Source organism: Castanea sativa, chromosome 2, assembly GCF_040712315.1.
Source record: "Castanea sativa cultivar Marrone di Chiusa Pesio chromosome 2, ASM4071231v1".
In the NCBI taxonomy this organism is placed as follows: Eukaryota; Viridiplantae; Streptophyta; class Magnoliopsida; order Fagales; family Fagaceae; genus Castanea; species Castanea sativa.
This window is the reverse complement of record NC_134014.1, coordinates 9,858,458-10,002,636: the sequence shown is the minus strand read 5'-3', so window position 1 is coordinate 10,002,636 and position 144,179 is coordinate 9,858,458. Positions and strand designations below refer to the sequence as shown.

The window sequence follows — 144,179 nt, the reverse complement described above, 5'->3', positions numbered from 1 at the left end:
CTCTAACTCATTGTAGGATATATCAATGGATGTCAAGCTGGCACTATCATCGAACGAGGATGGGATAGAACCAGAGAGGTTATTGTGAGAGAGATTCAATGTTTCCAACATTTTCATGCCTCCAAGCTGTTGTGGTATCCCTCCTACCAGCAAATTCTGACTAACATCAAGACTATGAAGAGACTGCATGCTTCCTATAGTAGAAGGAATACTTCCATTGAGTATATTTCTACTCAAATTTATGAACAATAATCTTGAGCACTCTCCAAGTTCTTTTGGGATTGAGCCACTGAGATTATTTACTGCCAAGCTAAAATGTGTTAGATAAAATAGCCTTCCTATTTCTGAAGGAATGGTACCTGAAAGTTGGTTATCATTCAAAAGAATTTTGAGCAATGACTTCAAGCGCCCCAATTCCTTTGGAATCTTCCCAATTAGACGATTTGAAGAGAGGTCAAGGACACCTAGCATGGTTGCCTCGCCAAGTTCAAGTGGTATCTTGCCAGAAATCTTGTTGTTGGAGATTTTTAGGCTTGTCAACTTGTGACACTGCCCCCACTTTGATGAAAGTTCACCATATAGATTATTACCACTCAAATCGATATAATTCAAGTTTGGATAGATGTTGAAATCTTCAGCTATATCTCCTGTCAATTGGTTTTCTTCAAGCCTAACCCGTTTGAGTCTAGTGCAATTTTTCAAGCTTTTGGGGATTGGACCTCTAAAGTGGTTATTGAAGGCAACAAAGGTAACAAGTGTTCCAGTTTGGCATATCCGTGGAGGCAAATGGCCTGTAAAATTGTTTTCAGCTAGTTGCAACATTATCAAACTAGTAAGATTATTCATTTCGAGTGGAACAGAACCACTTAGTTTGTTCAGGGACAAAGATAAAGTGGTAAGCTTGGTCAATTTTCCAATTGTGGTCGGAATTGAACCACTTAGTTTGTTCAGGGACAAAGATAAAGCGGTAAGCTTGGTCAAATTTCCAATTGTGGTTGGAATTGATCCAGAAAGTTTGTTTAGAGAAAGTGTAAGATCAGACAATTCAGCCAAATTTCCTATGGAAGCAGGGATTGGACCAATGAGTCTATTACTTTGTAATTGAACTACCCACAGATGTTTAAGCAATCCTAATTCCTCAGGTATGGAACCAGAAAGACTGTTGGAATAAAGGTAAAGTTGTTGTAACTCGCTCAAGTTTCCAATTGAAGAGGGAATTGGACCAATGAGAAAATTATTTGACAAATCAAGTTGATTGAGAGATCTCATCATTCCAACTTCTTGAGGTATAGAACCAGAAAAGTTGTTATTTAAAAGGAGTAGCATGATTAATTTGCCCATCATTCCAATTTCCCGAGGAATAGATCCCGAAAGTTCATTGTTTTGAAGGTTCATAGTGGATAAATTGCCCATCTTTCCTATTTCGGGGGGAATAGATCCCGAAAGTTTATTGTATTTAAGGTCCATATAGGATAAATTGCTCAAGTTTCCCATAGAAGCTGGGATGGGGCCTTTGAGATTATGTTCATCTAAAGCAAGCTGAATTAGATCTTTCAATAATCCTATTTCTTTAGGGATGGAACCATTGAGCATATTAGTGGAAAACAAAAAAATTTGAAGACTTGTTATTTGGAGTATCTCGGGTGGAATTCTTCCCGAGATATTATTGCGAGTCAGATGAAGAAACAAGAGTTTGGAGAGGTTAGCAATGCTGGGAGTAATGGTGCCAGAAAGATTATTGTGAGACAAGTCAAGATGGGTCAGATTGGAAAGGTTGAAAATACTGTCCGGAATGGTTCCATAAAACGAGTTTTTTGATAGATCAATAGTAAGGAGGTTGGGTAAGGATGAGAAATTAAGGTTGTAAAGCGTACCTTTCAAACCAAAACTGGAAAGGTTTAGGCGAGTGACACCCAATTCCAAGTCATCGCAAGTAATTCCAACCCAATTAATGCATGGGCGGTCTCCAACCCACGAAGACAGGAGAGATTTGTTTTGGTTGTCAAGACTGGCTTTCCAGTTTAGAAGAGCTTCTGCTTCCTTATAAAATGCTGTACCTACTTCAGCTGTAGCATCCACAGAAGAAGTTGTGGAGGAAGCAAAAGTAGCAAAATGGAGAAAGGAAACCAACAAAACTACAAGGCTACAGAACAAGACTCTGAATGCCATGACTTTGGTGGTAGCTGTTTGTGTTTGGGAATGTTGCTTACCGCTTCTTAATCGGTCCAGAAAGCTTGTTTATATGCGGGAATATTGCATGAATTGGTTTATGAAGAATATGACTACGGTAGTGAGCAATTTATAGATAGAATTAATTCAGAAAACCAAACCTTACGCCAAGTTGTGCTATGTAGCATTTTCTTTTCGTTTCTTTTCTTTTTTCTAAAAAAGAAAAGCATTTTCCTTTTTTTTAATAAAAAAATAAAAAGAAAAAGAAAAAGAAGAGGACTTGCTGCCGTTCTTCGCAGGTTGATGTAACTCAAATTGTCCCTATCATTCTTTAAACTCCTTTGTGGATTCTTCAAATCTAGATGTTAACCGTTTCTATCATTTTATTTAAATTTTTTATTTTTTTTGTTAATTTAAATTTACAACTAAGTTGTTGGAAATTAAAAATTATTTTTATAATTTCATTTATTTTTCATCTAAAAAGTACATATTTCTTGTTAATCTAGTAATTATGAAAACAACATCCTTGTAAACATGCATTGTGTTTGACTGGTTAATCCAATTGAATCAAATTATTTGAGAAAATCTAGAGTTTTATCAAAATCTCAACCTTTATTTTGAGTTGTGGTGAGTCCCAATATAATTTTACTACTAATGCCCATGTACGTATGAGACACAGCTTATTTAAAAATTATAAGTAAAAAATTGAAACTTTTTTAATCATTAGTGAAACACATGACAAAAAAAACATTAATTTGATCAAATATAACACATACATATATATATTAAGCCACTCAGTGTAAACTCGATGTATAGTGTGTAAATTTTATTATATTAAAACATTAAATTATGGTATATAATCAAAATAATTAAAATAAATATTAAATTTGTTTCGAGTTAATGAAACTTTTGTTAATAATATTTTAATTGAAATTGAATTTTAAATTTTTTGGAATTTAGTAATAACATTTATTTATAGTAACATTTTGGTAATAAAATTTAACCAATCGTAAACCATATTAATAATTAACTAGATTGTAACATTTGCTAATGTGCTTAAACATTCAATAATAATGATAATGATATGCTCTTACCTGGTAAGTGAAGTGGTCACCTAAATTTTTGTGCTAAGTATTATAGGGTCGCTTGATACCAAAATTATAAAATTAAAATTGGTACTTGGCATAATATTTTTTATTTTTTGAGAATCTGGTACTTGGCATAATATTAGACTACAATTTTAAGCTAATCTGAATTCTAATTATGTTTCAACTTTATTATATTACACTCGCGTGTAACTCCATGCATATGTATGTCATACATTTATAAATAAGCATAACTAAATATGTACTAAAATTTTACCAAATTTAAATTTATATATTTGAAAATATAAAATACCTATTAATAATATAAATATAAGGTTATTATTTGAAACATATGAAGAAAAAAATTCATTTCAATTGTTATCCATGAAATTCTCAATTTTAATTTTTCCAACCATTAATAATAATAATATAAGAAATATGAATCAGTGGTAATTTGTTTTAAGGTTTATTATTGAATGGGACATATGACATAAAATTAAACTCCAATGTGAGATCTAAATGGATTTTATTTTAGTTTTGGCATTATATACTGCCTAGAGAATTAGACACACGCAATGGTGTTTGTTGAGCTTTTGAGAAAGATAGCACCAACCATATCTTACCTATGGTATTTTTTTCTCTTCGTTTAATTTGTTGTTTTAGATGCTTCACGGTATTGAATAACTGCTTTGGTTTGGTTTGTAACGTAGACTTATTGTAAATTTTTATTTAGATCCAAATATGAAGTAGCAAATATATATGGTTTATGATCTGTGGGGAGTAAGGATACCTTGATGAGAGTATGGGCCGATGGGTCATGCTAAGGAAGGCCGACCTGTTCTTGGGTTCAGGGCCTGTTAGTATTACGGGTCGGCCCATAAGCCGAGGATCCGAAGATCCAGCCGAGGATGCTTTTCCCCTCGTACTGACACTAGAGAACCCGGGACTTCATGGTAAAGGTTAGGGAATGACACGGTCAAGACCAATGGTTAAAGGAGGTGAACCCTTGAATGTCCTAGAAGCACTGATGTGGGAAAAATGTCAAAGGTAAAGGCTGCTACCTCCACATTAAAGACCCTGCACCTACCATCCTGGCCGCATTAATGGGGAAGTGACACTTGAACAGTGGAAGGGAAACTTCTAGTTACTGTTCAAAGGCACTAAGAAAAGAAATATCTAGGCTAAGGGAGGAGTTGGGGCAACACGTGTATAAAGTATTAAAAAGAGGAGTATTTAAGGAAAAACGGAGAACAGAAAGGGGACGGAACTTTTTGTAACCTAAAAAGAAAAAAGACAAAGAGAGAGATATAATATAAGAACAGCTCTCGGCTTACATCCGAGGAGGCCTACTTACATTATTCCTTGTTGTTTCCAGGTACTGGCAATCTTTAGTTTGTCATTTAATCCCCACACACTTTTAACCTAGGTTTAAAGCCCACACTCTACAAATTCGTATTGTTTAAGCCTCATTGGGCCTGAGCCCATAACTGTTATTGGGTCCAGGTGCAATTGTGCACTTACATGATCTATTGAGGTTAGGGGTTATGATTTCAGGTGGGACCAATAATTCGCAGGTAGAGGTAATAGATGTCACCAAAATATGTTGATATTTTTTTTGAGACAAAAGTATCTTGATATTTTTATTCTTATTGTTTGGCCTTTTTTAATATTTTACTACATTACTTTCAAGATCTCACAAATTTCCACATCACCAATCCTTTTTATTTTTTAATTATAAAAAGATTAAGTCTTATTAGGATCAAAGATCTTTGGCATGCTTGGACGAATTTCAAATAGAAGAGTTTTGCATTTTTAGGATTTCCTCTGTCGGTCACATTATTAATTATTGTGTTAACATTTTATTGTTAGGCCTATTTGAAATTAATTAGAACTTCTGTTTCCATAAAAAAAAATTAAATAAATAAATAGTATCACGCCTGTAAGTCTCTTTTTTTATTTCAAAAAAATAAGTCCTATTAGGACTAAAGATTCTTGGAATTCCAAATAGAAGAGTTTTGTATTTTTATATTTTCCTCTATGATCAAATTATTATTGTATTAACATTTAATTGTCAAGTTATCCCACATCGGTAAGATGTGATATTGAGAAGGGGTTTATCTCTTCCCCTATATATGTGTGTGTTTCTCAAATAAATAAAAAAATTAGAACTGTTCTTACCATATATAAAATAAAATAAAACCTCACCTACACCTATTATTTGGTTTTTTTTTAATAGGTTCAACGTAAGAGATCTTTTTTTCTAATCTTTTACTTAAAACAAAAACAAAAATGTAGGAGTTCTTCTTTGTTCAACTTGGAGACCTTTTTTAATTTGGTTTATTATTTGGTTTTATTTAATAGGTTTAACGTAGGAGTTCTTTTTTCTAATCTTTTGCTAACAAAAAAACGTAGGAGTTCTTTTGGTGGACTATTTGAACCAATAGGATTATTGTGCTTCGATGATAAAGAATAGAGAAAGAGGTAGAGGATTGAGAATACTTCATACTATTTTAAAACTTATTGGAATACTTCGTACTATTTTAAACTTTTATTAACTATCAAGTGCATCGCACTGGTTAGCGACTTTCACGTCTACTTCATGTAAGATTGTAGGTATAGATTAATATTAGATTAATCAAAAAAATATCATATAGTAATCGTAAAATAAAAACTACTTCATGTAAGATTGTAGGTAAATTAATATTAGATTAATCAGGACTCTAATTCATTCTTATTTCTAATTCATTGTTATCATAAAGTAAGTGTATCTCTAAAAAAAACATACTGCTTCCCGTAAGTTTTTTTTTTTTTTTTGGTATTAACTTGAATGTAAACAAAAGTTTTTTTTTTTTTTAAATCTAATAACAATTTAGCTAATAACGTTAACTATTTTTTTGGGCTAAAGTATTTTTTTTTAAAAAAAACTAATATGTAATTAACCTAAACTTCTTGATTAGTTAACTTCAAGGAGTTTAGAGTATTTGATTTTTACTTGGACTCCTTTTCTAGGTGGAGTATATATATATATGTATATATATACACACACACACACAAGTGAAGTTAATTCCGTACCCTACTGGCAGTACGGCCGGAATATTTTGTGCTCGTGCTTGGACCGGTACATAAACTAGGTTGATTCGTAACGTCCTAAATACCGGTGTGTTTCGGCTTGTTTCAGCCATTCCGACGGATTCCGGTGCTTTTCAGCAGTAAATTCATTCCGGACCAGTACAAACTGAAATGGGTTTTCATAAAAAAAAAAAAAAATTCTACTTATAGTGCCTTTTCACCATTGTTGAACATTCATCCACCAATGAGATATTGTCAGATCTTGAGGCTTAAGCTCACTGCCATCCCATAGTAGCTTCTTTAGTTTTTTTCTCTTCCTCGTTGTCACTCTCTCTTTAGGCATTTTTGGTCTGGGTTTCTTTTTGGTCTAGGTTTCTAAACATAATGTTGCAGAGAAACCACTTTCTGCTAAGAGGTGGACAAACCTTCATCAAGATGACTTTCACTTTTTTACACCTACCCACTTTCTTATTCTTATTAAAAGTTTTTTTAAAATTATTATTTAATAAAAGTTACTAAGGGGCAGACAAACCAACGTGGTTTATCTGCCACTCTTTGACTTTTTTTATTTTTTGATTTTTTTTTAATTTTTTAGAAAATCATTTACAATTTACTATTCTTTTCTTTTTTACCACTTCCACGTAGAAGGCTTATTATGCTTTTTAAGTTTGTTTTTTTTAATTGAGTAGTGAAATGGGCTAGGCATTAGCTTAAAATAATTTGAACAAAAGAGATAAAAATTTGAAATGTAATTAGATATATTAATATATATATATATATAATTTTTTTTATGTGTTGCGGTAAACCCGAAACAGTACACCGGTATTGACCGGTATCCGAAATATATCGTACCGGTGGCCAAACCTATACAGTCTTCGATACGATATTAACTTCCTTGATATACACCGTTAGTTGGTGTAATTTTTCATTCTCCAACTTATTGTACAATTTTTTTATTTAGGCTTCCATTTTTTTACCTACAACATGTAGGTATGTATTTTTTACTCTAATTTTTTATTATAATAAATTAAATACGTTTTATGTATTTGTTGCCTTTTGTTTAAGTTAATTTCCTTATGTTTTTCTGTTTTTGAGGGGGTAATTTCCTTATGTTTGATCTAATTCATATGTTAATGGTTTGATCCAATTTAATTATTTTGTTGTCCAATATATATGTAAGTAATCGTAGCAAATTCCAATCATAGACTATTAAATTTACATATAATTTTGCAATCTATATGGTACTTTGTTTAATTTTCTTCTTGATTTTTTTTTCAAGTTTGTCAAAAAAGATTTCAAGCATCCTAAGAAAGGTTTGTAATCTAGATGTAGGATTTTGCAAGTTTTTTTAATTAGAACAAAGGTTTTATTCCTCAAATAGTTCTATCTTTAAAAAGTGGCTAATTTTATGTTACTTTGTCTAAAGATTTTAATCATTAATATTATTGTTAACAATACTGCAAATCACTTATATTGTAGATTCATTAGATATAAAATTCATATGCCAATAGTTTGACACATGTAACTACAAATGATATTATAGCACAATTGGTATGTTAGAAGATAATTGTTATACCAATGCAATTTATTCCTTTCATTATAAAAATTACTTATTTGGTTATAATAATTATATATATTCTACAAGTTTTAACATAAAACCGTGCAACGCAGGGGCCTTCAACTAGTATGACATAAAATTAAACTCCAATGTGAGATCTAAATATATATATATATATATATATATATATATATATATATATATATATATACATAATTTGATTAGACTTGAAACTTTTGGTAATAGAGTTTATCTATGGTAGAGTTTTAGGTTTCTTGGAATTTAGGTGATATTTTTTTTTTTTTTTTTTTTTTTTTTTTTTAGAGAGAGTTTCAACCTATGACGTCCGTTTCTGATAATTGCTCTTTGTTATCAGACCAAGACGCAAATCAGTTTTTGGTGTAAGCGGGGATTGAACCCCAGATCTCTTATACAACCATCCAAGACTTTACTAGCTAAGCTAACTAGAACCCACAGATAATAGATTTTAATGTAGAGTAAACTATTGAAAGTAGAGTTTAATTTACCATAAACTATCTTAATAATTAATTAGTGTAGACACTTGTTGCAAAATGAAGATAGCATTAATAAGCCAAAGGCTTTATAGTTGAATTGACACCTCTTCATGCACAAAGTGCTTGGTGGTCTAGGGGGGAAAAGGTTCGAACTGCGAGGTTAGCAGCATGTTGTAATTATCTCTTAAAAAAAAAAGATAGCATTAATAAAAAAAAATTATATGTAAATTAAATAAAAAAATTCAATAATATAATTAAATTGAAGTTTTAAACTTGTAAAGGAGGTTTTAACTCTTTGGTTGTAATGCTGCATAAAATTAAATGCAAATTTAGTACATTAATATGGATATTATATGAGAATAAGAATTAGAATTTTAAGAAGTATCTGCCATTATAAATTAAACTCGAGATGGAGAGGAATATTGCGTGCGTATATGCTGCATGCATCATGCATGGGTTGATGAAGAAAATTTGGGTATAGGTGTGAGGAATTTAGATAGAATTAAGCCAAGTCGTGCGATGTAGCATTTTTCATTTTTAGAACTTTTCATTTTTTTGATAGAATTAAGAAAATTGAAATGTTAATATTCCTCAATAAATTCCCTTGTTGATTCTTCATTAATCTAGATGCTTGTGTTCAAAGTTCCCGTAAACTAGACTTAACTGTTGAATACCTGTATACATGGCTTAAACTTCTCGTAGTCACTTTGATTCTCTAATATGAACGTGTACGTCCGTCGGAGGAGAGTTATTCAAGATTTATATGTTGACTACAAAGCAAATCTTAGCTGATTTTTTTTTTTTTTAAATACAATCCTCATACTAATATGGACCAAGTTTTCTTGGATTCTAGAACATATAGAAATTGATCAGACAAGTTCCTTGAAACATCTTCGGAAATAAGATCGTCAAAAATCAAGACGACTGGCTATGGACCTTAATCCTTCAGTCCATCGACCTTTTTTCTAAAGCGTATACTTGACCACATAATTTGGCTTTTGTTATGGATTTAATTTTTCAACAAGATTGTTGGAGATTTTAAATTATTTTTAAAATTTTCATTTCCTTTTTCTTCAAATAAGTAGAAATTTCTTGTTAATCTAGCAATTTAACTATTATGAAATCAACATCCTTGAAAAAATTCATGACAAATTTTACCTATATTGTAGATCATATTTTGATGTGACGGTTGTGCGTGTTAGGTTCAGTTTAACCTCTTTCAGACCTGATAGAAACATAAACTTTGTTTAGTGGGTTTTAATTAAGGATATAGAAGTGTGTTCATCCATCATGAAAAAACAATATCTAGGATTTGTACACACATTCTCACATGTTCACGGCTTCATGCATTTCAATATGATTTTGTGGATATCCACACATCTTAGAATAGATGGCATTGCATAGTTTTATTTCTTGCATTATATGTTATCAACTTATTTGGTTCATGACTAACCTTTTTGTGTCTTAGCTTTGATATTTTCAATTATGCGACCATTATCTGCTTGGAGCTTTTTCTTTTCTGAAAAGAAAAATATATATATATATGTTCATGTCCTTATTTGAGAATTTATGATAAGATAAGTGAGCTTGGTTATATTGGCCATTTGTCACTAATGGCCTATTTGGATGTTTAAAAAAGGAGGGGGAGTAGAGTAGAGGGAAGGGGAGTAATTCAATTACCTTGTTTGTGAGTTTTTTAAGGAAGGAGGGGGAGGGGTTTGAAGGGGTTTCAACTACTTCCAACCCCCTCATTTTTAATTCTCCCAAATTGAAGAGATTTGGAGGGAGAGTAGAGCACATAAAATTATTGATAAAGTAAATTACCTAATTTACCCTTATTATATTTATAAAATTACAATGTTAAAAATAAGGAAAAGGGCTAATTACTCCCTTCCCCCTTACTAATTATAAAAACATCCAAACAAGGTGGAGGGTAATCATTCTCCTCTACTCTCCTCCCCACTACTCCCCTCTCCTCTACTCCCCTCTACTCCCCTCTACTCTCCTCCTTCTCTAAACTCCCAAACAGGCCATAAGGGTCTATTTGGATGGAGGGAAGAAGGAGGGGGAGTAGAGTAGAGTAGAGTTGGCTAAAAGCATGCTAATTTTGGGCTAAATCTACTCTACTCTACTCTACTCCTCTTTTCTCCCTTTCAATTCAAATGGACCATAAAAGACAGATTTCAGTTTGGGCAAAATGAGTGCCTACCACATTATTAACTTAACCCCAGCCCTTAACTTAATTTATATAATCTAGAGTAAGTTTGTAATATTTCTTTTTAGGATGGAAATGAAACCATGTAATTCTTTTCTTCAATTGTGTTTAGAGACAAAGTGTTGTAATTTGTTTTCCTTTGACAAGTTACGTAATTTTCTTTATTTGATTAATAAAATTTATAAATTTTTCTGTAAATTAATTAATTAATTAATCAAATCACGACTATATTGTAAATCTATTAAATTAGGGTAATCATTATCAATAATAGAGTATTCTCCTTGAGCTCAATGGCACGCAACAACAAAAATGAGCTATACCAGCGTTTCGAAACCACAACTGTAGGTCTTTGAAACGCTGGGAAAATCCATGTTTTTCGTAGTAGCATTTTGCACCCTCGGACACAAATTAATTTACTTCCCATAAAGCAACCACATATTTCATCTTTTCCTACACAAAAGATGGTGATTAGTGGGTCTTATAAAATGGAGTATTTATTTTAAAAAATTTTGTTATATTTGTATACTAGAAATGGATATGTTTCTCAAACAAAATAAATAAATGCTATGGATATAACTTATTTCCAACAACAAATTTCACAATTATTGAAGTAGTTGACTGTATAATGTGAACACAATTAATACTCACAAACCCACTACTCACAATCGACCACATCAGTTGTCTATAACATTATTGTGCAAAAAAGTCTAAAAACTCGTCTCTCCACTAACATTTTTCTTTTCCATTTCTTGACTTTTTTACAATTTCAAACTTTTGATTCAATTGTCTATAACATTATTGTGCAAAAAAGTCTAAAAACTCTAGTCTCTACTAACATTTTTCTCTTCCATCTCTTGACTTTTTTACAATTTCAAACTTTTGATATTTTTTCTATAAACCCACATTTCTACTGCTTGGAATAATAGACAAAGAAATGATGAATTCTACATTATTTTTTAAAAGCATTCAAGGCAATGATGCACATATACAACTTTGCAAGTATATTACTATATTCTTTAACATTTTTATATTGATTAATTTTCTCATTTTATCTTAAGGAATCAAATTACATGTTTAAATTTTATGTCTTTAAACTATAATGAATTTTATTGTAATTAACTACATATCAATTATTTTGGAGTAAACTACGTATTTAGTCTATATCATTTACATCATATTTCAATTTGATCCCTAACCTTTCAATTGTATTAATTTAGTCCCAAATTTTTCAATGTCGTATCAATTTAGTCTCTGACGTTATCTTTTTAATGGAAATTAATGACATGAATAACAGCAAAAAAATAAAATTAGTTTCTATTGATGTGGCAATAAGCTAAATTTTTATTTTGGCTATTTGCCACATCAACAATTTACATCTAAAAGATAATGACAAAGACTAAATTGACACGGTATTAAAAGATTAAGAACTAAATTGACACAATTAAAAGAGAAAATGAATCAAATTGAAATATGGTATAAATGGTAGGACTAAGTAACGTTTTTTTTTTTTTTCTTTTTTGAGATCCAAACGATAGAATTTCATTAAATATGGCAATCAACACGTACAAAAATGGCCCCGGGGGGTGCCCAAGTATGGGTTGGCTACAGTATATTATAGGAAATAACACATGCAAGCACAATGAAACAACGTAGAAGACTAGTTTTGTCCCTGTGTGTCCATGAGCCGCTGGTATTCTTCAAGCAGTCCGCACGCCATGTCTGCAATCACCTTTGGGTGAGTTTGGTAGTGTTGGAAGTAAAATTTGTTCCTCGCCGTCCATATCGCCCATGCTGTGACAGCCCATTTCTCCAACTCCTGTTGACTGAGCTTTCTCTGCATTTGCCGAAATAAAATGAAGAAATCGCTGGCCACGTTGCTGCACTTTTGGTTCGGCCACTGAACAGAGCCCACACATTTTGAGCAAATGGGCATTTCCAAAGGATATGGTGCACAGTCTCAGTTTGTTGAAGGCAGAATTCGCACAGTGTATCCACATTCACTCGGCGTTGATGCAGCTTATCCCTGGTTGGAAGGCAGTTCGAACAAGCTCTCCAGAGGAACATCCTGACCTTCGGCGGCACTTTCAAATCCCAGTCTCAGTTTTTTTTTTTTTTTTTTTTTTTTTTTAAAGAGTTTCAACCTATAGCGTTTCTCTTAATAATACGTTTTTATCATGAGACTAAGACACCAATCAGTTTTTGGTGTAGGCAAGGATTGAACATATATCTTTTATCCAACTATTAGAGGCTTCTCTACTTGCAAAGTTAAATTGGAGAATGCTCCAAGAGAAGGAAGCCTTATGGGCCAAAGTGATTCTGAATAAATATTGTTCAGCTTCAAGAAGAAGATCTCATTATCCAGACAGTTTGCCTTCCTCCCCAAATTGGCAAGCAATTAAACTTGGATTCTCTATTTTTGAAAAAGGCATTGGGATGAAAATAGGCAATGGTGAAAAAACCAGTGTCTGGCATGACACTTGGGTGAATGGAAAAACCTTAAGGGAACTTATTGAAGGACCTTTGCCACTCAATGAAAGCAGGTTAATGGTGGCTGACTTGATTCAAAACCAAACTTGGGAATGGAATTTACTTTCTTTTGATCTCCCACAAGCCATCAAGGATAGCATTAGAGCAATTCCCATTCAGATTTTCAACCCGGGGGAAGATGCAATCATGGGCTGAATCTAAGGATGGTGAGTTTTCTACAAGTTCTGCTTGTCGATTAGCCATTCCAAACCAAAATACAGGAAATACTTTTCAAGGTGTTTGGATCTGGAAAATTGATATGCTTCCAAAAATTGTGCACTTCATGTGGCTTTGCCACCACAATAGTGTTCTGGTGAGAGGAATCCTGGCTGCGAGGGGTCTTAATTGCTGCACTAAATGTCCCGTGTGCAATGACCAGGAGGAGACAACAATACACATCCTAAGGGCCTGCAATTTTGCTCTTTTGTTCTGGGACAAGATCTGTATACCCCCAATACTAAGGTGCACCTTCAATGAATGTATGGCGGATTGGCTCAAAGCAAACTGCCTGAGCAGTGTTATCCATCATACAGCCATACCGTGGAGTATTCTATTTCCTTTTGCAATATGGTTCCTTTGGAAGCATAGGAACAAGGTGTGCTTTGGTAATACTCCTCTCAACCTTCTCCTACATAAACAATGTCTCAATCAAGCCTTGGAATTTCAATACAGCGTGGCAAAAATTAAAAGCAAAAATCCAAAGGTAAAAATTCCATAAGATGGCTGAAACCTCCCTTACATTGGTTGAAGCTTAATACGGATGGGGCTTCGATTGGTAATCCAGGAAAGGTTGGTGGGGGTGGCGTTATTAGAGACAGTACAGGCAGATGGGTGAAGGGATTCTCACGGTCTATTGGCTGTGCAACAAGTGTAATGGCCGAATGCTGGGCGTTGAGAGACGGGCTGAACCTAGCAACCCAGCTGGGTGTACAAAATATTGTAGTGGAACTAGATGCAAAAACTATTGTTGATATATTACAATCTAACCAAGAAACTAATAATTCTTTCTCACCTCTACTTGCTGATTGCAGATTGCTTTTAAGGAGTTTTCCTCAAAGCAGGGTGAGACATGCTTTTAGAGAAGCAAACTTTTGTGCTGATGCTTTGGCCAGAAGGGGTGTATCACAACTAGAGGATTTGGCTATTTTTGATTACCCTCCGTCGGAGGATGTTAGCACTTTTGTAAATTCAGATATGTATGGACTATGCTATATCAGACTTACTGCTGCAAACTCTGCTACTTTGGCCATTTTGGCTGGTTAATGTTAATGATAATTCCGTTGTTCACCAAAAAAAAAAAAAACTATCAAAGACTTTATCAATTAAGTTAACTAGAACCCATTTATATTATTTATTTTGATGACATGATATATGTATATATATATATACACACACACTAGTTAAAGGCCCCTGCGTTGCACTGTTTTATAATAAAATTTATAGAATATATGTAAAAGTAATTATTATATTTTAATAATTATTATAACAAAATAAATAATTCTTATTAGTTGTGTTATAATATTATTTTTAATTACATGTATCAAACTATTTGCATATGAATTTTGCATTTAATGAATCGACATATGATCAAGGTTGTCAAAATCGGGATCCTACGTAGGATCGTAGGAGGTAGGTGAGATCGTGGATCGTAGGATCGGATCGGATCGTAAATCGTAAGATCCTATATTATTTGAGAAAAAAACAAAAAAAATAAACATTTGTATGTTAAATAATCACATAAATTATACATTCATTAATATAATTACCATACATCACTATATTCATTTATAAGCATCATTTAAAGAGGTCAAAAATCTCAAAACATGACACTCTATTGGAATATTTTTTATTCGGATCCAACTGGCACACTCTCTACATTAGAGTTGAAAAATTTGATCTATTGGGATTTTATTTTTCATTTAAGTCCAACTGAGCAATCTATTAAGTTTAAAAACATTACAAGAAATAAAGGTGGTTTGGGATCGTCAAAATCGTGTGATCCTATCGATCCTGAATGATCGCAAAGATCCTTAAAAGATCCGAATCGTTTTGAGCAGGTAAGATCGTAAAATCGTAGGATCGTAGGATCCAGATCGGGATTTTGACAACCATGCATATGATTACATATAAAGTAACAATAAGGTGTCATCTGTATCAATTAACGTAGGTCTGTGCCTCATGCGTATCAATTTGTTAGAACTTTACATTAACGTTAATCATAATTCTATATAAAATTTTAGTGTTTATCCAAAGAATAAAAAAGTGAAGGAAGGGATTGGATGAAGAGTTTGGATTGTAATCAAATTAAAGTTTTTAATTAAGTTAGAAATTATAGGAGAAGAAGATAACAACAAAAAGAATTTATATTTATTAGCTAGATTGATATTAGATTTTTTTTTTTTTTACGTTAAAATTAATACCAAAAAAAAAATTTCTTACGTGAAGCAGAATTTTTTTTTTAGAGATAAAAATGAATTAGAGTCCTGATTTTTTGAATTAGAGATAAGAATGAATTAGAGTCCTGATTAATTTAATATTAATATGCAGTTTTTTTTAGACATGTCCTGGTAGTATACTATTTCTTTTTAATTCTTTAAAAATCTAAAAATTTAATAAAATTTCTGCAATTTGGTGAAGCTAGTGGCGCAACTACGGCTTTTATGCCCAACTTTTATTATATATATATATATGAGATTTTGGATGTAATTACATTTTTTAGATTAATTTTTTACTTTCAATTTTAACTTATAATCTTATCCTCTCATAGGGGAGTAGAAATCCTAGCTTGGCCATTATTTGAGATTCACAACCAAGGGACTCTTTCTCTTTATCCATTAAAGATGAGAATCAAAAGAGGTGCCCTTGGGTCGCAATTCTCACCCTATCAAATTGGTTTACATCAAGCCTAACTTTGTATAGGCTAGTGCAATTATTCAAGCTTTTTAGGATAGGACCTATAAAATGAATATTAGAGGCGCTAAATTTAAGAGTATTTGCATTAGTTTATGCAAATGTTTTTGTCTATTTTAGCATAAGAATCTATTTTTTCTAATTATGCTAAAATAGAAACATAATAGGTATTAGTTTCGTTTTCTATAGACTAAATACAAAAGAAAATGTGTTAAATGATTTTTGCTACCTGATAACTTATCTCTTATATATGAGGTAAAAATGCAGCAAAAAAATGTGTATTATTCTACAATAAAGCATATAGGTCTATATATATAAACTCGCTACAATTTTTTATATGAATTGTTTTTTCCGTTGGCCTTAATATATGGTATAAGTAATAACTAATCCTAAACTAAAAATAGCGGAAAAGTCCTATCCGAAAAAAAAAAAAGCGGAAAAGTCTTCTTTTTTTTTTTCTTTTTTTTTTCTTTTTTCTTTTTTTACAGTAAAACGATAGAAAATAGCAGACAAGTAGAAAAAGCATTTAGCTAGTCCATAGGTTCACAACCCTAATTATTCGTCAATCCAAAACATCAATCTTTCTGACAGAACAAAATGACCAATGGAAAACTGCTACTTAAACAAACTATAGACAGCAACAAAGAAATTAACTTGGAGCCATGTACACAAAGGTGCCTGCAAGTGAAGTCCAGTGACTCCAGTTGGATGAATTTGACTCTGAAAGCCTAGCAATGTCCAAATCAAAGATGTGAGCCTCATACTCTTGATCCAATGGAACATTCTTACTAGATATATCATGGTTAATTATAAGAGGCCAATAAACATAGTGCACATAAGCAGGGACGGAACCATGACTTGGAGTTGGGGGCAGTTTTGCTACTGTCTGCGTGTGGCAACTCCAAGTGATTTTTTTTTTTCCTTTCTTTTTTGTCTTTAATGGGTAAAATTTGTTGATTGTACTTAATTTTTTTTTAGCTTTATTATTGGCAATTTTTGTTGTTGAGCTAATTGTTTTGGGCTTGTATATTTTGTTTTAGATGTAAAAAAAAATTTATGACCATTAAAAGGAGGAAAAATGTTAGAGTAACAAATTTTTTTACAAATTGCTGATATGGTGAGTGGTTATTAGTAAATATAAATGTGATGTAAGTGGTGGTCTCAGATGTGAAATAGTAATAAGTTATACATCATCGGTTTCTAAAAATGTTATAGAAAAGTTTGTGATTACAGTATTATTTTTAGAAAAATCAATGATATTGTTAAGAGGGACAAAGTGTAATTTTATAGAACAAAATTACTAAAACTAGTACGTGTATATATATATATATACACTAGTAATTTAAATAAATAAATAAATAATTTGGGGGTGCCATTGCCCCCCACAGCCCAAGTGTACCTCTGTCCCTACATGTATAAGATAAAACATTTGCCACACCTTTTATGATGTTGACTCTCTTAATCCAATCAAATGCCTTTGCTCCTTCCTCACTATTTAGTAAATTCACCAAGCCTCCTCCTTCTAAAAACTCATAAACCAAAAGGGAGTCTTTGGATGTGAACAAAAACCATACAACTTCACAATGTTATAATGTCTTATTTCTGTTAAGGCATGAATCTCGCTCATGAAGGAATTTTTTATTGGATTTCTCACCATCAAGTAGTGGTGAAGTTTCTTCACAGCAACAACTTGACTTTGCTGGTAAAACAGCTTTGTAAACACTCCCATATCCTCCCACTCCAATGCAATATTTGGAATTGAATTCCTCTATAGCTTCAATGATGTTTTACACCATTTTCCCATCATAACTCCATATTGTAAAAAGATTATTATTATGTGCTTCTCTTGGCTTGTCTTCTTTTTTCTACACCCTTCGGAAAAAAAGAAGTGAAACTCCTATAATGACAAATATGATAAACAATGTGCCCAAAAGTGAGAGTAAAATTATAACTAAAAATCGGTTGCTCCTCTTCAATAGAGGAGTAGGAATCAGTTTTGAGCAAGCCCTCAAATCAACAGCAATACCACATAAGTCTCTTTTATTTTGCAGTGCTGCAATTGGAGTCGTGCGGAAGGCTTTAATGTTAGGAATAGGACCCTCTTAACTCATTGTAGGATCTATTAATGGATGCCAAGCTTGCAATATCATCAAATGTGGATAGGATGGAACCAGAGAGATTCAATTTTTCCAATTGTTTCATTCCTCCAAGCTTTTGTGGTATCTCCCCTACCAGCAAATTCTGACTAACATCAAGAACTTGAAGAGACTGCAGGCTTCCTATATTAGAAGGAATACTTCCATCCAGTATTTTCTACTCAAATTCAAGAACATTAATCTTGAGCACTCTCCGAGTTGTTTGGGGATCAAGCCACTTAGATTGTTTGCTATCAAATTACAATGGTCTAAAACAGATAGCATTCCAATTTCTGAATGAATGTTACCTAAAAGTTGGTTATTGTTCAAAAAAAGTTTGAGCAATGACTTTTGACACCCCAGATCCTTTGGAATCTTTCCAATTAGAAGAATTATAGAGAGGTCATGGACACCTAGCATTGTTGCATTGCCAAGTTCAAGTCGTATCCTACCAAAAATCTTTGTTAGATTAAGATAGATTGACCCTGATTAATTAATTCAATTATACCCAAGTTGATTAATTAGGTCAAATTACATGCAAATCGTGAATACACCAACTAATCACCAAATAAACTAAATGCAGCAAAAATTAAATTGACACACTAATTTGTTGACAAATGGTGAAAACCTCTCGCAAGGCAAAAATCTCATCGGGTGAACTTAAGGTCACCACTCCCAAGAATCCACTAATCAATTATCAAGCAGTTACAAGTATGAAGAATGTTACCACTACCCTATTCTATCTCAAAATACCAACCTACAGTTGAACCTTCGCTTCAATACCCAATTGAACTTGATATTGTAGTAGTCTTCTTTCATCTGTTGCATAAATCTTTAATCTGTGACTAATTCCTTTGCACGGATCCCAATACGTGACTAACTCCAGCAACTTGAATAATTGTTGTTGGCTGCAAAGTTCTTCACTTCATCAACAATAAAGATCAAGAAACACTTGGTTATAAAACACTAAGACATACAAACACAGTAACTTCACACATAGTATATGAGTTCTAGGTATCTATTTCCGTGTATGATGACTTTTAAAATAAGCCTTATATATGATTAGGGTTGTGAGAAAAGAAACCCTAATCAAACAAGTTATCATGGGCCGAATTTCAGATCTGAAAATTCTAAAATAGTAGATCTCGATAGATCGAGCTGGTGTCAAACTTCTTCATTAATCCTTGATAACAATATTTGTTGAGCATCTGTCAAGACTTAATGAAACAGTTTTTCTTCACTTGTTTCTTGAATCAATCTTCATGTCTTTAATGAAACCACTTAATATGTTTGAACAACATACTTTTTGGTACATTAAACCCAACTTAGATTTACCCAATTAGAAGTGCGTTTTGACAAAGGATTAGCCAATTACATGGAAAATTTGACCCTAACATTCTTGTTATAGATTTTTAGGTTTGTCAAGCTATGGCACTGCCCCACTTTGATGAAAGTTCACCATACAGATTATTACTACTCAAATCAATATAATTTAGGTTCGGGTGGATTTCAAAATCTGCAACTATATTTCCTATCAGCTAGTGTCCATCAAGCCGAACCTAAAAGAGGCTTCTGCAATTTTTCAAACTTTGGGATAGGACTTGTAAACTGGTTATTAGTGGCACCAAAGTAAACAAGTGTTCCTGATTGGCATATTTTTAGAGGAAACTGGCCTATAAAATTGTTGTTAGATAGTTGCAAATTTGTCAAACTGCTAAAATTATTCATTTCGACCAAAACAGAACTAGTTAGTTTATTCATCATTAAACTCAATTTGATGAGATTGGTACGTGGTCGAAATTGATCCATAAAGTTTGTTTTCATTAAGCTGAAGTTCAGACAAGGCAGCTAAGTTTCCTATGGAAGCAAGAATTGAACCACTTAGTTCGTTCATGAACAAATTTAAAGTGGTGAGCTTGATCAAATTTCCAATAGTGGTTGGAATTGGCCCAGAAAGTTTGTTTTCGTAAAGTTGAAGTTTGGACGAAGCAGCTAGGTTTCCTATTGGAAGTGGGAATTGAACCACTTAGTTCGTTCTTGAACAAAATTAAAGTGGTAAGCTAAGTCAAATTTCCAATTGTGGTTATAATGGTCCAAAGAGTTTGTTTAAGATCAGACAATGAAGTCATCTTTCTTTCCTATGGAAGCAAGGAAAAAAAAGGTCTAGACCTCTATGGTAGTTGTCAAGTGTCCTAATTACACCCAACATTTAAATTAGCGTTTCACAAGATATGAGTTCCTAGATCTAGGTTCATGTTCAAGATCATCTGGGTAAAATATTTCATTAAAATTGATAAATTAATTTTTTACTCAAATGCTAATGTGTCATTTTTATTTTTATTTTAGTGGTTATGCCAGCTTCAAGTGTGCCAACAGTACATGTTATTTGCCACATAAGTATTTTACATTAGTAAGTTGACAGTTGGGAGTAGGAACCAAATTAATTAATAAATAAATAATAGTTGCTACCAAAACATAGAGACCAAATTAATTGTGGTTCTAAAATGTAAAAGGACTAAAATAGTATTTTGGCATATTATTTAAAAAAATTAAAAAAAAAAAGTATAAGGGAACTGTGGAAAACATTAATCAAAAGTATTATCACTTTCGATATAAACCTTTGGATTTTTGTCCAGAGCTGTTCTGGCAGTTTCTGATTTCCTTCTCTGTGTCTTGATCATGGCTTGACAATTCATGGATTGGAGAAGAGTCCTATCACTGTCTATCGTTTCACAATTCTTTTTGCTACATTATTCTGCAATTGAATACATCACTTGATTCTCAAAAAAAAAAAATACATCACCTGTATACAATTAAACTCTTAAACGAAATAAACTGGTTAAACCTAAGGAAAATTAGGATTATTTTGGATTAATTGGCGTCTGTCCTTTCAAACAAAGGAAGGATTGTTTGATGGGACCATTGCGCTAAATTTCGAAGGGCAATGACCCTTGGATTAATTGGCATGTCTGTAATGTTGTTTAAACATTGAAAACTGTTATTTAAACAACATTAACAAATACCCCCTTAATTACATTCTCTCACCAAGCTCAAACACATTACTTAACCCAAAGTACCACTACAAAAATGACCTAACTCTTATAGTGATAGTGGGGCCTTGAGCAATGGGAAAGAGTTACACTTACACTCAAGAAAAGTTAATAAATTGTATTGATAGATTGTATACCATTTGTCAGAGCATGAGCTGTGTCAGTTCACCTCAAAACCAATTAGTAATGAGGAAGACACGCTCAAATCTTTTATGGGCTTCAACATCACACCACACAGGCTGTTTTTAGAGTGGTTGTAAGAAGTCAATTGTGGTCCCCCCAACATAATTATTAAAGAGTAATATTAGGACCATAATTTTCGTCACAACTTACTCACGCGGCAAATCGTGAGCGGTAGAATTATTGTAAGGTTTTAAACTTTATTGTAAGGTTTCTCTACAAGAACTTGAATCCAAGCACATCAAACTATCAAAGCATCGTATCCACAACTAATGATTGTATCATGGTAAATTGGTAATTCTCTATCAGAATTCCTATCTATGCATTTACTTGAATTCATAAATGAATAAGAGCTTAAAGGTGAATCTCAAGTCACAAAATAACTATTATTTAAACCAAGGAGCGATAATAAGAGCAGGTGCATTGGCCTTCAGGCTCTAAAAGCAGTGATTAGACAATGTCATAGATCAAGGTGCAACTTAACTACTTATTCAGCAAAAAAAAAAAAAAAAAAAAAACGTGCAACTTAACTGCCTTTAAAAGTCTAAAACATAACGTTCTCCTTCAACAGAATGCAAGAGAAATGAATTAAATTAAGGTGAAAATGCACTTTTAACCCTTACATTTTGGCCTAATTTCATCCTAAATTTTGAAATTCGTTTTTAAAATGGTCCTTAAAAATAATTATTTGGCATTTTTTGATGCCACATCAGATTTAAATTAATAAAACATTAAAAAAAGGCCAGATCAGAAAATTCAAAAAAAAAAAAAAAAACGATTCCTCAATTTTAGTTTTAATCAAAAACAAACAAAAAAAATTTTTACTTTTTTTTAGATTAAAGATTGAGGCAGAACATAGCCATTGTTATTGATTCCGTTCCGTTCCGGCCGGAACGGCCGGAATTTTTCGTTCCGGTATGCAAACCGGTACCGGAATACCCAACGTTCCACCTCGGGCCAGATTTCGGGCCATTCCGGTCCATTCCGGCCATTCCGGTCCATTCCGGCCAATTCCGGCCGAGATGTGAATTCCGGCCGGTACATGATTTGGCCTATGGAAAAAAAAAAAAAAAAAAAAATTTGATGGCTAATATTATGTTATAAATTTTGTTGGCTTATTAGTTATTAATTATTATGTGCTTATGTAATGAGTAATGACTTGTTATAAATCTTCTTATTGTTTGATGTTGTATTGAGGTTTAAGACATAAAAGTTAAGACTAAATGTTTTGTATTATTTGATGTTTAGTTATTGTCTTGTAAATCTTCTTATTGTGTGATGTTAAATAGATGTTATATTGATGTTTAAGACTTAAGAGTTAAGACTAAATGATTTGTATTATTTGAAATTTAGTTATTTATTTATTAGAATTGACAATTTTATGTTTTACAAGAATATATATAATTTAATTTTTAGGAACCCGAAACACCTTAAAACGGTACGCCGAAATCGGCCGGTACCGAAATATTCCATTCCACTGGACAAACCGAAACGGGGTCCGAAACGGTATTAATAACAATGATCAGAAGAATTACCGAGCGAAGAGAGATTGAGGGAGGAAGAAAGAGTGGGAGATTGAGGGAAAGAGAGATAGATCGGGTCAACAAGATCGGTCTTCAGCGGTGGCGACGATCTTCAACGGCGACAACAAGATCGGTCTTGGGTGGATCGGGTATTGTAGAGGGTGGGTTTGAGAGAAGTGTTTCTCCGGCGGCGTGGGAGCGACGGATTGGAGATGTTGGAGGTGAGATGGGCTTCGCCGGCGTGAGGGAGAGTTTTGCCTTGGTGGATCGGGTACATGCAGAGCTCGAAGTAGGCGGAGGTGAGGTTAAGTGGAACGGGTACGGCGGCGCTGCTCAACGGAATGTGGGGGGACCTCGGACTGTTGTCTGATCGGCCTTCTTGGAAGCCTCGGCAGCAAGCTCCATGGATTTCTTGGTGGTTTCGGTGACCAAATCGGAAATGTTGACGAAACTCGTGAGCGTCTGCGATCTCCTCACCGCTTCTTCTACCAAGCCTTTCGCTCTCTTCCAAATGTCCTCCATTGTTGTTGATTTTTCTGAATCTTAAAATCTCAAATCTGAAATTCTTTGTTTGTTTATTTGTGTTACTTTTTTTAGTGGGTTCGACTTGTTGGATTGCTGGGTTCGACTTGGTGGGATTTACTGGGTTCTAAGGTCGATTTTTTGGTTCAGCTTTCTGGGTTCTAAGGTGGGATTACTAGATTTGTTGGGTTCAACTTGCCTGAGATGGGTTTTTCTGGGTTTGAGATTTTTTTTGTTTGGGTTGGTTATGTTGTATTTTTGGATTAATTTGGTACTTTGAGGCTTTGGGATTTGATGATTTTGCTAGTTTTTGAAAAAATGGTGGATTTGAGATTTATGATTTTGTTTTTGAGCTGAATTTTTTGGGTTTTTTGGTGTTTGTTTCTTAAGAAAATTTTTGGGTTTGCTAGTTTGTTTGTTTGCCGGGGAAGAACATGAAGTTCATGTTCTAGAAAAGAAGAAATTTTCTTACGGAAAAAAAAATGTAAAAAATAAAATTTAATTTAATTATATTAATGTTTATTTTTATATTAATGTAAAGAAGAAAATTTTTATATTTAATTTAATTATATTAAAATTGAGGAATTATTTTATTTTTGAATTTTCTGATCTGGCCTTTCTTTTAATGTTTTATTAATTTAAATCTGACATGACATTAAAAAATGCTAAATAATTATTTTTAGTAATACTTTGATAGACACGTTAGCAAATAGGACACTCTGTCTGTCACATAAGAGGCTTCTATCTGTGGGTTGACGGTAGCAAACATTTTAAAAATGACTTTCAAAATTTAAGAATGAAATTTGCAACAAAATTAATTTTGAAACCGAAATGAAAATTGTCCTAAAATGTAGAGACTAAAAATACATTTTCGCCTTAAATTAAATTGGCTGATTCGTTCTACAAACTGGCACTTTTGCCTGGGAAAACAAAATTTCATGGCTTTGAAGCAGAAGGAATCAAGGCATGAATATTTTCTGTAAAATTTTATATATATATATATATATATTACTTGGATTGAATAGGAGAAAAGGCATTTACTCTTGTATTCTAAACAACCGTGGCATTAATTATTAGAGGACATACACACCTACAGCATACAAAAATGTTATCTTTCCTTTTTTAAAAATAGTATATTTACATTGAAGTATAGATGAAGCTTTAGACCAATAGGGCATCAGTTTTCTTCATCAGAGTCAAAAGAATGTCTCTTACTCAAAGATTTCAATACATTTAAAGGTCGATCACACTGGGAAGTACTTGCACCATTACAAGACTTGAGCTTAGGCACACTTAAGGAACTGAGTGGCGGTGTAGATGCCCCCCTGTTCACTTCCCTTAGCACAGAACGAGCTGTGGCTGCAGCTGCTGCATCTGCCATTGCTGAAGCCAATTTTGAATTGCCTTTTGACTTGTTGGTGAAATTATGTGCATGTTTTCCACTAGCAAGCTTAGAAACATCAGGTGATTTATTGCTGCTTGATTTTTGCATTTTGGCAACAGCCTCGGTCACTGTTGATTTTGTCTTTGCTGAATCATACTTTTGCATGTCATAGATGAGCTCTCTCTGAAGCTGCTTATCGGCAACCAATATGTCATCAATCTCATTCTTGTAGTCCTTGAGAAGGATTCTAAGGCATTCCATGAGGGAGCCTGTGAGGGGGCTATTCTTGCTTTCTAATAGCCGTTTCAGCTCTATAAAGATGGGGATGGTATTTTGGATAAGGCCCTTTCTGACTGCTTGAGTTATAGCCCTTCCTCTAGCAGCAGCTGCAGATCCTCCTCCACTATCTCCACCTTCTTCATCAATTTCTGCTGAGTCAGATGATGATCCACGGTTGGTTGGGATGCGTATCTCTTTGCAGGCAAGAATTTGGAAAGCATCCTGCTCCTCAATTAGAATGAAGTTTATACATTAGAACTTATGAGTAACAGAAACCAACACAGATGTTTGGTTTAGTAGGGAACTCTGGAAAAACAAGATAGACAACATGAAAGTTGAACAATTGTTATAAATATTTTAATAGAGAAGGAGCACTTGGTTTACATATTCACTATTAGGTAAGATGATGGCTGTGACCTTCTGTATTAATATTTGTTCACAAACTGCAACAATTATAAAGGAGCTAAACCCCCTTGATGAGTTTGATATTAACTGGTTAAGAAATCTTTCACGTATAGCACATTAATATATTCCAAGAGAGCTCACCCACAAAACACAAATTTACCTGCAGAACAGACTGTCCAGTAATATCTTCTGTATCAAGCATACCATCGGATGCTGCAGCAAGAATCTCTGCACATAACTTTGCAAAGGTGGCCAAAAGGTGCTCTGGAGCCATTTGTTTCAGCAAAGAAACATAAATGTGCATTCTTTTAGATCTCGAACTCTCATCACTACCCCTGAAACACATACACTAGTTTTCAATCTGCATTTCAATTTCAGATCTGTTCTTTCTGAATATGGTGGGGCATACCAACCTGATGGAAAAAATCCGGCCCTCCACTCGTGAGCCCTGAGAGTCAGTATGACCATTGTGGGCATGACAGTCATTCAGAATGAAAATGGCTTCCACAAAACTGTTATAAGCAAGAAGAGGTGCCTTCACTACAAACGCATTAAACTTTAGAGTCAACACCCAACAAGCATGCATTACCAACTTCAAAGGCTGAAAATATGATTGGTTGTGAGAACCTAGTCACCTTTTAAAATACTCCCAAAAAGGTAATCAGCGAGTTGTCTTATCTTTTCTGATTCGTCAACAAGTGACAAAAGAAATCTGAGGAATAGCACTCCTCTCCATTTCACATAGTCTCTCTGATTATGAGAAAAATGTCAATATTCTCCCTGGTTAGTAATTATCAAAAGGGAAACAAATGAGAAGTGTCAGAAATAACAGAACACCATAACAAATTGTACCTGCAATAATCTTGAGAGCAAGATAAATGTCTGCCTTCTCACAAGTTCACATGGATCACAGAGACACTTCGTGATCTTTGCTATATAACTGTTGACTTCAAATCAATTTGTCAGACACTTAGCATAAGAAACAGTTAATCAAAATTGATCCTTTTATCTCCTCTCAAAAGCTAGTTTAAATATCAGATACTGTTCAAATGGTATATCGTTTTTGTTAATTGTTTACAAGCCTTACCAATCAACCAGAGCAGTATACCGAACGCAAAAATCTGCCATCATTACAACAAGATTGTTGCGTAGAGCAGCACAATCACTCTTTTCAAGCTCCTGGAACAAGACATGCAAAGTTCAAATTTTGTTTCAGTTATTCGGGGGGAGTGAAATGATTACTACAGGAAACAAAAATATATATCCTCCAATTGATAACTTCAAATACACACACACACACACACACATATAACAAGTATCTAGGGAATAATACTATATGCGTCAGTTGTGCGTAATAAAATCTTTGAATCAAAATTAAATTAATTATACAAAAATAGAGTTTCTATAAGCTAAAATTTCTTACAGATACAGAGAGAACCCTGTCACAAAGAGAATGGCTTTAGGTGAACAAAATTTTGTACCAAGGACAGCTTCTTAATGAGTTTTCAAGAAAATAATTCTAAGACCATTGGAATTGAATGATGCCAAGTCAATGACCAAACCTGTACAAAAAGAGGAATATAATTCTTTGCAAGTTTTCCATCAACAAGGCAAATCTTCCCCATTGTCAGCCAAGCTTGAATGTATAAAGGAGGAGCCGTCTGCTTTAGAGAAACTGAAGGACCTGGCAATTTGTTCAATTTGGGATCAGAATTGCCTGAAGCGATTATGGTGTGTAATAGCGGAGTAATGGCGCTCACATCAGCAGACGGACAAACAATAACCAAAGATCCAATTGTATAAACTGCTGTGACTGCTTTTGATAATAACCTGGCTGCTTTCTTGCCCTTTCTACTAGGTGGGGTAAAAAAGCAACCATCTTGTTTTGCTTCTGAAACCTCTAAAACATACTTTTCTAAGATGTGATAAGCTTTAGAGAGAAGCTGGTCTACCCATCTCATAACAAGTGAATCAGCCTCCTCAGGATTTGAAGCCTTCTGCTTGCACAATGTCCTAAGTGCTTTTACATGAGCATTAACCTGCCATCACATGCACCAATTAAGTACACATGCAGGTGCAAATATTAAAGAGAAACAAAGGGAAAAACACATACTTAAACAAATAGTCTAATTGTAAACCAATATTCAACCTTAAAAGAAACACCACAAGCAAGTATATGTCATCAATCCATATGTGCAATTTGTGAGCCAAAACATATGATCAACACCTAAAGTTCTATAAAAAGCTATTGAGTTTGATCAGTGTGAATTGGGAAAATTCGTCGGAGTTCTTTTACCATCAAGCTGTATTAATGGCAAACTACTATATTGACCAATAAAACATTTTAGACAGCAAAAGAAAAGAATCCTTAACCGCAACAAAATGCACACACACACACACACACACACACACACACACACACATGTAAGTAACTGAATACAATAAATGAAATCAAGTGGTAGATACCTCAGTTGAATGCATGTTGAACTCTTCAATTCGTTTAAGCAAGTTATGAGCCAAATCTGCTGCAGGTTCTGGAGGCAGCTCCGTAGAAACATTAGAGATTGTTTGCAATAGGAAAACACGATCCCCAGCCCAAGCAACAGAATTGGATTCTATACCCTCTTCCTCTGCATGTGCATCTCCTTGCGCAAGTGGAATTTTAACCTCCCCTCTTACTCCATGCTTGTCAAAGAGCTGCCAATGATGATGGAGGAACTCCCAGTCCACTGCTTTTGAAAGATATGCTGACACCTCAGATAGAAGAAACCAAGCACCCGGTGGTGCTGTCCACTTCTCTATCGGCATAGATTGCCTCAACCAGAGAGACTCAGATGTCTTAATAATATTCTGAAGTGCCAAAACAATTTTGTGCTTAAGCCGTTTCTTCTTACCCAAGCTTGCACAAATTTTCTTTACCCAAGGTGTCACCTCCCCATTACAAATTCCTCTCAAAAGAGCCAACACTCCTTCAGGAAATAAAAACTCCATTTCTCTTTCTGAACTTTTAGCTTTGAGACTTGAATCGCTTAAAACAGATCCATTTTGAAAAAAACCAGTCAAAGCAGCTCCAGATATTCGGTCCAGTACCAATTCTAGAAACAAGTTCTCGCACTCTTCTTGAATACTGGATTCATTATCAGTTATTAAACGTGGAACTGAATGAAGCCACTCGGTAGTAACACTTTCGTCTGAGAATTTTCTGAAAGCCTATAACATCAATGCAGATTCCACCATAAGTTCAATATATGCTTGCTAAGAGGTATACTAGCAGATGCAAGGTAAAAAAACCAAAAAAGAATGTAATTAATGAGGTGCAAGCATAGTTACTTAGACATAACCAGGAATCCAGATTATAAAAGTTAGGAAAATATTATATCACATTATATAGAAAAACGATCAAAGAATCCCCTTGAAGCCAAGGACACCCAGATTTTTGCCTAGAATATTCATAATTCAATTAGCAACCACCATAATTATAATAGACATATCCCAACAACCTAGATAATCATCACTAACGTAACAATTACTTTAAGCTAATCCAAAATAGTACTTGAATAAGATATTTGTGTTCAAGGTTGACAGTACAGGAGGTCTATTCTAAAAAAGTACACAAGTTGGCATGGCAGGTAAAAGTGTCCAAAGGCACAAATTGCCACAACTGTGTGGGTATGCTGTGGCACAAACCAATTAGATATCATATACTAATCATAACAAAAATAACATTATTCAAATCAGAAAACGGTAGATGAAGCAAAGCAGTGAATGAACCTCAGAAAGAGCTGAAATCGAGGCTTTCCTTATGCTAACAAGAGGATCGGAACAAGCCATGCCAATGGTCTTGAGCACAACTTCATCAAAGGCACCACCTAGAAGAGCAGTCAACTTGGTAATCAGAAGAAATGTAGCCTTCCTCACTGCTGCCTTCTCATCCATACACCTTTTTCTCAAAAGGCCATTGATATCAGCTTCAACTCTTCGCTCTTCTGGCACATTGCCAAACCCCAGAACTTCTTTCAACACGTCCCGACTCCTATCATCACCAGCCAGAAAACCTACCAGTTGTGCCAAATTGGACAAAGCACGAGCACGGATTCCACCACTAGTATCCGAACAACGCTGTATCAAAGCCTCCATACACCTCAAACCCCATTCACTCTTCACTCCACCATCCAATTCCACACCTAATGGATCCTTCAACAACATCATAAGCGTCAAAATAAGATCAACCCCCAAGAGCCTAAGGCTAGCCTTTCCTTGTGTCATCTTCAACACATACTCCACAAACGCAATTTGATCATTGAATTCCATCACTTTAACAATCTCCATGATTGACTCCACAGCTAAAGCCCTCAGCTCAGTCTTCTCCGGCGCCTTCTACACCAAGTACCTCGGAAGATTCACAACCGCTTTCTTCACTCCATTTGAACATTTCCCTACTCCCATCATCCGATGCATCACAAATCCCAAACCAAACGTCCGTTCCGGCGATTTAAACCTAAGAATCAACGGTGTCAAAGACTTCAACACTTCAGCAGCAGTATCCGCCTGCTCTCCATGCTCAGGCCTCAACACCTCACTCAAAACCCGCGAACACAAATCAGTTATTCTGTTATAACTAACAGAATTGCCACACACTTCAACTGCCATTACCGGAATCTCAACAACCGTTTGTACCAAAGACTTCAAACTGTCAGGAAACCTATCCAAATGAATCAAACCCATTACTGATTCCAACTTTTCAAGCACAGAGAACAACTTCCCAACATCAAATTCACTCTCCTCAGACTCACCCTCATTGACACCCAAACTTTTCGCATTATTCCTAGGTCCCCTGCCTCTCCCTCGGCCACCATTGCCACCCTTTCTCCTCCGATTAGCCACAACATTGTGAGACCCCTCACCAGTCTCAGACGTGCCCCGGGGCCGAGGCTTGAGATACCGGCGAATAGAACGAAGGAGAGAGAGAAACGACATTGGAGTGAACAGAGTGAAAACAGGGGAGTTTGGCGGGAGAAGCAGAGAGAGGTAGACATTAGAGGCTAAGAGGGACAAATGGGTGGGACCCAAGTCCATTGTAGAGGAGATAGGAAGGACGAGATGATTTGGAGACAAGGATTTTGACGACAGGTCTTCGAAGAAACTGTCAAGGGGTTCGGAATCATTGGAATTGGTGGCGCGGCGAAGAAGGGTTTGTAGGTCTAAGAGAGTGGATTCAGAGAGGTATTGGGGGTTTGGATTTGTGTGGTTATCGAAGAAATGGCGGATCTCTTCGAGTTCTGTGAGTATTCGAGATATGGCTTCCTCCATGGATGAGAAGCAGAGGAGATCTTGAGGTCAGTGACCAATGTGACGATTTTGTTATCCGCTTTTGGTTTTTTGTTTTTTGGTTTCTGTGTAGCTTTGAATTTTGGCATTCCCGCTTAAGGGGTTCTTTACGACTGTGTTTGGCTACGGTTAAAGAAAGGAAAAGAAATGAAAACACTTTTCTAATGTTTGGAAATAGGGAGAAAAGAAATAGAGAGGAAATGGAAATGAGAATGTATGCTTTTACTTTTATGCCCACACATGAATTTCAGAGAGGGGGTGAAAGTGATGGGCGAAAATGTAATTTTACGTACGTGAAAGTTCAAATGAGTGAACTTTATTATTTTCTTTCCAAAATGAGAGTAAGAGGGCGTTTGGATAGCACTTTTCTGCGTTCACGTCCAGTTTTTTTTTTTTTTTTTTTTTTTTCAACGCGTGTTTGTTACTGTTCATTGGCCATGAACAGTGATTTTAGGCCAATGAACAGTAACTTCTGGAATGAACAGTATTTTTTACCCATTTAAAAATTATTTTGCTACAGTGTTTTCAGTTTTCAGCAATAAATTCTATCCAAACGGACTCTAAGTATGTTGTATGTATGGAATAGGTGTCTTACAACAAGTGAATTCCATTGTGATAGGAGTTAACTATTACCAAAATTGGCAGATTGCAAAATGTGGCCGCACACTAATTGCCAAAAATATAATTGTTTTGTAAATAACAACAGGTAACTTTTTGTTCATACAATTATTTAGAATTAATATATATATATCATTTTTAGTACCCATTTGAATACTGATGAAAATTGTTGCGTTAAGCGTTTCACGTTTTTTACTCTTTTTTTTTTGAAAAATGTGTTTCAGTACTTTCAGTGGGTCCCGTGCACTGTTTACAAAACTCATAAACCTTTTTTTCACCAAAACTTTCATTTAAAATAAATCCCACAGCACTATTCACATATTTAAAAATTATTTTCCTACAATGTTTTTAGCTTTCAACAAAATAAACGGTATTCAAACAGACCCTTAGTATTTAGATCAAAGTACCAAACACATCAAACGAGTCATTTTCCATAAACAATTTTTTTTAGTGTGAAATCCTGGTGCTTCGTCAAGTGAGCTAGAGCAATTGTCATGGGAGAATTTAGAAATTGTGTACTCGACATGTCCAAGTGTTGATTAAAATTCAAACAAAATCCCTCAATCTTATTATATGTCTGGTTTTCACATATGTAATTTGGGTAAGGGAAAAACAACAAGGTTTATTCCTTCTACAAATTCTATCTAGAGTCTTGTCTTTAGAAGTGGTTTGAAGCAGTCTTCTATGAAAAAACCAAAAGAAAAGTCATTCAGTGTTTTGTAGTTTGCTCTCAACAGCGAATTAGGCTTGATAATCTCTAGAATCCGAATAGGATGCTACTAGCACTCACTCTGGTTAGTTTCTCAGAAAGTGTTATCTGGGCACAGGTTTGGAAAATTTACACTAGTTGTGCATACTATGCCACTGTACATGTCAATCAAATTTCTTTTGCTTCTCCCAGATGAGATTCTTTCATTAATACCAATTGCCCGTTTGGTTGGGCTTTTAGGGGCTAAAACGCAGCTTTATTTAAAAGCTGGACTTCTTTGAGCGTTTGGTGAAGCAAAAACGCAACTTTTGTGTAAAAGTTGCGTTTTGAGCCAAGGCAAAAACGCCCAAAACGCTTATGGAGGTCTGGAGCTCCATAAACAAAAAAGTCCACGGGCGTTTTCTAGGTATCCATTGGCTCATCCTAAAATTACCAAATTACCCATTGTGCAGCTGCCCCTCATTCCTCTCATCTCATCTCTCTGAGACTTTCTGATCTGAGAACTAAATTTTGATCTGAGAAATTTATGAGACTTTCTGATCTAAGAAATAAATTTTGAAGGTAGAGATTTGATCAACAAAACACCAAGTACAGTGACTCTCACCTTCAGAGTCTCACGCACAGTGACTTTCATTGCAGACGAAGTGGTAAGAGAGAGAAAAAAAAAAAAAGTTCTGCACGGAGGAAAAGGGGAAAGAAGGACAAAATAGAAAAAGGGAAGGCTACGTGTGTGGAGGGAAAAAAAAAGAGGGAAAGAAGGAGGAAAAAAAAACAGAGAGAAAAAAATCTTAAGGGTACGTGTATGGAGGAGAAAAAAAGAGGGAAAGAAAAAGGAAAAAAAAAAAAAAGAAATGCTATCACAATATTTTCACAATAAATTTGAAAGAATAGGTTATTATTAGATAATATTGGTGAGAAAAAAAAAATTTAGAAAGAGAAAAAAATAATTTTAATAGTACGTTTAAATTAAAATCAATATCAATTTTTTCACAATATTTTCACAATAAAATTTAAGTGATAAGTTATTATTAGCTAATATTGGTAAGAAAAAAATAATTTTTGTAGAAAGAGAAAAAAATAATTGTAATAGTACGTTCAAATTAAAATCAGTATCAATTATCACAATAATTTCACAATATTTTCACAATAAATCTTAAGTGGTAAATTATTATTAGCTAATATTGATGAGAAAAAAAAATTTAGAAAGAGAAAAATTGATTTAAGTATATGAAGTAGTTGATTTAAGTATGAAATAAACTCTCTTATATCTACATTGTCCTTTTTGGTAATTTACCCTTCAAACTGCAACTTTTATAAGTGCTAGCCAAACACTTAGCTTTTTCAAAAAGCACTTTTAACAGCTTTTACCAAACACTCAGCTTTTTAAAAAAACACTTTTTTATTATGCACTTTTTAAAAACTCAATTTTTTTATTATGCACTTTTTCAAAAAGTCCAACCAAACACACCTCAAAACTGATTACAGCAGAAATAAGAATGTGCATTTGAATTAGCTTTTCTTTTTCTTTCTTTTTTTAGCTTATCATGTCTTTTAAAAACCTCACTTTTTCTATTTACAATTGTACTTTGGCCCACTTTTACCAATTCAGCAAAAAGTTAATCCAAACGCAGTGTTCTGTTCGATTATTAAGAAGTTAAGAAGTGTTTCGACTGTAAATTTTGTTTTCAGTAGAATGACACAACAAAGAGAGCATCATGCCCTCCTGTCCCAACCTGGCGGTAAATAGCCAGTAGAAGAGCTCATTCTGAGAGCGCAAAGCCCTTAGACCAAAGAATTCTAACCAGAAATGACCTGCTTTTGAGAAATTCTACTTTATAGCTATACGCTTCAGTGCATATTATGCTACCGGCACACAAACAGATCCCAAACAATGACACCAAAAGAGAACATATATTAGTCAAGGAGGAAGAATTACCTCTCTTGATAGATAACACATACAGGATCGCTTTAATCAAATCTGAAATCAGATTGAGTTGGCAGCTGCGGCAAAACCTTGACATATTCTTTCACACGTCTATTTGATGCAATTCAGCATCAAATAAGTTAATACATTACCTCAGAAACTGTGCATAAAATTAAATAGCCAAATGACACCAAATAAACAATCTATAGCTTTCAATGGCACAACTAAGCTACAAGCCCTGACTCCTGAGCATAATAGTGAGGTTCTTAAATCTAAAAGGTGTTAAGTTATTTAAGTCTGGTTACTGCACTCATAATTTTGGCATATAGGATTCCAATACTTTTATCAATTTGTTTTAGTACATGTGACAACTGAAAAGAGTACAATGCTTTGGGTTACAACTAGAAACAAGAATTCCCATTAAAGAAAAAAAAAACTAGAAACAAGAATTCCCATTAAAGAAAAAAAAAACTAGAAACAAGAATAAGCCTAATTCGGTATATCCATTATCCCTCCAATAGATTCAGTCCAAAATCTTTGATCCAAAAAAAGATTCAGTCCAAAATCTAACGGTTTAAAACAGATTGACCGTCGCTTTCAAACTTCCATGGATGGTACACTTGAATTTCTCTTTTCTTAGTTTATTTATTTATTTATTAAATTCCTATAATATTGAATTAAAAACATGCCAAGGACCACCATTCCAACCTTTACGGCTTGAAAAATTCTGGTGCCACTAATTTGTGCACAACTCGCCATGGGAGTGTGGAGGGTGACCCACCATCACCCCTCCACCAACCACAACTCACCACTTGGCGAGTTGTGCACAAGTGTGTGACACCAGATGAATTCTTACAGCTTTTCTACACAGACCGAAACTTGGTGCAAAGTTTCAAACATTTACACAAACTAATAAGTTTCCTGTGCGATACACAGATAATATTATAATGTTTTATGTGAGATAATTTTGGATAATATTGTACATATATTATACCATAATTGTTATAGAACTTTGTTAGTAATAAGTTCATTATAAGAAGTAACAAAAGCTAAAAAAAATAATGAAATAAAGATGAAATTTAGATTTTTTAAAAATTAAAAAAAAAAAAAACCTTAATGAACCAAACGCTAAAATCCTTGATTCATACATTATTGAAAGTCATAGAAAAGAAAGCACACACAACATATAGATCATTATACAGTCATCATTAAACCAAAACTCAAAAAAAAACCATTAACCTTAAACTCAATTTATTGTAGGAAAAACATCAATATGTATTTCTTTATTGAAATATCAAGAGACTTACTCTAGAAAGAAGCTTTGGAATCTAAAGAATGCAGATTGAATAGTTGTGTTGTTTTTCCTCTGCAAATTCAATTGTCATTAACTAAATCCCCTCCACCCTACCACCGCACACATTTGGTATGATGGTCAATCCACAAGTATAAGTGTTTGTGGGGTATTGGGGGTAAGGGTCGGGGTTCAAGTCTCCAAGAAAGAGCTTCACACACATATACACTTAGATTTGGCTAGAGTAGAATTTCTATCTTGTATAAAAAAATAAAAAATAAAAATTAAAAACCCCTCCACCCTAGATGATAACTGCTTGATCCCTATAATCCAATTTATGATTTACAACAGATTTAGCTGTTTATTTTGAAAAGACCAGTCTACTCAAGCCATATGCTAAGATTAAACAATCTTGAAAGGACAATGACAATGAGACTTTTACACTACAATAAACAATTATCGACTTCTCAATTATAGACTTCAAGCATCTTTTGGAAATCAATATACACAATAACACAACCTATAAAAGAAAATAGCAAAACACAGAATCTCACGATCTTAACCCTTCTGATTGTAAGTGAAGAAATGAATTTTAGAAAGTAACAAAAGATAGCTTGAACTTATATATGTCAAGGCCACTTAATGTGCGATGGATAGCCACTGGCTATAACAAAAGATCACAAGAGCAATAGGTTTCTTCCATTGGCCTGGTGTTTTGAAAAATTGTGAGTATGGCCACAAAATTTGAGAGTAGCAGTAGTTTAGGAAATTTAACTATGAAAGGTTTTTTTTAAGAGAGAAAGAAAGATAAAGGAGGCATATAGTCAAAGTTGAAAGGGGAAGGCAAAGCGTGAGAGAGAGGTTGGGGAATCAAAGGTTTAGAAAATCCTACATTAATCATTATAGCAGAATATTGATAATGTATATTATGTGAAAACGAAAAGGCAAGAACCAAAACGTCATTTTAGAGGCAAGCTATGATCAATGCATCTACACAATCATAGAGGCAGAAAAATTTTACATAACTAATGTAAAAACTTGCCGTACCAACAAAAAAAAAAGACTAATAGAGGAGGGAGACTTTGTTTATGAGATGTTTGTTTGTAAATTCATCACCATAAAATAATAAAGATTCCCGTAGAATAAAATAAAATAATAATGATTATAGTAAATAAAAGATATGGATTTGTGTAATTTAGGCAATAGAAATGCTAGAAGATTATCTATCTCAATCTGATTGGTTATTAGTATCCCTTTTTATTAAAAATAAATAAATAAATAAATAAAACCTGAAACATTTGGTATACTAAAAGACATGAAGAAGAGAGAGAGTTGTAATATAAACTCATGCAAATAATGGGAGAGTTGGATGATTGTAGAAAAACTTCATAGGAGGTGCCACTTGACAAAAGCTTAGACCCTCACACAATAAGGCATCGGCTTTTATATATATATTGATATTGATGATTTGAAGTAATAATTACATCATTTATTTCACGTACGCATCCTCATCTAACCCTAATTATATAGTTATTTATTTTTTTGAAGTGAAAGAAGGAACACCCACTCAGTTTTCATTTTGAGAGAGAAGACGCAAGAGAGAAGACTAGTTTGTTTGTCTGTGTATTCTTGCTTTTATATATTACCTACTTAACCGGTAATTGGTTTTTCATTAAAAATAAATAAATGGTCGGGATTCAAACGTGTGAGATCTATGGCCAAGATTAAAGAGGGTATTGTACTCCCCTAAAAAAAGAGGGGGTACAATAGAATGACACTCATCAGAGTCAAAAGAATATCTCTTACTCAAAGATTTCAATACATGGACCCCATTGTGAAGTGTGTTGATACCCCCTTTTTTAAGGTCGGTTTAAAGCCCAAAGGCCCAAATATGAAAGAGGAGTAAGGCCTAAGAATAGGTCCTTGAAAAAGTCAATAAAACATAGTCTGTAGTAGAGTATGTTAGAATTTAGGAATAAAGGATAAGGCTTAAGCATGGCCCACCACCCTTTGAATGAGGAATAAAACAAGGGAGGTACCCACCATAAAGTGAGCCCTTCAAAAGAGCAAACATGGGTTGAGAATGGCCTAAAGGTTGAGAAAGAAGAGCAAAGTCAGAAAATGACCTTCTATAGGATTGCTTGAAAACAAGAAAATAACATCCAATGGGCCCAAAACCCTATAAAGGGCAACAAGCCCATGAAGCCCAAAGTGTCGTTATAAAAAGAAAGAGAGGCCAAATTCATTCTGGAAAAAACAATGAAAAGAAACAAAAGATAGTAACAGATATCCTTGGTAGGAATTGCATAAGAAAGAAAGAAGCCAAAATTAGAAAAGAGACAAACATAGCAAGGCTGGGGGGCTTTGCCATCCTGTAGCTCAGCCAATACAATGGAGGTAGGGCCCATTGTTGATGAGATGCAGAGAGAATGGTTTGGTGGAGAGGGGAAAGAGTCTAGATCTGGTATAGACCACTTTTGTCTATAACGGTTGCATCTATTAAATTACCGATTGTCCCAAAAGCTTAAGCTATTGGGATATGGTAAATTTAATCATTTAACCAATAATTCTAACACTCCCCCTCACGTGTGGCTGAAATTACCTTTTAATAGGTGAAACCCAACACGTGAGAATTTAAATAGTAGGTAGAGTGGAGGAGATAAGGATCGAACTTAGAATCTCATGTTTTGATACCATGTTAAATTACCAATTGTCCCAAAAGTTTAAGCTATTGGGATATGGTAAATTTAATTATTTAACCAATACCTCTAATCTAAATGAAAACTATACAATTAGAGGTATTTATACCAGAGCTAACTACCTAACTAATCCCAAATTATATATATATATATATATATATATATATATAACTGAATACACTAGATGACATCAAGTGGCAGATACCTCAGTTGAATAGATGTTGAACTATTCAATTCGTATAAGCAAGTTATGAGCCAAATCCACTGCAGGTTCTGGAGGCAGCTCTGTAGAAACATTAGAGATTGTTTTCAATAGGAAAACACAATCGCTGACCCAAGCAACAGAATTGGATTCTATACCCTCTTCCTCTGCATGTGCAAGTGGAATTTTAACCCCACCTCTCACTCCATGCTTGTTAAAGAGCTGCCAATGATGATGGGGGAACTCCCAAATAGTAGATGGAACATGAAGGTTAAGATTAGACAATGAAGCCATCATTTGTTGTCTGTCTAAGCAATTCTAGTTTCTCGGGGGACGGAACCAAACTTTCCAACATATTGTTAAACTTAAGGAAGGGAAAAAATTTTAAGAAAAATTAAAAAGCAAACTTATTCCACACTTCTACCCGTTCCTATCCTAAAACAAAATTTTCAGAAAAACATCAAATTCAATCATCTTCAAGACCACGTCGCCATACCTAGTAACCCAAAAACCCCAAAGTCAGACCACACCATGCCAATAGCATCTTCATCCCTAGAGTCCCAAAATACAAAATCCTCATTTTCAATGGTTTTTAGTGCCATGATGGTTTTCCCTTTATTTGTCCTCTTCTTATCTCTCCTTTTCTTTCTCTCTCTTCCATGGTTTTAGAATGAAATCAATTTGGCGGCTTCAAAGGATGTGGTGGCGGCAATGGGTGAAGCTTGCAGCAACAGCAACAGTTGTTTGGCCCCATGCAGAGACGGAGCCAAAACTTAGAGTCAGGAAGGCAAAAGTATAAGCAATTTTTTTTTAAACTCCAAATAAACATTCATTTAACATTAACAAACTATCAATAAAAATAAATACACAAAATTTTTGTTTTTTAATACATTAAAATGCATTAACAAGCCCTCATTACAAACGGCAGACAAGCCTCTAACAACTAATTAAAACACACTAACAGGCAAGCAATGTATACAATCAGCTCACCAAAAAAAAAAAAAAGATAAATTTCGGAAACCTCCCCTGAGGTTTGAAGAAATACCAAACACGTCCAAAAGTTATTAAAAATGACCAATTTGCTCGTTAAAAGCAGACGGCATGTAACGCCGTTTAAGCCCCACATATCACACATTAAAAAATAAAATCTCTCCTTCATGCCCAGAACAATTTTCTCTCTCTTCCTGTTCACAAAAGAACAATTTTCTCTCTCTCTTCCTCACGAATCACGCAGAAAAACTCTCTCCTTCACGCCCAGAAAATCTCTCTCTTTTTCTTCATGCCAAAAAATATCTCTCTCTCAAGCTCAAGTCTAAAATTTCAGACTCGGACCAACAACTCCTCCACCGGAATGGTTTCAAAGCCGGTTTAACCACAAATCTCATGCCATACTCCGCCTTTAAAAGCTTTGTGGTTGGGTTGCGAATCATGATGAATTGTAGATGGCGATTGTTGGGTCACGATGAGCGGAGACGGTGGTTGCAAGGTCAGTTTGGTGGAGCTACCGTTGTGGGTATGGGTATTTTTTTTAGTTTTATGATTTGGGTTTTGTTTGGGTCTGAGGTGTGATGTCTGATGGTTGGAACAGTTTGGGTTTGAGGAAGATGGGTGGGTAGTGATGGGTGGTGCCGTGGTGGATAGTGTTTGCTGGGTCACACAATGCTCGACGGTGGGTCTTTTTTTTCTTTATATAATAATTTGGGGTTTGTTTGGGTTTGAGGAGTGAATCTTGTGGTGTTTGATGGTGGGAGTGGTTTGGGTTTGAAATTTATGGGTGGGTAGTGATGGGTGGTGCCGTGGTGGCCGGTGGTTGCTGGGTCACACGATGCTCACCAATGGGTCTGCGTTTTGTTTTGAATTTTATTTTATTTTTTTAGATCTATTTGAGGTGTGATGTAAACGGATCTATTTGAAGTGAGATGTAAACGGATCTATTTGAGGTGAGATGTTGGATGGTTGATTGGTTGAGCTGATCTATGTTTGATTGCCTTGTGTGATACTAGATCTAATTGGGTTGATCTTGGTTTGATGGATGGAGAATTTTTGTTTTTGGAATGTAATGTAAATTTTTATTTTTCCAAGGTTTTGATTTGAAAAATGGGTACTGGTTTAGTGATTTTTTTTTTTCTGTGTTCTTTCTCAAAATACATGTTTTGTGTATATCTTTTGGACTGGATTGAGCTTCAAAGAGAAGCATTTATGTTATGATGCGAAGAAGAAAGTGAACAAACATTTCCCAATTTGGAGAGAGTAATGGCAGCACACGCCGTCAGTTTTTTTAGGAGCAAATTGGACATTTTCAACAACTTTTGGATGTATTTGGTATTTCCTCAAACCTCAAGGGAGGTTTTTGGAATTTACCCAAGAAAAAAAAAAGAAAAGAATAGAATACAGACAAAATTTTACACTATCAAATACAATGCACAGCACATGGGTGATGTGATGTGTTAGTCACAACTATATATTTTTTTTAAAGAATTACTTTAACGTTATTAAAGAGAGAACTCTACCTCTCTCTCTCTCTCTCTCTCTCATATTTTCGGTAAGTGTAGAATGTAGAGAGTTCTATTCTCTCATCTCTGCCTCTTTTTTCTATTTTTCTTTCACAACTCAGATTATCAACCAAAAAAAATTTAGCAATTTTTTGCGCTAGAGATTCAGACATGAGAGAGATAAGATATTCATATTCCCATAATAATATAAAAAAAGAAGAAGAGAGATTAGATATTATTCCAAATTTGGGGGCAATGGACTAATGGTGGCATGGTGTTGATCTATTTCTTGCTTCTGCTATTACTCTGATGTGTCGTGCCTGTGCTTGTTGTGCTACCGTTGTCGCTGCCCAGCCTTTCTCACTCCCAGGTCTCACTTAGAAAGTTAGGGTTTTGTTTTGTTTTTGTTTTTGCTTTTTTTAGTGTCTTGTTGTCGCCTAAATCCTCTCTCTTATTTCTAAATTGTAATGTCAGGTGTGTGTGGGTGTTCTCCTAGGCTAGTTGTTAGAATCAGCTTAGGCTTTTTTTTAATTAATTTTGTGCCTTGCGTGGGTTTTTTTTTTTTATACAAGATATAATTCTCCTCTAACCTATGTATATGCGTGTGAGTCTCCCTCCTAGAGACTTGAACCGGCCCCTGCCCCCATACCCCATTAGCACTTATACTTGCGTGGGTTTGTTTTGGTCCTTTTGGATGTTGTTTGGGCTTAAATTTGCTCTTGGGCTAATATTTTTGAGTAGTTAAATTTATTTCAAATTTTAAATCAATAAGTTTAATAATATTATTAATGGGGGCAAAATGCAAATTTATTGAAACTAATTGCTAAATTTAACGCATTATATATACTAGCATTTAAAAAAAAAAAATTTGGGGGGGGGGCATTGTCCCCCACGTCCAACTACAACTCCGTCCCTGCCCCATGTAACAGACGATTTGCATTTGGTAAATCATGTGGCACTGGAGGCCATGCACTCTACTTTTCTATTATTGAACAAAGTTATTTCCAAATAATTCCAATGGAGTCATTTCAGCTTCTATACCTCCACCCTATAAACAGCTCTTTCTTTATTTGAGAGAACATAAATAGCTCTTGAGCATTATATTGATTAGTATTAATGTTGCTACACATTCAAATATAAACCATTTGATTTTATTAGCTAAATTCTCAAAAATGTGCATTTTGATTGATACACTCTTATCAATTAAACACAATACAGTAACTACTTAATGAAATGGTTTACTAGGAGAGGAGGACATGTCAAAAAGGGAACACCAACAAAACAAGCTATTATCCAATCAAGCCTCCGAGATCAACTACTTCTCCTAGTGTGATTGATTGCAATGTATTTGGCAAATGTGGTATCTGAGTTGAAAGTTTTTGAGAAACTTGTCTCATTGTTGGACGAGATTTTGGAATGGTGTGCAAGCAAGCAATTGCAATCTTTGCAATGGAGAACACTTCCCTTGCAGCTTCATCCGTTGGGAGTGAAAGTCGTTGGTCCAACACATCCTTCAATAGCAGCTCACGGATTGTAAATGTTGGTGATGAAAGAGATGAGGTAAGATGTCCTGGATGCTTTCCCATTATTATTTCTAGAGTCAGTACTCCAAAACTAAAAACATCACATTTTTCATTAACTTCCATTGTGTATGCAAGCTCTGTAGAGGAAAAAAATTAATTAAAGTAATCGCAGCTCCACTATTTGTAATAAAATATGAGCATGACTTGAATTTGGTCCGTGCATATGCAACTTGTAAAATATATCAATGTAATGATAATCAATTGTTAGGATAAATGTTCATGGGACTTATGCATATCACAATTGACTTTTTTTTTAATAAAAAAGGGAGACATGCACTAGTACTTTCTCATTCGAATTTATTATCAATAGAATCAACGACATACTACATATATTACATATGATATACTACTACATCTTTTAATTATTTATTTATATGAATTGTTTTTTTAACTATGGAGTTAACTATGGTATAAGAAATAACTAATCCTAAGGTTATAATAAACTAAAGCTGCTTACACTATAGGTATCGTATATGACCGTAGTGAATATGAGCATTGATATAGCAAAACATTAAATTAGGAGAGAAACCTTTGACAAACCATCGACAACAAAAATGGCATTTATCTAGTCCATAAGTTGATAATTCTAATTATTCGTCACCCCCACAATATCAATTTTTCTGAAAGAACAAAATGACTGATTGCCAACAGCTACATAGAGAAAGCAACCAAAAAAACTAACCTGGAGCCATGTACCCAAAGGTGCCTGCATGTGAGGTCCAGTTGAATGAATCAGGCTTCAAAAGTCTAGCAGTGCCGAAGTCAGAGATGCGAGCCTCATATTCTTGATCCAATAAAATATTCTTACTTGATATATCACGATGAATTATAGAAGGCAAACAATCATGGTGCATATAAGATAAAGCATTTGCCACACCTTTTATGACATTTACTCTCTTAAACCAATCAAATGATTTTGCTCCTTCCTCACTATTTAGTAACTTCACCAAGTTTCCACTTTCCAAAAACTCATAAACCAAAAGTGAGTGTTTTGGATGTGAACAAAAACCATACAACTTCACAATGTTACGATGTTTTATTTTTGTTAAGGCACAAATTTCGCTTGTGAAGGCTTTTTGATTGGATATCTCACCATCAAGTAGTGGGTGAAGTTTCTTCACGGCAACAACTTGGCTTGTTGGCAATTCAGCTTTGTAAACACTTCCATATCCTCCCACTCCAATGCAATATTTGGAATCAAATTCCTCTGTAGCTTCAATGATGTTTTTATACACCATTTTTCCTTCATAACTCCATATTGCAAAAATATTATCGTCATGTGTTTCTCTTGGCTTGTCTTCTATTTTCTTCACTATTGGACAAAGAAGCAAAACACCTACAATGATAAATATAATTAATAGTGTGCCCAAAAGAGAGACTAAAATTATAACCAAAAATTGGTTGTGCCTCTTAGATGAACGATTAGGAATCATTTTTGGGCATGCCTTCAAACCAACAACATTGCCACACAAGCCTCTGTTATTTTTTAATGCTGCGATTGAAGCCTTGCGGAAGGCCGTGATGTTAGGAATAGGACCCTCTAACTCATTGTAGGATATATCAATGGATGTCAAGCTCACACTATCTCCAAACGTGGATGGAATGGAACCAAAGAGATTATTGTGAGAGAGATTCAAGATTTCCAACTGTTTCATTCCTCCAAGCTTTCGTGGTATCTCTCCTACCAGAAAATTCTTACTAACATCAAGACTTTGAAGAGACTGCAAGCTTCCTATATCAGTCGGAATACTTCCATCAAGTGTATTTCTGCTCAAATTCAAGAACAATAATCTTGAGCACTCTCCAAGTTGTTTGGGGATCAAGCCACTGAGATTGTTTGCTGCCAAGTTACAATGGTCTAAAACAGACAACATTCCAATTTCTAAAGGAATGTTACCTGAAAGTTGGTTATTGTTCAAAAGAAGTTTGAGCAATGACTTCAAGCGCCCCAGATCCTTTGGAATCTTTCCCACCAGATGATTTGAAGAGAGGTCAAGGACGCCTAGCATTGTTGCGTTACCAATTTCAGGTGGTATACTACTAGAAATCTTGTTGTTGGAGATTTTTAGGTTTGTCAAGTTATGACACTGCCCCCACTTTGATGAAAGCTCACCATACAGATTATTACTACTCAAATCAATATAATTTAAGTTCGGGTAGATGTCAAAATCTTTTGCTATATTTCCTATCAGATGGTTTCCATCAAGCCGAACTCGAAAGAGACTACTGCAGTTTTTCAAGCTTTTTGGGATAGGACCTATAAAGTGGTTATTAACGGCACCAAAGTAAACAAGTGTTCCAGATTGGCATATTTGTGGAGGTAACTGGCCTACAAAATTGTTTTCAGATAGTTGTAAATTTATCAAACGGGTGAGATTGTTCATTTCCACTGGAACAGAACCACTTAGATCGTTCATCCCCAAACTCAAACTGGTGATCATGGTCAAGTTTCCAATAGTGGATGGAATTGATCCTGAAAGTTTGTTTTCATGAAGAAATATGCTAGACAAGGCAGCTAGGTTTCCAAAAGAAGCGGGAATTGAACCACTTAGTTCATTCAAGTACAAAGATAAAGTGGTAAGCTTGGTCAAATTTCCAATCGTGGTTGGAATTGGTCCAGAAAGTTTGTTTCTATGTAGTCTAAGATCAGACAATTCAACCATCTTTCCTATGGCAGCAGGGATTGGACCCGTGAGTTGATTTCTTAGTAATTGAAGTACCCACAGATGTTTAAGCAATCCTAATTCCTCAGGTATGGAACCAGAAAGACTGTTGAAATAAAAGTAAAGTTGTCGTAACTCGCTCAAGTTTCCAATAGAAGAGGGAATTGGACCAGTGAGAAAATTAGATGACAGATCAAGTTGAGTGAGAGATCTCATCATTCCAACTTCTCGGGGTATGGAACCAGAAAATTTGTTGTTTAACAGTAATAGTATGGTTAAGTTGCCCAACTTTCCAATTTCTCGAGGAATAGATCCCGAAAGTTCGTTGTCATGAAGGAAAAGAAAGGATAAATTGCTCAAGCTTCCCATAGAAGCTGGGATGGGGCCTACGAGACTATTTCCGTTTAAAGCAAGAAAAATTAGATCTCTCAATGCTCCTATTTCTTGAGGGAGGGAACCATTGAGTAAATTCTTGGAAACCATTAGATATTGAAGACTTATCATTTGGCCTATCTCGGGTGGAATTCTTCCTGATATCTGATTTCCAGTCAAATCGAAAAACCGAAGTTTGGAAAGGTTAAAAATGCTAGAAGGAAATGTACTGGAAAGATTATTGTAAGAGAAGTCGAGATGGGTGAGTCTAGAAAGGTCTCCAATACTATCAGGAATAGTTCCATAAAGCGAGTTTTGTAAAAGACAGAGAGTATGGAGGTTGGGAAAGGAAGAGAAGTTAAGGTTGTAAAGCGTACCTTTCAAACCAAAACTGGAAAGGTTTAGGCGAGTGACACCCAATTCCAAGTCATCGCAAGTAATTCCAACCCAATTAATGCATGGGCGGTCTCCAACCCACGAAGACAGGAGAGATTTGCTTTGGTTGTCAAGACTGGCTTTCCAGTTTAGAAGACCTTCTGCTTCCTTAAATGCTTTACCTACTTCAGCTGTAGCAGTCACAGGAGAAGTTGTGGAGGAAGCAAAGGTAGCAAAATGGAGCAAGGAAACCAACAAAAGTGCAAGGCTACAGAACAAGACTTTGAATGCCATGACTTTGGTAGTTGTTTGTGTTACGGAGGGTGTGTCTCGAGAGGGATATTGCGTGTCTGCAAACTTTGCATGCATGGGTTGATGAAGAATTTGGCTACTGGTGTGAGGAATTTATAGATAGAATAATCCAGTACAGCTTCTATTTTTGTTTACTGGTTCAGAATTTTTTTTTTCTTTTTTCTTTTCTTGAATTCTACTGGTTCAGATTTTGGTCTTACTTTAACAAATAGCCAAAGTGTGTAGATTGGCTTATTCATACTACCAACCGGAACTTTTCACACCAAAGCAAAAGCCCTATGTAACTGGGAAAACAGAATTTCATTGACTTTGAAGTAGATAGAAACAAGGAATGAAAAACGTGGAATTGCACCTATGGGTCTGTGTCCGTGTGTGGTTATTACACTTTGGTTCTTGATTGATGCAATATGGGTCATGCTTTTGGCAGCTAAATGAATAATTCCACTGACACACTTTCACACCTACTTAAACAAATAGCCAAAGTGTGTATATCGGCTTATTCATTCTACCAACTGGAACTTTTCACACCAAAGCAAAAGCCCTATACACCTGGGATAACAGAATTTCATTGACTTTGAAGTCGAAGGAAACAAGGCATGAAAGCTTGAACGTTTCTTTAAAACGAAAATTATTATTTTGACCGAATAGGAGAAAAGGCATTTGCTCTTGTATTCTAATCAAGGAAGTCAATATCGTACCGGAAGCTGTACTGGTTTGGCCACCGGTACGATATATTTCGAATACCGGTCAATACCGGTGTACCGTTTCGGGTTTACCATTATTTTATATATATATATATATATATATAATACACACACTAAAATCTCTAGAACCATGTTTATAAGCATATAATATTTCACTTATATTATAGTAAATATAAAAATTTATCATAAAACATTATCTCAATTCAGAACAAATTATTCATAGTTTTAAACTTTAGTATCAATTAAAAGGAAAAAAAAACACAATATAAAAAATACAAAGCTTAGTTGTTCATTGCAGACTAAGAAAACAAATAATACTAATAAGTTACCATTATGCCTTTACAAAAAGTCAAAAATTACAAAACTAAAAATAAAAAAATAAAAAAAAAGCTTTTTTCTGTACCGGCCGGTATTGCTCGAAATTGGCCAATATGGCCGGTACGGCCGGTATTTTTTCCGGTACAAAATAGAAGTGTACCAGTACCGGTGCACTGGCCGGTACGGTATCGACCACTCTGATTCTAATACAACCATGACATTAGTTCTTAGCGGATGTACTGTGCACTCCTACTCTACATAAATGTTATCTTCTTTCCTTTAAGGGAAAAAAAATAGCTGCATATTTACATTGAAGTATAGATGAAGCTTTAAACCAACAAGGCATTAATTTTCTTCATCAAAGTCAAAAGAATGTCTCTTAGTACTAGGGCTGTAAACGAGCCAAGTTTTGCCGAGTAGTGTGTATTTGAGTTTGGCTCGTCAATAAAAATCAAATACTCAAGCTTGGCTTGAGCTTGAAACAAGTCTAAAAATAATGTTTGAACTTGAGCTTGTGAGAATGCCAAAAAGCTTGAGCTTGGCTTGGCAACCAAGCTCAAGCTTAATATCAAGCTCATACTCAAGTTCAAGTCAAGTTTTTTAGCTTGGGATCCAAAAATATTGCATCATCAAATGCTATATCACCAAAAATCAAGTAAAAAAATACACACACACACACACATATATATACTCATTTTATCATGCTTCTAACACCCGTGATTAGAATTTGTTCACATTACAACTTTACATAATTAAATCCATCCATCATCATTTATTGTTTATAGCTTGAATAACTGTTCTAAATACAATTTTTACATCTACATTTGTCATTCGTTTAACTATAATCTTCACAAATCTAAGTAAATTAACATTCCAAAACATATATGAATAAACAAGCTATAAATTAACATTCCAAAGCATATGTGCAATGTCATAATAATAAGTTTATTTAGTAAACATATATCAAGTTATAAATAAGGTTAAGCTCGGCATGTTTTGTATCAAATCCTATTGTTCACGAGCTTGTTCATGAACAATTTTTTTTTGCTTGAGCTTGGCTTGTTTAGCAAACAAGCCTAAAACTAAGGCTCAAGCTTGGTTTATTTGTAAACAAATGAACATGAATGAGCTTTTTATCAAGTCAAGCCCGAATTGTTCATGAACAGCTTGGTTTGTTTATAGCCCTATCTCTTACTCAAAGATTTCAATAGGTCAACCACATTGTGAAGTGTGTTGATACCCCTTTTTTAAGGTCGGTTTAAAGCCCAAAGGCCTAAATATGAAAGAGGAGTAAGGCCTAAGAATAGGTCCTTGAAAAACTCAATAAGATATAGTCTGTAACAGAGTATGTTAGAATTTAAGAATAAAGGATAAGGCCCAAGATGGCCCACCACCCTTTGAATGAGGAATAAAACAAGGGAGGTAGCCACCATAAAGTGTGCCCTTCAAAAGAGCAAACATGGATTGAGAATGGCCTAAAGGTTGAGAAAGAAAAGCAAAGTCAGAAAATGACATTCTATAGGATTGCTTGAAAACAAGAAAATAACATCCAATGGGCCCAAAACCCTATGAAAGGAAGCAAGCCCATGAAGCCCAAAGTGTCCTTATAAAAAGAAAGAGAAGCCAAATCCCTTCTGGGAAAAATGATGAAAAGAAACAAAAGATAGCAACAGATAGCCTTAGCAGGAATTGCATAAAAAAGAAAGGAGCCAAAATTAGAAAAGAGTCAAACGTAGCAAGGCTGGGGGGCTCTGCCATCCTGCAACCCAGCCAATGAAATGGATGTAGGGCCCACTGCTAATAAGATGCAGAGGGAATAGTTTGGTGGAGAGGGGAAAGAGCCTAATTTGGTATCCAACCAAGACCACTTTTGGAAATATGCTTTGTTGGGAAAGAATTTTTACCAAATAAGGAAAGGGCAGGTGGGAGCCATCTAATGCATACTAGAGGATTAGGACAAAGAGAATTAGTAGGAGCCTTTACCATTTTAGTGAAAAAGAGAGGTAGTATTTCCGCGGCAAACTGACTTTTACCCAAAATAGAAAGATTGTTTGTCATAAGGCATAAGCTGAAGCCCCTTAGGATTGTGTCTAACTAAGCATGGTCAGAAGATAGTTAAAGGGTGCCTAGTTGACATGGGTAGTAGGCATCATGCAAAAAGGCTGAATGCCTCCAACGGACAAAAGCATGGATAAGGGTGAAGTCTAAAGGGTAAAAATAGGGATAAAAGTTTGGGTATAAAAAAGGGGAACAATACCCATGAAGGAGTAACACAGAAATCAAGGAAAAACATATGAGGAAATAGATAGAGAAATGAGGAAAAAGCAAAAAGGGAATTAGGAAGAAAATTAAGGTTAACCTAGGCAATCAAAAGAGAAATTAAGATATTGAAAGAAAAGAAAAAAGGGAAGAAAGTAACACTTGAGACAAAAGAAAAGTAGGGTATTCACAACAAGAATGTATAGCATGCATCAATAGGAATCGTTAAAAGCATGGATAAGGATGAAGGCTAAAGGGTAAAAATAGGGATCAAATTTTGGGTATAAAAAAGGGGAACAGTACCCATGAAGGAGTAACATAGAAATCAAGTAAAAACATATGAGGAAATAGATAGAGAAATGAGGAAAAAGCAAAAAGGGAATTAGGAAGAAAATTAAGGATAACCTAGGCAATCAAAAGAGAGATTAAGATGCTGAAAGAAAAGAAAAAAGGGAAGAAAGTAACACTTGAGACAAAAGAAAAGTAGAGTATTCACAACAGGAATGTATAGCATGCATCAATAGGAATCATTAAAAGCATGGATAAAGATGAAGGCTAAAGGGTAAAAATAGGGATCAAATTTTGGGTATAAAAAAGGGGAACAGTACCCATGAAGGAGTAACACAGAAATTAAGTAAAAACACATGAGGAAATAGATAGAGAAATGAGCAAAAGTTGAAAGGGAATTAGGAAGAAAATTAAGGATAACCAAAGCAATCAGAAGAGAGATTAAGATACTGAAAGAAAAGAAAAAAAGGAAGAAAGCAACACTCGAGACAAAAGAAAAGTAGAGTATTCACAACATAAATGTATAGCATGCATCAATGGGAATCATTTCCCTCCCTTAGAAAGCACAAAATCAAACTCTCTGCATTCTCCTAGGAATGACTACTCTGGCCCAAGTTCCAAACCATACAACTTTATAGCCTTATCTATATATATCTGAAAGTTAAAGTGTAACATTTATTGTTGCTACTCTCCAGTTGAGCCACATCAGCGTCCATGTCATTATCTTTTTTATTTTCAATTTTCCTATAATTTTTTTAACATTACTCATTCACTCTTTCTTTATTTTTTTTTAATATTTACACTTTCTCAAACCTTTCTCATTCCCTTACCTTTACATCTCCCCACTACCCTCTACTTTAACATCATTCTTCACCTTTCTCTTTATCTTCCTTTATTTTGTCTTTTCTTATTCTCACTCTCTTACTATAAAGTTGTCATTTTTTCTTTCATTTTATGCATAGTTTTCTCTAACAAAAAAAGACTCTCTCTCTCTCTCTCAATTATTTGGTAGTTTTTAAGTTTTGATAATTTTGAGCCTTTATGATTATTTAGTGTAATTTATGGTCAAATTTACAAATGGTTTGATAATTTATGCACTATACAAGCTTAAAATGATAATTTCTATCAATTTTGTTGGTTGTAACATGGTGTCTCCAATGCAAAATTGATGAATATTAAAATTTCATTTCCATGGAAGCTCAAGTGGTGTTGGTACATTTGCAATTCAAATAGCTAAATACCATGGAGCAAGTGTGTTTGTTACTGCAAGTCCAATATCACTTTTCTTCTAATGCATAAGTTTGGTTTCCAAGTATTCCTATATTTTTAGATTGTGAGTGGCAATGAGTGATGAAAAAATGGCTATTTTCAAGGATCTTAGGGCTGATGTGTGCATCAATTACAAGATAGAGGACTTTCTTAAAATGGTGAAGGAAGAAACAGGTGGATTTTTTTTTTTAATATTGAAACCTCAATTTTCCTCAATGTTTTTAGAGATTGATGTTTTTCATTATACTTTTTTCAATGATTATTAGGTGATAAAAAAACAACTAACTAAATGTTCAATGGCAAGAGTTTAAGTTATTCTGGTTCTTAGGCTCTAAAGACTTTTCTTGATATTTTTTGTCCATTTTTCTTTTTGCATTCACAATTATGCAATTTTGTTCTCTCACCATATTTCATTATCCTTTAATTATTTATTATGTTTTTGTTTTACATTTCATGTGGCATATTTGCTATAGATAGCTCCATATCTGATGGTAAAAGTGATTTTGTAGGGATAAATGTCCTATTGAGAAGTGATTTTTTTTTTCTAAGTAAATAGTTTCTTAGTACATACTTTTTTATACCATTTTTCAACTTCCCATCTACTACTCCATCAAGCCAAATCTATTTCCATTTTCTACTCTCTCTCTCTCTCTCTCTCTCTCTCTCTCTCTCTCTCTCTTAATTAACGTTTCCTAACCTTTCAACTTTCCATTTACTATTCCATCAAACTCAATCAAATAATAGTTCAAGCTCCCTTCAAGTCTATGGCCCTCCTTCTCCTCAATCAAGCAGCTATGAAAACTGTTCGATTGCCACCCAATTAGTATTATAAAAAAATTAAAAAAAAAACTACTGATTTGTCGTGTGTGAATATATATATATATATATATATATATATATATATATATATATATATATATATATATATATATATATATAAAGTGAGTTTTTTTTTTCTCCCCCATATTCTTCAGGTTTTCCCAATTAATTTTGTTGGTGATGTGCCATTGAAGATCTCAAGTGCCAACAACATTGGTTCCAATAAACCAACCAAAAAAATCTCAAAGCTACGGTGAAGAATATAGTAAAAGAATTGTAGCAGGTTTGGCTACTATAGTTTTATGTGGTCGTTAACCAATGTTTAGAAAGTTGTGTCTCAAATAGAAATGTATATTCAATTTTCAAGTAAATTGTAGATGAATTCACCATTATGGATAAAGTATTCCCTTTGTATATGCATATCATAAATCATTTTTTTTTGTACATACATATTAGTTGTGAAAGCTCACTTAGTGTATAAAACACTAATGGATTTTTGACCCCCAAATTCAAATTAACCAACACAAGCTTATACTCAAACGATATATGTGTAGAATGATAAGTACAAGCTATACCCAAATAAACAAACTACTTTAAACCATAATTAATCACAACACATCAGTAATTAAAGGTAAAGAGTAAGGGTTAGAAAGATGCAAACACAAAGATAACATCGACACGTGTTATCGAAGAGGAAATCAAAGAACTCTTCGAAAAACCTCTCTGCCACCCTCCAAGCGGTAAAATGATCCACTAAAGAATAAAGTTTGGATACACGAATAGCAATAGACCCTCCAAGCCTAATCTACCCAATGCACCTAAGCCCTTCAAGCTTTTTGCTCCAACAAGGTTAAGCCTAATCGTGCCTTCTTTAGCTTTCCGGATCCCGCAATAATCCCATTGCATCAACCAAATAAATTGGTCATCTTTGAACTGCTTCTCAAGCACCAAATTACCTCCTCACTGATATGGGTATAGTGAGATAAAAATTTGGCTAACGAACCTCTCAAAGGTATGTCAATGGAGAGGGTGAGAGTAGAGAAATTTAGAGAATCAAATGTCGAAGATTGGGGATGAGTCAATCTTGGTTTTCTCTAGAGTTTCTCTCTCCAAATTCTCTCTAGAAACTCTCTACATATCATGGGTATAAGGGTATTTATAGTAGGGTACATGAGGAATTTGAAAAGTCATTTTTCTGCAAAACAGGGTGTTCTAGCAACTCATTCGCGACTGGGATGAGTTGCAAAATAACTGACTGGCTAGGCTGCCATTTTTTGTCCTGTAGTGCTCCAGCTGTCGTGACCCTTCAGCTTCCTGCATGCTTCAAACATGTGGCATTTTGGCGAGTCATCAGTCGCGAGCCACTCCCGGGTTCCAGTCGCAAGAATGCTTTTGAATGCACACACACTTGAATTCTTCACACTCTCTCACACACAACCCTTTCATAATTCCCACCTAAATACAAGGTATCTAATTGCTGAAATACAAGCAAATTTGGCACGGAATAAAGCCAACACATGGTTGAATAAATTTAACCTTACAAGTTGTAACATGAATATTGATGCTTAACTTAGTACGAGATATGTTACTCTTTTTTTGGTTTGTATTGTAACAAATTTAAATATTATTATAGGATGCTTTTGCTAGAAGACTTTGCCTCAAAATCCATGAAAATCAATTGGATTTAAGAAAATTCAAGAAGATGTATGCTTGCTTAGCTATCTAAAGAAATTAAATTTGGATAAAATATGAAGAATACCAATTGAATTGAATTGAGTTCCCTATCGTAAATCCTCTCTCTCCCTCTTATTGTTTTGATTTAATTTTTGTTTGAGTTATGACTTAGTCATTTTGAAAGTGAGAATTTGAATTTATATCAAAATACAATCTGGGCTATGTATGAATGTGCCTATTTGAGTAATTTTAAGTGTAATTTTATGATGAGTTTTCACTATCATGATAATATCCTTTAAGAGAATGATAAATTTGAATAATAGATTTGAAACTTAATAAGTTTAGTTGTAAATAAAAAAAAAATTTGAGAAAACATAACACACTATAACATAACTTAGAAGAATAGAACCACCTAAAAAATAGATAAATATCAATCGAATAAACCCAAAAATAATAGAATGATTTATTTGTAGAGATAGAAAGATGGAAAATAATTTTAAAAAATTGTTTAATTTTTATGGAGAGCAATTTATCTTCAACAAATTTAGGAGAAAAATACATTACATCATAATTACAAAATACTTATCTATTCTCACTCAACGCATGGGTCTGCAACTAGTTTGGTAATAATGTTGTGTGAGTTGGGATTAAGATCTTTTTAGTCAACATCTTGCTAAGAACACTTTTGCTCATAATTATATCTGCTAGAATCTTTATTATTTTTCTCTGTTGTTAAGTGCATTAGTTTTTCATTTGAATTAATCATTATTCTACCATGTATACATATATATTTTGTATCTTGGAGTGTTCTTTGCTTTGTGCACAGATTGGTTCCCAGTGCATCCTGCAGAGAGAACTTGACCCAACTCTCCACCCCTATCTGCAGAAGCCTTGGCCCAAAAGCACAAAAAATGCACCAACAAAGTGCTTGTACCATTACAAGACTAGAGCTTAGGCGCACTTAAGGAACTAAGCGGCGGTGTAGAAGCCCCCTTGTTCACTTCCCTTAGCACAGAACGAGTTGTGGCTGCAGCGGCCGCATCTGCCATTGCTGAAGCCAATTTTGAATTGTCTTTTGACTTAGGCAGAACTTATTCTGTGCATGTTTTCCACTAGCAACCTTAGAAATATCAGGCGACTGATCGCTGCTTGATTTTTGCAGCCTTGATTTTGCCTTTGCTTAATTCATACTTTTGCATGTCATAGATGAGTTCTTTTTTGAAGCTGCTTATCAGCAACCAGTATTTCATCGCTCTCATTCTTGTAGTCCTTGAGAAGGATTCTGAGGTATCCCACGAGAGAGCCTATGAGGGGGCTGTTATTACTTTCAGATAGCTGATGGGGATGGACTTTTGGATAAGGCCCTTTCTGACTGCTAGAGTTATAGCCCTTCCTCTAGTAGCAGCTGCAGATGCTCCTCCACTATCTCTGCCTTCTTCATCAATGTCTGCTATGGCAGATGATGCTCCACGGTTGGATGGGATTCGTACTCTTTGCATGCAAGAATTTGGAAAGCATCCTGCTTTCTCAATTAAAATGCAGATTTTATATTAATTAGAACTTGTAACAAAAACTGACACATAAATGATTAGTCAGACCCTCCTAATCAACCCAAGCAAACCCAAATGAAAAGAGAAATTGGTTATTTAGTAGGGAACTCTGGAACAAACAAGTTAGGTAAAATGATGACATTGTCCCTATGTATTAGTATTTGACATGCTTTTTCACTAACTGCTACAGTCACAAAGGAGCTGCACCCCCTTGATGAGCTTGGTATTAACTTGTTAAGAAATATTTCCCGTATACATTAATATGAGGGCTCGCAGTTACATAAGCACTAATCCAAGAGATCACCCACAAAACACAAATTTGCCAGCAAAACAGACTGTCCAATAATATCTTCTATATCAAGCATACCATCAGATACTGCAGCAAGAATCTCTGCACAACTTTGCAAAGGTGGCCAAAAGGTTCTCCGGAGCCATTTGTTTAAGCAAAGAAAAATAAATTTGCACTCTTTTATATCTCAAGTTCTCATCATTGCCCGGGCAACACAAACTTATTATAAATCTGCATTTCAATTGCAGAACTGTTCTTGCTGAATATAGTGGGGCAAAAAAGTCAGCTCTCCACTCGTGAGCCCTGAGGATCAGTATGTCCATTGTGGACAAGGCAGGCATTCAGAATGAAAATGGCTTCCACAAAACTGTTCTATGCAAGTAGAGGTACCTACACTGCAAACACATTATACATTAGAGTCAATACCCAACAACAAACATGTGGTACCAACTTCAAAGACTGCAAATATGATTGCTTGTGAGAACCTTTTCACCTTTCAAAATATTTCCATAAAGGTACTTAGCAAGTTGTCTTATCTTTTCTGATTTGTCAACAAGTGACAAAAGAAATCGATGGAATAGCACTTCTCCCTAGTACACGTAGTCTCTCTGATTATGAAAAAAAGATCAATACCCTCCCACGTTAGTAATTATCAAAAGGGAAACAAAGAAAAGCATCAGAAATAACAGAACACCAGAAAAAATTGTACCTGCAATAATCTTGAGAGCAATATAAGTCTGCCTTCTCCCAAGCTCACATGGATCACAAAGACAGTCATGATCTTTGCTATATAACTGTTGACTTCAAAACAATGTGTTAGAAACTTAGGATGAGAAACAGGTTAATCAAATTTGATCACTTTATCTCCTCCCAAAAGTTTGTTTAAATATCATATACTGTTATATCATTTCTGTTGATCGTTTAAGGGCCTTACCAATCAACGAGAGCAGTGTACCGAACAAAAAATCTGCCATCATTACCACCAGATTGTTGCGTAGAGCAGCACAATCACTCTTTGCAAGCTCCTTGAATGAGACATGCAAAGTTTGAATTTTGCTTCAGTTGTTATTCAGGGGCAGTGACAGATACTTTCTACAGAAAGCAATAAAATATATACTCAATTAAACACCTTTTAATACAAACACACATACAGCACTAATACAATAACTTGGGAATAATGCTATATGCATCAGTTGTGCTTAATGAATTCTTTGAATCAAAGGTAGGCTAAATACACAAAACTAGAGACTTTTGTAAGCTGAAATTTCTTACCGGATACAAAGAGAACCCGTCACAAAGAGAATGGCTTTAGGTGAACAGGATTGCTTAAGAAAAGTCACATAAGAGCATGTCTTTCTTAGATATCCAGAGGAGTTGTCACGAGGATAACTTTTTAATGAGTTTCCAAGAAAATAATTTTTTAAGACCATTGCAATTGAATAATGCCAAGTCAATGACCAAACCTGTACAAAAAGAGTAATAAAATTATTTGCAAGTTTTCCATCAACGATGAAAATCTTCCCCATTGTCACCCAAGCTTGAATATATAAAGAAGGGACTGTTGGCTTTGGAGAAACTGTGGGGCCTGGCAATTTGTTCAATTTGGGATCAGAATTGCCTGAAGTTATTATGGTGTGTAATAGCGGAGTAATGGCATTCACATCAGCAGACTGACAAATAATAAACAATATCCAATTATATAAACTGCTGTGACTGCTTGTAATAATAACCTGGCTGCTTTCTTGCCCTTTCTACTAGGAGGTATTAAAAAGTTCCCATCCTTGTTTGCTTCTGAAACCTATGAAATACACTTTCTAAAATGTGTGAAACTTTAGAGAGAAGCTGGTCTACCCATCTCATAACAAGTGTATCGGCCTCCTCAGGATTTGAAGCTTTTTGCCTGCCCAAAGTCCTAAGTGCTTTTACATGAGCATTAATCTGCAATCACATGTACCAATTAAGTACACATGCAGGTGCAAATATTAAGAAGAAACGAGGGGAAAAAAGAAAAAACACAAACTTTCCTACAATTTATCTAATTGTAACTCAATATAAAACCTAAAAAGAAACATCACAAGCAAGTACATGTCTTTCAATCAATGTCTGCAATTTAATAACTAAAACATATGATCAACTCCTAGAGTTCTACAGATAAAATAAAAATTAAAAAAAAATCTAAAGATCCATAAAAAGCTATTGAGCTTGATCAGTGTGAGTTGGGCAAATTCATCAGAGTACTTTTACCATCAAGCTGTATTGATGGCAAACTACTGTATAGACCAATAAAGCATTTTAGACAACAGAAGAGAAACAAAATCCTGATTGCAACTAAATGCACTGAGTTTTTATTTCTACATACATACATACATGCATGCATGCATGCATACATGTATATATATAGGATACACTAAATGACATCAAGTAGTAGATACCTCAGTTGAATGCATGTGAAACTCTTCAATTCGTTTAAGCAAGTTATGAGCCAAATCTGCTGCAGGTTCTGGAGTCAGCTCCATAAAGACATTAGAGATTGTTCTTGAGCCATTTGTCTCAGCAAAGAAACATAAATGTGCATTCTTTCAGATCTTGAATTCTCATAATTAGCCCTGGAAACACATATAACTAGTTATGAATCTGCATCTCAGTTGCAGATTTGTTCTTGCTGAATATAGTGGGGCATACCAACCTGATGGTAAAAAGTTGGCTCTCCACTTGTGAGCCATGAGAGTTAGCATCTCCAATGTGGGCACGGCAGTCATTCAAAATGAAAATGGCTTCCACAAACCTGTTATGAGCAAGAAGAGGTGCCTTCACTGCATACACATTACACTTTAGATTTAACACCCAACAACTAACATGCATCACCAAATTCAAAGGCTGCAAATATGATTGCTGGTGAGAACCTTCTCACCTTTTAAAATACTCCCAAAAAGGTAATCAGCAAGTCGTCATATTTATTCCGATTCATCAATAAGTGACAAAAGAAATCGGAGGAATAGCACTCCTCTGCATTTTACATACTCTCTCTGATTATGAGAAAACGGTCCATATTCTCCCTAATTATTAATTATCAAAACGGAACAAATGAAAAGCATCATAATTGACAGAACAGAGACACATTATGGTTTTTGCTATATAACTCTTGACATCAAAACAAATTTGTTAGAAACTTAGGATAAGAAACAGGTTAATCAAATCTGATACTTTTATCTCCTCTTGAAAGTTAGTTTAAATATCAGATACTCTTATATCATTTCTGTTAATCATTTACAGGCCTTACCAATTAATGAGCAGAATACCGAATGCAAAAATCTGCCATCATCATTACAATTGTTCCGTAGAGCAGCATGGTCGCTATTTTCAAGCTCCTGGAATAAGACATGCCTAGTTTAAATTTTGTATCAGTTGTTATTCAAGGGAGTGACAAATGGTTGCTACAGGAAGCAGTAAAATATAGCCATACCTTCAAATATAATACACACAAATGTATAAAGAAGGGGCTGTTTGCCTGGCAGTTTGCTCAATTTGGGATCAGAATTGCCTGAAGTGAAGATGGTGTGTAATAGCAGAGTAATGGAATTAACATCAGCAGACGGAAAAAACAATAATAACCAAAGATCCAATTGTATAAACTGCCGTGACTGCTTGTGATAACAACCTGGCTGCTTTCTTGCCCATTCTACTAGGTGAAGTAAAAAAGCTCCCATCTTTGTTTGCTTCTAAAACCACTAAAATATAGTACTTCACTAAAATGTGTGAAGCTTTAGAGAGTGTCATGACCCAAATCCATGAAACATGAATTTAGATACATGACTAACTTGCTAACCTTACCTAGCTCAATAAACATAATTTATTTAAACATTGTTCCATAAAACTCCAAATAAACAATACTTCTGATAAACCTCTTATAATAACTAAAATCTACAATTTATAATAATTTCCAAAATATTGGCTGGGCTTTATTAACAACTGCAAGGAGCCTCATTTGTGACTAGTCCTTTTGAGGTATAGCGCAGATGTGGCTAGCGCTTTTCCTTGGGTCATTACAGAGAGGAGCTGGTCTACCCATTTTATATAAGTAACTGAATACTTTAAATAACATCAAGTGGTGGTACCTCAGTTGAATGCATGTTGAACTCTTCAATTCGTTTAAATCTGTTTCAGGTTCTGGAGGCAGCTCCGTAGAAACATTAAAGATGGTTTGCAAGAGCAAAACACAATCCCCAGCCCAAGCAACATAATTTGATTCTATACCCTCTTCTTCTGCATATGAATCTCCTTGTGCAAGTGGAATTTTGACCTCACCTATTACTCCATGCTTGTCAAAGAGCTGCCAATGATGATTGAAGAACTCCTAGTCCACTGCTTTCAAAAAATATGCCGAAATCTCGGTGAACTTAGGGTGAGTTTGGATTTATTTTAAAAGGTTTCTGCTTTTGCTTTTTGTCTCAATTTTTTTTGGCAATAATACTTTAGCTTTTTGTTCAGACAATCTGCTTAATAGAAGTGAATTGAAGACAACAGATATAAAATTAAATTACTTAAATGATAAAGTAAAATTAGAACTTTCTAAAAAAAAAAAAGAAAGTCATTAGTTGAACAGGATTGCTAAAGAAAAGTCACATATTATTAGAGTAGAGTGGCCAACTCTACTCTACTCCCCCCTCAATCTGAAGAAGCCAAAAGAGAATGACATTAGTTGAACATGATTGCTAGAGAAAAGTCACATAGTATGTGTTTCTTAGAAATCCAAAGAAGTTTGTCACAAGGACAACTTCATAATGAGTTTTCAAGAAAATAATTTTAAGACCATTGGAATTAGATGATTCCAAGTCAATGACCAAACCTGTACAAAGAGAGAAACATAATTCTTTGCAAGTTTTCCATCAAGGAAAATCTTCCCCATTGTCAACCCAGCTTGAATATATAACGAAGGGACTGTTTGCATTAGAAAAACTGCAGGGCAGGGCAATTTGTTCAATTTGGGATTAGAATTGCCTGAAGGTTGTGTTTGGATGGCAACATTTGGATTTGGATTCGGGCCCCTTCAAATCCAAATCAAAATTCAAATGCATGTCATCCAAACAGACCATTTGTGATTATGGTGTATAATAGCAGAATAATTGCGCTCACATCAGCAGACAGTCAAACAATAACCAAAGATCCAATTGTATAAACTGCTGTGACTGGTTGTGATAACAAGCTGGCTGCTTTCTTTCCCTTTCTTCTGGGTGTGAAAAAGCTCCCATCTTTGTTTGCTACTGAAACCTCTAAAACATACATTTCTAAAATGAGTGAAGCTTTAGAGAAAAGTTGGTCTACCCATCTCATAACAAATGTATCAGCCTTCTCAGGATTTGAAGCCTTCTGCTTGCACAATGTCCTAAGTGCTTTTAGATGAGCATTACCCTGCAATCACATGTAACAATTAAGTACACATGTAGGTGCAAATAATAAGGACAGAAAGGAAAAAAATAAACACGAACTTACCTACAAATAGTCTAATTGAAACCCAGTATACAACCTAAAAAGAAACATCACAAGCAAATACATGTCCTTCAATCCACGTGTGCAATTTATGAGCTAAACCATATGATAAGTCTGAGCTGGGTAATTTCGTCAGGGTGTTTTCACCATCAAGCTGTACTAATAGCAAACTGCCGTATTTTTTACCCACGCAACATTTGAGACAACAAAAGAAAAGAATCCCTACAGTAACTAAATGCACAAAGATATATCTATAAATATATATATATATATATATATATATATATATATATATATATATATAAAACTGAATACACTAAATGACATCAAGTGGTAGATACCTCAGTTGAATGCATGTTGAACTCTTCAATTCGTTTAAGCAAGTTATGAGCCAAATCCGCTGCAGGTTCTGGAGGCAGCTCTGTAGAAACATTAGAGATTGTTTGCAATACGAAAACAATCGCCAACCCAAGCAACAGAATTGGATTCTACACCCTCTTCCTCTGCATGTGCATCTCCTTGTGCAAGTGGAATTTTAACCTCGCCTCTTACTCCATGCTTGTTAAAGAGCTGCAGATGATGATGGAGGAACTCCCAAATAGCAAATGGAATTGATCCAAAAAGTTTGTTTCCATCAAGGTTAATATCAGACAAGGTAGCCATCATTTGTTGTCTGATTAAGCAATTCCAGTTCCTCAAGGATGGAGCCAAACTTTCAAACATATTTTTATACTCTTATACTTAAGGAAGGAAAAAAAAACTAATAAAAAATAAAAACCAAACTTATTCCACACTTCCACCCGTTCCTATCCTAATACAAAATTTTCAGAAAAACATCAAATTCAATCATCTTCAAGACCACATTGCCATACCTAGTAATTAAAAAACCCCAAAGTAAGACCCACACCATGCCACAAGCATTTTCATCCCTAGAGTCCCAAAATACATAATCCTCATTTTCAATGGTTTTAGTAACGGCACTGATGATGGTTTTCCCTTTATTTGTCTTCATCTTATCTCTCCTTTTCTTTCTTTCTCTTCCATGGCTTTGGAATGAAATCGATTTGGCTATTTCAAAGGATGTGGTGGCAGCAATGGGTGAAGCTTGCAGCTTCTATACCTCCACCCTATAAACAGCTCTTTCTTTATTTGAGAGAACATAAACAGTTCTTGAGCACTCTATTGATTGATATAAATGCTACACATACAAATATAAACTTCATTTGGTTTATTAGCGAAATTCTCAAAACTCTGCATTTTGATGGATACACTCTTATCAATTAAACACAATACAGTAACTACTTAATGAAATGGTTTTACCAGGAGAGGACATGTCAAAAGGTAGAGCAACGACAATGCACAAACAAAAAGGGGAACACCAACAAAACAAGCTATTATCCAGTCAAGCCTCCGAGATTAACTACTTCTCCTAGTGTGATTGATTGCAATGTATTTGGCAAATGTGGTTTCTGAGTTGAAAGCTCTTGAGAAACTTTTCGCATTGTTGGACGAGATTGTGGAATGGTGTGCAAGCAAGCGATTGCAATCTTTGCAATGGAGAGCACTTCCCTTGTAGCTTCATCCATTGGGAGTGAAAGTCGTTGGTCCAACACATCCTTCAATAGCAGCTCACGGATTGTAAATGTTGGTGATGAAAGATATGAGGTAAGATCTCCCGGATGCTTTCCCATTATTATTTCTAAAGTCAGTACTCCAAAGCTAAAAACATCACATTTTTCATTAACTTCGATTGTGTATGCAAGCTCTGTTAAAGAAAAAAATTAATCAAAGTCATCGCAGCTCCACTTTTAGTAATAAAATATGAGCACGACTTGAATTTGGTCCATGCATATGCAAATTGTAAAATATATCAATGTTATGATAATCAATTGTTAGGATCAATGTTCACGGGACTTATGCATAACACAATTGATTTTCTGTTATAATAATAAAATAAAAAGAGAGGCGGACATGCACTAGTACTTTCTCATTCAATAAAGTTAAGCTGATTGCTCTATAGGTATATGACCTACAGAGCATATGAGCATTAATATAGCACAACATTAAAATAGCAGAAAAGCCTTGGACAAACCATCGACAACAAAATTGGCATTTATCTAGTCCATAGGTTGACAATTCTACCTATTCCTCACCCAACAATATCAAATTTTCTAACAAACAAAACATGACTAATTGCCAACTGCTACTTACATAAACAATAGAGTAGACAGCAATGGAAAAAACTAACCTGGAGCCATGTATCCAAAGGTGCCTGCAAGTGAAGTCCAATTGGATGAATCAGGCTTCAAAAGCCTAGCAGTGCCGAAGTCAGAGATGTGAGCCTCATATTCTTGATCCAATAAAACATTCTTACTTGATATATCACGATGAATTATAGAAGGGGAACAATCAAGGTGCATATAAGATAAAGCATTTGCCACACCTTTTACGATGTTCGCTCTCTTAAACCAATCAAATGCTTTTGCTTCTTCCTCACTGTTTAGTAACTTCACCAAGCTTCCTCCTTCTAAAAACTCATAAATCAAAAGAGAGTATTTTGGATGTGAACAAAAACCGTACATCTTCACGATGTTACGATGTCTTATTTCTGTTAAGGCATGAATCTCACTCGTGAAGGCTTTTTGATTGGATATCTCGCCATCAAGTAGTGAGTGAAATTTCTTCACAGCAACGACTTGGCTAGTTGGCAAGTCAGCTTTGTAAACACTTCCATATCCTCCCACTCCAATGCAATATTTGGAATTGAAATCTTCTGTGGCTTCAATGATGTTTTGATACGTTATTTTCCCATCATAACTCCATATTGCAAACAGATTATCGTTATGGGCTTCTCTTGGCTTGCCTTCTGTTTTCCTCTTTCTACACCAAAGAAGTGAAACTCCTACAAAGATATATATAATGAACAGTGTGACCAAAAGAGATGGTAAAATTATTACCAAAGATCGGTTGGTCCTCTTCGTTTGAGGATTACTAATCATTTTTGGGCAAGCCTTCAAGCCAGCAGCATTACCACACAAGCCTCTGTTATTTTGCAATTCTGCAATTGAAGCCTTGTGGAAAGCCTTGATGTTTGGAATAGGACCCTCTAACTCATTATAGGATATATCAACAGATGTCAAGCTTGCACTATCATCAAACGTGGATGGGTTGGAACCAGAGAGATTATTGTGAGAGAGATTCAATATTTCCAACAGCTTCATGCCTCCAAGTTGTCGTGGTATCTCTCCTACTAGCAAATTCTGACTAACATCTAGACTTTGAAGAGACTGCAAGCTTCCTATATCAGAAGGAATGCCTCCTTCAAGTAAAAATTAGCTCAAATTCAGCGATAATAATCTTGAGCACTCTCTAAGTTCGTTGGGGATTGAGCCACTGAGATTGTTTGCTGCCAAGTTAAATTGTTCTAAAACGGATAGCATTCCAAATTCTGAAGGAATGTTACCAGAAAGTTGATTATCATTCAAAAGAAGACGGAACAATAATTTCAAGTGCCCCAATTCCTTTGGAATCTTCCCCATTAGACAATTCGAAGAGAGGTCAAGGACTTGTAGCATAGTTGCCTCGGCAATTTTAGGTGGTATTCTACCGGAAATAATGTTGTTGGAGATTTTTAGGCTTGTCAAATTATGGCACTGCCCCCACTTTGATGAAAGTTCACCATACAAATTATTATGGCTCAAATCGATATAATTTAAGCTCGGGTAGATATCAAAATCTTCAGCTATATTTCCTGCCAGTTTGTTTCCATCAAGTCTAAGTCGGAAGAGGGCAGTGCAGTTTTTCATGCTTTTTGGGATAGGACCTGTAAAGTGGTTATAGGGAGCACTAAAGTAAACAAGTAATCCAGATTGGCATATTTGTGGAGGTAACTGGCCTATAAAATTGTTGTTACCAAGTTGCAAACTTATCAAACTAGTAAGATTATTCATTTCAACTGGAATAAAACCACTTAGTTTGTTCTCCATCAAAACGAATCTGGTGAGCATGGATAACTTTCCAATAGTGGTTGGAATTGATCCAGAAAGTTTATTTCCATAAAGGTCAAGCTCAGACAGGGCAACCATATTTCCTATGGAAGACGGAATTGATCCAGAAATTTTGTTTTCAGAAAGGTAAAGTAAAGACAAGGAAGTTAGGTTTCATATGGAAGCGGGAATTGAACCACTTAATTCATTTGAGAGCAAAATTAAAGTGGTAAGCTTGGTCAAATTTCCAATCGTGGTTGGAATTGGTCCAGAAAGATTGTTTAAAGAAAGTTTAAGATCAGACAATTCAACCATCTTTCCAATGGAAGCAGGGATTGGACCAGTGAGACTATTATCTAGTAATTGAAGTACCCATGAACAGTCTTTCCAAATAACATTACTGTGCTAAAGATTTCGTTAGTTGGCTGGTTTTGGAAGAATTTGGGAAACTAACAACTCGAGTTTCTAAAACTCGAGATTGAAACCAAAATCGAGTTTTTAGTACTCGATTATGGGGTTTTTCATTTACTGACGTGGACAAATTTTTCCAAGTGGATTCTTGAAAAATCGAGTTTCTAAAACTCGGTATTCAACTAAAAATCGAGTTTTTAGTACTCGATAATGTATACAAAATCGAGAGTCTAAAACTCGATATCCAATCATCGTTTTTAAACACCCTTTCAGAAATACATTTTTGACCGCTTCAAACCTAAAACTCACCTATACCTGTCTAGAGCTCTCTCCTCACTCCCACTCAGTTACTCTCACTCGACTCGCTCTCTTTGATTCTCACTCTAACGGATACTCTCCTTATTCTATTCTCACACGAGTCCCTTCAAGATTCAGTCTTTCTCTCCGATTCGGTTTATTCCACAGTATTTGTACCAAGGTAAATCCTTTTAAAATTTTCGCTCTTGAATGCTAAGAAAGTTTGATCGTTGAAAGTTTGGTATACACCGTTGCTTGTTGTTTGATTGTTGTTTATATTTTTCATCAAGCCTAATCAAGCATTACTTATTATTATTATTATTTATGTGCAACCGGGTAAGCCGCCATTGCTTGCTTTTGCTTTTGTTTTAGTTTCTTTTTTGCTTTTTCAAATTTTGATTGAGTTGGAGAGTGGAGACCCAGTACAAATCAGGGAAGAAAGGATTTTTAGTTCAGTGTTGTGTTTCTGATTTGGGTCTTGTTTATAATGGGTCGAGTACTTCCTTTGGAATGAGAGTTTCCGTTTAGCCGTCGAAGAGTGTTGTTATAGAATAAAATAATACTAATAATTGGAAATTTGGAATGAGAGTGGTCGGAGAGAGTTTTTTTATTTAGATATCTCAATGTTTCAGAAGCAAATCATTAGAACTAGTTTTTTTTGCCGTTGTTTTCTTTTCAGCTTAGCCCTCCATTTGGGCAGAGGGTAGAAATTGTTGTTATTAGGGTGAAATGCCACTCAAACCCAGAGATAGATGATTTTCCTTGAAATGTGTTCAGGCACATTAGTTGATTGGACATTAGGGGCAAAGCATTGTTTCTGTGCACAAGGTTGTGTTTGATGATTTTATGTGACAAAGCAATTTGAGATGGTGTTATTATTAATTTGTATATATAAAAAAAAGGAACTGATAAATGCAGCTAAGAAGGCATTGTTCAAATTGAATCTCCTCTTAACAGTTATGTTATGGTTTCATCTTATTTTAGTGACTTCAACATCTTACCTAACCAAAAAAAAAAAAAAAAACCCATCAAACTTTCATGGGATTTTTTAATTGCACAAGCTCTAGATTTCTCCATAGGAATCCATTAAAAAGATGGCCATAATCAACCAGTAACTAAATTAGAGTGCTTACTGACAATTACCAAATTATCCTATTAACTAGCTTGAGACATCAAAATTTTTACTGTTTCAGTCACTAAGTAACAAATGTCAAATGAAACCAATTCAGAAATAATCAAAAAGTCTGCAAACCCAGATAGGATCAATTCAGTAAATTCAAAAAACATCCACAAAAAAAAAAAAAAAAAAGTGAATAGGTAAACATAGGAACAGAAAAGATCAAGGCTGTAGTTCTTCTTGCTTTCCATTCTTTTAGCATCCTTTTTTAAATAATGCCAATAAGCATAACTTCAGTATAGATTTATTTTGCATGTAGAATAGCATTCCTTTGCCCCACACTATTAATGATCTCACGGTTGAGTATCTGAATGTTTGTAGTATGGAGCCTCGGATTGATGACGAGCCACAGATCTTGCACCCTGGTCCGCTTGATGAGTCATTGTTGACGCGACAACGATATCATCGATCAGAGGACATTTGGAATGGCGAGGTGAAATATCTAGCTCTAACAACCACTTTAATTTTTACGTTGTCTTTGACTTTTAGTTAGCAAGTTCTTTCAAAGTTGTATTTGTAGTTGTAACAACTGCTATAATTTTTATGGATTTTGCAGGACCCGGGCCCACTTACATGCCATGGTCGCACTAAGGAGATGGCAAGCATTCAGATGGGAGATAATCGGGTGATTGATATTATCAAGTTGCTAAGGCTGGAAGGATTGTTTAGGACCCCTTCCAGAGAGATAGATCATTGCCTAATATCGGCCCTAGTTGAGCGATGGCGGCCGGAGATGCATACGTTCCATCTTCCACATGGTGAGATGTCAATCACCCTACAAGATGTGGAGGTCATCTTTGGACTTCCTATAGACGGTGAGGTCTTGGTTGGGCCGACTGCTGTGGTGGATGGGGATTGGCGAGATCTGTGTATGGAGTTGCTTGGTTTTACTCCGGCGAATGACAACAAAACTTTGGTGGGGCAAAGAATTCTCATCAGCCGCCTTGTTGAAGCCATTGCAGTGCCACTGCCTCATAACGCAACGGAGATGCAGATACACCAGTATGCCCGGTGCTATATTTTAGCGCTGCTAAGGGATAAGCTTTTCATGGACAAGTCGGGAGATAGGGTGCATTTGATGTTCTTGGCGTTCTTGCGTGACCTTCGTGATCTGCCACAGTATAGTTGGGGTAGTGGTTGCTTGGCTTGGTTGTACAGAGAGTTGTGTCGGGCAAGCGAGAAAGGGGCATCACAGATTGGTGGGGCATCACAGATTGGTGGGGCGTGCACATTGGTCCAGTATTGGGCATGGGCAAGGTTGCCATTCTTGTGCCCGAGGATAGAGCCCCCACCTGGATGTGATTATGGACCATGGCCATATGCTCCACTTGCATTTAAGTAAGTATTTTTCTGATATTGTGTGTGTTCTGCAATGTACTCTTCTTAGTAACTATAACATGGGTATTATCTTATCTTATGTTATTCGCTCGTAACTGTAGGTGGGTGCGGGTGCCAAGCTCGAAGAGTAGGCCATCCGGCATGGCCTTGATCCACTATCGCGAGCAATTAGTTAGATTGCAGCCGGACCAAGTATGGCAAACAAAAATTCTGTTTGGTTATGTTAATTTTCCTTAAGAATATGATTGCTTCATCCTTTAACATATTTTCTGTTTTAATTTTTGTTTTTCCCTTTATCTATGTATTCTCCCTTGTTTCACATTCCTTGATGTTATGATAATTGTTTTTTGTTTCTATTGTAGATTGTGTGGCAGCCATACGAGGCAGACTTCGGCCACCTTCCTAACTTTTGCGTTGCAGGGAGGGATACGTGGACGGCAAGGGTGCCACTTGTGTGTTTTTGCATAGTAGAGATACACCACCCAGATCGTGTCCTTCGTCAGTTTGGGTTGGAGCAAGAGCGGCCCGACCATGTTGTGTACAATGAAAGACTGCATAGAATGGACTTGCGTGGGAAGGTGGAAAAGAATTGGAGGGAGGAGCATGGACCGTATATCCTTACATGGGATATGAGACAACAACGACTTTGCCATGCACCTCCTCAGACTGGTGAGATGCCTCGCGATCATGACTATTACCGCTGGTACCGTTCGGTCACTCAAAAGTATGTCGACCGCAACAGCGCAAAATTAGATATATCGGTAATGTGTTCTAATTAGACATATCTTAGTTGAGTATTTGGGTAGATTAATAAATACTATATTATCCATTCTACAATTGATATGTAAATGTCTCAAATCTAATTGTACTGGTTCTTTCTCGGTTTCAGATTGAAAGCCATTTAGCGTTGTTGGAGATGCTTCCTATAGGCAGCCGAGCACATAACCATGTCCGACGCGTCCTAAATGATCTAGCTGGGCTTGGTGGTGGTCCTGCAGCAAATGGGGAGGCAAACAATGAGCATGAGACTGAATCAGCAGCTACTGCAACCCCAAGCACAAGCGCAGCACCCGTAAGTACATCGACCCGTGCTACTGCAGCTAGGGGCCGTGGTGGGCCTGTTACAGCAAGCCGAAGCACAAGTGCAGCTAGGGGCCGTGGTCGGCCTGCTACAGCAAGCCGAAGCACAAGTGCAGCTAGGGGCCGTGGTCGGTGTGCAACAACCACTCGGGTTGTAAGTAGTCCTGAGATACCTGCACCCATCCCGCACGCATCTCTCCAGCCTGAGGTCCCTCCACCCATGGTAGATGCATCTCCTCAGCCCGAGGTCCCTTCACCCACCCCACCTTCGCAGCCCAGTTTCGATCTCGGTATTCATTCTCAGTTGACCCCTCCTATGCACCCCGAGACACCCTCAAACCCATCCACCAGCTCCAGTGCACCCACTTTGCCCATAGACCCACCCCGTACGGAACCCATGACAATGATCCCCACTCCTGGCCTGTACACAGAGCATCATTACCCACCTTCCTCATCCTCATCTGACCCTCTAGGACCTCCAGTTGGGATTGACACTCTTCAGCCAGATACTGATGTACCGGACGAGCATCCCCCTCATCAGCCCTCACCCCCACGAGGTAGACCGCAACGTGCTAGAAGAGCTCCCACTTGTGGGACAGGTGGACACAAAATAGGACACAAAGGCAGCTCTATGGTACGATACCATTAATTACGATGTATAGGCCTATTTTGCAGTTCATTTTATCTTATCATTACACCAAATATTGACTGTATGCATCTAATGTCTTTGCAGCATGATGATGAGCCTAAGGATGATGCCCCGCAGCCTCCTCCCCCGCCCAAACATTACACGAGGGTTAAAAAATGCAAAATTGGTGAACCTTGAAAAAGAGGTTTGTTACAGAGGTAATGTCTAATGTGATCTTTATAGCCTATTGTATAGGACACTTTGGAAAGAATATTGTTTTTACTCCTGTACATTAAGTCAAATTAAACTCTCACGCTCTGTAATGTTGGATGAGTTTATTATGCATTGCCAAACCATTTGAGATGTCCTTTTGTCATCCTATCCTTGATTAATGCCACCTCCACCTTCCAATGCATGCCTTTGTTTCTCATTCCATGTTCTCTCATTGCTGCTCATTCTTCTTGACATGAATATGCTGACTACCTTTCTTTTATGGGCCTATTGCCCAGCATTTTACATTATGAAGTGGTAAAACATAACTCCTCTTTATTAGTTTACAACATTAAGTCAAATTTTATGTATGTTTGGCAAAATTCATATTTTTCCATTTTCGTGTTACACTACATGCTAATTTGAAACTTCAATCTTAGTATGCTATATCTTGGACAATTCTAAGGTGTTTGTGGTGATTGTTGGTTCTGCAGTTGTTTTTGCTTTCTAAAGGCTCGTGACTTTGCTTATATGGCCAATAATCCTCGATTTTCAGGTGTACAGGTAGTGTGCCCAGAGAACTGTTTCTTGTAGTGTTTATGTCTTATGAAACAGTTAGTTCTAGAGAGTATTTTCTTTTATTTCAATATAAAGCATTTATACCATAAGGCTTTTATACCTTAGAGTAACTTAAATTCTGAAGTAAACATCAACTGGGCTTCCCTTATAAATTTATGTTTCTAGGCTCATGTGGTTTAAAAGGTTGGTTTTCCAGGCTTATGAGCTTATATCCCTTGAAAGCCAATTTTTTTTTTCATAAAAAAAGGTTGGTTTCAAGGGATAAAAGCCCATGCACGGAAGCTTTTCTTAGTTAGGATCTGTTACCATAGTGACCAAAAGATGGGGGGTTTTTATTGATTAAATTGATCTATTGGTTTTTTCTTTCTTTTGCTAATTAATTTTTCTTTTTGTTGGCAAAGCCTCTTCAGCCTCCAATAATTGGTTCGATGGAACCTCCCCGGAGTTTTGTTCCACCCATGTGTTCTCAAGTAATGCATCCTTTCTAGCTGAGTTTGTATCACCCGTATATATTATTAACATGAATCAAAATAAAATCTTTTTAAATGATTTTTTTTTTTTGCTGCAGTTCCGACAGGTGGTTCCAGCTCAGCAGCCCCAGCAATTCAATCCTGTGCCTTCTCAACATTTTTATCCTGTTGGCAGAGGTGTTCCGCTTATGAATGTTGGATTGCCTCCTCATCAAACTTTGCAACCCCAATTCTCTCAGCCAATGCCGCAGTTACCCCCAAGAGCTGGTCAGCCAGGTCATGCTACACTGCCATCACAGGAAATTCCATTGCCAGTTGCTCAGCCAAACATGCACATTGCATATGAAAAACCAATTCCTCAGCTTAATGCTCAAAATCCCAATAACTATTCACCTGGATTAGGTGGCCCAGAAAGACCTCTCACTCCGTCATATACTGTAAGATTTCAAAGTATTCTTATTTCTGAATTTTATAATTTATTCCAATTCTTTGGGCCTTGAATCTATATAATTACATTTATGCAGTTTGCACCATCTTCTTATGGTCAACTACATATAAATTTTAATGCCCCCACCCAGTATCAGTCTACATCTCAAATGCATCCACCCAGTATTTCTTCTTCGAGACAACTTAATTTACCATCTGAAAGCCAGAGCACTGCCCCTGTTACATCTGTGCAGCACAGTGTTGAACAACCTTCGGTTCCCACTTCTGTTGCATCGGTAAGAAGTCTTTCTTTTTCTCCTTTTAACATAGTTGCTGAGTTTTTCAGCATCATGGTCAAATTGTTTTTGCTTCTTTGCTGTCTGAAGTGCTATTTATCTGGATTCTTGACATGTACACACTTATCAAAATTTTCAGGCAACAAGTGTCCAGCCAAGCTCCACTAGAGAGGCCTCAACAGATTGGATAGAGCATACTTCTGCTGATGGAAGAAGGTATAGGATTCTAATCAATTAATTACCAGTAGAGACAGCCAAATCCCACCACAAAAAGGGGAAAAAAAAACTTTAACCTTAATGAATAAAGTCAATAAACATCTAAAAAATCATTGCCAAGAGCCTTGTGGTTCAATTAGTTGGCACCTCTGGTGTTTCTGAAGGAGACATCCAGGTTTCAAATCCCCCTCCTCAAACTATCAAATTATAAAACAAAAATAAAAAAATAAAAAAAATCTTTGCATTGAAACACATTGTACTCCTTGTGTACTTGAGTTGAGCCCTTTCTTTTTAATTATAAAAAAATGAGGCTGCTCACCATAGTGGAGTGAAGTTTTTAAGATGTTTGTGGCTTAGTGGGTAATGCTGTAGACAGTAGTTGACCTATTATTTGGATGGAGGAATTGGTGGGAAGCACTATTTGAATGTTCGAAATCTTACTTTGTTATGTTTGATGTGGATAGGAAGGGAATAGCCGTATGTTCAAGGACATTGAGAGAACTCTAGATCAATTGAAATCCTTGTTGATTTGTACCTTGTTTGATTGGTCTCATGCTTGTTTTTTACACATTGTAATTCAGTTTTTTTAGTTCCTAAACTCTTTTTGCTTTTTTGTAATATTGAGATGTTTTGTGTTCATCAATGTGAATATGAAGGAAGATACTTTTTGTATTTATCAAAAGGGAGAAGGTTGACGCTATTGAAGAGTACACTTTCGAGCTTGCCTAGATATTATTCATCTTTATTCACCATTCCCACTAGTGTAGTGAATAGAATAGAGAGGTTACAGAGGAATTTTTTGTGGAATGGTTTAGGAGAGTTCAAACATCATTTGGTTGGATGTGCACTCCCTTGGCTAGCAGAGGGTTGGGGATTTGGAAACTTACTACTTCTTTCAATCAATCTTTGTTGGGTAAGTGGTTATGGCAGTTTGGGTTGGAGGAAAACTAACTGTGGAGGTGGGTAGTTACTGTGAAGTATGGGGAGGAGTGGAATTGGTGGTATTCGAAACCTGTTCGAGATGGTCATGGTTGTGGGTTGTGGAAGAGTGTTAGAATGAGGGTAGTTCTTTTTTTACAATGCATTCGGTTTGATGCGGGCCTCGATAGTCAAATTTGATTCTGGCCTGATTGTGGTGTAGGGATTAGCCTTTGAAGATGTTTCTTGTCCTGTTTGAAATTGCCATGGATAAGGATGCTTTTGTGGAATCATTGTTGGAGAGACAGGAGGCGGGCGAAAGGAGGAGTTGGGCTGTGGGCTTCATGAGAAGTTTTAATGATTGGGAGATTGATGGGGTGGCTGCATTCCTCCATTTGTTAGATTCTCATGTTCCCCATTAGGGAGGGAGAAGATCAAATGAGATGGAAGCTAAAGAATAGTGCGGTCCACTGTGTGATCTTTTTATGAGACCTCACCATCCCCTATGCCTTTCCCTTGGAAAGCCACATGGAGGGTTAAGGCTCCTTGGAGAATTTCCTTTTTTGTGTGCACATTGTCTTGGGGGAAAATTCTTACTTGTGAGAACCTACTTAATAAGCACAACAAGATAGCTTATTCATAGTCAATAGTCATGTTCTTGGCATGTTCTCTAGGCAAGTCATAATGGTTGCAAGAGCATGTGGGAACTAAAACAAAGCCTTTCATAATCCTAAAACTATGCATGGGAAGCATGTGGCCCACCAACCTATACCCTGCCTCCTCAATATTAGGCAAGCTTTTGATTTCTTACAGTTGATTCATTTCATTACAAATTTGATTGAACCCTATTACATAGTTTGAGCTTCTAGCAAGCTAACTGTTGTTGCTGGCCAATAACATGGAAATTAGGAGGGAGGATGAAGTTGAGGACATGTCATTGTCACTTCCAACGATGGGGTCTATGCAGATTGCTGGGAGTGCTGGTTTTGGTCACAACATTGAATTCATGGCTTAGGCATACCTTAGAAATAGGTATTCAGAGATTGATATAGAAGATGAGAGTTCTAATACCAACAAAGATCACCCTCTTCCAATATATCTCAAGGTAGTACTCTGTCTAACTGTCCCAAGTCCTTGATCTAAGCTAAACTCTTATCATGATTCAACTAAATTATTTAAAATTTCATTTGAAACAACTATTATACTTTGCTTGTATTAACCCTGTTCAGGGGAAGACCCCAAAAAAAAAAAAAAAAAAAAAAATATATATATATATATATATATATATATATATATATATATATAAGTACCCGAGGTCCTGAACCAGCAGCTAAGTATTAACCCGTGTTTCTGAATAATTTTTCAAAATCGTGGTCATATCATAAATATTATCTTAGAAATTTAGAACCAAAATTTAAAAATATCAGTGCAATTTCATTTCGAGATTTGGCTCACTTTGCAATTTTTCTGAAATATAACAGCAAGCCGTTCATGTTTATTCTGAGGCCAAGCGGGTACATGCCTTTAAGGACACTGTATCATCAGATTTAAGGTGAGTCACATGAATTGATTGATAGTAGTTTTATTAGCATGCTTATACATGTGCATGCATTTCTTTTGGTTGAGATGAACATTGCTGATTGTTTATCAGATAGAGACTATGAGATGTGGTGAAACTAGAAGTTGGAAATGCGGGGCATTCTGTTGCTACTCTATGATTTCATGCATGTGCATGCTGCTACTTGTTTGGCCTTTGTATGTAACTCTGCCTTTGTTGTCACTTATGGCCTTAATCCTTTTATGAGGCTGGTCCAAGCCCCAAAAAGGAGGGAGGTGGTAAGTTGGCGTCCAGAATAAAACTTAATCACCATAGTTTATGCATTATATGTTCGTGTCATTTCTGTAATTGGGATATTCTTATATGCATTTGGATCCCTTATGAACTAGGTTAGGACTTGGGAATTATAATTTAGTCATTGGTTGAAGGTCTTATGGTAATAGAACTCTGTGATGTGGATTATACCCAACTTAATTATGGCTGATTTTATTTTTCATTATTGTTTTCTGTTGTGTCCTTTTAAATTTCAATGTTAAATAAATTACATGATGTAAAACCTGTTCATGCTATTATCCAAGCTCAACTTAAAAAAAAAAAAAAAAACGAAGTTCAAGTTTATTCAATTCTAATTTTCTACTAATTCTTGCAGTGAGGAGGAAAAGCTAAAGAAGCTTGGTGACCTTATGAATGAGAGCCATCACAGCTGTAGTGTTTTATATGAGTGCAGGTATAAATGTTCAAGTCCAGCTTCTACAATGTGAAAGCACACACTTCCAATTATTTCTCATCATTAGTGAAAAAACCTCGTAAAAAAATTGGAATAATTTCTCATATAAATTTGCAGCTTATATGTACTCAATTACATGTTTTTGGTGTTGACAATTTTTCCTTTTTGTTTGTTCTTTAAAAAATTTGAGCATGCCACAAAAGCTCTTCACAAACATCTTGGCAGTTGGCATTCTCTACTTAGAGAGAGAGCGATGTGTCTTTGTTGCTTTTGCAAGACTTGATTGAAAGCATGCATCTTTATTACATTAAAAAATGTTGTATTTAATCTACTACTATTATGATGATGATTTTGTCCCCTATTGTGCACTCTGCAATCTGCATTAATCATTCTTTTATGAAATATGCTCTTTTATTTCACAGCATCTTGCTGTATTTACTTTTGTCTTATTTTTGTTGTAACTAGCTGTCCGGAGTTGGAAGAACTTGTACATACATGTCGGGAACATGGTGCACTTGGGGCAAGGCTTACAGGAGCTGGATGGGGTGGTTGTACGGTTGCTTTGGTGAAAGAGAGCATTGTTCCACAGTTTATCCTCAATTTGAAGGTAGGTCTTCTATGTCCTAAATGGAAATTTCTCCCTGTATAGTTAGACGAAGCAATTGTTGACAATGTGATTTGTTACGTGTATCAGGAACGCTTCTGTCAATCAAGGATTGACAAAGGGGCTATTAACAAGAATGATATTGGCCTCTATGTTTTTGCTTCAAAGCCATCAAGTGGTGCTGCTATTTTCAAGTTTTAGTATGAAATTTGGGGATTATAAGAACAGCCAGGTCTGCTATTAACTTAATTTATGTTGAGAAACCTCATGAAATTCTTGTCTAGTTGATTAAACTCTGATCTTATCATTTTAAAAATTGTTCTTGAAATGGAATTATATGGACCTCCTTTACAAAGAGACAGATTAATCTTTTCAGAAAATAATTACGATCTGGCCTACAAAGTTTGTTCACTAAAAGAAATATCCTTCATATAAAAATGTATCCATTTAAGCAGCTAGTCAATTTAAATACTCAGTTTTATAAAGCTTCACTTTTCTAAGTACAATTATACTTAGGGAAATCAGCAAAAGCTAAACCCAAATGCATGGACTAAGCTTATTGTTGTTGAATTAATTCAGTGATTGTGACGGAACACTGGAAAACGATACATATCATGTTAGCCTTGCGGCAATGCATTAGTAGTGTCAAAGAATTGCTGGTGCGATCTCACTAGAGACGAACCAAATCAAGATATTTCCTTTATCTTTTTTGGTGGTCTATTAACTGAATAACTGGTTTCGATCCAAAAAAACGCTGTATGTATGTATATTGATGGGGGGTGTAGGGCCGTTGTGTTGTAGTTTTGTTTATTAACTTTTAATATTAGTGTTTTGTGTATTGTTGTTGTGTATGTATTTGAAGCAAATGGTGGAGGAGGAGAGGAGGAATTGGAGCAAAACGATGGCGTGCCGGCATTCAAGGAGTTCGAGCTGGCAGAGCTGAGAGCAGCGACAAATGGGTTCAGTAGTGAATTGATAGTCTCTTAGAGTGGAGAGAAAGCTCCCAATGTGGTTTACAAAGGGAAGTTTCGAAACAATGGCCTTGTTGCCATTAAGCGCTTCTCCAAGCTCTCCTGGCCTGACCCACATCAGTTTGTGGTATTGTTTGTGTTTTTATGTTGTGTGTTTTTTGAAAAGAGTAATTGAAGTAGACCACATGTATTCTTCTCTTCCATTCTATCATATCCAAAATCATACTCATGGAAATTAAGATAATATTGATTAAAGTTTTTTCAAAAAGAAAAAAAGAAAAACTGGGGGACATTTTATATTTTCTGTGTTGTTGCAGCTATTTTTGTATCAATGACTTTTTGGGGCTCTGTCTAGAGCTCCTTAGGGATTAGCAGGGTGACCCTTTTCTTATCTGTAGACTATAGTGAAAAAGTGTTTGAATGGTTTCTAGGAGTAGGGAAGGAGGACCACTAGAAGATCTTGTTAAAATTTTCATGGTGACCCCAAACACTAGTACAATTTTCTGGTCATATCCTTTTTCCTATTTGATTGTGCTCTCTACAACTGCAAATACTTTAGTGTAATTTAAAGCTTCAATGGAATTGGTTAGATGATCCATCAGGTTATGGTTGGGGAAAGAGTTTGCTTGTAGTGAGTCGGTGGACCATATGTTCTTACATTTTGAGTTTGCTAGAGAATTATGGTGTTTAGTCCTAAGTTTTTTAGGGGTGATGAGGGTTATGCCAAGGTCTGTGATTGCCTTTATAGCCTATGATATAGGACACTTGGGAAAGAATATTAGTTTTGAAATTTGGAAGGCCATCTCGTTGTGTGAAATGTTTAATAAAAGTTTGTTTAAAGTTTTATGGTATATATTTTGTTTAAGAAATGGTCACACCAAGGCATCCCACATTTTATGTTTTTTAAGGGAAAAAAAAAATCTTGATTATTTCCTTGTTTCCCTTCTTCAAACTCCGATACTCTATGAACTTTAGATTAAGTTTGATGGCATGTGCCTGTATATTTATCTTGCAAATGATTGTGAGACAGCTTATCTTGTACATGCATGTGTCTCTAGGCGAATGTCTGAGCTGTTAGATGGAAAAGTCATGGTAATGTTATGTCTGTCTTAACATTATATCTTCTTTTTTCCCATATTGATTATTTGTAAATGGAAAGATCAATTTTTGTTCTTGTTAGCAGGGTTCTGATGTTTAAAAGGTGTGATATACTTGCAGACGTATATTTTTAGTACATTGCATGTATTTTTAGTTGAACAATGATTATATATAGGGTTCCTGAAGTGAATATGTATATGCTAATAGATGGTGATTAAGTACCATCCTCATATACATTTTAGTTATTGAAATGTATTTTAAGAGAACTTTGCTGATGATTTCTGACTAATTATCTCAGGTATGGGATAGAGCAAGAATACACCTTACTTCAAACAAATGTGAAATGGCCATTAGGTTGGCCAGTTGGAGGCTATCCTGGTCCTCAGGTACTATCAATTTGTATTCACAAATTATGATTATAGGTTTCTGCAAATTTGATTGTATGGTTTTAGTATGTGACATGTATTCAATGTATATGATAATTTTAAGTTTGTCTCAGGGTCCGTACTACTGTAGTGCTGGGGCAGACAAGTCATTTGGCCGTGATATATCAGATGCTCATTACAAAGCTTGCTTATATGCTGGAATTAACGTCAGTGGCACCAATGGGGAGGTCATGCCTGGCCAGGTTCTCCTCTCACTCTCCTCTTTCATATCTTGCCTATGAACTCATGTAATGTTTGTCACTATTAATTTTTGTGATTGCCTTGCAGTGGGAGCATCAAGTAGGACCTAGTGTGGGAATTGAAGCTGGAGATCACATTTGGTGTTCAAGATACATTCTTGAGGTAATTCATTCCTAATTACTTTTGGGTCTATGAAACTGCAGAACCTTATGAAAAAGTATAAAGACTGTAGGTGCCACTTCAATGAAGAAAGACCTTTTTTTTTTATATATATTTTATATCCATGAAGAAAAGACTTTAATGGCTAGAAATGATCAGTTAGAAACATTTGATACGTAAAATTGAGTGTCACTATAAAACTAAAGAAGTTCCATTTTTCTTATCCTCATGCTAGAAAAATTTGAAAGTGCTATGCTAGAGAAATATTAAGTCAAATGGTATCTTATTGCTCTTAGCCAATGGGTATTGAGTTTGGATCCTTGATAATGTATCATTGTATAAGAGACTTTCTATCAAGGATGTGAATAGCTTTTCTAATTGAATCCTCCCTTCTCTAAATGAACCAAAAAAAGAGTTGAATATGATAGAGCAGCTAATAATAATAAACTGTTTCTATGAAATTGTTCTTGATAGCGCCATGAAGTAGAAATTGTTCTCTTTCTTTTTTCTATTCTTTTTTGTATTTTATACTTGTGGTGCTTCTTTTTGAACCTGAAAGGTGGTTATTATTACAAATAAATAGTTCACAGCCATAAGTAACATATACGGGATCAGATATCAACCATGTTGCCAATGACTTGTCGGACTAGTAGATGATGACTTGCCTATGGTATCCATTTCTGCTTAAGGTCATGTGTTTCAAGAATCGTCTTGTGTGTCTTGGTAGGTGGGTCTGTTCTACCATTAAGTTGCTCATATTTTGTTTCTCCTCTGTCTGACAGAGAATTACTAAACAAGCTGGTGTTGTTCTCTCACTCGATCCAAAACCAATAGAGGTAATAAACCTCTATTATACAACTTTCCTATCTTCATATGAATTAATTAGATAAACTGATGAAGCTCTCTTTGACTTCTTTGTTTTGACAGGGTGATTGGAATGGTGCAGGATGCCACACCAATTACAGGTTTTTGTTTTCCACCTCTTTCTATTTTTGCTTCATTTGGTATCTCCTCTCTTCAAATAAAATCCTCTTTCCCACTTTGAGTGTTTCACTTTATGTTCCACTAATCACAGTCTAATACAAGTTCCTTCCTCCCCACCCCACCCCCCCTTGTTTTAAGTAACCAAGGTTTAAAATGAGCAAAAAAAAAAAAAAACACATGACATACTGCAATTGGTGAAGCATAAAGTGGAACACTAAGAGTGGGACAAAAGATTTTTATTACCTCTCTTCAGGCCCAAAGAGGGGAATAGAAAGGGACATGGTTCTATTAATGAAATCACTAATATGAGTATATGGAAATGGTGCTAATTCTATGAAATTTCGATTTATCATTATTTCACAGTACAAAGAGCATGAGGGAGGATGGAGGCTTTGAGGTTATAAAGAAGGCAATTTTGAACCTGTCACTTCGCCGCAAATGCTTGGATAGCTTCATCAAGGGAAAGTATCCAGATGTTGCTGAAAAATTCAGGAGAAGAACAATACTCTAGAGGAAACTGAGAATGAAAATAGGCAGTAAGTCCAAGGAGGGGAGGGGGGGGTTCTAATTTATGTTAATTGTAAATCTTTTAGCTTGCCTCCCTCATCATGTAAGTAGTTACAAACAATTCCCGTCATCTACTATTCTGATTTGTATATATACTGGGCAGATGTTTTTAGTTTACTTCCAGCTCGTCCACAACAAAATCAAAACTGAAGCGTGCTTCCATCTCAGTTGCTCATTTTTCATACAAGAGCGGTTCTTATTTACCCTGTAGTTAGCTTATTTGGTAGTTTGTAACCTATACAGTGGGTTTTGGGAAATCACAGGCTATTTATTCCTGTTGTTTTTGAAGCAAAATAGATGCAAGTGTTGCATTCTCATCAAAACTTCTCCAATTTCTACTTTCTTCTTCCTTATTTTCATTTCTTTGTTGGCTAGCCTTGTTTGTTTGATTAGTCTGCTGCTTATCTTAGTGAGATCAATTGTGATGTGTGATTGATAAAACAGACATGGTGATAGGTGTAGTTCTCTCTCTCTCTCTCTCTCTCTCTCTCTCTCTCTCTCTCTCTCTCTCCTATCATTGAGTGGAATTTCTTTTGCCCTTTAGATTTCCAATTCAAGCAGATTTCATCAGACTATCAAATCCAATTTTTATGCAAACACAACAATTGACTTATTTTGTATTCTTAACTTTACTGTTTCACTAATGATTGTTATTTTTGTAAAATTTTGCTAAGGTCCAACTTGAGCTATTGGAAGAAAATCGAGTGGTTGAATTTAACAATATCTTCCAAAAAAGAGACCAATTGAGTCTACCAGTTTCAATAACTCAACAGCAAATTATGGAATGTTTCAACCATAAACATAATGAAAAGAACTATACGTGGGACCACCTTTATAATTCTTGCAAACACTAATACAAGTACACCTTTTGATAACATACCAACAACGAACAGCAAGGAAAAAATGAGCAAGTGATTTCATATAAACTTAGCCAAAAGTAATGAATAATTCATCTTTAGATTTGCAAAAGGTGCACGTACAATAGGATCATTTGCCAGACATTAACAACAACATTTTGTATTACACAAAACGTGTAGACATCAACAACAACGTTGAATGTTCGTAGGTAGAAATTTTTGGAAATCATCATTGCTTGAATCTGAGAAGTCTGAAATGTCACTTTCATCATTTAGCGCAGTAATTTCATTAATAGACTTCATGGCCCGCTCTTGCGCCTTCCCCTTTAGATGCTTCCTAGCTTTTTGGACTGCATGAAAACGGTCTAACCGCCTTTGCATTTGATTGTTCTCTTGTTCAAGGCGAGCAAGTATGTTGGCAGGTTCATCTCTAGGTAACTCGGCTGAGCGTGCCTTAGGAACTCGTAACCCGTGCCATCGACAATACACCTCCAACTCACACCTCTTCTCGTATAAGGTTGACCATGGTGGTTCTGCTACGATGAACTCCATTGCGGTGGTATCTGTACTTAGTTTTGTAGGTTTGCCAACCATGATGTGGCCAACGCTTCCAAGACTCTCGTACGTGTATATTGGCATATTAACGAAATCTCTCTTCTTTCCAACCCATTTCCCTCCATAGTGGTCTGTGTATGTTTGTAGTTGTTGATCTGCTGGAACTTGTGATAATTCATTTGTTGAAGTAGATTGAAACTTGTTTCTACGTGTACGAGATGATGTTGAGGCGTTGCGACTCATAGCTTACTCAACTTACAAAGTTAGTGGTGTAGGAATAAGAAAAGAATTGTGGTACATTTATAACCTCATTCCACTGTGTATTCAATAATAAAATTTAACATATTCAGGCTTGTCATGTCAATACAGGCTGGAAAACCACGATACGAATTTTTTGTTCAAATGTTCCCAATGTCATAGTGAGATTCTCTTATTCTGGGCAGTAGTTGCAGTGTACTGCTATGACTATTCAGCTGAACAGTATTCATGTGAAGAGTATTTAGCATGCTTGTGTTTCATCTGACATGAACCTGACAGGACAATACCGAGTTGTGTTAAATGCATCATAAACTTTTCAGGGGTCTTCTGCATCCTTGAAAACAGTGCATTGCAAAATGATGCAGATCTGTGTATTGACGTGAGTGTGAATGATATGACTAGATAGGGTTCAACAGTGCCGAGCTATTGAGCAGCACATGTAGCACTATGAATATCAGTGTAGCAATGGTGGACAGTTGACCCCCAAACTCGAGAATTTGTTTTAATAAATTTAGATTTTGAATAAGGGCTCTCAACCTAAACTTGTTGTCTCCAATTATATATGTAAGTACACAAAGATGGATCGAAACTGACCAAAATGGAACAAAGTGGACTGAATGGACCAAATCATACCAAATCAGACCAAATCATACCAAATTAGACCAAATTAGACCAAAATAGACCAAATCAGACCAAATTAGACCAAAATAGACCAAATCAGACCAAATCAAACCAAATCAGACCAAATTAGACCAAATTAGACCAAATCAGACCAAATCAGACCAAATCAGACCAAATCAGGCCAAATTAGACCAAATTAGACCAAAATAGACCAAAATAGACCAAATCAGACCAAATCAGACCAAATGAGACCAAATCAGACCAAATTAGACCAAATCAGACCAAATTAGACCAAATCAGACCAAATTAGACCAAATTAGGCCAAATTAGACCAAATTGGCCGATTTTATTTTCCACTACAACTCGAGTATTAAAGAATCGAGATTGCCAAAGAATTCGAGTCTCTAAAACTCGATTTTCACTGGGCAAATTTTTCTTTTTTCCAGCAGAAGCATGCTCTGTTTCAGGCAGAGAGGCATGCCCTGTTTCAAAAAAATTTGCCCAGTGGAACTCGAGTCTCTAAAACTCGATTTTCACTGGGCAAATTTTTCTTTTTTCCAGCAGAAGCATGCTCTGTTTCAGGCAGAGAGGCATGCCCTGTTTCAAAAAAATTTGCCCAGTGGAACTCGAGTCTCTAAAACTTGATTTTCACTGGGCAAATTTTTTTTTCCCAGCAGAAGCATGCTCTGTTTCAGGCAGAGAGCAATGCTCTGTTTTAGTGAATATAGCCCAGTAGAACTCGAGTCTCTAAAACTCGATTTTCACTGGGCAATTTTTTTTTTCACCAGCAGAAAATGCTCTGTTTCAGGCATAGTTTTACAATGTAAATGCACTCAAATCACAACAAAAGTCATTCTCAATATATCACCATTCTAAACATGTCCAACCACGCTTAATTTGCAATTCTAACCATACTACTCAAATCACAATCTTCATAGAGGTACATTGGATAGAGAATTACAAGTACATTCAACAACAATCAAAAAGTTCACATAGAGCCAATACAATGTAGTCACTTTTCCTAAGATCAGCGGTCCGCATGACAAAAACGTCGTCCATGGAAGGATGCCTGAAAAACGTAGAGTATTTACGTTAGGAGACAAGATAGTAAACATTAGGTAAACATCGAATGAACAACAATTATTTAACCGATGCATAACTTTTTGCCAACCTACCTAATGTGGAACATGGCCGCTTGTGGAAGCACCATGGGACTGCGGACATTTTCTGCGGTTATGCCCGGAAGCATGACACAGTCCACATGTCTGCTTGGGTTGACTCTCTATCAAATCTGCGTCCTCCCTCCGTCATCCCGGTTCTTGATCCTTATTCCTCACTCCATCCATCTCATTCCTTATTCGTGACTTCACCGGTCGACCTTTGGCCCGCAACAATGCCGGATTAGACAACCACTTTGGCCCCATGGGATCCCTCCATAATGACTGTGACTTAGGAACCACAAATGCATGCTCATAAGTGTTAAGGGCATGGTTCAAACCATAACATGGGTGAATATACGTGGTCGAATCAGTATGTAAATAGTCACATACTCTAATTGCATGTGAACACGGGATCCCTATATTTTGCCATTTCCCACAACTGCATGTTTTTTCCCGTAACCGAACTTCATAACTGTGGTTTCCCCCTCCTGCGCTACACATGTTGAGTTGGGTAACTACTTGAAATATCAGCTCTTCATTGCTAAATGGCTTGAGATAGTGTTTCTCAGATTTACGCTTATTTCCATCCCACGTGGATAAGGCATATTCACTCCATTTCTTACCCTCTGACAACTCATAATGGTATTCTTTGTGCCGGTCGTGGAAATATTAAACAAGTTTGTTCCAAGTGAACTCAACCAACGCGGCAATAGGAAGGCCCCGTGCACCTTTCAGCACACCATTGAAACACTCTGATATATTGGTTGTCATTGCTCCAAAACGTCTCCCACCATCGTATGACTGGGTCCACATGTCCACATCCTCGCTCATTAGGTATGTGTATGGAAGATAATCTTGATTCTTTTCCTTACCATCCCTCCCTGTCACCTTCTTCTTCTTCCTAATGGCCTCAATTTCCACCTGCTTAATGGAGTCCATTATGGTGGCAAATTTAATTACCTGACTAGCATATCCCGCTTTCAACACCACTGACTTTAGAGTCGAGTTCTGAAAATGGGTGTTGAAGTTGCTAGCAACATGTCGAAGACAATATCTATGAAATACCCCTGCTTTTCCATCATCCCTTCTAGGCCAGTTTGCAATGGCGTTTTTGATACCGAGATGTCGGTCAGAAATTATGCAAATGCCGTCGTCAGGTATCAGGTGGCCAATCGTTTCTCTGAGGCATCGTAAAAACCACCTCCAACTGGACCCTGACTCACAATCCACAACAGCAAAGGCGAGAGGGAATACCTTGTTGTTAGCATCGGTTGCCATTGCGACCAACAACTTTCCCTGATATTTACCATACAAATGGGTCCCATCAATACTGATAACCGGCTTGCAGTATTTGAATCCTGATATGCATGGACCGAAAGACCAAAACACATAATGCAACAATACGGTGTGATCTTCATCGGTGGGTGTGACACGATAGCAAAACTGGGTAGTCGGGTCCTGATCAATATACGCCATTAGCAACTTTTGCAGCCTTTGGTAAGATTCTTCCCAATCTCCAAACATAAGCGCAATCGCCTTTTGTTTCGCATCCCATACCTTGTAGTAAGAAGGCTTATGGCCATTATATTTCGCCTCTATCAGAGATCTGAGATGCTTAATTTGAGTGGTGTGATCCTCATGTAACTTGTTATGGATTTCTGCTGCAATAAAATTACAACTCATCATTCTACCATCATTTCGCACCCCAGTCGGTATACACGTGTGAGGACCCACATACACGGTGACCATCCATAGATTTTGGAGCTCGGGCTTCATAACTGCGTAGACATACCACTTGCATGACTCATGCACGCATTTCGCACAAAAAATTTTCCTCGTCGACCTAGTGATCTTAAAGTGTTTGTTTTCCTTGAGGGCACAAATTGTTAATACGCGCTTCACCTCCACTTTACTGGCAAAAGTCAACCCTTTGCACAAATTCATCCCCTCTCTCCAAGTAGACACAAATGGTATCTCAATATGCGAAGGATCAACCATATTTTTCCAAGTATTTGCAGAGAATGACAACGCAGGAGGTGTGTAGGTAGGGATTGTGTTTGTAATGTTTTGGACACTAATAACATTGTCTGCATCAGGTTCACCACCGTCCAATGTCTCATCGTCATCAATGTCCCTCTCAAAGTCCCCAAAGTCCCGAAAGTCCCCTCTCTCAATCATGTCTTCATAGTCATCTTTATCGGCAAAATCTTCACCGTTAATGGCAAGATTCTCATCAACATAGTCGTCGTCATCATCGTCATCATCATTGTTAACGACAGTAGTCTCATCAACATAGTCGTCGTCGTCATCATCATCGTCATCATCATTGTTAACGGCAATAGTCTCATCAACATAGTCGTCGTCATCATCATCATCATCATCTCCATCGGCATGAACATCATCATCCTCTACATGTGTAGAATACTCATATTGAGCATCCGGAATCGCAACTTGTAAGCTTGTGGTTGTTTGTTGGATATCCTCTTGCCATACTGCACGCGGCTCCAACTGTATGTACAACTCAATGTTACTTACTTCAGCTATACTCTCCAACTTGTCAAACATGATCTTCACATGTTTGTCTTTTTCTATCAGCATATACTTGTAATTAATCCGGTGCTTCATGATTTCATTTGGCATACGATAAGTAATTTGCATGTTGTACGCATCAAGATTCTTACACAACTCTTCCATGACAAATATCTTCAATTCATCAAGGGTTTTCAACCTACGATCAACTTCGGCATAATAGGTTTTCATACCCGGCCCCTCAAATGGCAATCCCTTGTTCGCATTGGGATTCTTAAGCGGACCACCATGGTATATGATTATAACAATATCAGGCATTGTGAACCTGTTCAAGTCAAGTCCTATGTTAGTTAAATCACATAGTCGTAAAGTGAGGGAAAAAAGTAATGCAATCTTACCAATGAACATATTCAAGCCAGGTTATAGAGTGCCCATTAATATCTAAAGGCCAAGACGTAAACCTTCTAATCCTAGTGGATGGAGAGACGGAATTATCTATTACTCCATTGTGTGGTGACCTATAATGCCTAAAAGGGTTCTGAAAGAACTAGGTGGGTAGAGGAGCATGATTACATACCCATTCACTACATTCATTCACTACCCATTTCATACCCAAACCAATGATAAATAAAGTCAAAAAAAACTTGAAAGATCATGATAAAAATAAAAGCCTAGAAATGATGAATAAAATTTTGATAATTACATACCCATTCCCATTCATTACATTCATTCACTACCCATTTCATACCCAAACCAATGATAAATAATGTCAAAGAAATTTGTAAGATCATGATAAAAATAAAAACCTAGAAATGATGAATAAAATTTTGATAATTACATACCCATTCCCATTCATTACATTCATTCACTACCCATTTCATACCCAAACCAATGATAAATAAAGTCAAAGAAATTTGTAAGATCATGATAAAAATAAAATGATGAATAAAATTTTGATAACAAAAACTATACAAATAAATACTCAAAAAATTAACACTAACAAAACAAAGTTCTATAATTCACAATATTGATAAATTAACTAAGTTATGTTAACTATCTACAAAATAAATGGTAAAACTCTTTAACCCACACCCATAGACAACATACCCAACTACAATGACAATCAAATTATGCAAACCCTTACCTTAGATATGAATTTGCTGAGAGGGAAGAGCAGTGAGAGTGGACAATGTGGTTTTGTGAGAGTGAGTGGTGTGAGAGAGTTATGGTGTGAGAGAGTTATGGGTGAGTGAGAGTTAGTGAGGCTGAGAGCTCTGTTTTAGGTTTTCTCTGTGTGTTACTGAGGGTGTGAGTCTCTGTGAGAGTTAATGCCACGGGCTGAGTTTTAAATAAACAGTCCAGAGGAAATCGAGTCTATAAGACTCGAGTTACTTACATAAAACTCGAGTCTTTAAGACTCGAGTTCCATGCGTATAAAAAACATAAGTTAAAATAAGATATAGTAAAACTCGAGTTTTATAAACTCGAGTTTAATAGGACTTAAAACGAGTTTTAGAAACTCGAGATCCAGGTGGCATTTTGTCCACCTCAGCAAGCCCAAAGCGAGCATAAAGCGAGTTTTTGAGACTCGATTTATTATGTAAATCTCGAGTTTCAAAAACTCGAGTTGCTATTTTCCTTTATAGTTTCAAACAATGCCTAACTTACTATATTCATGCCATCCACACCGCTAATCTGCACATTCCCCCAGTACCCATAGATGTTCAAGCAATGCTAATTCCTTAGGAATGGATCCATAGATACTGTTGGAATAAAGATAAAGTTGTCGTAACTCGCTCAAGTTTCCAATGGATGAGGGAATTGGACCAATGAGAAAATTAGATGACACATCAAGTTGAGTGAGAGATCTTATCATTCCAACTTCTCGGGGTATGTAACCAGAAAAGTTGTTGTTTAAAAGGAATAGAATGGTTAAGTTGCCCAACTTTCCAATTTCTCGAGGAATAGATCCCAAAAGTTCGTTGTCATGTAGGAAAAGAGAGGATAAATTGCCCAACTTTCCTATTTCGGGAGGAACAGATCACAAAAGTTTGTTGAATTGAAGCTGAAGAACAACTAAATTGCTCAAGTTTCCCATAGAAGCTGGGATGGGGCCTATGAGACTATTTCCATCTAAAGCAAGAAAAATTAATTCTCTCAATGCTCCTATTTCTTGAGGGATGGAACCATTGAGCATGTTAGTGGAAAACAAAAAAGTTTGAAGACTTGTTAATTGGCGTATCTCGGGTGGAATTCTTCCCGAGATATTATTGCGAGACAGACGAAGAAGCAGGAGTTTGGAAAGGTTACCAATCTTGGGAGTAATGGTGCCAGAAAGACTATTGTCAGCCAAGTCAAGATGGGTCAGATTGGAAAGGTTGCCAATACTGTCAGGAATGGTTCCATAAAACGAGTTTTGTGAAAGATCAATAGTAAGGAGGTTAGGAAAGGATGAGAAATTAAGGTTGTAAAGCGTACCTTTCAAACCAAAACTGGAAAGCTTTAGGCGAGTGACACCCAATTCCAAGTCATCGCAAGTAATTCCAACCCAATTAATGCATGGGCGGTCTCCAACCCACGAAGACAGGAGAGATTTGCTTTGGTTGTCAAGACTGGCTTTCCAGTTTAGAAGAGCTTCTGCTTCCTTAAATGCTTTACCTACTTCAGCTGTAGCAGTCACAGGAGAAGTTGTGGAGGAAGCAAAGGTAGCAAAATGGAGCAAGGAAACCAACAAAAGTGCAAGGCTACAGAACAAGACTTTGAATGCCATGACTTTGGTGGTTGTTGTGTTACGGAGGGTGTGTCTCGAGAGGGATATTGCGTGTCTGCAAACTTTGCATGCATGGGTTGATGAAGAATTTGGCTACTGGTGTGAGGAATTTATAGATAGAATAATCCAGTACAGCTTCTATTTTTGTTTACTGGTTCAGAAATTCTTTTTCTTTTTTCTTTTTTTGAATTCTACTGGTTCAGATTTTGGTCCTTTGGGAATTGTGGTTGTAATTGGTTAATGAAATACAATTGGAATTAGGAAAGAACGCAATTAAAGTATTACTCCATTAAATGATGAAACTCGAATAGTCCGTAACTCCATATCATTTTATAAACGCACTATTTTTTTTTTTAATTTCCTTAAGTAAATAAATGCCCCACTTTTTTTTATAATTCGTTAGTCACAGTTTACAATAATTGGAGAGAGGGGACTGGAATCAGGGTGGCTTAATGCACTTCGGGCCTAAGGTGAAAACTATTTTTTAAATGGCTTTTAAAAAAAATATATTTAAATATTACTTAAATGCTATTTTTTTTAGATGTAAAATTGCTAATTAAAATTTTGCATTCTTGCAGAATTTTATTTTGAAAAAGTCTATAAACACAAAAAATTTGATAAAACTTTTCACACCTATGGCAAATTAATATAATAGTAAGTAAAAAAATGATGTTAATGATGGACCTAATTGAGAACCAATATAAGAAGCTTGTCAACTCTGTGAATTTTTTGAGGGTATGTAGCTTTTTTTTTTTTTTTGAAATGTTATATCCACAACATTTTTACAACAAATTCTAGGAGTTAAGTTGTTACTGGTTTTAAGTTAAACCTATTGGTGAAATTACTTTTTTGCCACCTGCCACTAATAACAACCAGTAACAATATTCCATTTAATATTTGTTGAGAAAATGTTGTAAAAGTTACATTTCTCTCTTCTTCTTTTTTCTTGTTTTTCATTTGATAAAAAATTATTATTTTATTTATTAGCTAATATTTGAGCTTAATTAATACTATTGCAATAAAAGAAATAACTCTATTGATTAAAATTTGAGGGCATTTTTTTACTTGGAGGCCTTAGGTGACTGCCTCATTTGCCTATACTATAATGCTAGCATTGAATGGAAACTTGTGACTTGTATGTCTCTTATGAAAAAAAATACCAGAAAGTGTCAGTTTAGTGACAAAACTTTAGTTAATTTTTCAAATCTAAATGTTATATAGTCCCTATCATCTTATTTAAATTATTTTTGTAAATTTATTTTGTTGATTTAATTTTACAATAAAGTTATAAGAAATTAAAAATAATTTATATAATTTCATTTATTTTTCAACAAAAATGTACATATTTCTTGTTATCTAGTCATTTATCTATTTAGGAAAACAAGATCCTTGTAAACATGCATTGTGTTTGACTGGTTAACCTGACTAGCTATAACCGCAAGTTTATAGCTAAATTTTGTCCATTAATTCATATATATATCTCCTTTACTTAAAACGGCACAAGCTTGTGACTAGTATTGATATATGGAAATAACCTTTATTGATGTGTGGATTTGAAATGGTTAGGACTTAGATGTAAGACATTATTTAAACTAGCTTGTAACTCTCATGTATATGCATAGATACACTTAAAAATATACAATAAGATGCATAATATAATTCCTATATATATAATTTAAATACTATTGATAGTCATTTTTATATTTTGTTAACTCTTTAAAAAAAATTGTAAGGATATTATTAGGTATAAAATGTAAATTGTCCATGTTTTTTTTTTAAATTATTGTGAAGCATTTTTTTTTTTTTTTACGATTCATTTATTCTAGACTTTTTAGTTTTTGTACTTAATAATTCACTTGGAAGAATATTTATATTGTGGTCTCACATTTGATTCTAAAATTAAGAAATAAAACTCTTTAAGAATAAATAAGTTAGGACACATGGTACAAAATAGAAACTCTAATTTGAAATTATAATTTGAGTTTCTCTCAATTTCACATAATAATAATAATAATAATAATAATAATAATAATAATAATAATATTATTATTATTATTATTATTATTATTATTATTATTATTATTATTATTATTATTATTATTATTATTCTTTGAGAAAAGTAGAAAACTTCTTGAAGTTCAAAGCACATTATGCGTCAATTCATATCAAATGATTATACTAACAATTGTTTCTTAAAACCCTTTATTTTTGTGAGGGTTTTGAAATTTAAATACATCTAATATATACAAATAAATAAATCCTTGATATTATTTTAGAGCCTCAAAATCTCATTATAAGCATTAGGTGTCGTTGTGGAATGATTGAATGACTTTTCATTTTATAATTGCTATTACACTGTAGATTTTATAACTGTTTGAATTGTTAGCCTTACTTAAAGTCTTAAATCACTTTAGAAGGGGGTGGAGACCACAGACCTTCGAGGTTATTGATTCTTTTAAAATAAATTTTAAAGGGCCAGTAAGCTTTAAAAGATAAAAAGTTCTGTTCTTTATCTTTTTAAACTTTTCATACAGAAAATTAGATTGTAATTGGTATTATTAGCCAACTGATTTGATATGTCTCTTGCAAAATCAATCATCGTGCGAAATTTGAGTCACCTTTATCTAATCCGCCACTGATTGAACCCGTAGAAAAACGTGGAATTGTTGGTATGGGTCTGTGTCCGTGTATGGTTGTTACACTTTGGTTCTTGCTTGATTGATGCAATCTCGTATGGGTCTGTGTCCGCGTATGGTTGTTACACTTTAGTTCTTGCTTGATTGATGCAATATGGGTCATGCTGTTGGCAAATAAATGAACAATTCCACTGACACACTTTCACACCTACTTTAACAAATGAGTTCTTCTAGTGCCACATAAAGTGATACAACAAATGCCACAACTCGTTCATGTGGCGAGTTGTAATTGGTGGAAGGGTGTCCCCATATGGACCCATTACTACCCTTCCACCAATCACAACTCACCACATGAGTGAGTTGTGACATTTGTTGTGCCACTTTATGTGGCACAAGACTTATTCTTAACAAATGAGTCCGATTAGTGTAAATTGGCTTATTCATTCTACCAACCGGAACTTTTCACACCAAAGCAAAAAGCCCTATGTAACTGGGAAAACAAAATTTCATTGACTTTGAAGTAGAAGGAAAAAAGGCATGAAAGTTTGAACATTTCTTTAAAACGAAAATTATTACTTTGACCGAATAGGAGAAAAGGCATTTGCTCTTGTATTCTAATATAACCATGACATTTGTTCTTAGCGGACGTACAAACGTACAGTATACAGAAATATTATCTTCTTTCGTTTAAGGGGAAAAAAATAGTTGCATATTTATATTGAAGTATACATGAGTGAGTTGTGACATTTGTTGTACCACTTTATGTGGCACAAGACTTATTCTTAACAAATGAGTCCGATTAGTGTAGGTTGGCTTATTCATTCTACCAACCGGAACTTTTCACACCAAAGCAAAAAGCTCTATGTAACTGGGAAAACAAAATTTCATTGACTTTGAAGTAGAAGGAAAAAAGGCATGACAGCTTGAACGTTTCTTTAAAACAAAAATTATTACTTTGACCGAATAGGAGAAAAGGCATTTGCTCTTGTATTCTAATACAACCATGACATTTGTTCTTAGCGGACGTACACACATACAGTATACAAAAATATTATCTTCTTTCCTTTAAGGGGAAAAAAATAGTTGCATATTTACATTGAAGTATAGATGAAGCTTTAAACCAACAAGCCATTAGTTTTCTTCATCAGAGTCAAAAAAAATGTCTCTTACTCAAAGATTTCAATACATCGACCACATTGTGATACCCTTTTTTAAGGTCGATTTAAAGCCCAAATGCTCAAATATGAAAGAGGGGTAAGACCCAAGAATAGGTCCTTGAAAAACTCAATAAGACGTAGTCTGTAGCAGAGTATGTTAGTTTAGGAATTAAAGATAAGGCCCAAGGATGGCCCACCACCCTTTGATTGGGAAAAAAAAAAAGGGAGGTAGCCACCATAAAGTGGGCCCTTCAAAAGAGCAAACATGGGTTGGGAATGGCCTAAAGGTTGAGAAAGAAGAGCAAAGTCAAAAAATGTCATTCTATGGGATTGCTTGAAAACAAGAAAATAAGGCGAAAATAGCAAATTAGTCACTATTTTTCAACTATATAATTAGCAGTTCCTGTTTAGAAACTATATTTTTTACTAGCATCTCGAGGCTAAAAAACTCGATTTTGGGCCTATAAATCGAGTCTTTGAAGGTCGATTTTTATAGTCTAATTTCATCTGATGTGGCATATTTTCCACGTGGCGTCTAGTTGGAAATCGAGCATCTGAGACTCAATTTATATCTTTTATATATCCTCTTCTTTGTCCTTATTTTTTCTGGGTTTCACTCTCTTCTCACCTGATCTGCTTCTTTCTTCCTCTTCCACGCTGATCTGCCCAGCTGCCGCCGACCCACGCGAACCCAGGCCGCCGCGCCTCAGGTCGCGCGACCCAGGCCTCCGCGCCCAAGGTCGCGCGACCCAGGCCTTTGCGCGGCGGCCTGGGTCGCGCCCAGGTCGCCGTGGATCTGGGGCAATGGTTTTTTTTTTTTTTTGTGCGTACTGGGTTCTGCGTGATCTTCCCATGGTGGTGATGAATTTTGATGGTTGTCGTGATGAATTTTGATGGTTGTTGTGTATTTCAGGAACAGATGGAAAAAGACTTAGATTTAATTTTTTTGGGTTTGTAAATCGAGTCTTTAAGACTCGATTTTCAAGTAGATTCCACGTGGAAGAAATGCCACATCAGACAGAATTAGACCATAGAAATCGAGCATTAAAGACTCAATTTATAGCCCCAAAATCAAGTCTTTTAGACTCGAGATACTAATAAAAAATATAGTTTGTAAACCTTAACTACTAATTATATTGTTTGAAAATTATTGCTTTACTATTTTCTCCAGAAAATAACATTCAATGGGCCCAAAACCCTATGAAGGGCAGCAAGCCCATGAAACCCAAAGTGTCCTTATAAAAAGAAAGAGAAGCCAAATCCCTTCTGGAAAAAACGATGAAAAGAAACAAAAGATAGCAACGGATAACCTCGGCAGGAATTGTATAAGAAAGAAAGAAACCAAAATTAGAAAAGACACAGACGTAGCAAGGCTAGGCGACTGATCGCTGCTTGATTTTCACATTTTCGCAACAGCCTTGATTTTGTTTTTGCTGAATTCATACTTTTGCATGTCATAGATGAGTTCTTTTTGAAGCTGCTTATCAGCAACCAATATGTCATCGTTCTCATTCTTGTAGTCCTTGAGAAGGATTCTGAGGTATTCCATGAGGGGGCTGTTATTACTTTCTGATAGCTGATGGGGATGGAATTTTGGGTAAGGCCCTTTCTGACTGCTAGAGTTATAGCCTTTCCTCTTAGCATGCAAGAATTTGGAAAGCATCCTGCTTTCTCAATTAAAATGCAGATTTTATATTAATTAGAACTTGTAACAAAAACTGACACATAGATGATTAGTCAGACCCTCCTAATCAACCCGAGCAAACCCAAATGAAAAGGGAAATTGGTTATTTAGTAGGGAACTCTGGAACAAACAAGATAGGTAAAATGATGACATTGTCCCTATGTATTCGTATTTGACATGCTTTTTTCACTAACTGCTACAGTTACAAAGGAGCTGCACGCCTGCACCCCCTTAATGAGCTTCGTATTAACTTGTTAAAAAATATTTAATGTATACATTAATTTGAGGTCTCGTAGTTACGTAAGCACTAATCCAAGAGATCACCCACAAAACACAAATTTGCCAGCAAGACAGACTGTCCAATAATACGTTCTATATCAAGCATACCATCAGATGCTGCAGCAAGAATATCTGCACAACTTTGCAAAGGTGGCCAAAAGGTTCTCCAGAGCCATTTGTTACAGCAAAGAAACATAAATGTGCATTCTTTTATATCTCAAATTCTCATCATTGCCCCGGGAAACACATACACTTATTATAAATCTGCATTCCAATTGCAGAAATGCAGATTTGTTCTTGCTGAATATAGTGGGGCAAAAAAGTCGGCCCTCCACTCGTGAGCCCTGAGAATCAGTAGGCAGGCATTCAGAATGAAAATGGCTTCCACAAAACTGTTATATGCAAGTAGAGGTGCCTTCACTGCATACACATTATACATTAGAGTCAATACCCAACAACACACATGTAGTACCAACTTCAAAGACTGCAAATATAATTGCTTGTGAGAACCTTTTCACCTTTCAAAATATTTCCATAAAGGTACTCAGCAAGTTGTCTTATCTTTTCTGATTCATCAACAAGTGGCAAAAGAAATCGAAGGAATAGCACTCCTCCCCAGTACACGTGGTCTCTTTGATTATGAGAAAAAGGTCAATACTCTCCCACGTTAGTAGTTATCAAAAGGGAAACAATGAAAAGTATCAGAAATAACAGAACACCAGAAAAAATTGTACCTGCAATAATCTTGAGAGCAATATAAATGTCTGCCTTCTCACAAGTTCACATGGATCACAAAAGACACTCATGATCTTTGCTATATAACTGTTGACTTCAAAACAATTTGTTAGAAACTTAGGATGAGAAACAGGTTAATCAAATTTGATCACTTTATCTCCTCCCAAAAGTTTGTTTAAATATCAGATACTGTTATATCATTTCTGTTGATCGTTTAAAGGCCTAACCAATCGATGAGAACAGTATACCGAACACAAAAATCTGCCATCATTACCACCAGATTGTCGCATAGAGCAGCACAATCACACTTTTCAAGTTCCTGGAATAAGACATGCAAAGTTTGAATTTTGCTTCAGTTATTATTCAGGGGAAGTGACGGATACTTTCTACAGAAAGCAATAAAATATATGCTCAAATAAATATCTTTTAATACACACATACAGCACTAATACAAAACTTGGGAATAATGCTATATGCATCAGTTGTGCCTAATGAATTCTTTGAATCAAAGTTAGGTTAAATACGCAAAACTAGAGAGTTTTGTAAGCTGAAATTTCTTACCAGATACAAAGAGAACCCGTCACAGAGAGAATGACTTTAGGTGAACAGGGTTGCTTAAGACAAGTCACATAAGATTGTCTTTCTTAGAGATCCAGAGGAGTTGTCACAAGGATAACTTTTTAATGAGTTTTCAAGAAAATAACTTTTTAAGACTGTCGGAATTGAATAATGCCAAGTCAATGACCAAACCTGCACAAAAAGAGGAATAAAATTATTTGCAAGTTTTCCATCAACGATGAAAATCTTCCCCATTGTTACCCAAGCTTGAATATATAAAGAAGGGACTGTTTGCTTTGGAGAAACTGTAGGGCCTGGCAATTTGTTCAATTTGGGATCAGAATTTCCTGAAGTTATTATGGTGTGTAATAGTGGAGTAATGGCATTCACATCAGCAGACTGACAAATAATAACCAAGGATCCAATTATATAAACTGTTGTGACTGCTTGTGATAATAACCTGGCTGCTTTCTTGCCCTTTCTACTAGGAGGTGTTAAAAAGTTCCCGTCCTTGTTTGCTTCTGAAACCTATGAAATAAACTTTCTAAAATATGTGAAACTTAAGAGAGAAGCTGGTCTACCCATCTCATAACAAGTGTATCAGCCTCCTCAGGATTTGAAGCTTTCTGCTTGCACAAAGTCCTAAGTGCTTTTACATGAGCATTAATCTGCAATCACATGTACCAATTAAGTACAAATGCAGTGCAAATATTAAGAAGAAACGAGGGAAAAAAAAACACAAACTTACCTACAATTTATCTAATTGTAACTCAATATACAACCTAAAAAGAAACATCACAAGCAAGTACATGTCCTTCAATCAATGTCTGCAATTTATGAACTAAAACATACGATCAACTCCTAGAGTTCTACAGATCAAAAAAACAAACATCTAAAGATCCATAAAAAGCTATTGAGCTTGATCAGTGTGAGTTGGGCAAATTCATCGGAGTACTTTTACCATCAAGCTGTACTGATGGCAAACTACTGTATTGACCAATAAAGCATGTTAGACAACAGAAGAGAAACAAAATCCTGACTGCAACTAGATGCACCGAGTTTATTTATTTATTTATTATATATAAGTAGCTGGATACACTAAAAGACATCAAGTACTAGATACCTCAGTTGAATGCATGTTAAACTCTTCAATTCGTTTAAGCAAGTTATGAGCCAAATCTGCTGCAGGTTCTGGAGTCAGTTCCATAGAGACATTAGAGATTGTTCTGGAGCCATTTGTCTCAGCAAAGAAACACAAATGTGCATTCTTTCAGATCTTCAATTCTCATAATTACCCCTGGAAACACATATAACTAGTTATAAATCTGCATCTCAGTTGCAGATTTGTTCTTGCTGAATATAGTGGGGCATATCAACCTGATGGTAAAAAGTTGGCTCTCCATTCGTGAGCCCTGAGAGTTAGCATCTCCAATGTGGGCACGGCAGTCATTCAAAATGAAAATGGCTTCCACAAAACTGTTATAAGCAAGAAGAGGTGCCTTCACTGCATATACATTATACTTTAGATTTAACACCCAACAACTAACAGGCATCACCAAATTCAAAGACTGCAAATATGATTGCTGGTGAGAAACTTGTCGCCTTTTAAAATACTCCCAAAAAGGTAATCAGCAAGTTGTCGTATTTATTCCGATTCATCAATAAGTGACAAAAGAAATCGGAGGAATAGCACTCCTCTGCATTTCATGTACTCTCTCTGATTATGAGAAAACAGTCCATATTCTCCCTAATTATTAATCATCAAAAAGGAAACAAATGAAAAGCACCAAAAATGACAGAACAGCAGAACATATTGTACCAGCAATAATCTTGAGAGCAATATAAATGTTGGCCTTCTCACAAGTTCACATGGATCTCAGAGACATATTATGGTCTTTGCTATATAACACTCGACATCAAAACAATTTGTTAGAAACTTAGGATAAGAAACAGGTTAATCAAATCTGATCCTTTTATCACCTCTCAAAAGTTAGTTTAAATAACAAATACTCTTATATCATTTCTGTTAATCATTTACAGGCCTTACCAATCAACGGGTAGAATACCAAATGCAAAAATCTGCCATCATCACTTAATTGTTCCGTAGAGCAGCAGTCACTCTTTTCAAGGTCCTGGAATAAGACATGCAAAGTTCAAATTTTGTTTCAGTTGTTATTCAGGGGAGTAACAAATGGTTGCTACAGGAAGCAATAAAATATAGCCGTATCTTCAAATACACACACAAATGTATAAAGAAGGGACTTTTTGCTTTAGAGAAATTGTAAAGCCTGGCAATTTGCTCAATTTGGGATCAGAATTGCCTGAAGTGACAATGGTGTGTAATAGCGAATTAACATCAGCAGACGGAAAAAACAATAATAACCAAAGATCCAATTGTATAAACTGCCGTGACGGCTTGTGATAACAACCTGGCTGCTTTCTTGCCCATTCTACTAGGTGGGGTAAAAAAGCTCCCATCTTTGTTTGCTTCTGAAACCTCTAAAATATAGTACTTTTCTAAAATGTGTGACGCTTTAGAGAGAAGCTGGTCTACCCATTTCATAACAAGTGTATCAGCCTCCTCAGGATTTAAAGCATTAACAATTAAGTGCACATGCAGGTGCCAATATGAAGAAGAAACAAAGAAAAAAAAAAAAAAAGGAGCAAACTTACCTACAAATAGTCTAATTGAAACCCAATATACAACCTAAAAAGAAACATCACAAGCAAGTACAAGTCCTTCAATCCATGTGAGCTGGGAAAATTCATCAAGCTCTACTAATGGTAAACTACTGTATTGACCAATAATGCACAAAATTTAAATATATATAAAAGTAACTGAATACTTTAAATGACATCAAGTGGTAGATACCTCAGTTGAATGCATGTTGCACTCTTCAATTCTTTTAAATCTGTTTCAGGTTCTGGAGGCAGCTCCGTAGAAACATTAAAGATTGTTAGCAAGAGCAAAACACAATCCCAGCCCAAGCAACATAATTTGATTCTATAGTCTATACCCTCTTCTTCTGCATATGAATCTCCTTGTGCAAGTGGAATTTTGACCTCACCTATTACTCCATGCTTGTCAAAGAGCTGCCAACTCCTAGTCCACTGCTTTCAAAAATATGCCGAAACCTCGGTGAACTTAGGCGAGTTTGGATTTTTCTTAAAAGGTTTCTGCTTTTGCTTTTTGTCTCAATTTTTTTTTTTTTTTTTGGCAATAATATAACTTTTAGCTTTTTTGTCAGACAATCTGCTTACTAGAAGTGAATTGAAGACGACAGATAAAAAATTAAATTACTTAAATGATAAAGTAAAATTAGAACTTCCTCAAAAAAATGAAGTAAAATTAGAAGATTGAGTTGAGAGCAGGCCAAAATTAGAAAATCTAATTATTAATTTAGAAAATATATAATAAAGAATGGGTTGTTACACGTAACAAATGATGTTTTCATTTGGTAAATCATGTGGCATTGAAGTTTGGCCATGCACTCTACGTTTTTTAATTAGTCTAAAAAGTAAATTTTACTCTCTAAATTTGATCGAAGCTTATTTGTTATTTTCAACTTTATTTTCGTTTAATTAATTTCTCTAAATTTTAAATTTATTCAATTCTTTCATTTTATCCAATTATCTTGAAAAAAATTTGTTAAGTATGCAATTAACTAATAAAAACATTTTTTGAAAAAAAAAAATCTCACATAAAAATTTTAAAAAAGAAATTGCCTTTTAAATTTTTTTTATTTGTTAATTACATACTTCAAGTATAAATTTTTTTTTTCTAATAAAATCGGATGAAAGGTTTGAATTAAATAAATTTAAAACTTAAAAAACTTAATTTAACAAAATTAAAATTAGGCATATAAAATAAATTTCAATCAAACTTATAAAATACAATTTGCATTTTACTCTTTCAGTTATTGGACAAAGTTATTTACAGTTACGTCGTTCTATATCTTGACCCTATAAATAGCTCTCTTTAAAAATAAATAAAATCCTTATAAACAACTAGCGAGCACTAAATTAATTAACACACATATGAAATTTCTCAAATAAAAACTCCTCGTTTTATTAGTGAAATTTCTCAAAACTCTGCATTTTCATGTATACACTCTTACCGGTCAGACACAATAAAATAACTAGTTATTGAAATGGTTTACTGGGAGAGGAGTATATGATATATCCGAAAAGGTTGAGCAACAACAACGCACAAACAGGCAAACACAAACAAAACGCAATTAGACAGTTGAGACTCTGAGGTCAACTACTTCTCCAAATGTGATCGTGTGTAATGTATTTGGCAAATGTGATTTCCAAGTTGAGAGTTCTTGAGAAACTTGTTGCATTGTTGGACGAGATTGTGGAATGGTGTGCAAGCAAGCAATTGCTATCTTTGCAATGGAGAGGACTTCTCCTGCAGCTTCATTAGTAGGGAGTGAAAGTCGTTGGTCCAACACATCCTTCAATAGTAGATCACCAATTGTAATTGTTGGTGATGATAGAGATGATATGAGATCTTCCGGATGCTTGCCCATGATTATTTCTAAAGTCAACACTCCAAAGCTAAAGACATCGCATTTTTCGTTAACTTCCATTGTGTATGCAAGCTCTGATAGGAAAATGAATTAATCAAAATCAAAGTAGTGCCACAGTAGTAATAAAATCAGAACATGACTTGAATTTGGTCCATGCATATGCAAATCGTAAAATATATCAATTTTTTTTTTATAGAATAAAATATATCAATGTTATGATAATCATTTTTTAGGATCGATATTCATGGAACTTATGCTTAACACAATTTTTTTTTAATTTTTTTTTTTGGAGAAAATATGCTTAACACAATTAATTTTCTGTTTTTACCATCTTTAACTTTTGATTGGCTGTAGGAAAAAATAATAATAATAAAGGGGGACATGCACTAGTTTCTCATTCAAACTTATTATCTATAGAATCAACAACATACTAAAAACTGATATTTCTCTCAAAAAAATAAAAACCATAAAGACTAACAAGACAGTTTTTAATTATTTTATATATATATATATATATATATATATATATATATATTCTTTTTTTTTTTTGGATAGGATATATAGAAACATAATAGGTGTTAGTTTCGTTGTCTTTGGACTAAATACAAAAGGAAAAGGGTTAAATGCAGCAAAAAATTATACGAGGTAAAAATGCATAAATCTTATCTCTTATATACGAGGTAAAAATGCAGCAAAAAATTTTGTATTATTCTATAATAAAGCATATAAATCTTCATTCAAAAATAAATAAATATATAAATAAATAACTAATCAAAAGTTACATCAAGTGTAACTTGAAGTCATCTCATATATATATATATATATATATGCTAAAAAAAATTTATACGAATGGTTTTTTCTGTTGGTCTTAATATATGGTATAAATAATAACTAATATTGAACTAAGTTTAGACTAATTGTAAGGTTGTAATAGAGTTAGGTTGTCTACTCTACAAGCAATGGCGGAGCTAAAATTTGTTCAGAGGAGGGGGGAAGCTAAATATACTGACAAACCGTAGACAACAAAAAATAGAATTTCGCAAGTCCATAGGTTCACAACTCTAATTATTGGTCAATCCAAAACATCAATTTTTCTTACGTACAAAAAATGACTAATGGCAAACTGCTAGTTAGACAAACCATAGACAGCAACAAAGAAACTAACCTGGAGCCATGTATCCAAAGGTGCCTGCAAGTGAAGTCCAATTGGATGAATCAGGCTTTAAAAGTCTTGCAGTGCCAAAGTCAGAGATGTGAGCCTCATATTCTTGATCCAATAGAACATTCTTACTGGATATATCACGATGAATTATAGAAGGTGAACAATCATGGTGCATATAAGATAATGCATTTGCCACACCTTTTATGACGTTGGCTCTCCTAATCCAACCAAATGCCTTTGCTCCTTCCTCACTTTTTAGTAATTTCACCAAGCTTCCTCCTTCCAAAAACTCATAAACCAAAAGAGAGTGTTTTGGATGTGAACAAAAACCATGCAACCTCACAATGTTACGATGTCTTATTTCTGTTAAGGTATGAATCTCGCTCGTAAAGGCTTTTTGATTGGATTTCTCACCATCAAGTAATGGGTGAAATTTCTTCACAGCAACGACTTGACTTGTTGGCAAGACAGCTTTGTAAACACTTCCATATCCTCCCACTCCAATGCAATATTTGGAATTGAAATTCTCCGTAGCTTCAATGATGTTTTCATACACCATTTTCCCATCATAACTCCATATTGCAAAAAGATTATCATTATGTGCTTCTCTTGGCTTGTCTTCTATTTTCTTCACCCTTCGGCGAAGGAGAAGTGAAACTCCTACAATGACAAATATGATAAACAATGTGCCCAAAAGTGAGGGTAAAATTATTACCAAAAATTGGTTGCTCCTCTTCGACAGAGGATTAGGAATCGGTTTCAAGCATGCCTTCAAACCAACAACATTACCACACAAGCCTCTATTATTTTGCAATGCTGCAATTGGAGCCGTGTGGAAGGCTGTGATGTTAGGAATAGGACCCTCTAGCTCATTGTAGGATATATCAATGGATGTTAAGCTTGCACTATCATCAAATGTGGATGGGATGGAACCGGAGAGATTATTATGAGAGAGATTCAATGTTTCCAACTGTTTCATTCCTCCAAGCTTTGGTGGTATCTCTCCTACTAGCAAATTCTTACTAACATCAAGACTTTGAAGAGACTGCAAGCTTCCTATATCATAAGGAATACTTCCATCAAGTGTATTTCTACTTAAATTCAAGAACAATAATCTTGAGCACTCTCCAAGTTGTTTGGGGATCAAGCCACTGAGATTGTTTGTTGCCAAGTTACAATGGTCTAAAACGGATAGCATTCCAATTTCTGAAGGAATGTTACCTGAAAGTTGGTTATTATTCAAAAGAAGTTTGAGCAATGACTTCAGACGCCCCAGATCATTTGGAATCTTTCCCACTAGATTATTTGAAGAGAGGTCAAGGACGCCTAGCATTGTTGCGTTGCCAATTTCAGGTGGTATACTACCAGAAATCTTGTTGTTGGAGATTTTTAGGTTTGTCAAGCTATGACACTGCCCCCACTTTGATGAAAGCTCACCATACAGATTATTACCACTCAAATCAATATAATTTAAGTTCGGGTAGATGTCAAAATCTTCTGCTATATTTCCTGTCAGATGGTTTCCATCAAGCCGAACCCGAATGAGACTACTGCAGTTTTTCAAGCTTTTTGGGATAGGACCTATAAAGTGGTTATTAACGACACTAAAGTAAACAAGTGTTCCAGATTGGCATATTTGTGGAGGTAACTGGCCTACAAAATTGTTCCTAGCTAGTTGCAAATGTGTCAAACGGGTGAGATTATTCATTTCTACTGGAAGAGAACCACTTAGTTCGTTCATCACCAAACTCAATCTGGTGATCATGGTCAAGTTTCCAATAGTGGATGGAATTGATCCAGAAAGTTTGTTTTCTTGAAGGAGTAGGTCAGACAAGGCAGCTAGGTTTCCAAAAGAAGCGGGAATTGAACCACTTAGTTCATTCGAGTACAAAGCTAAAGTGGTAAGCTTGGTCAAATTTCCAATCGTGGTTGGAATTGGTCCAGAAAGTTTGTTTATATGTAGTTTAAGATCAGACAATTCAACCATCTTTCCTATGGAAGTAGGAATTGGACCAGTGAGACTATTATCTAGTAATTGAACTACCCACAATTTTCTGAGCAATCCTAGCTCTTCTGGAATGGAACCAAAGATATTGTTGGAATAAAGGTAAAGTCGTTGTAACTCGCTTAAGTTTCCAATAGAAGAGGGAATTGGACCAGTGAGAAAATTAGATGACAAATCAAGTTGAGTGAGAGATCCCATCATTCCAACTTCTCGGGGTATGGAACCAGAAAAATTGTTGTTTAAAAGGTAAAGCATGGTTAAGTTGCCCAACTTTCCAATTTCTCGAGGAATAGATCCCAAAAGTTCATTGTTTTGAAGGTTCAGATAGGATAAATTGCCCATCTTTCCTATTTCGGGGGGAATAGATCCTGAAAGTTCATTGTATTTAAGGTCCATATAGGATAAATTGCTCAAGTTTCCCATAGAAGCTGGGATGGGGCCTATGAGACTATTTCCATCTAAAGCAAGAAAAATTAATTCTCTCAATGCTCCTATTTCTTGAGGGATGGAACCATTGAGCATATTAGTGGAAAACAAAAAAGTTTGAAGACTTGTTAATTGGCGTATCTCGGGTGGAATTCTTCCCGAGATATTATTGCTTGACAGATGAAGAAGCAGGAGTTTGGAAAGGTTACCAATCTTGGGAGTAATGGTGCCAGAAAGATTATTGTCAGCCAAGTCAAGATGGGTCAGATTGGAAAGGTTGCCAATACTGTCAGGAATGGTTCCATAAAACGAGTTTTTTGATAGATCAATAGTAAGGAGGTTGGGAAAGGATGAGAAATTAAGGTTGTAAAGCGTACCTTTCAAACCAAAACTGGAAAGGTTTAGGCGAGTGACACCCAATTCCAAGTCATCGCAAGTAATTCCTACCCAATTAATGCATTGGCGGTCTCCAACCCACGAAGACAGGAGAGATTTGTTTTGGTTGTCAAGACTGGCTTTCCAGTTTAGAAGAGCTTCTGCTTTTTCATAAAATGCTTTGCCTTCTTCAGCTGTAGCAGCCACAAAAGGAGTTGTGGAGGAAGCAAAAGTAGCAAAATGGAGTAGGGAAATCAACAAAACTACATGGCTACAGAACAAGACTCTGAATGCCATGACTTTGGTAACTGTTTGTTATTACAAAATTAAACTCGAGATGGAGAGGGATATTGCATGTGTGTTTGCTGCAAGCATAGGTTGATGAAGAAATTTTTGGTACAGGTGTAAGGAATTTATAGATAGAATTACGCCAAGTCGTGTGATGTAGAATTTTTCAATTTTAGAAATTTTTATTTTCTCTTTTTTTGATGGGATTCATTTTTAGAACTTGCTATTGTTCTTAGAGCATTCTTATCAAACATCTCAAAAAATATAATATTTAGCATCTTAAAACCCAATTTTATAATATATAACACATCACTTTACAATACCACCTATATCAAAACTTATATTTTTTTACCATTTCATTTAAATAATGTTTCTTTATTATTTTTCAATAATTTTTTATTTTTCCTCTCTCTCTCTTTTGCCTCTCTCTCCTCTGCTTCTCTCTCTTTCTCACAACACTGCCAGCACCACACTACCAATCACTTACCAAAAACCCACTAGCCATACCACAACCACCACTAACAAAAAAAGAAAAAAAAAATCACAGCAGAAAGACACCTCCATATTCACCCACAACCACCACATCCACTCACCACCACCAACCACAGTAGAAAAAAAGAAAGAAATAAAAGAAACCTCCACCATCGCCGCCGCCAGCAGACCGACTAGCAAACCCATCACGCCGAACCAAAACTCACAGGACACAGACACCACTTCCCTCCTCCTCGTCATCTTCTTCCACGGCATGACTTGACGTCTTCCTTCACACCTGTAAATCAAATCAAGACCCACCCCAACCAAATCAAGACCCAAAATCCCAAAACCAAATCAAGACCCAAAATCAAATCAAAGATTTGATAGCATGTCGTCTGGTGTCGACCTTGCACGATTGGAGCCCAATCGGACCCAAGAAGAACTACGCAGAAAAAAAAAAAAAAAAAAAAAAAAAAAAAAAAAAAAAAAAAAAAAAAAAAAAAAAACCTCCATCGCCACCACCGAACCACAGCCATCGGACCCATGATCCATGACCACAATCATTGGACCACAGCCATCGACATCCCACAATCAGCGGAGCCTACTCATCGGCGAACCACATTGGCGAAGCACAGAGAGAGAAGAGAGAAGAAAGAAGTGAGAGAGGAAAGAGAAAGATAGATGAGAGAGAGAGCGTTGAGTGAATAAAAAAAAATCAGCTTGGCTTGATGCTCTGGCTTAGGTTTCGTCGGAGAGGGAGGCAGAGACGTCAAGAAGAGGGAGAGAGAGAGAGAGAGAGAGAGAGCAAAGAAATGGTGAAACAGGGAAGAAACATAATGAGAAAGACATAGAAGAAAAGAAAATGGGCCCCACTTAATAAAAAAACAATATAAAGTTTTACAATTGGTGAACAGTGCAGTCTCAAATATGAGATTGCACTGTTCATCAATTGCAAAAATTATACCATTTAATAGGTTTGATAAAGCAAGCTTTTGGGTTAAAAATGCTATAAAAAAAAAAGATTTTTAGCATTTGAAATGTTTGATAAGAATGCTCTTAGCGGGTTGATTTAACTAGAATGAATAGTCCCTATCATTATATAAACTAGCCGCGAACTCACGCGTTACGCGTGATAATTATTTTTATAGTGGTTTTATTACAAAAAATTACAATTTAAACTAATCTAATAATGAGTAATGTATTTCGTAATTATATTTTTACTTATTATAAGAACAATCATAAATGTAATATATGAACAATCCAAAACACCAAAAAAACGTAAACTAAAAAAAAATTAATAAAACTTAACAATGATTAATTGAACCAATATTAAGATAAAAAAAAAATTTTGATAATCTATTAAGGTTATTTTCTTTTTAGAAATGATAATTTTGGCCACCCAAAACATATTATCAAATAAACAATTATTAGCAAAATCTAAGAATTAAATTTCTATACATGCATTGTTATAAAATAATAATAATAAAAAGAAAATTGCAAAAGTTAAAATTTGTCACCTATCAGATTATTTTCGTTTGGCTAACCTTTGCTTTTCTTTAAATGAATGAAATTATAGAGTACTTCTAATACAAATATAAAAAATCATCAACCTAAAGTAGAGATGCAAGAAAAAAAAATCCACCAATAAAATGAGAGAGAGAGAGAGAGAGAGAGAGAGAGAACCATTTTTTTGTGAGGGAAAACTATGCATAGAATAGAAGAGATAGTGACAAATTTATAGTAAGAGGGTGTGAATAAGAAGAGACAAAAATAAAGGAAGATGAAGGGAAAGAGGAAAAATAATATTAATGTGGAGGGTAGTGGGGAGATGAAAAGGTAAGGGAGGGAGAAAGATTGAAGAAGTAGTGGGGAGATGAAATGGTAAGGGAGAGAGAAAGGTTTGGGAAAGTGTAAATATTAAAAAAATAAATGTCAAAAAAAATTATAGGAAAATTGGAAAGAAAGAAAAAATCCATAAAGCTTGAAAGGCTTCAACGTTGTTGTTGTTGTTTTTTATTTTTATTTTTATTTTTTTTCTTTCTTTAAGTTGAAAAGGCTCACACAAAACCCTAAAACTGAACTGAAAAAGCTTTGGGTGGCTTGATAGTAGAACTAAGTAAATAAGAGGTCAGCTGGAACAATTATACAGATTTATTATAGGGTAATAGTGGAAATATATAAATAAATAGTGGGCTGGATTTATTATAGGGTGATAGTTGGAGTAAATAAAAAAGTAGTGGGTTGCATTTATAGGGCGGAAAATTGTAAAAACCATTTTAAAATTGTAGGAAATTTTTTTTTTTTTTTTTTTAAATGACGTAGCAGCTGATGTAGCGCAACATAAAAGTAACAGTATTAAACGCTACGCTTTAGATTTTAGTAATATATAGAATATAATACATGCCCTTTTTTTCTCCTTGACTGAATTCTGAATAGACGCCTTTGTTGAGGCTTAAGGCCTCATTTATTTTTTCTTCTACTTTTCTTCTTTTCTTCTAGCTTTTAGGACACGCACAAGACAAGAGATACATCTTTCATAAATATAGCTTGACTTATTGCACATAAAATCTGATTTCGTTTACTTCTTGACAAGCTCTCTCTTACAAGCCAATTTAATGAGCTTTGACAAAGAGTGTGATAACTGTCTGTTATTACAAAATTAAACTCGAGATGGAGAGGGATATTGGATGTGTGTTTGCTGCAAGCATGGGTTGGTGAAGAAATTTTGGGTACAGGTGTAAGGAATTTATAGATAGAATTACGCCAAGTCGTGTGATGTAGAATTTTTCAATTTTAGGAATTTTCTCTTTTTCTTTTTTTTTGATGGGATTCAACCGGTAGCAAGTTCTAAAAAGGCGAAAAATGCACTTTTGGTCATTATATTTTAAGTCAATTTTCACTTTGGTTCCGAAATTAATTTTGTTACTAATGTGGTCCCAAAAAAAGAAAATCGTTTTTAAAATGGTCCATGCCGTCAATCCACTAACGGAAACCTCCTACATGGCAGATGGAGTGCCTTGATTGCTGACATGGCACTGACGTGGCTATTTAAATATTATTAAAAATAATTATTTGGCATTTTTAAATACCACATCAGCATTTAAATTAATAAAAAATTAAAAAAAAATAAAAGCCCAGAAAATAAAAAGCTAGGTCAGAAAATAAATAAAAAATTTAAAATAAACGTTAATCTAATTATTATTTTTTTCATACTTTTCATTTTTTTTTTTTTGGTAAGAACATACATCCTCAAGCCCAAAAAAGTTCAAAACCAGAAAAATTCACATCTGGGTGAACTTTGGAATCCTTTGATCTTAATTAATTATTTCTTAATCTAAATGAAGAACACAAGTAAGAAGAGAAAACAAAATCAAAAGCACCCACATCACAATAACCAAAAACCCGAGCTCTAACATTCTAATCCTCAAAATTGTACCTCATTTTCTTAGCTACCAAACAAAAACACATTAAAAAAAAAAAAAAAAAAAAGGAGTCATTATATAACCACATCAACCTCACAAAAACTTAACCTTTTCCATTACCCACATCACAAATAACCAAGAACCCAAGCTCCAAATCCCCATCACCGAAAATTTTCCCCCATTTTCTCAACCACCAAACAACCTCACCAACTTTTTTTTTTAAAAAGCTCAAAGGCGAGATTCCAAAGCACGTTGAGGATCACCACGGGCTTTGAGTAGGACCAGTCGCTCTGGCGCTCCTCGAGCTGCTCCGCCGCGGTCTCCTGAACCATCATCAATAGCTCGCGCATCACGCGACGGTTGCTGGCTTGGCGGAGGAACCGTGCAGCATGGCGGAGGCTCTGGCGCTACACAAATCGGCGTTGATGATTGGGTTTTCTCTAGGGTTTGTTGAGGATTTGTAGTCTGGAATCTATGGATTTTGGATTGATGATTGGGTTTTGTTTTGTTGTTGTTGTTGGATGATTTAGACGTTTTATTGTTGATTTGGTTGTGTTTTGATTTACTGGTTTTGGAGATATGTTTGGGATGAAATTCTATGTATATAGTTGAATTTGTGTTATGAGAAATGTTGGAAAAGAAAATCTTTGAGTACTATGTTTTTCATTCCTATGATCTGGGGTTGTGTTCTTGTAATCTGAATTTAAGTTCTTGAGAGCACAAATTTGATTATACTTGCTATGCATACAAATAAAAACACCTAGTTTTATTAGCGAAATTCTCAACTCTGCTTTTTGATGAATACGATCTTACCAATCAAATACAATTCAGTAACTAGTTAATTAATGGTTCACTAGGAAAGAGTATATGTGGAAAAATGGGGCAACGATAATGCATAAACAAAAAAGAGGAGCACCAACAAAACAAGCTATAAGACAGTCAATCCTCCAAGATCAACTAATTCTCCTAATATGATTTTTTGTACTGTATTTGCCAAATGTGGCTTCCGAGTTGAAAGTTCTTAAGAAACTTGCAACATTGTTTTGACCAGATTGTGGAATGGTGTGTAAGCAAGCAATTGCAATCTTTGCAATGGAGAGCACTTCCCTTGCAGCTTGATTTGCAGGGAGTGAAAGTAATAGCAGCTCTGTTAGGGAAAATAATTTTTCATTAACTTCCATTTTGTATGCAAGCTCTATTAGGGAAAATAATTTATCAAAGTCATAGCGGTGCCACTGTTACTAATAAATTCTTAATTCTTAACACAGTTGAATTTGGTCCATGCATATGCAAATTGTAAAATATATCCATGCTTTGATAATTATTGTTATGGTCAATATTCACGTCTTATGCATAACACAATTAAATTTCTGTTTATACCGTCTTTTAGCTTTATAAATTGGCTGCCAAAAAAAATAACGGGACATGCACTAGTTTGTCATTCAAATTTTTTATCTATAGAATCAATGGCATACTTAATATATGACACTCTTAATATATATATATATATATATATATATATATATATATATATATATATATATAATTTTTTTAGACAAAACATACTTCATATATTATATATGATATACTACTACATTTACAATCAAACTTGACTTGTAAGTGGAGTTTATAATGTGCCTTTGTGTTAAAATTCTTTTCTCTCACTCTTGTGTGTATGTGTATGTGTTTGTTTCTCAAAAAAAATTTACGAATTGACATAATAGTTCTTAGCTATTTTCATTCGAAAACAAATTGAGGGTAGTCAGTTTCATTGTCTAGAACTAAATACAAAAGGAAAGAGGGTAAATGATTTGTGCGACCTGATAACACATCTCTTATGCGGTAAAAATGCACCCCAAAAAAAAAAAGTTAGTCTACAAAAAAACATGCATCTTTTGTAGATGGAATTAATTGAGAAAACCAAATCTGACGCCAAGTTGTCCTATGTAGCATTTTCCATTTCATTTTTTCTCAAATTGTCCCTATCATTCTTTAAACTTCCTTCTGGATTCTTCAAATCTAGATGTTAACCGTTTCTATGATTTTATATTATTTTGTTAATTTAATTTTACAACTAAGTTGTTGGAAATTAAAAATTATTTTTATAATTTCATTTATTTTTCATAAAAAAGGTACATATTTCTCGTTAATCTAGTAATTTATCTGTTATGAAAACAAGATCTTTGTAAACATGCATTGTGTTTGACTGGTTAATCCAATTGAATCAAAATATTTGAGAAAATCTAGAGTTTTATCAAAATCTTGACTTTTATTTTGAGTTGTGGTGAGTCCCAATATAATTTTACTATTATTGCCCATGTCCGTGTGAGGCACAGCTTATTTAAAAATTATATGTAAAAAAATTGAAACTATTTTAATCATTAGTGAAACACATGACAAAAAAACATTAATTTGATCAAATATAATACATACATATATATTAATAAGACACTCAGTGTAAACTTGATGTATAGTGTGTAAATTTTATTATATTAAAACGTTAAATTATGATATATATAATCAAAATAAAATATATCTTAAATTTGTTTTAAGTTACTGAAACTTTTGTTAATAATATTTTAATTGAAGTTGAATTTTACAATTTTTTGGAATTTAGTAATATATTTACAGTAAAATTTTGGTAATAGAATTTAACCTATCGTAAACCATATTAATAATTAACTAGATTGTAGCATTTGCTAATGTGCTGAAACATTCAATAATAATGATAATGATATGCTCTTACCTGGTAAGTGAAGTGATCACCTAAGTTTTTGTACTAAGTATTTTAGGGTTGGTTGACACCAAAATTATAAGATTAAAATTGGTACTTGGCATAATATTAGACTACAATTTAAGCTAATTTGAATTCTAATTATGTTTCAACTTTATTATATTACACTAGCATGTAACTTCATGCATATGCATGTGATACATTTACAAATAAGCATAACTAAATATGCATTAAAATTTTACCAAGTTTAAATTTGTATATTTGAAATATAAAACACCTATTAATAAAATAAATATAAGGTTATTTGAAACAAATGAAGAAAAAATTCATTTCAATTGTTATCCATGAAATTCTCAATTTTAATTTTTACAACCATTAATTGTATGATAATAATAATAATAATAATAATAATAATATGAATTGGTGGTAATTTGTTTAAGGTTTTTTATTGATTCTATGTGTTAGGACGTATGTGATTCATGTTAGGAACATATGTCATCATGTATTGGTTAATCCTTTGACAAAAGACACTTTACTTATATTTGGGTAGATCTAGAAAGTGTTTAATGCTTCAAGGAACAAGATTTCAAGTTCAAGTATTAAAGCCATATAAGTCTGTCTAAGAATCAAGTAATGAAGTGCTGGTTTTTTAATCTTCACAGCTAGTATCTATCGAGATTTAAAAAGCTGTCTAAGCCCGAATCTTAATAGCTGCTTGACAGATAAGGTACCAATCAAGAATTATGAAAATAAGATTTTCAGCTCTGATTTCATTCCAATCCGTGAGTATGTGTTTAGGCTTTCTTTTCTCACAACCCTAAACATATATAAAGATTATTTTAAGGGTCATCACAGTAAGCACAATTGCACAAGTGTGGAGTAAAGTGTTGTTCATGCAAATTGTGACCGGAAACCTAGTTTGCCCTAGTTCTTCCTTCTCTTGACGAAGCTAATGTGTTTGTACACTGTAAGGTTTTGTGACCAAGCAACTTCGTGATCTTCATCGTGTGATGAACTAAAAAACTTTGTAGCCAACATCCTTCTCAAGTTGGTGATCAAGTCGCGTACTAGAATCCGCACATCTATTTGTTAGTCACATACTAGGAGCCGTGCATTAAAAAGAGAGATTGTCACTACAAAACAAGTCCAACTGGGTATTGTGGTAAGAGTTCAATTGTTGGTTGGTATAAGATACTATGATTTCTTTACTTGTAACTGTTTGTTGTGATAATAGTGAATTATCGGGAGTGGTGACCTTAAAATCACCCGATGAGGTTTTTGCCTTGAAGGTTTTCCCTATTCGAAAACAAATCACCTTGTCAAATATATTTTCTGCTACATTTTATTTTAGTTGGTGATTTGTTTGTGCTGCCACGTACATTGCATGTTAATTTGATTAATTAATAATCTTGTTTAATTAATCAATTAATTCATCGTAAGGGGTTAATATATTTTTGGCCTATCACTATGGGTTTCTCAGCACAAAAAGTTAAGAAAATTAAATTGGGCTCAGTTTTTTTAATGTACTAAATAGTTTCACCAAAATCAAGAAAATTGAATGGGAAACATGAAATAAAATTAAACTCCAAATTTGAGATCTAAATGGATTTTATTTTAGTTTTGGCTTAATATATATGTGATTTGATTAGACTTGAAACTTTTGGTAATAGAGTTTATCTACAATAGAGTTTTAAATTTCTCGGAATTTAGGTGATAGATTTTTTTTTTTTTTTTTTGAGAGATAGGTGATAGATTTTAATGTAGAGTAAACTATTGAACGTAGAATTCAATTTACCGTAAACTATCTTAATAATTAATTAGTGTAGGCACTTGTTGCAAAATGAAGATAGCCTTAATAAAAAATTATATGTAAATTACATAAAAAAATTCAATAATATAATTAAATTGAAGTTTTAAACTTTTATAAAGGAGGTTTTAACTCTTTGGTTGTAATGTTGCATAAAATTAAATGCAAATTTAGTACATTAATATGGACTATGGTGATTATACGAGAATAGTAATTAGTATTTTAAGAATTATTTGTCATTATAAAATTAAGGCGAAAACCACATTTTCGTCCCTACATTTTCATGCGATTCCCATTTTGGTCCCTATATTTTATTTTCACTACTTTTAGTTCCTGTTTAGAAAAATGTCTTCCATTTTAGTCCTTTCCGTCAGTGCCCTAACAGCACTGACCTACATGGCAAATGGAACTATTAAAATAATAATTGAAATTGTTATTTTAGCATTAAAAAATGCCACGTCAGCATCTTAATTAAAAAAATTAATTTATTAATTTTAATTAAATAAAAAGAATTAAAAACAAAAATAAAGACAAAAAATTACATTAATTAAGATCAAAATGTGTAAACAAGAACAATAAGAACACAACCCCCAGAAACCAGATCTAAGAACACATCCGAAAGAAACTACAACAACAATTCTTTATATCTCTCTCACTCTCATTGAGCGATCCCAACCATGGCCAACTCTCATTTTATACTTCTTTTTCTTTGTTCTTTCCAGATCCATTACTTGCTCTATTTGTGTTTGTATCTTTGTTTTTCTTCTTTCTTTTCAGATCCACGACTCTCTCTTTCTCTCTTTCGGTGCTTGTTTCTTTTCAAATTTTGAATTTCTGATCTTGTGTTTATGTTCAAATATCAGCAACTAATGGGTGTGGCCATGGGCCTCGGCCAAGGGGTTCGGCCAAAATTTATTAAAAAATAAAATAAAATAAAAAACCCAAATCCATACGTAGTCACAAACCTATGATTAAACTGAGAAACCCATTTCTAAAAGCACATGAATATCCATCCCATACCCATGAACACACACACAACACAACTCTTCGTTTTGATCTAAGAAATTAGAGAGGGAGATAATGGTGGTAGTGGCCAACGTGTTCACGACGGAGCGAGGCTCCACCACGTTGACCATGCCGTTGCCACTCTTCGATTCTACTCTCTCTGATTTCCTCTCTGTCGATTCCTTCACAAACAGCTCTTCGTTTTGATTTAGAGGTAAGCGAAATGGGTTGTTGCTGGGTTGAATTTTCTGGTTTGATTTTGGAATTTTGAGATTTTATGATTGATGTGTTTTTTGGTTTATTTTTCTTGTGGGTATCCTGAATCTTATGGGTTTGTGGCTTTGTGGTGGTTGGAATTTTGGAGATGGGTTTAATTGCAGGTTGTTGGTGGTTGTGAACAGAGAAAGGCAGTGGCTTTGTGGTCGGCTAGTTCCGGTGATGGGTAGGGTCGGATTTGGGTTTGTGTTTGGATTTGGGTTCTTTGGGTTTTCTGAAGATGGATTGCAGGTTTTTTGAAGATGGATTGCTGGATTTGTGTTTGTATTCTTACTGATGTTTGGGTTTGTATTTGTTGTTTTTGTGTTTGGTTGACAAGAAAAATCAGTTGCTGGATTTGTGTTTGTTGTTTTTGTGATTAGTTGACAAGGAAGATTTGTTGCTCGGTTTGTGTTTGTGTTTTTTGTTCTTGTTGGAAATCAGATTGTGTTTGTGTTTTTGAGTTTGGTTGACAAGAAAGGGCAAGAAAATGCTAGAAAATCTGGACATGTGTTCTTATGTTTAAATCTGGATTTGTGTTCTTTAGAGTTCTTGTTGAAGATGAACTGGATTTTAATTTTTTTTTTTTTTTTGGTAAAAATTGATAAATTAATTTTCTTTTTCAAAATGGGAGGTTGACGTGGCATTTTTATTATTATTATTTTATTAGCAATGTCAGTATTTACTGTATAAACAGTACACTCCGTTTGCCATGTAGGATATTTCTATTAAGTGAGTAATGGTAGGGACTAAAATGGAAGGCGTTTTTCTAAACAATGACTAAAAGTGGTGAAAATAAAATATAGGGACCAAAGTGGAAATCGCGTGAAAATGTAGAGATGAAAATGTGGTTTTCGCCAAAAATTAAACTCGAGATGGAGAGGGATATTGCATGCGTATTTGCTGCATGCATCATGCATGGGTTGATGAAGAAAATTTGGGTATAGGTGTGAGGAATTTAGATAGAATTAAGCCAAGTCGTGCGATGTAGCTGTAGAGAGGGAAAATTCCCAACCTATCACAAGCTGACACATCATACTACCAGGTCCACAAAATACAACCAATTACAAAGCACCACGTACTGCTGCTAGGTTTTGCCATCACTATTCAGAAACCAATAGAAATTTGCCAAGTGCTATTGAAATAAAGGCATGAAACGCATCAGCATGCGTAAGCGATGACACAAGCAGCCCTGCACATGTAAGCAATGACACAAGCAATCCAGCATGTGTAAGCGATGACATAAACGGACCAATCAGGTTGTGACATGTGTCACCAATCAGACTCCGCCACGTGTCGCTCACCCACCTCCAAACTCCTATAAATAGAAGCCTTCCTAAGACATTTGGCCGAACAGAAAAAGATATCTTGAGTTCAGAAATCCAGAAACTCTGCCGGAATCAAACCTCGAAGCCTCCAAGAATTTCAAGAACTTCAACCTCGAATACAGACAACATTCGAAGCAAAATCATCCAAACTACTCGTCCAGGTCTCAAAGGTCACTAGAATCAAGCTCAAAAGCCTCCAGAAACCTCAACAAACCACAGATCAGCGAGGCTCTAAGGATTCTAGCCTCTAAAGCCCTAAAGAACTTCCACCACAAACCTTCAGAAAAGAAGAGCGCACGAAGAACACGAAGAACACACGAAGAACACAAAGAACACGAAGAACAAAGAATTTCTAACAAGCTCATAGCCAGAGATTCATTGTAATTCTGTTTCAAAGATCTTCGATCCATTCCTCAGCCAAATTGAAGGATATCTTGTGTTCGAATCAAAATTATATTACCACAATTCCAATTAACAAATCTTTCAAGGAGATCGAATCAGAGAATCACTCTTTTGTAATTACAGAGAATTGTACTACATATTCATCAATACAAATTCGCATTTGTGAAACTATTTTACTTGTTTGATTTATTTCAAACTAAGAATTTAGTCGTCTACAGTAGCATTTTTCATTTTTAGAACTTTTCATTTTTTAGATAGAATTAAGAAAATTGAAATGTTAATATTCCTCAATAAATTCCCTTGTTGATTCTTCATTAATCTAGATGCTTGTATTCAAATTTCCAGTAAACTAGACTTAATTGTTGAATACCTGTATGCATGGCCAGTGGCGGCGCCACGTACAAGTTAGGGTGTTCCCAGGAACACCCTGACTTGAAATTTTTTTTTTTTTTTATATGTAATAATTAAAATTTTTTATATGTGAAGATATCAGGAACACCCTCAACAAAATTAGGAACACCCTCAAATTTTTTAAAAAAAATTTATTTGTTCTACTTTCAAGCAAAAAAAAAAACCCAAAAAAAATTTGAACTAAAATCTGGAAAAAAAAAAAAAAAAAAAAAAAAAAAAAATTGTAACAGGGACAGAAGCAAGCCCATAACAAGCCCACAGCAACCCCACAGATTCTCAAAAAAAAAAAAACACACGGTCACGTCACTCGTAGAGCAAACCAAACCCCAATATAGACAAAACATACTAAACCCCAAACCCCAATACAGACAGAGCAAACCAAACCCCAAACCCCAATACAGAGCAAACCAAAGTACCAGCTCGTTCGTCGTCGCCACAGCTCGCTCGTCGTCGCCGCAGCTCGCTCGTCGTTGCCGTAGCTCGCTCGTCTTCGTCGTCACTCATTGCGGATCGCGCCTCATCGCCTCATCGCAGATCGCGCGTTGCTCATCGTAGATCGCCCCTCATCGCCTCATCGCAGATCGCGCCTCATCACCTCATCGCGAATCGCGCCTCCGCCGCCTCATCGCCTCATCAGAGATCGCGCCTTATCAGAGATCGCGCCTCATCACTCATCACAGATCGCAGATCGGGATCGCAGAGCTGCTCCGATCTCGGTGCTCGGAGCTCGGTGGTCAGTGATCGGGATCTCAAGGTATTTCTCTCTCTTTTTCTCTCTCACTCTCTCGCAGTCTCTCTCTCTCTCTCTCTCTCTCTCTCTCTCTCTCTCTCTCTCTCTCTATTTGAAATGAAATCTATGAAATTAATTAATGAAACAAAATGAATGAATGAGCTTTTTATTCTAACTCTCTCTCTCTCTTTTGAACTGTAAGTTAGTGATTGGTAGATTTATTAATATTTTGTTTTTTGCCTTTTTTTATTTACTTTTTAAATTTGGCTTTATTTTATTCTTATCCGTTTAGTGATGGTCAATTTGTGTTGGTGTCAGTGAGATATGTGTAATGTGTATTGCAATTTGTGATTGTGAAATTTTCTGATTGGCAGTTGGCTATTATAATTGGGGTATCAAGTATGAGGCTTGTACCAATGTGCTTGTCTCTTGAGCGGGGTGGGGGTAGATGGGCACATGGGGTCGAGTTACACTGCTTTAATAATTGTGTTGCGCATGAGATGTGTAATGACTGGCTCTTTTAATGTAATGTGTATATGAGGCTGAACAATATAATAAATTAAAGTAGTATAATTAATGACAAATAAATTAAATCAATATAGTTTATTGTTACGCTAAACAACAATAATTAAAGCAATATAATTAACCAATACATTATAAAAGACAAACAAATTAAATTATGTTAGACTAAACAACAATTAATAATTTTATAATTAATGAAACAACAATATAACAAATTATAATTTATAAAAAACAAACAAATTAATGAAACAAATAAACAACAATAATTAATAATTTTATTAATATTTCAAATAAATTTATAGTTTATTATTTATTCTTTTGCTAGAATTATGGACAAATATTTGATAAGAAAACCACGCACCCAAAAAAAAATTTCTGAGAAAAATTTTTAGGAACACCCTGAAAAAAATTCCTAAAGCCGCCACTGTGCATGGCTTAAACTTCTCGTAGTCACTTTGAATCTCTAATATGAACATGCACGTACGTCGGAGGGAAGTTATTCAAGATTTATATGTTGACTACAAAACAAACCTTAGCTGATTTTTTTAAAATACAATCCTCATACTAATATGGACCAAGTTTCCTTGGATTCTAGAACATATAGAAATTGATCAGACAAGTTCCTTGAAACATCTTCGGAAATAAGATCGTCAAAAATCAAGACGAATGGCTATAGACCTTAATCCTTCAGTCCATCGACCTTTTTTTCAAAGCGTATATTTGACTATACATTTTGGCTTTTGTTATGGATTTAATTTTTCAACAAGGTTGTTGGAGATTTTAATTTTTCAACAAGTTTGTTGGAGATTTTAATTTTTCAACAACGTTGTTGTAGGTCATATTTTGATGTGACGGTTGTGCATGTTAGGTTGAGTTTAACTTCTTTCAGACCTTATGGAAACATAAACTTTGTTTAGTGGGTTTTAATTAAGGATATAGAAACGTTTTCATCCATCATGAAAAAACAATATCTAGGATTTGTACACACATTCTCACATGTTCACGGCTTCATGCATTTCAATATGATTTTGTGGAGATCCACACATCTTAGAATAGGTGCCATTGCATGGTTTTATTTCTTGGATTGCATGTTATTAACTTATTTGGTTCATGACTAACCCTTTTGTGTCTTAGCTTTGATATTTTCAATTATGCGACCACTATGTACATGGAGTTTTTTTTTTTTTTCTGAAAAGAAAAAAAATTATATGTTCATGTCTTTATTTTATTTGAGAATTTATGATAAGATAAGTGAGCTTGGTTATATTGACCATTTTTCTCTAAAAGACAGATTTAAGTTTGGGCAGTGTGAGTGCCTACCACATTATTAACTTAACCCCGGCCCTTAACTTAATTTATATGATCTAGAGTAAGTTTGTAATATTTCTTTTTAGGATGGAAATGAAACCATGTAATTCTTTTCTTCAATTGTGTTTAGAGATGAAGTGTTGTAATTTGTTTTCCTTTGACAAGTTACGTAATTTTCATTATTTGATTAATTAAATTTATAAATTTTTATGTAAATTAATAAATTAATTAAACAGATCAGGACAGGGGCGGCTTGATGCATTTGGGGGCCTAAGGCGAAAATTAATTATCTTGTATTAGATGCAAAATTACTGCTAATTAATATAAACTACGTAAAAAAAAATTCTTTTTTTTTAGAAATTTTATAAATAGAAAAAGTTTGACGAAATTTTTCATATTTGCTGATGTGGCAGATTGATAGTGATAAGTAAAAAAACGGTGTAAGTGGTAAACTTAAATGAGAACTAGTACAAGTTTGCTAACTCAACTCTTATTATTATTATATTTTAGAAGAGTAATATTCACAATATTTTTTATAACAAATTCTAAATTTTAAGTTGCTTTTTGTTTTCTATTTGAAAATATCACTATAATTATTTTTTTGCCATCAATAACAACCTACTACTTAACATTAGTTGTAAAAGTGTTGTGAAAAATATTGTGAACGTTAAATTTTTTCTCTTTTTTATTTGTTTTTCATCTGGTAAAAAAATATTATTTTATTTATTTATTATAAATAACTCTATTGGTTAAAATTTGGGGTCCTATTTTTTTGCTTAGGGCCTTAGGCGATCGCATTTTTTGCTCTAGCATTCAGCCGGCTCTGGATCAGGACTATATTGTAAATCTATTAAATTAGGGTAATCACTATCAATAATGGTGTATTCTCCTTGAGCTCAATGGCACACAACAACAAAAATGAGCTATTACGGAGTTTTAAAACCAAACCACAACTGTAGGTCTTTGAAACGCTGGGAAAACCCATGTTTTTCGTAGTAGCATTTTGCACCCTCTAACACAAATTAATTTACTTCCCATAAAGCAACCACATATTTCATCTTTTCCTACACAAAAGATGGTGATTAGTGGGTCTTACAAAATATTTATTAAAAAAAATTTGTTATATTTGTATACTAGAAATGTTATGGATATGTTTCTCAAAAGAAAAAAAAAATGCTATGGATATAACTTATTTCTCACAACAAATTTCACAATTATTGAAGTAGTTAACTGTATAATGTGGACACAACTAATACTCACGAACCCACCATCGATCACATCAATTGTCTATAACATTATTGTGCAAAAAAGTCTAAAACTCTAATCTCTCCGCTAACCTTTTTCTTTTCCATCTCTTGACTTTTTTACTATTTCAAACTTTTGATTCAATTGTCTATATCATTATTGTGCAAAAGTCTAAAAACTCTAGTCTCCACTAACACTTTTCTCTTCCATCTCTTGACTTTTTTACAATTTCAAACTTTTGATATTTTTTCTATAAACCCACATTTCTACTGCTTGGAATAATAGACAAAGAAATGATAAATTCTACATTATTTTTTAAAAGCATTCAAGGCAATGACGCACATATACAACTTTGCAAGTGTATTTCTATATTCTTTAACATTTTTATATTGATTTATTTTCTCATTTTCTCTTAAGGAATCAAATTACATATTTAAATTTTATGTCTTTAAATTATACTCTTAATTTTATTGTAATTGACTATATATCAATTATTTTAGAGTAAACAACGTATTTGGTCTATGTCATTTACACTATATTTCAATTTGGTCTCTAACCTTTCAATTGTGTTAATTTGGTCTTAAACTTTTTATTGTTATTTCAATTTAGTCTCTGACGTTATCTTTTAGATGGAAATTGATGACGTAATTAACAGTAAAAAAATAAAATTAGTTTCCATTGATGTGGCAATAAGCTAAATTTTTATTTTGGCTATTTGCCACATCAACAATTTACATCTAAAAGATAACGACAAAAACTAGATTGACACGGCATTGAAAAGTTATAAACCAAATTGACACCATTAAAAGGTTAATAGGAATCAAATTGAAATATGGTGTAAATGGTAGAGACCAAATATGTTTCTTTATTTTTTTTTTAGAGAGTTTCAACCTATAGTGTCTGCTCCTGATGATAGGTCTTTATCATCAGACCAAGACATCAATCGGTTTTTGGTGTAGGCGAGGATTGAACCTCAAATCTCTTATTTAACCATCATAGACTTTATCAATTGAATTAACTAAAACCTACTTATAATATTTATTTTGATTACATGAAATATATATATATATATATATATATTTGATATATTGGATGTAATTACATTAGCATGTAATTCTTTATTTATTTTGTTATTAATATTTTTTAGATTAGTTTTTTACTTTCAATTTTAACTTATAATCTTATCCTCTCATAGGGGAGTAGAAATCCTAGCTCGACCATTATTTGAGATTCACAACCAAGGGACTCTTTCTCTTTATCCATTAAATTTGAGAATCAAAAGAGGTCTCCTTGGGTCGCAATCCTCACCCTATCAAATTGGTTTACATCAAGCCTAACTTTGTATAGGCTAGTGCAATTATTCAAGCTTATTAGGATAGGACTTATAAAATGAATATTAGAGGCGCTAAATTTAAGAGTATTTTGCATTCGTTTATGCAAATGTTTTTATCTATTTTAGCATAAAAACCCATATTTTCTAATTATGCTAAAATAGAAACATAATAGATATTAGTTTCATTTTCCATTGACTAAATACAAAAGAAAAGGTGTTAAATGATTTATGCTACCTGATAACTTATCTCTTATATATGAGGTAAAAATGCAGCAAAAAAATTTGTGTTATTCTACAATAAAGCATATAGGTCTATATATATATATATATATATATATATAATCGCTACAATTTTTTATATGAATTGTTTTTTCCGTTGGCCTTAATATATGGTATAAGTAATAACTAATCCAAAACTAAAAATAGCGGAAAAGTCCTATAAAAAAAAATAGCGGAAAATTCTTCTTCTTCTTTTTTTTTTACAGTAAAACAATAGAAAATAGCGGAAAAGTAGACAAACAGTAGACTAAAAAAAAAAGAAAAAAAAGATGCATTTAGCTAGTCCATAGGTTCACAACCCTAATTATTCGTCAATCCAAAACATCAATTTTTCTGACCGAACAAAATGACCAATGGAAAACTGCCACTTAAACAAACTATAGACAGCAACAAAGAAATTAACTTGGAGCCATGTACACAAAGGTGCCTGCAAGTGAAGTCCAGTGACTCTAGTTGGATGAATTTGACTTCAAAAGCCTAGCAATGTCCAAATCAAAGTTGTAAGCCTCGTACTCTTGATCCAATAGAACATTCTTACTACATATATCATGACGAATTATAAGAGGGGAAGAATCATAATGCATATAAGCAGGATGGAATCATGACTTGGAGTTGGGGGCAGTTTTGCCACTGTCTGCGTGCGGCAACTCCAAATGTTTTTTTCTTTTCTTTTCTTTTTTGTCTTTAATGGGTAAAATTTGTTGATCGGACTTTTTTTTTTGGCTTTATTATTGGCAATTTTTGTTGTTGGGCTAATTGTTTTGGGCTTACATATTTTGTTTTAGATGTAAAAAAAAATTAAAAAAAAAATTATGGCCTTTAAAAGGAGGAAAAATGTTAGAGCAACAAATTTATTTACAAATCACTGATATGGTGAGTAGTTATTAGCAAATATAAATGTGATGTAAGTGGTGGGCTCAAATGTGAAACAGTAATAATTTGTACCTCATCTATTTGTAAAAATGTTATAGAAAAGTGTGTGATTGTAGTATTACTTTTAGAAAAATCAATAATATAGTTAAGAGGGACAAAGTTTAATTTTATAGAATGAAATTTCTAAAACTACTATCTATATATATACTAGTAATTTTTAATAAATAAAAAAAGTGGGGGAGCCATTACCCCCCACGGCCCAAGTGTGCCTCTGTCCTTGCATATAAGATAAAGCATTTGCCGCACCTTTTATGATGTTGACTCTCTTAATCCACTTAAATGCCTTTGTTCCTTCCTCACTATTTAGTAAATTCACTGAGCCTCCTCCTTCCAAAAACTCAGAAACCAAAAGAGAGCCTTTGGATGTGAACAAAAACCATACAACTTCACAATGTTACGATGTCTTATTTCTGTTATGGCACTAATCTCGCTCATGAAGGCTTTTTTATAGGATTTCTCACCATCAAGTAGTGGTGAAGTTTCTTCGCAACAACAACTTGACTTTGCTGGTAAGACAGCTTTGTAAACACTTCCATATCCTCCCACTCCAATGTAATATTTGGAATTGAATTCCTCTATAGCTTCAATGGTGTTTTACACCATTTTCCCATCATAACTCCATATTGTAAAAAGATTATTATTATGTGCTTCTATTGGCTTGTCTTCTGTTTTCTACACCCTTTGGCAAAAAAGAAGTGAAACTCCTACAATGACAAATATGATAAACAATGTGCCCAAAAGTGAGAGTAAAAATATTACTAAAAATCGGTTGGTCCTCTTCAATAGAGGATTTGGAATCAGTTTTGAGCAAGCCTTCAAATCCACAACAATACCACATAAGTCTCTTTAATTTTGCAATAATGCAATTGGAGTCATGCGGAAGGCTTTGATGTTAGGAATAGGACCCTAACTCATTATAGGATCTATTAATGGATGCCAAGCTTGCAATATCATCGAATGTGGATAGGATGGAACTATAGAGATTCAATTTTTCCAATTGTTTCATTCCTCCAAGCTTTTGTGGTACCTCCCCTGCCAGCGAATTCTGACTAACATCCAGAACTTGAAGAGACTACAGGCTTCCTATATTAGAAGGAATACTTCCATCAAGTATTTTCTGCTCAAATTCAAAAGCATTAATCTTGAGCACTCTCAAAGCTGTTTAGGGATCAAGCCAGTGAGATTGTTTGCTATCAAGTTACAATGGTCTTAAACGGATAGCATTCCAATTTCTGAATGAATGTTACCTAAAATTTGGTTATTGTTCAAAAAAAAAACTTTGAGCAATGACTTCTGGCACCCCAGATCCTTTGGAATCTTTCCAATTAGAAGAATTAAAGAGAGGTCATGGACACCTAGCATTGTTGCGTTGCCAAGTTTAGGTGGTATCCTACCAAAATTCTTTGTTAGATTAAGATAAATTAACCCTGGTTAATTAATTAAATTACACCCAAGTTGATTAATTATGTCAAATTACATGCAAATCATGAAGGCACCAACAAATCACCAAAGAAACTAATACAGAGGAAATTAAATAGACACGATTTGTTGACAAATGGGGAAAACCTCTCGCAAGGCAAAAACTCTCATTACGTGAATTTAAGATCACTACTCCCAAGAATCCACTAATCAATTATCGAGCAGTTACAAGTATGAGAAATCTTATTACTATCTTGGCTTATCTCAAAATACCAACCTACAGTTGAACCTTCACTTTAATACCCAATTGAACTCGAATGAATGTTGTTGGCTGCAAACTTCTTCACTTCATCAACAATGAAGATTAGAAAGCACTTGGTTATACAACCCTAAGGCATACAAACGTAGTAGCTTCACACATAGTATATGAGTTCTAGGTATCTATTTCCGTGTGTGATGACTTTTAAAATAAGTCTTATATATGACTAGGGTTGTGAGGAAAGAAACTCTAATCAAACAAATCATCATGGGCCGAATTTCAGATCTGAAAATTCTGAAATCGTAGATCTCGATATGTTGAGCTAGTGTCGAACTTCTTCATTAATCCTTGATAACTATTGAGCTTCTGTTGAGACTTAATGAAAAGCTTTTCTTCACTTATTTCTTGGATCAATCTTCATGTCTTTAGTGAAACCACTTGATATGTTTCAACAACATACTTCTTGGTACATTAAACCCAACTTAGATTTGTCCAATTATAAGTAAAGTGTTTTTTATCAAAAGATTAGTCAATTACATAGAAAATATGATCTTAACATTCTTGTTATAGATTTTTAGGTTTGTCAAATTATGGCACTACCCCCACTTTGATGAAAGTTCACCATACAAATTATTACTACTCAAATCAATATAATTTAGATTCAGGTAGATTTCAAAATCTTCAGCTATATTTCCTATCAGCTGGTTTCCATCAAACCAAACTTGAAAGAGGCTACTGCAGTTTTTCAAACTTTTTGGGATAGGACCTGTAAACTGGTTATTAGTGGCACCAAAGTAAACAAGTGTTCCTGATTGGCATATTTGTGGAGGTAACTGGCCTATAAAATTGTTGTTAGATAGTTGCAAATTTGTCAAACTGCTAAAATTATTCATTTCGACCAAAACAGAACCAGTTAGTTTATTCATCATTAAACTCAATTTGATGAGATTGGTACGTGGTCAGAATTTGTCCATAAAGTTTGTTTTCATTAAGTCAAAGTTCAGACAAGGCAACTAAGTTTCCTATGGAAGCAAGAATTGAACCACTTAGTTCGTTCATGAACAAATTTAAAGTGGTGAGCTTGATCAAATTTCCAATAGTGGTTGGAATTGGTCCAGAAAGTTTGTTTTCATAAAATTTATTTTCATAAAGTTGAAATTCAGACGAAGCAGCTAGGTTTCCTATTGGAAGTGGGAATTGAACCACTTAGTTCGTTCTTGAACAAAATTAAAGTGGTAAGCTTAGTCAAATTTCCGATTGTGGTTGGATTGGTCTAAAAAGTTTGTGGTTGGAATGGTCCAAAAAGTTTGTTTAGGATCAGACAATGAAGTCATCTTCCTTTCCTATGGAAGCAAGTAAAAAAAAAGGTCTAGACCTCTATGGTAGTTGTCAAGTGTCCTAATTACCGCCAGCACTTTAAATTAGCATTTCACAGGGAGATGTGAGTTCCCAGATCTAGGTTCATGTTCAAGATTGCCTGGGTAAAATATTTCATTAAAATTGAGAAATTAATTTTTTACTCAAATGCTAATGTGACATTTTTATTATTATTTTAGTGCTCATGTCAGCTTTAAGTGTGCCAACAGTATATATCGGTTGCCACATAAGCATTTTTCATTAGTAAGTTAAAAGTTGGGGGTAGGGACCAAATTAATAAAAAATAAATAGTTGCTACCAAAATGTAAAGACCAAATTAATTGTGATTCTAAAATGTAAAAAGACTAAAATAGTATTTTGGCATATTATTAAAAAAAATTAAAAAAAGTATAAGGGAACTGTGGAAAACATTAATTATTTGTATTATCACTTTTGATATAAACCTTTGGATATTTTTCCAGAGTTGTTTTGGCACTTTCAGATTTCCTTCTCTGTGTCTTGATCATGGCTTGACAATTCATGGATTGGAGTAGAGTCTTATCACTGTCTGTCGTTTCACAATTCTTTTTGCTACATTATTCTGCAATTGAATTCATCACCTGATTCTCAAAAAGAAAATACATCACCTATATACAATTAAACTTTTAAACGAAATAAACTGGTTAAACCTAAGGAAAAATTATGATTATTTTGGATTAATTGGCATCTGTCGGGAAAAATGCTCATACACTCCTTGAACTTTAAAGTAGTGGCCAAGACACCCCCCTAAACTTTTTTATTAACTAATTTACTCCATAAAATTTACATACCAGCCAAATCAATACTCCTAGTTAATGCACTATCAAAACTAACAGAATAATTACGTGAGATGCACATGGGTTTAAAAATACATACTCAAACCCCTTTATTGAAAACTCAATGGATTAAACAAAGAAAAGAAGCAATGTTTGACAGGTTAGAGGATGGCTTCTCTAATATCTCTTCAAGAAACCATCCAAGATAGAGGATGGCTTCTCTATTATCATAGTCCATGAGATGCATTGTATGTGATTTATGTGATTTAGTCACAGAAGATGTAAGTCACAAGTTCCTTGTAAACTCAAAATTTAGTTCATAGTCGGTGGTGAAATTGGGCGTTTCATCTGCGAAGACTATAAAACATCAACTAAGATGATTTGTCTTGATCATGGAAGTGGAGACTTCTAGTTGATGTGTTAATGTGTCTTAAGAGTTAAGACATATTGAACTGAACCGCTGTGAGATTAATTATTCCATCAACAACTGTCACCAGAATAATTAATTTCACGACTTCTAATTTCATAGACTCTTAATTCTGAGAGGGTAGTGAATCCAATCGTAAAATGTAGGTTATTTTGATATATCAGGAGTGAGATCTAATATTCACAGTCAAAACCTCAGTATGTTGGAAAACCACACGTAATGTTGAGGAAACACATATTCTCAAGATTGAATACATAATCTCTTTTAGTAGAGACACGAAATATCCCCTTGAGATAAATTTAATGGGAACTAGTTTATTCAGGGCGCCCACTTTAGTAAGGAGTTACTAAAGCTTATATTTATTGAAATTGGATTTCAAAAAATGTGAATAACTAAAAAATTAAATCGAGTACTCAAGGATAAAATAGTTATTTACAAAGTGACAGTTTATTATGACTTTGTTCACTATGGATATTTCATGGAGGGGTCAAATGATATCATTAGAGTCTTGGGATATAATTTATTAATAAGGCCTAGAGTGCAATTATATTTATATAATAGTATTAAATATAATTAATAGTATTAAATATAATTAATAGTAACTTTGGACTTGTCAAGAGTTGATAGAAAAGCCCAAGGCCCATTGGAGCTAGAGTCTCAAGCCACAAACTAAAACCCAATTGGATAGGCCCAAAAGGCTAACCCAATTAGATAATTAGATTTTATTTAATAAGAGTTATTAAATAAAGTAACTACCAAGGTAGTTAGGATGTACGTATGATGAAAAGAAAGAAAATAGTTTTTCTCTACAAGGAGAAAAAGAAGGATTTTTCTTAGAGAATCAACGTACATAAAGACTGATTGAGAGACCACACATCTTGGGCACCATGTGGAATTGAGATGAAGATTAAAGATATTCTCAAGTCTTGGTTTTGAATTTCACTGCACCAAGTTACACTTTCTATTCTTTGATCTAGAATTCAAGGTTATATGTTATCTCTCATGAATGAAGTAGATCCGTGATTGTTGCTTCCGCTGTGTGTTTTGTATGAGATGCAAAACTAGATTTTCCAACAGTAGTTGGGTATTATTTGTTGTTGGGTGTGAGTTAAAGAGTTTGACTATTTATTTTATAAATAGTTAACATAACTTAGTTAAGATACCAATATTGTAAATTATAGAACTTTGTTTTTTTAATGTCAATTTTTTGAGTATTTATTTACATGGTTTTTGTGATCATGATTCATCATTTGTAGGCTCTTATTTTACCATGATACAAGGGTTTGACTTTATTCATCATTGTTTTGGGTACGAAATGGGTATGTAATTCATGCCCTTTGAATGGGTATATGGGTATGTAATTTATGTCCTTTAAATGTGTAATGAAATGGCTTTTTTGTATTGGGTATGAAATGGGTAAGTAAATATGATTAGATAATTTTGGCTTTTTTTTTTGTTGTATTGGGTATGAAATGGGTAATCTTAGCATGAAGGAAAAATGATTTGGCTATGAAATGTGTAACAAATGTGTAATGACTTTATTCATCATTGTTTTGGGTACAAAATGGGTATGTAATTCATGCCCTTTGAATGGGTATATGGGTATGAAATGGGTATGTAATGAAATGTGTGACTTACTCATACCCTTTGAATGAATTGTAATGAAATGGGTATGCAATTTATGCCCTTTGAATGTGTAATGAAATGGCTTTTTTGTATTGGGTATGCAATGGATTAGTAAATATGATTAGATAATTTTGGCTTTTTTTTTGTTGTATTGGGTATAAAATGGGTAGTCCTAGCATGATGGAAAAATGATTTGGCTATGAAATGTGTAACGAATGTGTAATAAAATTCATGCCCTTTGAATGAATTGGAATTTGTACTTTATATAGTTTGACTAGATAAAATGTTTTGTAACTAACATAGTAACTTGACTCGAACAGGTTCACAATGACTATAGTTGATATAATCCTATACGACAGTGGTCCGCTTAAGAATGTCAATGTGTACAAGGGATTGCCATTTGAAGGGCCGGGTATGAAGTTGGAGTTCACCCAAATTGATCATAGGTTGAAGACTCTTGATGAATTGAAGATGACAGTTATGGAACAATTGTGTGTGAATCCTGTTATGCACAACATACAAATTACTTATCGTATGTCACATGAAATCTTAAAGAACCGGATTAATTACAAGTATATAGTGATACAAGCAGACAAACATGTAAAGATCATGTTTGACAAGTTGGAGAGAATATCCAAAGTAAATGGTATTGAATTGTACATACGGTTGGAGCCATGTGCAAAAGTCGGTATCGATGAATTCCAACAAACAACCACAAGTTTACAGGTTATAGTTCCGGATGCTTAATATGAGTATTCTACACATGTTGAGGATGATGATGATGACGACGACGATGATGATGATGACTATGTTGATGAGACTACCATTAATGGTGAAGATTTTTTCGATAGAGATGAGTATGAGGAGAGGATTGAATGAGGGGACTTTGGGGACTTTGAGAGAGACATTGATAGCGAAGAGACATTTGACAGTAATGAACCTAAAGCAGACAATTTTATTAGTGTCAAAAACATTACGAACACAATCCCTGCTTACGCACCTCCTGCCTTGTCATTTTCTGTAAATACTTGGGCAAATATGGTTGATTCTAATCATATTGAGATACCATTTGTGTCTACTTGGAGAGAGGGGATGAATTTATGCAAAGGGTTGACTTTTGCCAATAAAGTGGAGGTGAAGGCGCATTAACAATTTGTGCCCTCAAGGAAAACAGACATTTTATAATCAGTAGGTCGATGAAGGTCAAACTTTGTGCGAAATGCGTGGATGAGTCATGCAAGTAGTATGTCTGCACAGTCATGAAGACTGCTCTCCACGAACTATGGATGGTCACCGTGTATGTGGATCTCCACACGTGTATACGGATTGAGGTGCGAAATAATGGTAGAATGATGAATTGTAATTTTATTACATCAAACATCCTTAAGAAGTTACGTGAGGATCACACTACCCCAATTAAGCATCTTAGATCTATGATAAAGGAGAAATATGATGGCCATAAGCCTTCTTACTACAAGGTATGAGATACGAAACAAAAGGCAATTGGGAAGATATTTGGGAATTGGGAAGAGTTTTACCAACGGTTGCAAAAGTTGCTGATGGCATATATTGATCAGGATCCAAAAACCCAGGTGTCTTATCTTACCAAATCCACCAGTGTAGATTACACCGTAATTTTGCATTATGTGTTTTGGTCTTTCGATCCATGCATTAATGGATTCAGATATTGCAAGCTGGTTATCAGTATTGATGGGACCCATCTATATGGTAAATATTAAGGAAAGTTGTTGGTCGCAATGGCAACCGACGCTAACAACAAGGTATTCCCTCTCACATTTGCTGTTGTGGATTGTGAGTCAGGGTCTAGTTGGAGGTGGTTTTACAATGCCTCAAAGATACGATTGGCGATGTGATACTTGACGAAGGCATTTGCATGCTTTTTGACCAACATCTTGGTATCAAAAACGCCATTGCAAACTGGCCTAGAGGGGATGATGGAAGAACACGGGTATTTCATAGATATTGCTTTCGACATATTGCTCGCAACTTCAACACACATTTTCAGAACTCGACTCCAAAGTCAGCACCGTTGAAAGTGGGATATGCTACTCAGATAGTTAAATTTGATATCATAATGGAGTCCATTAAGTAGATGGAAATTGAGGCCATTAGGAATAAGAAGAAGGTGACGGGGAAGAATGGCAGGGAAAAAGATTATCTTCCATAAACATACCTAATGAGCGAGTCTGTGGATATGTGGACCCAGTCATATGATGGTGGGAAACGTTTTGGGCCAATGACAACCAATATATCAGAGTCTTCAATGGCGTATTGAAAGGTGCACGGGGCCTTCCTATTGCCGCATTGGTTGAGTTCACTTGGTCCAAACTTGTTGAATATTTCCACAACTGATACAAGGAAATTACTCATGATTTGTTCGAGGGTAATAAATGGAGTACATATGCCTTCTCCACCTGGTCGGAAAATAGACGTAAATCTAAGAAACACTATCTCGGGGCATTTAGCAATGAACATATGATATTTTAAGCAGTTACTTCACTCAACATGTGCAGCACTAGAGGGGAAAACCACAGTTACAAAGTTGGTTTACAAGAAAGAACATGCAATTATGGGACATAGCAAAACATTAAGATTCCGTGTTCACATGCAATTAGAGTATGTGATGTGCTCAACATTGATTCAACCACACATATTCACCCATGTTATAGTTTGGAGTATGCCTGTAACACTTACTCACATCAATTTACGGTTCCTAAGTCAAAGTCATTGTGGAGGGATCCCATATGGCCAAAGTGGTTGCCTAATCCAACATTGTTGCGAACCAAAGGTCGACCAGTGAAGTCAAGAATAAGGAATGAGATGGATGGAGTGAAGAATAAGGATCGAGTGCCGGGAAGGCGAAGGGAGGACGCAGATTTGATAGAGAGTCAACCCAAGCAGACATGTGGACTGTGTCATGCTTCTGGGCATAACCGCAGAAAATATCTGCAATCCTGTGGCGCTTCCACAAGCGGTCATGTTCCAAACTAGGTAGGTGAGAGATGGCAAAAAGTTCTAGATTGGTTAAATAATTACTGTTCATTCTATGTTTACCTAATATTTACTATCTTGTCTCCTAACGTGAGTAGTCTACGTTTTTCAGGCATGCTTCCATGGACGACGTTTTTGTTATGCTGACTGCTGATCTTAGGAAAATTGAATACATTGTATCGGCACAATTAATTTCTTGGTTTTTACTGAATGTACTTGTAATTCTCTATCCAATGTACCTCTTTGAAGATTGTCATTTGAGTAGTATGATTAGAACTGCAAATTAAGCGTGGTTGATGTAATTTAAGAACGCCTTTTGATGTAATTTAAGTACATTCACATTCTCAGCTTCTCTGCCTCTCAATGAGTGTTTGTGGATTACATTCTCAACTTCTCAATCAGTGTTTGTGGATTATTTGGGTTCTGGCTAGCTTGCATGTCCAGGAAAAAAAAAATATCAGTGAAACTCAAGTTTCATAGACTCGAGTTTCACTCAGCATTTTTCAGATTCCTACAGATCTCGAGTTTCTAAAACTTACTTTTGTAGAACTTGCTTTGGAATTAAGTGGTGGAAAGAAGTAATTACAAAAAGGTGAGTATTGTATTACTAAACTAGCAAGGACACCTTATGCAAATCATGCATAAGACAAGGTACTTGGAAAAACTTCTTACTGAACGCATGATCTTTAATTCAAGCAACATATCGTGAAGTTTTCTTTCCCAAGACTCTAATATCCATGCATTCATTAATCTAGAATCCCTTACTACCAAAACTATCATTAATCTAGATCTAGTTTGGATTGTCTAGTACAACCTCACCGATAGAAAGGTTGGTAGAAGCATAAATGAAACAGAACTAGCAGCAAGAGTTTTGTGTAGGATTCTTTTCATGACATTTTAGACACACCACTAATGAAACCAAACAAAGTATTGTTTCCATATGTATATCCCGTGAGCTTTTTCCACTATTTGCACTCACATTCCTACTTGTACATATATCTCTTCAAATTTTCTTAACAAAAATATCACTACATGAATAATGAAACAGCAAGAGAGATGACAAACCATGAAATGATTGGCTGTATCCTTGTGAATGTGATCAAAGTCTTCATGCTTTTGTGGGCTATTTACACCGGAATTAGACTTTCAATGGAACCTAGAGAAGATAGCAAATACAATTTCCTAACTTTCTCAATTGGAGTTATCACCATTGTCTTTGGCTTCATATATTTCATCTTTGGACTTACAATAACGTTAGAGAGAAGGGGAAGCAGCATCCATAAAGGCCACAACACAAATGTTAAATGTTTGGTTTGACTTTGACAATTGACAAACAAATTTATACTGCATCTTGTATTATTGTGATGCTATACTTGAATTATTTTCTTATCATTCAAAATAAGTATTGGAATCTACAACAAAATGATCCAATTGATCAGGATGCACAATGAAGATTGTATATATACGATTTTGCACTTCTCAACAATTATGAGTTCAGGCCATTAAACAAAGTCAAACCATGGTTTGGAAAACTTTTTTTATTTGATAGTTACAACAGGGGAGGTGGATTCAAACCCCAGATGTCTCTATGTATAACACTTAGATTAGTCATTTGAGCTATAAAGCTCTTGGCAACCATGGTTTGGGAAACTGTCTTACATTTAGAAAAATTCATATTTGTTTGGGCATCCCATCTTATTTTTTGACTGCTTTAGCTTTACACATCCACAACCTTCTAATTACTTATCAAATCATGGTTGCAAGATGAGAGCAAAACTTTACAAAAAATAGTCCTCATATGATGTCTAGCACCTCTCTCCACTCCTATATATATATAGTTGGCCAAAAGAAGAAAGGATGCACCACAAAATAGTTTTTCAAATTCATCTAGAGGATATTTATATAATCCTAACTGCTTAAGCCAACTAAACCCTACCACTACTATGAAAAGTCAACCGCACAAACCTCGTTCTCCCATTCCGCACTTTAAGGACCATATTAATGTTGATCAATGATTCATTAACCAAGATTCTATTTCCACTCCCTCTAAAATTGTTTAACATAGAGCCTATCCCAACTCATAATCTCATATAGTACTCCCAAGTTCACAACATCTTTGTTGTAATGCAAATAAAAAATTCTAGTTAACCTTCTCTTGATTTTTGACCTACTACTATACAACAGGAAGAACAACAACCAAGCCTTAATCTCATATAGCACTCCCATGTATTCTTTTTCTCCATTCTATCCTATCCAAGACCATACTCCTTGTAACCTCATTTCCTAGTTTCTTACTCATACCACTTAACAACTAAGTAAAGAACTAAACAAAATCCTCAATTCTAATAACACCAATAGAATTCTAAACATGGTAGTCTCTCATAGATTTATGAATAAAAATGACAACTAGACAATGAAACAAAGCTTCAAGGAATCACATAAACAATAAAGCATCATATTTCATTAAAACAAAGAGAACCCAATATCAAAAAAAACAAGTTTGAAACATATGAAACATTCATTAATGGATTCCTAACAAATTTATGACAAAATGTATAGAATCTAAGTACAAAAAACCATAGATGTCAATTACAAAAATTCAAATTTACATTCAATAAAAGCAGAATCAGAAAATTATAAAATAAAAGCAATGATAAAAAAAAATCAAACTAGATTAAATATCAATGTAAAAAATTCACACTAATTTCATAACAACAATTTGAATGCTCAATTTGTTAAAAAAAAAAACAATTTTTTTATTTACTCATTTTCCAAACAACCAAACAGAATAATATACATTCTTCACTGAAATGACAAATGATCATTTCCTACCTAAAACCTCAATTTTTTTTTTCAGAAACAAAACATGAATCACCAAAACACAAAAAGATCTGAAATTGAAAAACAAAAAACCCTAGGTAACGTCATGAAATTCCAAACTCTAAAATTGGAGAGAGAGAGAGAGAGAGAGAGAGAGAGAGAGAGAGAGAGAGGAATCTAAGAAGCAAAAATGACAACGTATTGAGTAGAGAGAGAGTACCTTCAACACGGTGGGTTAATGGGAGCAGTACTGAAAGAGGAAACTGTTTGAGTGACTGATTGAGGAAACTGTTTCAGATTGAGTGAGGAAACTGTTTTGGACTGAGTGATTTACTCGAGTGAGTGAGTGAGTGAGTTTGAGAGTAACTTTGAAAGGGCGGAGCGAAGTTTGAGTGAGTGAGAGTCAGTGTGTTTGAACTTTGAGAGTGTGAGAGTGTTTAAGTGAGGCGTTTGAAAGTGTGTTTTTGGTATATGGTCTACAGATTTTGAGTCTTATAAACTCGATTTCTACGTGGCTAGATTTGCTCCATGTGGAAAATTTGTCCACGTAAGGGTATCCACAAAAACACTGAAATTGAGCTTTAGAAGCTCGAGTTCTGATATAATCTCGAGTTTTAAAAATTTGAGATGTTAGTTTCCAACATTCTTTTTAAACCTGACAATTAACGAAAATGTTAGATATTTAATGCTAAATGGAAAGAAAAAAAAATCGTTTGTGCTGATTATGGTGTTTTCTGTGTGTTGTTGGATTCGTGTGGGGATTCGAAGCCCCTTCAAGTTGGTAAGAGTGTCAATGGGTTCTTGAAATGTTCTCTATCAATCTAGTCAGACCTTGCTCCTCTTCTTTGCATCAATCCACCAAGTTTCAAATGAAGGGGTTTGAGTTTGTTTTTTTAAAGCTCAGGCGTCTCACATTATCATTCCGTTAGTTTTTTTAACAGTACATTAACGAAGGTACTAATTTGGCAGGTACGTAAAGTTTATGGAGTAAATTGACTAATAAAAAAGTTTAGAGATGTCTTGATGACTACTTCAAAGTTTAGGGGGTGTATGAGCGCTTTTCTCGCATCTGTCCATTCAAAGAGAGGAAGGATTGTGTGTTCGGACCATTGCGCTAAATTTCGAAAGGCAATGACCTTTGGATTAATTGGCATGTCTGTAATGTTGTTTAAACATTGAAAATTGTTGTTTAAACAATATTAACAAATACCCCCTTAATTACACTCTCTCACCAAGCTCAAACACATTACTTAACCCAAAATACCACTACAAAAAAGGCCTAACTCTTGCCTAACTCTTGTAGTGATTGTGGGGCTTTAAGCAATGGGAAAGAGTTACACTTACACTCAAGAAAAGTTAATAAATTGTATTGATAGATTATATACAATTATTAAAGAGTAATTATAGGACCACAATTTTTGTCACAACTTGCTCACACGACAAGTCGTGACTGATGGAATTATTATAAGGTTATTAACTTTATTGTAAGGTTTCTCTACAAGAACTTGAATCCAAGCACATCAAACTATCAAAGCATCATATCCACAGCTAATGATTGTATCATGGTAATTCTCTATCAGAATTCCTATCTATGCATTTACTTGAATTCATAAATGAATAAGAGCTTAAAAGGTGAATCTCAAGTCATAAAACAACTATTATTTAAACCAAGCAAGGGGCGATAATAAGAGCATGTGCATTGGCCTTCAGGCTCTAAAAGCAGTGACTAGACAATGTCATAGATCAAGGTGCAACTTAACTACTTATTCAGCAAAAATATATAAATAAAAAGAAGGTGCAACTTAACTGCCTATAAAAGTCTAAAACATAACGTTCTCCCTCAACAAAATGCAAGAGAAATGAATTAAATTAAATTGGCTGATTCATTCTACAAACTGGCACTTATGCCTGGGAAAACAAAATTTCATGACTTTGAAGTAGAAGGAATCAAGGCATGAATATTTTCTGTAAAATAAATAAATAATTTATATATATATATATATATATATATTTATATATATATTACTTGGATTGAATAGGAGAAAAGGCATTTACACTTTTTTCTTTTTGACACAAAAAGGCATTTACTCTTGTATTCTAATACAACCGTGGCATTAATTATTAGAGGACATACACACCTACAGCATACAAAATCCTTAAAAAAAAAAAAAATAGTATATTTACCTTGAAGTATAGACGAAGCTTTAGAGCAATAGGGCATCAGTTTTCTTCATCAAAGTCAAAAGAATGTCTCTTACTCAAAGATTTCAATACATTTAAAGGTAGATCACAGTGGAAAGTACTTCCACCATTACAAGTAGGGGTGTCAAATGAATGGGTTTGAGTTGAACATAATTGAATTGGGTATATAAAACTCATTTATTCATTAAAATCCATTTAACTAATTGCTTCTAATCCAAATTCAACTCAACCCAATTATGATGAATAAATCTCAACTTACCCAATTATCAAAATTATTAAAATGTCATTAAAGTGAAAACACCGATACTTTCTTAGATTTCCTTTTTCACTATCTTTGGTCTCCATTATTGGGATTAGAAAATTCCAGGTAAGTCAGTAATTATATTAAAAATCCAAATAATAAAATATTTTCTTTTCTTTTCTATTTTCTTACTTTCTTGGCCACCAAACAGTGCAATAAATACAAAGAAATTTCAACCACCGCACGGTGAATCCTCTCTCCCTCAAAACCACAAACGCGGTCTTCCCTTTGGCACGGATCCTCTGCGCGCGACCCCGCACCAGCACAAACTGGTCCTTCAACGGCTCAGCCAGCTCGCCGATCTCGGTTCAGACCCTGGTACCGGGAGCGACCTTCGACTGGAGGTCCAAAATTGGAACGTCGCCGTAATTGTCGGCGAGCGGATCCTCCATCGAAAGCGACTGAACGCCGGAGGCCACGGCGGCTTCCTGGCGGCGCTTTAGCTTCTCAAGCTTCGCGGCTTCTTTCTTGGCGGCTTTCTTGCTCTGAGGTTTGGAGGATTCATCATCATCATCTTCTTCTTCTTCTTCTTCTTCTTCTTGTTCTGGTTGTGGTTTTGGTAGCTGGGGTTCGGAGGACTACATGAATGTAGGAGCAAAGAGAGAAAGAGAGGGTTTTGGTTTGAATGGGTTTTGCGATTTGCGAAGAGCAAATGTGCACTGCGCTGCAGTTTTGTCAAGTTTTTTCAAGAGCCGAATCAAGTTTTTTCAAGAATCCATTGATGATGGCGGATCCGCCATCATCAACGCCTTAAACTCAACAGAAAACTTGAGCATGAGTACTCCAATGGATTCCAAGAGTTCTAGATGAGAGCAAGAGAGAGAGAGAAGTGTTTGGAGGCCGAGAAAAGGAAAATGAAAACCCAAACACTGAAACGTCTAAAGGCTTTTTTTTTTTTTTTTTTTGAGAAGGGCTAGGTTGAATTTGGGTATATTGTTTTTGGGTTAAATGGGGTTTTAGTTAAAACTCAGCAATCACTGGGTCTAATTGGGTTGATGCCCATCTAAGGAACTGAGTGGCGGTGTAGATGCCCCCTTGTTCACTTCCCTTAGCACAGAACGAGCTGTGGCTGCAGCTGCTGCATCTGCCATTGCTGAAGCCAATTTTGAATTACCTTTTGACTTGTTGGTGAACTTATTATGTGCATGTTTTCCACTAGCAACCTTAGAAACATCAGGCGATCTTTTACTGCTTGATTTTTTCATTTTGGCAACAGCCTCGGTCGCTGTTGATTTTGTCTTTGCTGAATCATACTTTTGCATGTCATAGATGAGCTCTTTCTGAAGCTGCTTATCGGCAACCAATATGTCATCAATCTCATTCTTGTAGTCCTTGAGAAGGATTCTGAGGCATTCCATGAGGGAGCCTATGAGGGGGCTATTCTTGCTTTCTAATAGCCGTTTCAGCTCTATAAAGATGGGGGTGGTATTTTGGATAAGGCCCTTTTCTGACTGCTTGAGTTATAGCCCTTCCTCTAGCAGCAGCTGCAGATCCTCCTCCACCATATCCGCCTCCTTCATCAATTTCTGCTGAGTCAGATGATCCACGGTTGGTTGGGATGCGTATCTCTTTGCAGGCAAGAATTTGGAAAGCATCCTGCTCCTCAATTAGAATGCAGTTTTTACATTAGAACTTATGAGTAACAGAAACCAACACAGATGATTGGTTTAGTAGGGAACTCTGGAAAAACAAGATAGACAACATGAAAGTTGAACATTTGTTATAAATATTTTAATAGAGAAGGAGCACTTGGTTTACATATTCACCATTAGGTAAGATGATGGCTGTGACCTTCTGTATTAATATTTGTTCACTAACTGCAATAATTATAAAGGAGCTAAATCCCCTTGATGAGCTTGATATTAACTGGTTAACAAATCTTTCACGTATAGGAGGCTAGGAGCACATTAGTATATTCCAAAAGAGCTCACCCACAAAACACAAATTTACCTGCAGAACAGACTGTCCAGTAATATCTTCTGTATCAAGCATACCATCGGATGCTGCAGCAAGAATCTCTGCACATAACTTTGCAAAGGTGGCCAAAAGGTGCTCTGGAGCCATTTGTTTCAGCAAAGAAACATAAATGTGCATTCTTTTAGATCTCGAATTCTCATCACTACCCCTGGAAACACATACACTAGTTTTAAATCTGCATTTCAATTTCAGATCTGTTCTTTCTGAATATGGTGGGGCATACCAACCTGATGGAAAAAGCCGGCTCTCCACTGGTGAGCCCTGAGAGTCAGTATGACCATTGTGGGCATGACAGTCATTCAGAATGAAAATGGCTTCCACAAAACTGTTATAAGCAAGAAGAGGTGCCTTCACTGCAAACGCATTAAACTTTAGGGTCAACACCCAACAAGCATGCATTACCAACTTCAAAGGCTGAAAATATGATTGCTTGTGAGAACATAGTCACCTTTTAAAATACTCCCAAAAAGGTAATCAGCGAGTTGTCTTATCTTTTCTGATTCGTCAACAAGTGACAAAAGAAATCTGAGGAATAGCACTCCTCTCCATTTCACATAGTCTCTCTGATTATGAGAAAAATGTCAATATTCTCCCTGGTTAGTAATTATCAAAAGGGAAACAAATGAGAAGTATCAGAAATAACAGAACACCAAAACAAATTGTACCTGCAATAATCTTGAGAGCAAGATAAATGTCTGCCTTCTCACAAGTTCACATGGATCACAGAGATACTTCGTGATCTTTGCTATATAACTGTTGACTTCAAAACAATTTGTTAGAAACTTAGCATATGAAACAGTTAATCAAAATTGATCCTTTTATCTCCTCTCAAAAGCTAGTTTAAATATCAGATGCTGTTCAAATGGATATCGTTTCTGTTAATTGTTTACAGGCCTTACCAATCAACCAGAGCAGTATACCGAACGCAAAAATCTGCCATCATTACAACAAGATTGTTGCGTAGAGCAGCACAATCACTCTTGTCAAGCTCCTGGAACAAGACATGCAAAGCTCAAATTTTGTTTCAGTTATTCAGGGGGAGTGACAAATGATTACTACAGAAAACAAAAATATATATCCTCCAATTGATATCTTCAAATACACACACACACACACATAACAAGTATCTAGGGAATAATACTATATGCATCAGTTGTGCCTAATAAAATCTTTGAATCAAAATTAACTTAATTATACAAAAATAGAGTTGCTATAATCTAAAATTTCTTACAGATACAGAGAGAACCCTATCACAAAGAGAATGGCTTTAGGTGAACAAAATTTTGTACCAAGGACAGCTTCTTAATGAGTTTTCAAGAAAATAATTCTAAGACCATTGGAATTGAATGATGCCAAGTCAATGACCAAACCTGTACAAAAAGAGGAATATAATTCTTTGCAAGTGTTCCATCAACAAGGCAAATCTTCCCCATTGTCAGCCAAGCTTGAATGTGTTTGGCTACTGTTGAAGGAAGAGGAAGGAAAAGAAATGAAAACACTTTTCTCATGTTTGGAAATAGGGAGAAAAGAAATAGAGAGGAAATGGAAACAAGAATGTAGGCTTTTACTTTTATGCCCACAAATGAATTTGAGAGAGGGGGTGAAAGTGATAGGCAAAAATGTAATTTTCTGTACATGAAAGTTCAAATGAGTGAACTTTATTATTTTCTTCCCAAAATGATATGTTGTATGGAATAGGTGTCTCACAACAAGTGAATTCCATTTTGATAGGAGTTAATTATTACCAAAATTGGCTGATTGCCAAATGTGGCCGCACACTAATTGCCAAAAATATAATTGTTTGTCCAATTGGGGTATGTTTTTGTAAATAAAAGTTTTTGTTTATACAATTATTTTGAATTAATATATATATATATATATGAACCAAACAACAACAAAAAAAAATTATATTTTTCTGTCATTTTTAGTATTTGAACCAAAGTACCAAACACATAAAACAAGTCATTTTCCATAAACAATTTTTTTAGTGTGAAATCTTGTTGCTCTGTCAAGTGAGCTAGAGCAATTGTCATTGGAGAATTTAGAAATTGTGTACTCGACATGTCCAAGTGTTGAATAAAATTCAAACTAATTTGCTATTTTGGTGGCTAATTTGGCTCCCTCAATCTTATTGTATGTCTAGTTTTCACACATGTAATTTGGGCAAGGGAAAAGCAGCAATGTTTGTTCCTTCTACAAATTCTGTCTAGAGTCTTGTCTTTAGGAGTGGTTTGAAGCAGTGTTCAATGAAAAACCAAAAGAAAAGTCAATCAGTGTTTTGTAGTTTGCTCTCAACAGCGAATTAGGCTTGATAATATCTAGAATCCGAATAGGATGCTACTAGCACTCACTCTGTGGGCACTGGTTTGGAAAATCTACACTAGTTGTGCATGCTATGTCATTGTGCATGCCAGTCAAACTTCTTTTGCTTCTCCCAGATGAGATTCTTTCATTAATACCACAACTTGTTACAGCTGAAATAAGAATGTGCATTTGAATTAGCTTCTTTTTTTTTTTTTTAGCTTATCATGTCTTTCAAAAACCTAACTTTTTCTATGTGCAATTGTACTTCTGCCCACTTTTACCGATTCAGCAAAAAGTTAATCCAAACGCAGTGTTCTATTCAATTATTAAGAAGTTAAGAAGTGTTTCGACTATAAATTTTGTTTTCAGTAGAATGACACAACAAAAAGAGCATCATGCCCTCCTGTCCCAACCTGGTGGTAAATAGCCAGTAGAAGAGCTCATTCTGAGAGCCCAATGGCCTCAGACCAAAGAATTCTAACAAAAAATGACCTGCTTTTGAAAAATTCTACTTTATAGCTGTACGCTTCAGTGCATATTATGCTACCAGCACACAAACAGATCCCAAACAATGACACCAAAAGAGAACATATATTAGTCAAGGAGGAAGAAGTGCCTCTCTTGATAGGTAACACATACAAGATCGCTTTAATCAAATCCGAAATCAGACTGAGTTGGCAGCTGCGGCAAAACCTTGACAAATTCTTTCACATGTCTATTTGATGCAAGCCAGCATCAAATAAGTTAATACATTACGTCAGAAACTGTGCATAAAATTAAATAGCTAAATGACACCAAATAAACAATCTATAACTTTCAATGGCACAACTAAGCTACAAGTCCTGACTCCTGAGCATAATAGTGAGGTTCTTAAATCTAAAAGGTGTTAAGTTATTTAAGTCTGGTTACTGCACTCATAATTTTGGCATATAGGACTCCAATACTGTGCAACTTCTTAGACATATGCCTCCATCATAAACTGTTCAGCCTGTGGGCATGATCAGTCCTGCAGGCAGCTTAATCATGCATCTGAAGATGGATCTCTGCAATCAGGGAAAAAGCATTCATTCTTAATTCTTTCCAAAAGAAGCTCATAAGCACTAAAATCTGCTTGTGCTTGGAGGTCCTGTTCAGTCAAATTAGCCAAATGTTCGGGGTTGGAGTTCCGGGTCTCTTCTAGTGATGATGCTGTCTCCCCTGCTGGAAGCCGACCCCTCAATCGATTTGATCTCCTCCTGTTGAATGACATGGAAGCACGCACCACTGGTGATGGTGAATTGCTCAGTGGCTGCATCCAGTGAAAGCTCTGATAAACCTGATCATTGCTGTGTTGATTAGCAAAACCAACTGAAGTGTCAACAGATGTTTGAGCATGAGTCCTACAAGGATGAGTTTCAGGCAGGGATAATATTAAAATATGTGATATTAATGAATCAATTGAGATTTTTAGAATCAAAAAGAAGGTATTGGACAATATCATGATCTCCCTCGAAGTTATCACATATTAACCAAAAAGACCCATCACTCATACAAGTTTGAACAAACCAATATCAAGTTTTAAATTGAGCAATTAGCACATTATTTTCAGATTAATATAACAAAAGAAAGTCAGGGGAGATTGCTTATTTCCATGAAGGTATCAAAATTATCAAAGCTTACCGATGATCAAGAATAACTGGATCAGCAACCAAATCAATATTTGGAAAACCATTACCATGACGCCCCATTACATTTGGATCTAAATCAAAAAAGATTTGATTGTCAGAGATTAAAAAAAATAAATAAATAAATAATCTCCATCCAACACAGAAAAAGAAAAGGGGGAAAAACCAAATCAAATAACTTACTCATTGGTGATGGCAATCCCACTGCCCTGTGAAATTAAAAGAATGAGATACATAAGTTAATCTTTTGGGCCTGAAGGCAAAGTTGAGGTGCTAAGCAGAGAATATATGAAAATTAACAATGTTAGTTGGACAAAGAAAAGAGGAGAAATGAAAGCTTCATCCACAAGAAAGCAGACAACCAAGGGAAGAGAAAGATTGAGGAACAGTGACACCAAGAAAACTAGTTGCAGTTAGATATGATTATTTCAAAATGAATGCATTGAAGCACAACCACCAACCACTATTCAGTGAAGCAGGTCCACAGATACAAGTAAATGGGTGATCAGTCAAAGAAACATGCATTAAGTAGTGTAATGGCAAACAATAAAGCTAGCAACAAGGACAATTAGACACGGGAGTTCCAAGGGGACTTTATATACATACATACATACGTACGTACATATATATATATATATATATTAGTATTAAGTGGTTTAATGGAGTTGCAACAGGCATATATCAATCATATACTATAATCAACTTTTTGTAGATCTTATGAAGGGTGTTTCATTACAGAACCTAATCGTGCGAAAATATACATACAAAAAAGAATAAAGTTAATTATTGCTCAAGTTCAAGTTCAAAGCAGATATTTTAAAATTAGCCATGGTGGACAAGAGTTATACAGGCCTAAATGGTAGGTATGCAGAAGAGCTCCAACTGAGGATATCCCGGTTTACAGGTGACATACAAGCATTGCAGCCAGTGATAAATTTGATTTGCATGATTTACTACAATCTCATATTTTGTTCCATTTTAAGTATTGAGTGAGCATACAAAATGTTTATCTGGGCTTTTTACAAACAAGGAAAAAAGAAAGACGTGACCAACAATTTGAGTTTGGAATATCAAAATCGTGTATCCCCTACCAAAATATCACTGTAGGAAGTATGAATGACCATAAATTTAATACCATAATTA

The 144,179-nt window shown here is 35.0% G+C and overlaps 8 protein-coding genes and 3 pseudogenes across 13 annotated transcripts in view; 2 read left to right on the top strand and 9 right to left on the bottom strand.

Annotated features, from left to right (window-relative positions):
• Window positions 1-1,652, bottom strand: part of LOC142626117 (uncharacterized) — a 4,195-nt gene extending 2,543 nt beyond the window's left edge. Inside the window, exon 1 of the mRNA XM_075799904.1 lies at window positions 1-1,652. This exon is cut by the window's left edge and continues 859 nt beyond it. Coding sequence (XP_075656019.1) covers window positions 1-1,593 — 1,593 coding nt within the window. The 5' untranslated portion in view covers window positions 1,594-1,652.
• A 22,870-nt stretch (window positions 1,653-24,522) lies between these two features.
• On the bottom strand, window positions 24,523-30,906 carry LOC142624500 (condensin-2 complex subunit CAP-D3-like). Its single transcript, XM_075798076.1, is given in 9 exon segments — window positions 24,523-25,342; window positions 25,686-25,860; window positions 25,939-26,065; window positions 26,161-26,275; window positions 26,378-26,465; window positions 26,613-26,704; window positions 27,088-27,564; window positions 27,992-28,735; window positions 29,297-30,906. Coding segments are annotated over 9 exon segments (4,065 nt in total). The 5' UTR covers window positions 30,836-30,906; the 3' UTR covers window positions 24,523-24,634.
• An 11,171-nt stretch (window positions 30,907-42,077) lies between these two features.
• LOC142624119 (uncharacterized) lies at window positions 42,078-46,245 on the bottom strand. The gene is made up of 2 exons (XM_075797629.1): window positions 43,054-46,245; window positions 42,078-42,448 (listed from the first exon to the last, which is right to left on the bottom strand). Exons 1-2 carry the CDS (start codon window positions 46,148-46,150, stop codon window positions 42,078-42,080), a joined length of 3,468 nt encoding a protein of 1,155 aa, XP_075653744.1. The 5' UTR covers window positions 46,151-46,245.
• A 7,889-nt stretch (window positions 46,246-54,134) lies between these two features.
• LOC142624862 (condensin-2 complex subunit CAP-D3-like) lies at window positions 54,135-56,041 on the bottom strand (annotated as a pseudogene).
• A 5,057-nt stretch (window positions 56,042-61,098) lies between these two features.
• Window positions 61,099-87,932, bottom strand: LOC142624501 (uncharacterized; annotated as a pseudogene).
• Window positions 66,652-76,760, top strand: LOC142624209 (uncharacterized). Its single transcript, XM_075797747.1, has 13 exons — window positions 66,652-66,714; window positions 66,881-67,054; window positions 67,178-67,263; window positions 67,561-67,959; window positions 68,061-68,151; window positions 68,322-68,720; window positions 68,849-69,673; window positions 69,773-69,854; window positions 70,858-70,961; window positions 71,025-71,363; window positions 71,451-71,648; window positions 71,788-71,864; window positions 76,534-76,760. The coding sequence occupies exons 1-13, from the start codon at window positions 66,652-66,654 to the stop codon at window positions 76,637-76,639; spliced, it is 2,943 nt and encodes a 980-aa protein (XP_075653862.1). The 3' UTR covers window positions 76,640-76,760.
• On the top strand, window positions 76,708-80,020 carry LOC142624208 (glutamine synthetase leaf isozyme, chloroplastic-like). Its single transcript, XM_075797746.1, has 7 exons — window positions 76,708-76,769; window positions 78,039-78,126; window positions 78,240-78,368; window positions 78,454-78,528; window positions 79,308-79,361; window positions 79,453-79,490; window positions 79,873-80,020. Exons 1-7 carry the CDS (start codon window positions 76,708-76,710, stop codon window positions 80,018-80,020), a joined length of 594 nt encoding a protein of 197 aa, XP_075653861.1.
• A 6,341-nt stretch (window positions 87,933-94,273) lies between the features above and the next one.
• Window positions 94,274-99,123, bottom strand: LOC142624502 (condensin-2 complex subunit CAP-D3-like). 6 transcript variants are annotated; one of them, XM_075798079.1, is made up of 10 exons: window positions 98,748-99,123; window positions 97,923-98,007; window positions 97,695-97,774; window positions 97,253-97,592; window positions 96,999-97,172; window positions 96,457-96,543; window positions 95,879-96,067; window positions 95,317-95,636; window positions 95,101-95,213; window positions 94,274-95,002 (listed from the first exon to the last, which is right to left on the bottom strand). In XM_075798079.1, exons 5-7 carry the CDS (start codon window positions 97,080-97,082, stop codon window positions 95,933-95,935), a joined length of 306 nt encoding a protein of 101 aa, XP_075654194.1. In that variant the 5' UTR covers window positions 97,083-97,172; window positions 97,253-97,592; window positions 97,695-97,774; window positions 97,923-98,007; window positions 98,748-99,123; the 3' UTR covers window positions 94,274-95,002; window positions 95,101-95,213; window positions 95,317-95,636; window positions 95,879-95,932. The 6 variants fall into 6 exon arrangements, 5 of the variants coding, with proteins under 5 accessions (XP_075654194.1, XP_075654195.1, XP_075654196.1 ...); XM_075798080.1 differs by having other exon boundaries at window positions 97,253-97,379; XM_075798081.1 differs by having other exon boundaries at window positions 95,317-95,404; window positions 95,545-95,636; window positions 97,253-98,007.
• An 812-nt stretch (window positions 99,124-99,935) lies between these two features.
• LOC142626092 (uncharacterized) lies at window positions 99,936-104,757 on the bottom strand. The gene is made up of 2 exons (XM_075799869.1): window positions 101,576-104,757; window positions 99,936-100,484 (listed from the first exon to the last, which is right to left on the bottom strand). Exons 1-2 carry the CDS (start codon window positions 104,673-104,675, stop codon window positions 100,114-100,116), a joined length of 3,471 nt encoding a protein of 1,156 aa, XP_075655984.1. The 5' UTR covers window positions 104,676-104,757; the 3' UTR covers window positions 99,936-100,113.
• A 33,033-nt stretch (window positions 104,758-137,790) lies between these two features.
• On the bottom strand, window positions 137,791-140,501 carry LOC142624860 (condensin-2 complex subunit CAP-D3-like; annotated as a pseudogene).
• Window positions 140,502-141,995: 1,494 nt separating this feature from the next.
• LOC142626485 (uncharacterized) overlaps window positions 141,996-144,179 on the bottom strand; it is a 6,804-nt gene continuing 4,620 nt past the window's right edge. The window contains exons 4-6 of the mRNA XM_075800314.1: window positions 143,220-143,245; window positions 143,032-143,110; window positions 141,996-142,751 (exon numbers count right to left, since the gene is read on the bottom strand). Of these exons, the coding sequence (XP_075656429.1) occupies window positions 142,394-142,751; window positions 143,032-143,110; window positions 143,220-143,245 (463 nt within the window). The 3' untranslated portion in view covers window positions 141,996-142,393. The remainder of the gene's footprint in view (window positions 142,752-143,031; window positions 143,111-143,219; window positions 143,246-144,179) is intronic.

What these genes read in the sequence shown, in the direction of transcription:
- LOC142624119 (XM_075797629.1), bottom strand. Translation starts at nt 46,150, where the DNA reads ATGCATGCAAAGTTTGCAGACACGCAATATCCCTCTCGAGACACACCC. An exon ending in CTTTGGGTACATGGCTCCAG is followed by an intron (nt 42,449 to 43,053) that starts GTTAGTTTTTTT and finishes TTTCCTCTACAG; the next exon opens with AGCTTGCATACACAATGGAA.
- LOC142624209 (XM_075797747.1), top strand. Translation starts at nt 66,652, where the DNA reads ATGTCAAATGAAACCAATTCAGAAATAATCAAAAAGTCTGCAAACCCA. An exon ending in ACCCAGATAGGATCAATTCA is followed by an intron (nt 66,715 to 66,880) that starts GTAAATTCAAAA and finishes TTTTGCATGTAG; the next exon opens with AATAGCATTCCTTTGCCCCA. An exon ending in GGTTAAAAAATGCAAAATTG is followed by an intron (nt 69,855 to 70,857) that starts GTGAACCTTGAA and finishes TTGTTGGCAAAG; the next exon opens with CCTCTTCAGCCTCCAATAAT.
- LOC142624208 (XM_075797746.1), top strand. Translation starts at nt 76,708, where the DNA reads ATGGCCTTGTTGCCATTAAGCGCTTCTCCAAGCTCTCCTGGCCTGACC. An exon ending in CTGACCCACATCAGTTTGTG is followed by an intron (nt 76,770 to 78,038) that starts GTATTGTTTGTG and finishes TAATTATCTCAG; the next exon opens with GTATGGGATAGAGCAAGAAT. An exon ending in TCGATCCAAAACCAATAGAG is followed by an intron (nt 79,362 to 79,452) that starts GTAATAAACCTC and finishes TTGTTTTGACAG; the next exon opens with GGTGATTGGAATGGTGCAGG.
- LOC142624502 (XM_075798081.1), bottom strand. Translation starts at nt 97,082, where the DNA reads ATGGAACTGACTCCAGAACCTGCAGCAGATTTGGCTCATAACTTGCTT. An exon ending in TTAACATGCATTCAACTGAG is followed by an intron (nt 96,544 to 96,998) that starts GTATCTAGTACT and finishes ATGTGATTGCAG; the next exon opens with ATTAATGCTCATGTAAAAGC. An exon ending in ATACACTTGTTATGAGATGG is followed by an intron (nt 96,068 to 96,456) that starts GTAGACCAGCTT and finishes CTTTTTGTGCAG; the next exon opens with GTTTGGTCATTGACTTGGCA.
- LOC142626092 (XM_075799869.1), bottom strand. Translation starts at nt 104,675, where the DNA reads ATGGCATTCAGAGTCTTGTTCTGTAGCCATGTAGTTTTGTTGATTTCC. An exon ending in CTTTGGATACATGGCTCCAG is followed by an intron (nt 100,485 to 101,575) that starts GTTAGTTTCTTT and finishes TTTTCCTATCAG; the next exon opens with AGCTTGCATACACAATGGAA.